This window comes from Festucalex cinctus, chromosome 1 (genome assembly GCF_051991245.1).
Source record: "Festucalex cinctus isolate MCC-2025b chromosome 1, RoL_Fcin_1.0, whole genome shotgun sequence".
NCBI classification, from domain to species: domain Eukaryota; kingdom Metazoa; phylum Chordata; class Actinopteri; order Syngnathiformes; family Syngnathidae; genus Festucalex; species Festucalex cinctus.
In genome coordinates, this window is record NC_135411.1 from 48,010,433 (window position 1) to 48,154,611 (window position 144,179).

Sequence of the window (144,179 nt, forward strand, 5' to 3'; positions counted from 1 at the left end):
CCTGTCATTAGACTGACTGCTCAAGTCAGTCTAACTGGTTCAACAGTTTTCGTTGTATTTGGCATCCCAAGAGTCGAAGTGACTTCTCAACTATTACACTTTCCCGTCTTCCGCCTGCTGTTGATCGGTTGCTTTCCCGCCTTGTATTCTCTTCTTTTTGACTTCTCTTGCGAATTAGATCCTCTTTGTGCTGTCACATTGTGCCATGTGGCATGACACGTCTGTGTGTGTTGCTTTGTGGTGACGTCAGCAATGAAGTACTTCTTTACGGCATCTCCCATCGTGTGTGTGAGTGTGACAGAAAAATGATGCACAGGAAGAGCATTTGTTTTGTCTCATGTGCTTCGAAGTGACTCAGCACGTCTTTTTTTTTTTTTTTTTTTAAAGCGCAAATGAAATAGGAGCTATTTTTGTTACACCTTTTGACTCCCAAATGCATCCAAACTCCTCGTGAATGTCAGGAACACTTGAACAATAGCATAGTTAGTATATTGTTGGTCATAAACAAAACAAAAGCGGAAATAAAAGACGGAATATTAATTGATCTGAAGTGATGCTGTCAAGGGGAATTTCCGCAGGTGACTTCATTTCCTGCTCAAGTTAAAATCTGACATCCTGGTGCGAGAATCAGCACCACATTCTTCACATAGCGCCAGTCAACTGACAACTGCGTTACCGTTCGAAATGGCATGCATTGTGTCTGTGTGTGTACGCGCGTGCGTTTCTGTTTGTGTGTAATCCGAAAACATCACTGAATGTAATGGCCCTGACAAGTTTAGATATGACCAAAATTTTCTGGAAATACAGTATATGTCTCTCAAATTACATAAAATCTCAGTACATGGATGGCAACAATTCAGAACGCAGATTTCAAACACCTTACTATGCTTATTTATCTAAACTAAATTAACACTAAAATGTACTTTTTGTTTAAAAATAAATAAATATGCGAGCCTCTTAGCTAGGCTGATATTTACAGTACATCATGTTGTTCAGTATCTGTAAGCAGTGCCACTTCCACCTGGTCTTCTCAGCATTGACCCGCCCCTCTTGTATCACAGCCAATCTGATTGAGTTTCATTGCTTTCAGTCTTACATCTCTATGCAGCTGGATCTATTTAACAGTGGGAGCATATTAGGTTGCCATCCCGCTTTCTTCCTGTTGTATTGTGCTGTTGTAAGTGTGAAAAGACGTTCAGAGGACTTTGTCTGACTGTTTTCAAACGTTTTATATCATTTACATAATAGAATGACTTTCACCTACCACTTGATAGCACTGAGTCAAATAAGCTTGAGCAGTCATCTTAAGCAGGGAATACACATATTGATAATTGGGTCTAATTTGAGTCCAAATTGAGACTAAAGGCCCTATTAGGGGAGTAAATGCCATGTACAGTATGTGGTGTGCTCTGGCTGTTGGTCTTCTGAGGTACACCACAATAAGAACAGTTAGCACCTACAATACTTGCTGAATTTATTCCCATCCTATGTGGGATGTCTTATTTTTAAAACATCATGTCAAAAAAAAAATCTGGATGAAACTGCCCAACTTTATTTTATACTGCATCATTTCAGCTATAATGCAACAGTCATGTTCAACCTTCAGGTGAAAAGAGGAACATCGCTCACTTTATTCAAATGACTCACATATGTCATCGAATAGCTGTGACTCTCTCTAGCGAATTGCAGAAGAAAACATTTATACAATGCTCAATTTTACTTTGGATATGCTAAACTATTATAAATAAAACATTATATACAAATAAACACTTAGGGCTCTATTTTCGTACCCTGTGCATTGTAATCTACACACCCAAATCCAATGAAGTTGGGATGTTGTGTTAAACAAATAAAATAGAATACAATTATTTGCAAATTATGTTCTGCCTATTTAATTGAAAACACTTTACCACGGTGTTACATCATCTTTTATTTTAACAGTGAGGACCACCTACTTCCAGCAGGTGTAAATTTTAATCTACTGTAAACGTAATGTACATGTAAAAGAAAACACCCTCTCTCTGTCGGAACGCCCAGCATCCCAAACACGCTGAACAAGGTTTGTTCCGGCGCAAAAATCCAAACACACGTGCTTGCCTACGAAAATAGAGCCCTTAAAGTTTGCTGATTTCTATGTCTGATTTACAGTTCAAACAGGGTATAGTGAAACCCCATCTTTTTGGGAATCTGACCTGGTCACATCACTCCACATATTTTTGTGCTCTTTCCGAAACACCCAAACACCCTGCTCCTCTCGAGCAGCCATGTTAGCAGAGGAGAAGCTAGCATTAGCCATATAGCTGATAGCAACGTGATTGAAGATTCCGGTAGAAGTCCAACAGGGACAGGTGAGGCTCCTTGTAGGGTGGTGGTGGTGCTAAACTTCTCAAGATGATCCAGAGAACTATTAGTAGTGGTGGAAGTTAACATCTGGTCAACTGGTGATGGCTTACTACACAAAAATGAGAGTAGTCTGTCTATGTATCACTTAGTCAACAAAGGAAAATTGAGAATAAAAGTAGGATGGTGTTTTTAATGATGCATAAGGGGCGTGTTTAGGTTTAAACAATTCATATGGGCAATTTAAATACTTTTGAAAAGGCGTCCATTATTTGGTCCCTAATCCATGTGAATAGCAAGTCTTCACAATATCTGTAAAGCAAACTGGAGTCTTTTCAATGACCTCTTCACAGGTCACTATTATACAATGCAATGTGCTCTTCAAGTATGGAAAGAGAAATTGTACATGAAGTTAAACATGATATAACTTTTTTTTCCAGCATTAATAGTGGATACGCTAAGCCAAAATGGGTTTGGCATTAGGTCAAAGTGGTTATAGTTGGAATCCAAATTATCTACTAGTGCATTCGTTTTTTGTACAGATTCTACTAAGTATACGGCAGTGACATGGTCCACAGAGTAAAGGGCTGTTTACATCATCACACCAAACACTCCCACACACACACTCTTACGCATGCATTCGAAATCTCATTTGTGCACGGCAAATACTGTATACAAAGAAACCCACATCTTTGTCCAGATAAGTGCTGTCTATTTTCATACTGCTTGGTCCAAATATTCAAAACACAATCACATTTGTGTCTCTCAACTTGACAACAAATGGACAAGTGGGTGGGCTGATTCATCTGCAGATTCCTCCTGCAACCTTGTTGCATCATCCTTTTATTTAAATTCCACCAATCCTGATTATTAATTAGGCTTGCAAGTATTTGTGAGTTTTCCACCATGGCTGGTGCCACTGATGTAATATTTCTACATATATCTGAAGAATGTGGGCTGGAGTCATCTTTGTGCCAGTCACAGCTGATTAGGTTTTGCCCAGGAAGTGGTAAATAGGATGTTTGTCAATGGTAGCGTCACTCATCAATCGGCATACCATCTGCTCCAAAGATGATTGGTATCCAAGAGCAGTGGAAGTGACGTGGACAAGGAGGCTCACTTATGTGTGTGGGCTCACTGGCAGTGATAAACAGGCTGGACATACTCCGGGGGAAAGTAGCCCACGTGTCCATGGCAACGGCCCCTCCAGCGCAGTGAGTCGGAGCAGTCAATGAGCTCGATGACGTCACCCCGCAGGAAGCGTAGTTGCGAGGGGTGGTGAGGGTTGAAGTCGAAGAGAGCGTGGGCGTGGTGAGGACGCTGCCAAAGAGCAGGAGAAAGATGGAGCGGGAAGTAGCAAGCGGAAGGAGAAGGAAGCAAAGATCAGTATTCACCAAATATGGGTTCTGCACATTTGCAGACATATTAGTTCTTTAGGCAAATGGCACAGATGCAACGACAGGCATGCATTGTTGCCGATGACCGCATTAACATCATCTTATGCTAAAAACTTCTAATGAGAGACGACAAACACACAAATTGTTCGGCAAAACAATCAGGTTCCAATTATAAGGGCAGCACAGACTTAAACCCTCAACCTCAGATATGAGAACTACTAGGGCTGAGCGATTGAAATTAGCAATAGACGGAGTTCTAACCAAGACAGCAGTTTAGAACCAAGGCAACACATTCAAGTAAATATTCCGTGATGATGAATAACTCTCTTGACTGACTGACTGTATTCTAGTTGAGCATCAGCCTGTGCGGAGGCTGTAATATGTTTAGACAAGCAGCTTGGCGTGATCTTTGGAGACAAGATTGAAATGAACAGGTGATGTTTGACTCATGGATTTCATTACCGACAATGATTTAGACTCATTTGAAATGAAGTACAAAAAGACAACAGGTTAGTCACACCTAGAAACTGAAACAAGACACGTCTGAGCCTGATTATTTTGTACGTAAAGAATTGTCCGGTGAGTGAATTTCAGTTTTCTATTTCTACGGACATTTGGCGCTTATTCTTCGTCCTCCATGCTGTGTTGAATAATAAATGACAGGACCTGTGAGGCGAGGAAGTTGGAATGGAGACGCAATGGCAGAGAGGGACAGTGTAGCGAATAATCAATAGTTTCTTGCTACTCTTTCCAGTACATTAAAATCAGGTATGTACGCTTTGTTCTTTTTTTTTTTTTTTTTTAACAGCACATAGCTTTTATCATTGGAGAGCTGCTTGCACAGAATAAACAGAAAACGAAGGCACAGCTAGCTAAACGCTGAGTGCAGAGGAACGTGTGTGTGTGATCCTGAGATAAGATCACCCACCTATACACTAAAAATAAGACTGGCCTGCCTTCAATAAAATGTGCCCCATCGCTTTCTGTCCCACTGTGTTTGTCTTTAAGTGCACAAAAACAAGTCGAGTTTACTTTTCTCCTGGCCGTCAGCCTCCTCTGATCTCTGCAGGCCTGCAAAGTAAAACCGGTTAGCTGGAGAAAAGCGACGATTTTAAGTAGCGCATTTTGAACCTCAATGACCTCTTTGCTGTCAGTTGCACTCCTGCTGAGGAAAGTAGATGTGAACTAAGCGCGAGCTTCAAGCCTGGAAAGAATACCAAGGCTTTGCGTTCAATGGTAGTGGTGTGTTGCACTTACCCTCACTCAGATATTCAGAGAAGAAATATGAATTCAACAATTAGCTTCATTCAGTGCTAGCGCCAGTTAGTTTACATGAAAAATTATTCATCATATAATTCTATGTTTCATGGTAACAGTTGAGGGAAGATTATAACAGGACCACGAGGCCAGTATGGCCGTGGTTAGTTGAGTTATTGTGCTCTAAACTCGTTTGTTAACTTATTTGCTCCCAATAACGTATAAATACGTTTTTTTAATGTTCTAAGTGTCCCAAAGACATATTTATACGTTTTTTTTGTTTTGTTTTTTTATGCTAGAGCATACAGAAGGCTTTGATGCAGCCTCTCAACTGCAAAGATCGGTTGCAGAAATGGTAGTTATTACACAAACGGCCAGCAGGTGGCAGCAGAGCAAAGGAGATCAACCAGGGCCATCTAGAAAAAAAGCTCAATTACTTACAATTTTAAATAGATTTGTGAAAACTGATGAAACTTAGCTGTCTTCTAATGCTAATTTCTGCAAAACGGAAACAGATAGAAACATACTTTTTTTTCCTGATGAAAGAAGAGACTTTAATCTTTCTTTTGGTAGGTTCCATACTTTTATAGCAATTGAACACAATACTCTGTGGGCCTTGCAAAACCAGTCAAAATCCAGTAAAACAGCCGGGAGCGAACGGGACTGCATCTGTGAAAATGGCTGGGAGTGAATGAGTTAATTTGGCTTCTTGTCAAAATATAAAAAGTTGAGCATGCTCAAGGTTATGTAGGGTCATCTGCTTTCTAATTGGTTGGCTTTGTATTCCATCTGGGTGCAGCTTTGTACTTAAATGGACAATGCTCACAAGTGGGGCTTGATAGTGTGGTGATAGATTAAGACAAGCGGGCATAAAATTGTGATTTATAGGCACTTCACAATAGTAAACACAGCAATCGCACGATATTGCTTGTCTGGGAGATCAAATTAGTCAGTCAGTACTTTGGTCACATGTTACATTCCCTGCACTTGTACACGTCTGCCTCAACAAGAACAATGATGTTTCAATATACTGTACTGTATTTCATCAGTGCCGACTGACAAAGAGTAAACAGAATGACTGATATTGTTTGGGAAATTACCAACTTGCGTGCACCAAGGAAAAATTGTGGATTATATGTTCAGGAAATGCTTCTTTCCAATATTTTAACAAGTTTTCAACACTTAAAACTGCTTTAAGGTTTGCAGGTGGATGCAATTTCTCTGTGCAAGCTAGTGGGGAGCAACAATTCAGGAGAAATATAGTTTTGTATCAGCTCATCTAACACTGCGTACTGTATTGACAGTGGAACAAATTGCTCCTTTATATCAAGGGACAACTTTGTACTATACACCAATACAAGAAAAAACCCCGAAAAAACCCCACAACTAAACAATACTGAATGGGGCCCCCTGACACTGAATTTCCAAATAATGCCAAACAAAGATGGAAGTTTTGCATTAACAGACTTAGAAGTGCACGCTTAAAGGCTTGAGGATATTAGCGACATGGGGGTGGAGGGGCCGGCATTGTGGTGGGTGAGAGAAGCGAGAAGAAAAAAAAACATTTCCCATCCTGCCATGATGAGATAAGAAGTGATCTTGTGCCGTGTAATGAGCTGATGTGGAATTAGTTTGGAAAGAAGGATGACACAAGACGTATTGAGACTCAAGAGGGACTTTCTCGAAGACAGTCACACCAGACTTTGTTTTATATCTGTGAAACTGACCCATTTGGTCCAAACAAAGCGGAATTATTGTACAAAATTTTACATCATCATTAATATTGCAGTCTTCTTACTTTAGTGGCTTTAACAGAATAATTAACTGTACAGTAGTTACCGCTGCTAAATTAGATTTTATTGTCTGGATTATGGAAAAAACAAAAACAAAAAAAACAAAAACCTTTACGAATATGCACAATGGATGGATCATTTTATTATAATTATTATTATTTTTAGATTATTATTATTATTATTATTATTATTATTATTATTATTATTGGGTATTTGATCTTATTGATGTCATGTGTGACTTATATATGATGGACTAACATTAGGCCTCTTGCAGCTGAAGCCAAGGGCAGCCATCTTAAGTTGCCACTGCTACTGACAACTTCTATTGTTTTTTTCACTGAACACACTGTTATTACTGTATATTATCTCAGTACCGTGAAGTTAGGTTTACGTTTCACAGCATTTTTTTTATCCCCCCCACCAAATGGCTTTACTTTCATTTTATTGTTGATGGTTGTGACAGTGTGATGAGGTAAATTCTTTTTGCAGCACTCGGAAATGTAACTTCAAACAGAAAAGCAAATAGGATGAATAAAATCTGATATTATTTATACTATTGGGGTATTTACACAAAGATAATAATAATATGTGCTTAATTTTTTAAGACTTTTTTTTTTTTTTATGCCACCCTGTCTTATACAGTGTTTGACACTCTTATCATACTATGCAGAGACATTAGGTTGGATATGTTCATATAAAATCACCACATAAAATGATCAGTTTATCTGATGACTTATTCTCAATCACAATCGTTCTTGTGAGACCTGACAAACATGTTTCTTGTCTTGGCACATGCACAGTCGACCAGTATTGGCCGTTAACTCGCTTCCATGAAAGCTTTATTGGAAGTGGTTAGTTACTATAAAATAAAAACAATTTGGTCCCTCATTAAAACAAATGCCATAGACATGAACATGTTAATACATTGCAAAGTGCTAATGGGGAGAAGCAGATTTTGTTTTAATTTAGGAAAGTACCTTTTGTCATCTAACTCGAAATGCAAAAAAACGAGTTTGTAGATGATTCTTTCATGCCCTGAAGACTCAATTTGGTATGCTATACCCTTATTTGGTTAGCTGATGGCAGATCAGTAGATTGTAGCATAAGCTATAGTTGGACATGATAACAGTAGCACAGCATGTGATTTATCAGTAAATTCAACAAAAATAAAGAAAGAAAGAAAAGAAAAAAAAAACAAACGCTTATTTTATTCTTGAGAAACCAAGCCTTGAAAAATTTGTTAACTTGTGACATTAAGTGGCAAAGTACATAGACAAAAGTTTTCAAGCACACTCCCTAATCAACAGAGTTATCAAGAGAGGCTTCAAGAGTTGGACTGACTAGACATCTCTGAGTATTCATCTTACTCTGACCCTTGACCTTAACACCATCTTTTTACTATTTTGGAGAGCTAAATCTTTTTTTTTTATTTGCATCTCTGCTATCGTACATTGTTCAGGCAGGTGTGGCATTGCACAAGAAGTAAAACCCAACTCCTTCAAACTGAACCCCTGCTACGCTATTTAAGTTGTAAAAATAGGATAGTTGATATTTGGGTACATTAAAAGTGAAAAGGAAGAAAAGATTACACTTTGAACCTGGTAAAAAGGTTATAATTGGAACCTGATTGCATTGTTGAACCTATACTGTACTGTATATATACACTTCACTGATGTCTAGGATATCATTGGTGTCTAGGATAAATTGCGATTTTCTATATCCACAATTACTAGTTTTGTAACGCTTGATAGATTGACTTGAACTTTAATTGATGAATGTTTAATGTTCTGTTGAGTGCTGTGTACTCGGATTCCAGACTACGTGTGACTATGTAGAAAGATCTGCGTGCCAAGCATGTAATGAATGCTGCTTGGTTATCCACCCCCCCAATAAGGTGCTAATAGTTGTTAATGTGTCTGCTCATCAAGAAAGTGGCGGCATGTCAAGTGCAAGGACATGAATATTTAATATTCAAATATAGGCACGGAAGTAAAAATGCTTGGAAACGTAGTTGAGTGGGTGTTATGTAGATTTTATTCAATAAATATTGATTCTGAACCGCTCCAGATGGTGCACGTGGCACAGTTGCATACTGTTATATTGTGGCTTTGTACAGTACTGATGCTTCTTGTAATTCCAATGTATAATGGGAGTATTTAGAGGTGGTTTAGTTGGGCAAATCCTCACTTGGGGGTGGGGGCAGGTACCAGACGCAGAGCTTGCTGTACAAATGACAAGCTAGCTACATTAATTAACTGTTAAACTGTCCTATTAATTGTGGCTTTACCCCATGGCATTATGTTTTTTAGCATTTGGCCTATATTTGACCAATGCATTCAAACAGCTATATCAATACGTTCGAATGACGTCACACAGTCAAAACTGTTTATTCAATGTTGGCAGTCCCATGCTTCCATACATTTCTGATGAAAATACGCATTTCCATTTTGATCAGTCGGTATTATAGATGTTATTATTTTGCGCCCCTTACAGCAGAGAACACAACGACAAAAAGATTACGTTTCTGGAAACACATGCCAACAATTAAACAAAGGGGAATACAACACACGGCACATCTTAATTTTGCCTCCTGGTTCCTATTTCATTCATTTAAAATAATTTTTTTCAGAGTAACAACATAGAAGTGATTTAACATGTCGCTTACATTTTCATGACGGTTTCCTTTTATGGTATAAACAAGGGTGCTTCCAGGTCTGAGGTGTCTGTTGCATGAAACTACCTTATTTGGATGATTGACACATGATTGAAACTTTGCTACCACAGCAACCTGTCAATCCAGATGGTTGTGCGTACGAGTGTGGATTACGTACAAACTCCACCCTGACGACCATGTTTGTAAGGTGTGAACAGTGGACGTCATCAAATCGTTTTGTGCGCTGTTCCTAAAACATCATCGTCCCTTACCAGATTTCTGATGATGTGCTCTCCAGCTTGCCAAGTTGAAACGACAAGCTCGCCATTAGCACTCACTCACCCTATTAATGCTTTTACGTGTGCGATCAAATACCTTCCCTTGTGCTGTAGCTATTGCCACACCTAGGAACACTTAACATGTAACATACCTCAATAATGACTTCACAATAACATCGTGAGATCATATGGGAACTTGACGATCTTTATTTTTGATTTAAGGGGTATATTTACTAGGGATGTAACACATCATGATATATTATCACGATATGAAGGTCACAATACGATAATTATCACAATATTGTAGGGAGGTTGGCCATACAAAAAAAAATCACAATATTGTAAAAAAAAAAAGAGCTCATATTAAAAAAAACAATAAAAAACAACATTTTGCCTTTGTACATTACAGCAATATATATAAACAACATAAATCTCTAATACCACTTAATATTGAGGCACTTACTTGCTAATGCACACACATATTGAGTTACTCCACATATTGACTCGGTTCACAAGCATATTACGTTGACCTTCATCTGACCAATAGCGGGGATTTTAAATATAGAAGGGCCAAAACATGCCATATGAAACTTAAACTGCACTAAAAAAACTAGCCACCAGAGGGTGCTAGAACTACACAAATCGAAATCAAATTGGCTTTTTTAAAAGATGTGCTGCTTTTAATATCGTGACACGACAACAACGATATTTTGTGGCTGTTTTAATATCGCTATATTATGATGTTATTATTACATCCCTAACATTTAAAGTTTACTTCCATGTCACTCTGATCAACATTGATTTACTCATGGTCAAATTAAGGAAATATGAACCCACGTTTGCTCGGATGGCAGATGGAAGACAAATGGGGGAACCACATAGGAAGGATGTGTTTTGGTAATGGTGTGGTTAACACACTAAATTGTGACATTGCAAAATAAGTGGAGACACACAAATGAAGGACACGGGGGATTTATTTCATGTTTATCTATGTTCTACCTACCTCACCCCTTTGAAGGTTAAAGCCAACGTCATGAAACTATTACAAACAACTCTCGCTATGACGTATTATGAACGTATTGTTCAATTAATACCTCTGTGACAGTGTCAACCGGAAATGTTGTGGCCAGTGTAGTCTATTGAATTGAAGAAAAATATTTCTTAAAGAGGGACAGTGTACAGAGATTCCTGCAGAACATTGATGATGATGAAATATTATTGGTAAAAATGTGAAATTGTCTGTAAAATATATATATTTTTTAGAAAACATACATATAAAAGAAAAAGTAGATGTCACGTGCTCACTCGTGCAAAGTGTTCAGGGTCTCGCAGAAAGACGGTCCTCTCCTTGGCGATGCTGTTGCTATGGTAGAACTCCACAAGCTCATTCAGGGAGGAGAAGAGCTCGTCCCACACGTAATACTGACTGCAACGATCCTGCAGCACCTTGAAATGTTGCACATGGTCCCCATAACTGTCAAACACACAAAAACAAGCATAAAACAGCATGTATCGACACTTCAAAAGTGACATTTTAATTATTATGCTATTTTTTATTTTTATTATGTCATTTAAGCCCTCATGACTCTTTTTTTTTTTTTTTTTTTTTTGGCCCATTGCGATCATAGCAATGTATTTTTATTTAAATCTATTGATTTTTTTTTTTTATAAATCAAACATACTAATGATAAATAGTTTATATTAAAAAAATGATTGAAAGTAGGTCAGTGTCTAACTGCCTTTGAAAATGTCTCATGTTCTGTCTGGAAACAAACAATAAGAAGCAGGGACCAACAAGTCAGCCAACATTTTGATGTCATTGAGTCATTAAAGGCTGTTCCTAATGGGATGCTCACTATTGTGAACAGTCTGTTTCATCACTTGAAACGTCACTTAGGAAACATTTACCGCTACTATTTTTTGTGAACATTTTATTTAAGTGCTAGCAAATGCACCTGCTATCTTTTTCAGTAGGAAATTAATGTCTATAATTGACACATTAAAGTCTAGAGGTTGATTTTTTTTTTTAATTGATGAAATTATTTTCTTTGAGAATATGAATAAACTGTATGCTGCAATGAAACCGCCATTTTCCTCCTACCTGCTCCCTGTGGCGGTTGCTAAGTAACTTACAGTTTATCTTTAGAAATCGCAATATCTCACCATGATCATTACTGTTATATAACCGCCTGTAACATACAGCGGAAGTTAACTCAACACCCCCTTATTTCTCAAATCATCACTGAGTAGGAGGGTGCCATGTTACATTTAATGATAGCTAAAATCTGTAGTACCGAATTTTGAAAAAATGTGCTTTGAGAGAGAGAACTTTTTCTTCGTTTCATAACCCAAGTGTGAGCTCACATTGGCGTGTGAGGTTTGACCTCACCGATCTGTCGCAGGTCTGATGGGACCGCACAAGTGATGGCCAGTTTGTTTCGAGCTGAATTCCTTCTCTACTCAGACGTGAAACTTCATGAACCAGCACAAGTGACTCCGGCCTCGTTTGACTCCCTCACCCTATATAACACGACATCACCCCCTTCTTTCCATCTCCACCTCACTCACACGGAAGGTCATCAAAATTCAGTCGAATTCTGGGGATGTTGTGATTCTAAACTTTCACGGTGTAAATGCTGAGGGGCACTCATTCACAAGCATTCATGTTTTCAAATACTCATTGTATTTTGGGGTTTTCAGCTTGTAAAAATCTTTCAATATACTCAAAATTTCTGAGGGAATTACATGATCCAGTGTCATTTATTTTTAAACATGAATCAATCCGTCTAGAGCAATTTAATCAGTTTTCTACCATCTGACATCTATTCAGTTGCTGGCTATTTATCATCATTCTAATGTCACTCGCAACGTCTCCTCCACCATTTTTGTCTCGACACCATTCCTCCACCAACCCGCAAAAGCAACTCTCACCATGATGAGATATGAAACTCATCTTCCTCAGCCCATTTTGACGTCTGGTGCCCTTTGCCTCCTCCTACTGGTCAGTTTGGGTAACGGACATTTCTTTGGTCTTTGCAGTAGATGGAAACCAAGGGTGACAAAAGTACTCACATTTTGTACTGAAGTAGAAGTGCTGAAACGTGTCAAGAAAAAAAAAAGTCTAGTAAAAGTAGAAGTACTGGTTCAATTCCTTTACTTAAGTAAAAGTAAAGGGGGCGGGGTACAGACTCTTAAATACAAAAGTAAAAACAAATATTGCTGTCAATTATAAATGGGCTGAAAAGAAATGTTATGAGCTGACTCAAACTAAAACAAAATACTAATTTAATGTTAACTACTAAAAATAAATAAATAAATACTGGTATTTATTTGTGTTTTTTTCCATCTTGCACAAGACACTTTGTACTTTAAGACTCATTTGCCCCAGATCGTTCTTGGTGCTGACAACCTTAAATAGGGCCATGGATAGAGACTATTTGGCCTATCCGAATCTGTTACTGTCTTTGTTAATCGTCATCCATGTTGCTAATGTCCCTGTTTTTACCGCCTTAATAAGTCCTCAAGATTTTGATCATTCGAGATCTTATGGCAGTTGACTTTTGTTCTGTCAATTTGCATTCATCCTGTCATCATCCATTGCGGTTGAAAATAGACATCTATTTTTTCATTCTTTTTTTTTCATTCATTTATTTCATGCAGTAGTCAACATCAACAATATATCAATTTTACTAGACAAATATTTCTAACCCTAGCCTGAAAAGTAGTGGGAGGAAGAAAAACTTAAAGTCCCACCCACAATGTCATTAATATCAAGCATTGAAAATAAATTTAGCTACTTTCTTGCAAACTTGCACTAACCAACAGCAGTTTTAATGAATGCTGAAAAACGGTTTATAAACAAAGTATCAATTAACTAACATGACATCAACAGCTCATACCAACAATGGCAATGAAAAATAACAACACCAGCTATGGTAAGAGACAAACTAGAAACAAAACAAGACGACAAACGGCACATATCAATAATTCTAAGACAAGTATACCAGCAGTGGTGATAGATAGTATGTAAAATAAAAAGGCACTATCACAATAAGTTGAAAGATTGATGCACTCTCCAAATACTGAGATCAAACCATGAGTTTGTAAGACAGTTTGAATCTGTGGATGTTTTGGCATTGCTTATGTTGGACCTCTAAGCTGTTCCAAAGTTTTGATCCCACGTACAGAAAAACCTTTACAAACAGTTTTAAATTTAGGTAATATAAAATCTCCATATCCTCTCAAGTTGTGGTAGACATTCTCTTTTTTATTTTTATTTTATTTTTTTATAAAAAATATATTGCAAATTATTAGGTAGTAATTCTTGAAATGCTTTATATAAAAATATTATACTTTATAAGGTCATGTAATTTGAACAACTTTTGACAAAGGAAGAAATACAGATATCTATTTCCAAATATAGGCAGTAAAAGTAAAAAGTTGTCAGAAATATAATTACTCAATCAAAGCACTTACTGTTCACAGTTTGAAATGAAACATGTTCATCATTTTGATTGAAATGACAAGTCATACATAGTTCATGTTTGTTGGAGTTGTAACTTTATGCATGGCTTTCGACTGTTTTCAAATCATCTCTATTGTAAACAAGAAAGCTCATCAGCAAAGTTATTAATTCTCTTTTCATTTGAACTCTCTGAGAGGTATTAATTTAACTACATTGATTGTTATAGTGGTACTTTGCAGTGTTATGGAATTAATCTGCATCACGTCGAGTCTGCGATGCAAGCTGTCACAAGTGCTATTTCTTTTATTAGTCAAAATGTGGCAAAGAAATAGAAGATAAATTTCAAAATGATCACATGCAAGACAATGCGGTATTTTGTTCATCGTTTGCAGAGGTGGAAAACTGCATTGCTTTTTTGCATGAGTGTGTCGAAATATTTCAAATACATCACAGCATGATGTAAACTAGTGTTATAAACTGCAATAATAAATCATTATATTAAATCTCATTCACTGACAAAAATCCCATGTTACAATGCACATTTGGCATATATAGTAGCTATATAATCCACAAACAGTAGTATACATTTTCTTTCATCATGATGCATCCGTCATCATCCCAATCAGCCCAGAGGTCAAGGAACACACGCTGGCCGATAAACTCTTAGCATGATGAACACACGTCCCACGTACAAATACAGTCTCGCTCTCTCCCACTCTCTCTCTCGCTCTCTCATTTGTGTTCTTTATCCCATGTAATTAAGGCCCACAGCGATTGCGAGATTATGTTCTTTTTCTCTGTACAACGAAAACAGGAGGAGGGATTGAGAAGCAGACAGGCAATGGGAAAGCCACCTACTGTAGATGTGCAGATAGAAAGCGGTGAGACGGACGGACGGACCGACAGCCAAGTTATTTTTACAACTTTTACCCTACGCCAGCACAATTGGATATGCATGAAGGTCGCCCTGCTCGTCTTTCCCTCGACTTCCTCTCCCAATCTGCTCTCACTTCCTCTCTGGTGCTGTCAGCCCGGTTCTCTAATCTCACCTTCTGTTTCCTAATCATTAACAGTGTGCAACAGTGCGTGCATGTCTGCGTCTTTGCGATTAAACTCTAAAGAATGAACGCCACGCCCATCGATATGGCCAGTGTTCATTTTTGCAGCCATCAAGCAAGACAAGGATGATGATGTCAGAGAGGACTAACCAGTTGTGCTGGAAAATAACATTACATCATGTGGGGGGGTGTTGGCGTGCGTGTGTGCGTGTGTATGTGTGGCTGTCTGTTTGTTTGTATGGGTTACTCTTTATTATTATTATTATTATTATTATTATTCTGTTATATGAAATATGCAATATGCAGTAACATTGCTAAAAGGAGGTGAAGAGACCAGCTGAGCAAAACATGCGAAAAATGCAAATCATGGGAAGGAACCAACCTTAAACTAAACTGTACTTACCATGATGAGTGTGGATCAAATTAAACAGCTCAAACTGAGAGAAACATTTTGCATTTACTCTTTGAAAGTGAAGAGCCATCCAGGCCTTCAATGGACAGTGTGTAGACTGTTTTTTCAGTGTCCATTCATTAAAATAAATAAATACATAATAATTTAAATAAAAAGCAAAAAAGGATGTTCTATCACATCAACATAAATTTTTTGAGAAATACAATCATAGTTCTAGTAATCGCCTTATAGGACACTGTCATGTTTCGCCGCCAACTTTCTGCTACAGATACCTGAAGAGAAAAGTCTAGGCTTTTGAAGTGTGAGCTCTCTGAGGCACCGTATGCGGCGCAAATGCTTAAAATGCACACAAGTTTGGAACTTAGGATGTTGCATTTTCTTTACGTCACCACTAGATGGCACTAAATTGTCACTTTAAGATGACTTCTCACCCAATAATTGAAATCTGTATTATTATTTTTTTTCCTTCTTCTCCCTCGCTGAAAATCTTGCCTGTCTTGACTGATCCTGGTTTCCTCGGTTTCAGGACATTGACAAAATTAATGTGTTAAAGGAACTTTTTTGTTTGGAAATTGGGAAGAGTGAACGGAAGTTTACAAGCGTAAACTTCCGTCTTGTTGGAGCTTTTGCAATGGTATTTTGTTGTTGTTGTTGTTGTTATTTTGCTTATAAACTCCATTAGGACAGTTAAAAATAGCAAAAAGTGCACCTGTCGTTTTGTCACTTATGGCTGAAAGCCGTTTAAACATATTTACGCAAACACTTTCAGCACTCCAATCGCCACCATTCAAACGACGGCTATTTTGGTAGCAACACTTTTTTTTAAGGTTGATTTTCACACATGCGCAAACGTAATGCACACTTCGCTTATTGACTAACTTATTGGGCAACTACTGCCCCCAGTGGCTGACAGCAGTGTCGCATACTGTCGCATACGTCAGAAGTGACACAGAAGTGATGTCACTGCCACTACAAATGTCTGCACACATTTGATTGTGAATGAAGATTGTTTGTTTCCATCACTGATAAAGGTAGGTGGGCTAATTCATGTTTTTGTTCCCAATGTGTGATCCCAATTAATAGACTTCTCACATTCTTCAATATTTCCAATTAGTTTTTATACTGTATACAGTATGTTTTGTAATGTTGGGAAGTTTTACCCAAAAACAAAACATTGAACCATTGTATTACTATATAAAATTAAGGCGATACTGAACTGGGGAGACTGAGAGGAACCGAAGGAGTCCGGATCTGACAACAGAAATAACACTGACTCATTCATCATGTTCTGCTTGCCATTTATTCCCCTGCTTGTTCGTTCCCTGATCATTAATCTTTCTCTCTTGTTTTCTCAATTGGCTTTTGATTATTGAGCTGTGCTATTAAATGCTGTCACTGAGTTGTGGATAGCCTAATAAACGCACAAAAAAGCCATTTTGAATCCAGAGCTTTATTAATACCGTGAAGCAAGCGAACACCAAGCTATTTTCTGACACATTTACTTTGAAAAAAAAAAAAAAAGATTTTAAAGCAAAGGGAATGTTTACAGTTTCAAATAAATACAACCTGCTGTGTGAATGTGAGTATGAATGGTTGTCTGTCTCCGTATACGCCCTGTGACTGTCTGATGACCAGTCCAGAGTGTGAAGTCTGCCTTTCACCCAAAGTCAGCAGGGATACGCTCCAGTTCCCATGACCCTCAACAGGATACGCACCATAAAAAAAAATGGTTGACTGGATGGCACTTAAGACTCAATTATTGTGAAATAACCCCCTCGCAATTGACATTCATGGTACACTAAATTCCTCACGTGATACTTGAAGCTCAGCCAAGATTATGTAGCTGTAGCATAAGCATTAGCCTTAAGTGAACATTCTCTTTAACAAGCCCGATAAGTCACTAATGATGACTGATGATAAAGATTCTCAAAGCCAAACAGCCTGCAGGAGCATGAGTCAGTGATATCAGAGGTCATGTTAATGAAGCAACATTCCAAGTGCTGTCCCTCCCTACTAATGTGAATATCAGTCAAGCACTTTTACTCAGCACGGAGGTGTTAGGCTTAATATGTACATATGCGCATATTGATGACACACAACAATAACTGAATGATGCTCCCATGCATCCATTTTGTTGAACTTCCGCTCGCACCCCCGACTGCACTTGCAAAGTGAAGACTTTCAGGAAACTTTGATCAACACTGGTCCAAAATGACTTGGATATGCAAAATGGATTTCTCATCTCTCTTCATAGAAGTGAAGTTTGGCCTCACTTTGGCCCACTTTCTAAAAAATAAACCACTAAATAACCCAATGGGACAGTGGTCCTTCCATGGTCTGATGCTCATCACCAGATACACATTCATCATCACCTCTCAGAACAGGGGGAAAAAATATCATATTTTAATATCATGTCAACTTGTAGCTGTGGATATTGAGTAATTTAATAATAAAAATGAGTTATAGAACTGTCATTCCATGCAAAATCACCCAGTCGGCATGACCAAGCAGATTTTGATTATTGATGTACCTGTTGATAGTGAAGGCACAACACTAAATTTCAAATTTTAGGTCAGTCGGAGCAGGGGATTGGAATTTTGAACTTTTTTTTTAACCTTTATATCTCAGAAACTACTGGGTCAATCGTCACAACATATGTATTGTTGGAAAGGGAGTCATGCAATCATGAATATTTGGTAACCTTTTGATGTTTTGTTTTAGTTGACCTTAAAATTGGCCTTGTGGATTACATGACTGTTAACAAAACAAAACAAAAAAGTCATGAAACATAATCTCTTAGATGTTTTCTAAAACACAAGTTTCGGATTTTTTTGTTTTTTTTTTTTTTGTTTAGCAGCAATAAGGATCGAGTCAACATATCCATTCCATCAGATATTCATTGAAAATTGAATATTCATTCAGAGATAACTGTTGTCTGACGGTATAGCTACCATAGAGCATTCAAAATTTCCTTGTGACAAGACAAGACTGTTGGAGAATGTTTCAAGAATCGTTAAGCTTGCACAAATTGCTCCCCAAAAAACAAGAATTAAAAAGACATTTAACAAAAATATGTGACCACCTGATAATTTAAAAACTAGCTTACAGCATTGTACTTGTAGAGAAACTGACCATAGACATGATGACGCAAAGAAAATGGCTATCAAAATACTGGCAAAATGCTCCACCAGCACTTGAAGTCTTTTTTTTGTCTTCACTGATTCCTCCATAAGAAAACAAACCTGCTCTTTAAACAGATGTTAAAGCTGCACTGAGCTGAGTGTTCACAGTTGGTGTCACAAAAACGTCATCCCTGACATGGGAGCTGTCAACGCACACACCTGACCCAGTTTCGGGGCCTCCTGCACCATCCAGTAAATGATAGTCATGCAGATGGCTACAAACTGCCAAAAAATTGATCTTTTTGCCTGAACACAGGCAAAGGGAGACATTTTTTTTTAATCCAACTTTAATCTTCAGTTCTATTCAGGCCAGTGTAGAACCAGCCACCTCCCGAGGCTCCACACTTTAGCACCTCCTCCGAGCCCCGGGCCAAGATCACAAGCGTCCATGACTGTCACTGCCTGACTGGCCTAACAATCGGCGCCATCAGCAGCTCAAGATGCTCTCGTGTGCCAGACGAGATTAGCTCACATCGGGCCAGAGGCTTCCTACTTTTTTAGCCTCTACCTAACACCCCGATGCCTACGTATTCTATCATGCAGCTGAAAATCCGCGCACATGTACGCTCTCAATATGTATTTATGAACTAGCAAGGAGATGGCTGCTGCATGATGTGCACATATATTGTTGTTGATGTATAGGTGAATGTTGAACCAACTCTGCAGAAAAATATTGTACACTTATTGCTCACATTACATGCATGATAATCTAAGAGCCTACAAAAGCTATATTCCGCCTTTGCCAATATAATGCTAACAATAATTGTTTCTGTTTTCATGGCTCTAACTTTATTCATTAATGTCAAAAAAGAAAATGCTTATATGTATATTTGATACCACTATTTTTCAGGCTGATACAAATACAAGTACTGATACTGATATCGGCAGAGGTGCCGATACTGCATTAAAACAGTGGTATCGGTATCGGTGACTACTCACAAGTAACATGCCGATACCATTAATTCCAACGCTAATATAGGATTTTGGATGAAGCATCTTGTGTCTTGCTGGTGCACGACATTCACTGATATGTGACATGTTCACTGCATGCCGATCTAAGATATCCTATTGGCTCTTGAATGCTCTGAACCAATGGCAGGACAGCTTTTTCATGGTGAGGAAAAAAACCCTTAAGTATCGGTACGGTATCGGCCTGTACTGTAAAGCTGGGTATCGGAATCGGTATCAGGCGCAGAAAAAAAATGGCATCGGAACAACACTAAATACAAGTACTCAACTCTTGAGTCTTCTTCTAATTTCTAGTTCCTAAAAGCAAAACAGCGACAAGAGGGCTGTATTGAGGCCGATACCTTGTATTGGTACTCATCCGTCCCTACAAAATACAAATGCCATTATGTTATCTTTATAGGGTAAGTGCTGCTGTGCTGTAAAGGCCTAGATACACCAATCCGACATCGGGAGTTGGGCTAACGACATGCGCCGTCTGATCAGTGTATCAATTACTGTCGTAAAGTCAGATCGAGTTGGAATACGTCGGCGGGGCGTTTCCAGAAAATTCGGCGTCGGGGCATTTGATCTCTGTGATTGGCTGTTAGCTAGCGAATTAACGCGCAGGGCAAGAAGAGGAAGTAGGGTTGCCAACTGGCCAGTATTTCAATTCTTACACTAAATGCAGCAAATGGCATCTTAGCCATTTTTGGACCACAGGTGCTCCCGTAGGTTGACAAGTGACAAGGAAGTTGCTCATAGTGAAAAACATGAGTCGCTAGGTGTGACGTTATATGTGGAGATCTTGCAAGGTAGAGAGGCAACTAATAATAAAATAATAATAATAATAATAATAATAATAATAATAATAATGATAAAGGGCGGCACGGTAGTCGAGTGGTTAGCACGTCCGCTTCCCAGTTCTGAGGTCTCCGGTTCGAGTCCAGGCTCGGACCTTCCTGGGTGGAGTTTGCATGTTCTCCCCGTGCCCGCGTGGGTCTTCTCCGGGTACTCCGGTCTCCCCCCACATTCCAAAGACATGCATGGCAGGTTAATTGGGCGCTCCGAATTGTCCCTAGGTGTGCGTGTGAGTGTGGATGGTTGTTCGTCTCTGTGTGCCCTGTGATTGGTTGGCAACCAGTCCAGGGTGTCCCCCGCCTACTGCCCAGTGCCAGCTGAGATAGGCGCCAGCAGCCCCCGCGACCCTTGTGAGGAATAAGCGGTCAAGAAAATGGATGGATGGATGGATAATGATAAAGAGAGAGAGAGAGGCACTTCCTGGTTTCGTCACAGCTTCATGTCGCCTACACTCACTCTAAACGCTGATCTGCCTTCACTGCTGGTTGGCGTACGGTGCACTTCTTCGCCTGGGAGACCATGTGTGTGCCTTACAAGATGTAAGCTTGTTTGAGTGACAAAAAATAAATAAATAATTTAAAAAAAACAACAACAACAAAACAACCTCTAAACACCGATCTTAATACGTCGGCTGCGAACGGGGCGGGAACAATACAAGATGTATTCTCGTACTATTTATGAACAAATGCTGCAAGAAGGACAGAAGACTGCTCGAGTCAGCCAGAAGCAGCAAAAAGTTTCCACGGAAAAAGTGGTGAGTCACGCTCCTCTTTTGCAATTTATTTCTTTTGCATTTCTTTTTTTTCTTTTTTTTTTTATAGGGAAAAAGACAAATTGTTGTTTCTTTGAGGTTTTGTATGAGGTTACATAATGATGGCCTGTAGTAAGGATTAAAGGGAATGTACAAACGTTGTGCATTTCAAATCAAATCAGAATATACACTGATTTCACACATCATGTTCACACTACCATGGCACCGTGCCGTGCACCTGTCCCTTATTTCGGGATGAGATAGTTGGCAACCCTAAGAGGAAGTGACTTGTAGATTAGTGCGCGTCTATCAGCTGTATGCGGGTCGCCGCGCAGTGATACAAACGAACAGAAAAATAGTGCCCAACGGTAATGGAGTCTGACTTTTTTTTCCAAAGGGAGTTGTGTGATGCAAATGTGTCACTCTTTTGAACACAAAGTGTTTTTAGAAGAAAAACGCTTTATTTAGGTGACCCCAGGCAATTTGCTGGACTATTTTCCTCTCGTCCAACACCGGACCAGAACTTGTGTCACAGAACGCTGTCAGGGGTAAGTCAGTGATGATTGCACACACTGGAGGCGAGGATGAAATTGAGATTCATGTCAAAATATCTGAACTATCCCTTTAAGCCCCTTTGAAAAACATAACCTTAATTCTTTCTATTCCACATTTGACCCCGAAAATTGGTTAACTACAAGTAAATTTGAGCCGGCAGAGATTTATTCCATCACATTACGTTGGAAATGTGGTTAGCATATTAGCTGTACAGTCAGGAGGTCAGCCTTCAAATCATTGTTGGAACGTTTCTGTGTGTGTGCATTTTTTTTTTATTATTATTATTTTTGTTTCCTCCCAAATCACCCCCAACATGTTTAGAAAGGGAAAAAATGGGTTGCTAAACTAATGACTGGCATGTATGCACCCTCTGTGACATCATGACCATCAAAGTGCATATAATATAATATAATATAATATAATATAATATAATATAATATAATATAATATAATATTATTTCAACTTACCTGACTGACATGGAAAACTCCCCAGGAGCACTTTCGCTCTCTCGGACCAAAAATGCTCCACATTCCCTGTGTCTCAGTCGACTTTCTGCCACGCCACGAGATATTCGACCTGCAAACCACCTAATGGTTTGGAAAGAAAACAGAGAATCTTTGCAAAGTATTAAATGAAACTGAAGTATTGTCTTTTAACATTTTTGTTGTTGCAGCATAAGAGAATGGCACTTAAAACAAATCCTCACAATAGCACAGATCACTGCTGTCAGACACATAAGAAGATTCAGGATGGAGAAGGATTATGATCTTTTTGAAGTTATTTAAAAATACCGTTGCTAAAATTACCCACACCAAATCTGTGGGAGCTGTATTTAAAGTTGTCAGTTGTAAAGCGGAAATGCAGTTCTGCAACATGAATTCCTTAAACATTTGCTTTGACAAAGACCATTTCCTGTCGGTTTCATTGAAGGAGCTCCAACTAATGTTCTTTAACAAGACGGAGCCCGCCGTAATGTTGTCACTTTAGCATCTGTCGTTGAAAAACTAGGAGCCCATCTGGTGTGAGACAAAGGGATGGGAATACAGTGTGTACCAGCAACTACACACACACACACACTTGCAACTGCAAAGTGTGAGATTACGTAAGTGAGCGTATGAGTAGGACGAGTTTGTCCTATGCTGGGATGCAGATGTCCAAATCAGAGCAGAAGATGCCTGGAGCTGCGACACACACACACGCACGCACACTAATGAGCTGTTCCGATAAGACAATTGCTACATATGTGGAGTCTGTTTCGCTGCTGTACTGATGCATTGTGTACGTGTGTGCATATAGTGTATGTGTGCGGCATGAACTCACGCATGTGGCCGCAGGTTGATATAGTTTTTGGGCACAAAGCCTTTTCTGTTGTGGAGCTCAGCTGTGTACCAGTTGGGATCATCCTCCATGTTGGTGATCTAGAGACAAGTCAAACAAAGAGATTAAATATTTACCCGATATGATGTCCACTCACGCTATTATTACTGGGTCAAAGGTCACTGTCAATCATTCTCTTTTTTTTTCCTGACCTCTTTTCTCTGTCTTCTGTTTGGTAGGAGAATAGCAAAAATGGCAGCGAAAGTTTCCATAAGACTTGCTCTCATGAGGTCAGCTTACTATGGACAAAAGGCAAGGTCCAGTACACGCTGGACTGGGTGGATTCTAATCTCAGTTATTCTGTTTTTATTTTATATCGTTCACGCTAGACTTTTAACTATAAAGGTTGCTGACATGGAAAGGAACATTTACATCAATGTTATAGCAGCAGCTAATACAATACAGTATCAACAAACTGAGACTAACCCTGAACTGTGAGTTGACCCACCCGAGATAGGAAACTCTGCGTTTTTGGTTCCAGGACAGCTGATTTGAGTTAGTTAATTTGATCAACGCAGAGTAGTTTCACCTGGAGTTAAAGCGTGTGCACCACTAGGAGAGTGAGGTGATGTGAGACGTTTTTTTACATTTCTCCCCCTCCAAGCAAGCTAAAGTGATGTATAGCTAAAATTAACACATTTTCCGTTAATTTATGATGTTTCCTAAGAATGGAAATTATCAGAATGTATGCAGGACTAACGACTGAAAATATGATTGTTTAAAAAAAAAAAGTGGTAAAGTGTCTCATTTTAACCCAGCTACGGGATATAAACTAAGACAAAGCCCAAATTTCAAAGGGGTAAAGTGATCCTCCTAGGGGTAAAATGATCCACTTACTTTTTCCACTCTGAATCAAGCCAAACAACACCTGTTGTAAAAGTCAGAATCCTGACTAGTTAAACAAGCACTGATTCCGTAAATAATGTTGGAATAATTAAAAAAATAATAATTATGGAGACTGGTCAACTTAAGCCCATTATTCCCTAAACATTTGAAGGTAACTGAACAAAAACAACAAAATATCATTCAAAATGCTTTATTTAACAATCAAATGAGAGAAACAACCATTTTCACACAGTTGGAGTCAGAACTCAGGAGTCTTCGAGCCATCTATGATCTGGAAATCAGGGCAAAGAATGAACTGAAACAGGTAGGGTAGAGCAGACTGCGACTCAGAAAAAAGGAGAAAACAGTTTCTGACCTGAAAAAAACAAAACATGTATGAAAAGACAGTGTCTCACTTTTCTCCATAGCATTTGTCTCACTTTAACCCACCACCACAATTTTATAAAGAACAACCTTTCTTCACAACTCAGGATAATCTTTGGCTAGCATTGTCACATACATTTATAAGTTGATAGTTAAGCAATATGTGGGATGTACATTTTTTCCTCTTGAGTCAATTAGCTTTACTGCAACAGTTGATTTAAGTTGAAAGCCAATAAAGTAATTTTATATACCAAAAATATATTTTTGTACAAAATGCATGCTTACCTCAGCACAATCCAGTCATCTTCTTTATGGCCAAGATGAAATGGGAGGGGCTTGATAATAAATTGGTCACATAACAACAGATGTGCTCTTTTTCCGAGATACAGGTGGTGTCTCACAATACCCCACTCTCCCTACTCTAAAAAGGTCGCATCAATGGAGCCCCGATTCAACGAGTCACCATGGCAACCGCAATCTGCTTCCCCGTTTTTTAACCCCTCTCAAACACTAATTTGAACATGTTTTAGGAAGTGGAGTGGAAAGATTTCAAAACGCGGCCAGTACGTTCAAATGTGGACGCCATAGCAGGATAGTTACTTGTCACGTGTGCACAAACCGCCAGTCTGTCAACAACAATGTCGCGCAACCTCCTAATTGTTTATACTTTTACAGGAAAAAGTTTTGCGTGATGTACTTGAATCACCTGGCATTGTCACTTCTCTGTTTTGTGTTTGTCTCACTGATCTGTATATATTACTGGATAGCCGATAGACCATACATGCACATGCAAGCTGTTGCAGCCACAGGGCAGCCATTTTACTCCCCCCATCTCGTGAGCAGATTACCGTTTTAACTACTTTGAAGACCACCTTTTCTTTTTTCGCTCAGATAGACCCCTGCACTAAGTACTGTCTCAAATGTTCTCTAATTTCTACTGTCAATGTACGGCGCCTCTCTGGTGTCAGGGTCTGATTTTTTATTTTATTTTTTTGCTAATCTGTACCCACAGTTTAGTAAACTGTAGCCACAGTTGAACAGTTTAACAATCTGTACCCACAGTTTAACAATCTGTACCCACAGTTTACTAATCTGTACCGACAGTTTAGTAAACCATACCCATGGTTTACTAAACCGTACCTACGATTTAGCACTTCTTTGGCGTTATGTAATACGCATGCGCAAGCAACGTTCGAGTGGTTGCTTGACAGCTGTATTAGCAGCAAACGGCTGCTTTTTTATTTATTTATTTTATTATTATTATTATTTATTTAGTTATTTTTAAATCTTAAACTGTAGACTAGTTTTGGCAGCTTAACAATGCATTCGGATGAATGGATGACGGAAAGATGAAGTTTCTTTAGCCAAGTATGGCGTATTAATTGCGGAGCACAGCAAAACATGTCTGCATTTCACCAGCCTTCAGGCTTAACACGGAAGTAAAAGAAAGAAAGAAGAAAAGTGTTCGAGCGCCTCACAGTGGCACAAGCGCAACATTACACATCAACTGAATCCATAAGTCTACAGTTTAAGATGAAAAAAAAGCAGCCGTTCGCTGCTAATACTGCTGTCAAGCAACCACGCGAACGTTGCGTGTGCATGCGTATTACATAACGCCACAGAAGAGCTAAACCGTGGGTATGGTTTAGTAAACCGTGGGTACGGTTTACCAAACTGTGGGTACAGATTTACTATACTATGGGTACAGTTTACTAAACTGTGGGTACAGATTAGCAAAATAAAAAATAAAAAATTCAGACGCTAACACCAGAGGGGCTCCGTATCAATGTATAGGATCATATGCCGAGAAAGGTTTCTTGGGAGGAGTAATATGGCGGCCACGCGGCTTCAAAAGTCTTGGCCTATCAGCTCTTCAGGGGTTCGTCTTCTTCACTGAGTCTTCTTCTATGCGTTCCGTTAACTCCCATCAGTGATGGGATACTGTGTCTTGCTAAAAAAATTAAAACAGAGGACGAATAAACATTTATTACTTATAAACTTAACATGGTACGTGTTTCTAAATGTACCAATTTCTCTATATTCTGTAGGATGTGTTACATGAAAAAAAAAATGCTATTATTTCCCCACATATTTCAAAAAAGCACATTTTAGAGCTGCAATTTGAATACTTTATTTTTACTCATTTCAGCCCATGCTTATTTGTCAGTAAAGTTTGCTGGCGTGTCTGTGAAAGTCGCACCTTGCTCTGCAGTGCGTACACATTTAGACCAGGCATACCACTTGGTGGTAAACCAGAAGAGCTGCTAACGAAAACATTTTTACCATCCCACATAATAAACATATCATTTAGGTATACATATGACTGTTACAATAAAAAATGCAAATAAATTAATATAAAGTATTGGGATATGTATTGCCTTGAAGATCATGTATTGGGATACATATGTATCGCGATACGTATCATATCGACAAAGTATTTTGATGTAAATATCGACCTTTAACGGTGAAATCCGACTTAAGTCGAAATTCGGGTTACATCGCCAGCGTACAAATGGAACTCGGCCATAACTCAAGGACTCTCGTTACCTTGAAATAAGGCATGATATCAGCCCGATACAGATACTCACCCATCCCTAGTTAATATTTATAATGATATACCAATATAGGAGAACAGTATACTACGGTATTCTTCACTATTCTTCACTGATTATCTGATATGAAATATAGCTCCTTGTACTATATAATATAATTAATATTAAGACATGAGTTGATTATAAATTACTGCTCTGTTGTTACTCTTTTTTTTTTTTTTTTTTGTGGTGGAAAATAGCAGATGAGCAATACAGAAGAGCTTTACTTTTTTTCTTCTTTCACCTTACATCTCAAGCCTAATCATCCATGTTGAATCCGTGAAATTGAAATGGCTTCTCAATCAAACATCAAACTCGACCCTGATGGGGAAACTCAAGTTGTTCGAAAAGGCCATCAAAAGCTGTTTCTCTCCGGCTTTGGCAAGTCCATTTCAAGCACCAACTATTTGAATGAAACTGTAAATGTGCATTTAGACGAGTTTTGACATACTGCAGATTGATGTGCTGCCCTCAGCCAGTACTGCTGTTCAATCAAGTTTTAGCATTTGATCTCATGTCAACAAAAAAAAGGCGAAGGTGCAAAAATAACATCTTCCTCTCTGGTTTTCTCACCTCACACGCAACACCCACTCTTCATACTCTTTTCTTTGCTTCTTATTTCCAACAGGAAAAGGTTGCAGATTTAAAGAAAGTTGTTTTGTGATTAGGTTTATGTCCATTCATCATGTCAACACTCACAAGGGTGACAAATAGATACATTAGATGGAATGCAGTTTTTTGTTTTGTTTTGTTTTGTTTTGTTTTGTTTTGTCACCCCATTAGGGAAACAAGGGTTTGGACCCCTATATGTGATATTTAGCATGATAACACAAAAATACACCACTGACTTCTGAGGGTTGGGTAGAGAGGTAAAGTAGATAGATTGGTATACCTTCAGGAGACAGAGATTCATAACCCCCTTTGAAACTTGGCACAGCACCTTCAAAACAACTTCACTTTTATACTCGTAGCAATGAGAATGAAAAGATTTGTTTTGAGCTATTCTTTGACAGGGCTTCTTTGTGCTTTCATGCAGACCACACTCTTGGCTGAGTTCTGCAATTTATTGACAGCCGTACTTGTTTTTGCCTTGCTAATGAATGTGCAAAAAAAAAAAAAAAAAAAATGCTATGTGTATGTGTACACAATTCTCCCTCCATCAATTTGACAAATGATTTTTGTAAAATATTCTTACTGATAGACAAAAAGATCAACAACTTCAACTCATTAACTAAATTGTATCGTAACATCTCCTCGGGAGACCTAAAGTTGAGATGAGCCCTTTATAATGGTTACAAACTCCAGTTTCCCTTATAAGAGCAACACTGTTAGTGGGAGTTGAATTACTTATTATTCATTTCCTCTCCTTCTACAATGCTTTCTAACAAATTTCCACTGCCCCCAAAAAGGCTCAATTCAGTTGTTCATGTGTATTAAGTGTTCCAATAATGTATTGGCATGCATGCGCAAATGAAACACATGAATACTCGTAGAGGATCATACTCACATTAATAAAAGTGAAAACAATGTTGTTAAGAGGATGATTTACTATGTTTATTTGAGCGCATGAGATGTTGTTGGTGCACTTTAGGAGGGTTTTGATTTCGAGACCTTCCTCACAATCGAAAGCAAATTGCGCTGCCAATTTTCACTTACTGCTTGGAGAACAATAGATTTTTATTTTGGGGGCTTGTGTCCGACTTGGCCACGGCAACACAACTTTTCCTCCCTTAACAAGGCTATTTTAAAATTGAGAATCGACCTTCCATCCTACCTTACTAATGCTTTGCCACACTGCACACTGGGACATGGCCAAACTCCAACACAAAAACAAATCAGCTCTTCTGGGACAACAAATAAAGGATTTTTTTACTCTATAAAAGCACAGTAAGAACAAACAGAAACCTATTCACAACATAGTATAACAGTCAGTAATAAGAACACGGAATATTCATGTCGTTGCATTTGACCGAGATCTGAACCTGACCTGTTTTGACGAATGTAGGCGGAACAGTATTGCTAAAGTTAACTGTGCCACTCTTCCCCTAAAACTTGAGTCATCGACAAACAGTCAACGTAATGGAGGCGTATTATACTTTGTTTTTTACAATTCTAAACAGTTCCCAGGTGTGTAAATAAGACGTCTGTGACAAACTTGCCACCCGATCACCGGGCCTCCTCTACTGCAGCGTCTGCCAACACAAGAATGACTACATATTGATTCCTGTGTCTAAAAGTGCAATCCATAAGGACAGTAAATGCCTCAATTAGGTTTTCTCTTGTGGGGGCAGCACTTTTTCACCGAGTCGTCCAATTACTTCGAAAATGCCAGGTTTTTGTGACATAAAAAGTGAGACCAAGACAAATCATTTCAAAACGTTTCCCAATTAATGTGACCAAGAACCTTACAGGTTCAAGTGGAGGGAAAAAAATAAAATAACATGACAGGGGAAGTAAAAATATTGATCTCAGTGGTTTAATGTGGGTGCAAAAGTGTGCACACCCTCTTATAACTGAGGGTGTGTTAAGAATTAACCAATTAAATTCATTCATGTTAAATGACAGTCAGCACACATCTGCCACAAATTAAAGTCCCTCTGATTACCCACAAATAAAGTTAAGATATTCGAGTAGGAACCACATCTTACAGGACAAGCCATGGTTGACTGATAGCTTCCACGGCATCACAGGGATATATCATAGTTCAAAAGTATCAATTAGGAGAAGGGTAAAATATAACAATTTCTAAGCCAGGGATCAATTACACAGTATACCATGGAACACAATGAATAATATAATATAACTAACAATAACAGTAAATAACAGTTATCAACTTGAGAAATGTGATATAACAGTGACATCAGTGTGCCAAGAGCTTGCCATCCTCCCCCCAAATTTGCAAAATGACAAGAACAAAACTGGTCTAAACTGGTTGTATAACACAAGGAGGGTGGGGGGGGGGGGTCTAATGTTTGTTCGCATATCTTAGCTATGAAGTAGTTTTCTTCAGCTGGAATTGTGATCTTAGTCAATGTGGTGGTGGTGCTGGTGGTGGGGTGCGTGTGGGTGTGTGTGTGCGGGAGGGGTTATGAACAGTTCCAAATACCAGTCGTGTTAACATCAAACATTCAGGCTTCTGCCAAAACTAAATAAAAAAATAGATAAAGTCAACAATTTCTCTAACATCTGAACTTCCATTTGGTGGTAATTAAGAGGCACTTTAAATGGTGGCAGGGGTGTGCTGACTCCCATTTAGCATTAGTTTCAATGTGTTTGATTAATTCTGAACACAACCAGATCCAAGTTGCATGACAGCATACATACACAAAGACCACCGCGCTGTCAATTTCACCGAACAATGAATGCAAACAATGTTGCTTGCTAGCTAACACTGATTGTGATGTTGGCTAATGCTAATCTGTCCTTCCAATATTACAGCCATGTTAATCTTTTGTATTTGTCTTGATAGTGTTTCTTTGAGCAGTAGTCCAATCGCTGCTTAAAAATGGTGGATCGTCGCCCAGCCGAGCTGCCAAGTCCTGGGCTCAAAAACTTGAGTGGGGGTGGTAGTTCGTATGTTAATGCATTGTTCCATCACAGTCTGATTGTCTCATTCACAGACACATTCTTTGAAAATAGGTAGCTCATGAAATATTGACTTGGTTGACATTTGATGGGTGTGCAGCCAACTGTCACTGATTGTGATCTATACATATATTGCTCTTTCCAATCGCCTCAACTACTGAAGTTTGACTTGTTTAGATATGACGACCCACCCACCATGGAACTGACTTCACATCCTATTTTGATTAGATATGATTAGACAAGCACAAAGGCACTGGAATGTAGCGCCCACCTTGGTCTTATCTATTGCATTGTGAAGAGGATTTGCTTCCCGTGTTGAAATGTGAAATCAAACAGCTGTACTCGTCATTAATTATGTACTATTAATCCCGCCCATTTAAAAATAGATATTCAAATTATTTGTATTTTATGCTGTCATTTTCCATGCAATTATGTAATTTTTGTCTCATTCAAGGTGACTATAGCTGAGAGATGGAGCAAGTACCCTAGCGCCCTCTATTGAACAGCTGGCACTGCTATGACAACAATGATGATCAGCTTTTGGAGCACTTGTAAGCTTTGCACAGTAGTTGATCTCGCAAGTGCCAAAGTTAAGATAATCTTGAGTCATTCCCCTCTACCCGCTATCGTGAGGCTTTCAAATCCAGCGGCTTGATCTCTTCTTGTCCCTTACAATAGTGCGAGCCCTGAACAGCTGGCATGTTACAAAGAAGTGCACACCCCAGCTGTGCAAGAAATGCACTCCTCTTTAAAAGAATGACATCAAAAAGCACAATGTCTTCCATAGTCAACAATCTGTTTGCGGAGTTTCTTTATACAGACTTATATGCACTGATACAAAAAAAAAAAGTATTTTGTTTTCCTGCCTTACCTTTAATAACTCTCCTTTGTTGAAACTGAGTTCATCACCCTCGGTGGCACGAAACGTATACAGTGCCACTGCTTCCATGTTGAAAACCCCCAGAGCATGCACACGCTCACACACACACAGTCAAATACTTCCACAAGTGTTCCAGAATGATTGGGGAATACCAAAAAAAGGAAAAAGAAAAAAAAAAAACTTAAAGAGGACAATCTGAAAGAAGAGGAGATGGTGCCCGGTCTGTCTGCTGAATAGAAGATGAGCGAGAGCGTGAGCTCAGAGAGAGGAGAACCACAACTGGCTGCTGCTCAGCAACACACTGCCATGAGTAACATTCGGAGAGAGAGCAAGAGAGAGAGAGCGCACACAGGATAAGAGAGTGGGAGGCACTTCTTCCTGTGTATGAACATTTGTCTCATCAGGTTTGTGGTTTGTGTCTACGCATAGTCGGATGTTGATGTCTCTACGCATGTGCAACTTTTCACAAAAGCAAGACTTTTAAAGTTTGTTTTCATTGATAATTCTCAAAGAATGGTGAAAGGGGCAGCATCACGTTTGTGTTTATATGGCCGCCTTGTGTTGAGCTCAGCCTTTGTGCAATCAACAGTGTAAGATCAGCCATGAATGAGGCAGCAGATGGCAATGATTGCAGCCGCACATAAATGTAAAAGACAGGGCACCCAGGTTTGGAAACAGCAAATATGGTTCAATCTGGTCATTAAAACATCAATCAACATGAAAATAAGCCAAACTCATGAAGTACACTCAGAACAGTCTACAAAGTAAAAATAATAGAAGTGTGACATGTTTTATTGTGTTCAATGAAGCTGGAATTGAGGTAAAACAAATAAGGTTTTGTTTAATATTTTCAGATTAAGATAATGAATGGAAGTTCACTAACACACTTTCTGTAACTTAACAAAACCGATAAGCCATAAGTGGATGGCAAGGCCCAGTGCTAGAGTGGCCGTCTCAGAACGTGTGGGTTCTGTGTGGACCCAATTGTGTCCTTTAGCAAGATAGCTGAGCCCTAATTGCATCACTGGTAGCTGAAAGAGTCAGTGTTCAAGTTCTTTGAGTGCATTGTGGGTGGAAAGGCGCTGTACAAGTCAAAGCCCATTTACCACTTGCTGTCCTCCAGACTTTTGTTATTACAACATTTTCCACAAATTGCGTCAGTTGCTATCTTTAGGTCATGAAAAGTGTTTGCCTGTGGTACTGAAAAATATATAAATGACCCTTAATACACTTTCTGGTGAAGGATCTGACAGAGTGTGAGTATGAACTGTTCAAAAGGATAACAAAAAAGAATCTTGCAAAATCTCAGTGTTATGTATTGCACATTACAGTATAACATTTTGGAACATAGTGTCATGGAAGTTGACACATGATTTTCTTATCTTCGCAGGCCACAGAAAATGATGTGGCGGGCCAGATCTGGTCCCCGAGCCTTGAGTTTGACACCCGTGGTTTAAAATTGACACTCCCTGTATATTGGAGGCCCCAAAACACAATCAAATTTATTCAAGATTCTTTCATCCATTTTGATCTCACTCTTACTGTGTAGTGTTGCGCGTGAGCTGGAGCCCATTCTAACTCAACTCAACTCAACTGACTTCGACCAAGAGGGCGGGGGAGTACACTGACCGGTCACCTGCCAATCACAGGGCAAATCTAGACAAACAGCCACTTCTATTTACACTATATTTAGAGTCTTCAATTAAGCTAAATATGCAGACTTTTGGGTAGTGATGTAATGATAAGCGCAATATCGTGATATTAAAACTGCCACAATATCGTCGTTGTCATGTTCACGATATTTAAATGCAAACATCTGTTAAAAAAAAGCCCGGTTGATCTCCATTTGTGCAGATCGAGCACCTTCTGGTGGCTAGTTTTTTAGTGCAATTTAATTTTCATTAGGAATGTTTTGGCCCTTCTATATTTAAAATCTACACTAATTGTCAGATAAAAGGGAACGTAATATGTCTGTGAAGCAAGTTGATATGTGGAGGAACTCAATGTGTGCGTGCATTAACAACATAACATAATAATAATAATAATAAAACATGATAATAATAACATAATATTGATGTGATGTACAAAAGCACAATGTGTTTTTTTTGTTTTTGTTTTTTAGCATGAGCTCATTTTTTCCCAATATTGTGACATTTTTAAAATATCCCCAACCTCCCCGCAATATCGTGATAATTATCATATCATGAGCTTTATATCATGATATCGTATCATGACATTTGGATATCGTTACATTCCTACTTTTGGGATGAGGGAGAAAGCTGGAGTCTGTAGTGAATATGTTTAGCATATTTTAAATATATATATTTCAATATTAAAAAAAAAAAAAAAAACATTTTGATGTTAGAGATTGGAATCCGTGCGCCGGCCTTCATGGAAGGATGGATGGTTTGGGGCCTCTTAAATCTATCAGCCTCAGATAAATTTAGTTGTGATATATTCTACATCTGGGGCAGGCGTTGAGGGCCGAAGTCCTGCAGGTTTTGGAGGTTTCCCTCTTCCAACACAGGTTGATTCCAATCAACAGGATCATTATCAGGCTTATGCAGAGCTTGCTGATGACCTGATCATATATCAGCTGTGTTGGAGAAGGGAATCATCCAAAACCTGCAGGACTCCGGCCCTCGAGGACCGAGTTTGCACAGCCCTGTTCTACATGCTACATAAAATCAAATGAATTGTGCTGAATATTTCATGTTGTCAGAGAGCCAGCAATGCGTCTGCCACACTGTCAGTGAGTGAGATGTTCTGTTCGTATGCATGTGCGAATCCAGCAGCCGGCACAGGTTGAGTGGACTGATGGTTGATCTCGACTTGCGTCATTTTCACAGATAAATTCACTCTTGCATGAAGACCCCTGGAGTTGTGGAGAAAGTGCACTTTAAATATTTGAAGGGACATTCTCAAGATCAGACAGCAATGCACAAACGAGTATTTGGGACGAATGTAAAATTATTATTCGCCTAGCATCTGTAGACAAATTATTCCAAAACTATATTGAGGTTTGTAGCAACACTAAGTCAAATTATGGCAAAAGTGTTTGTTATAGGTGCAAAATCTATGTAAAACTGTATCCTAGTTCTTAAGTATTTACGTGATTTCCCCAATAAATGATGGGGAGAACATGCTATCATATACATACCACTTAACTTAAGTATATCCTTATTTGTCCATAATTGCGTAAAGGACCTTTCAACTACAACAGGGGTGTCAAACTCAAATTAGCTCAGGGGCCGCATGGAGGAAAATATATTACTAAGTGGGCCGAATCGGTAAAATAATGGTAGGCCTATATAACTTAAAAACAATTGCCGTCAATTATATGCAGATTTTTTGCGATTTTTGGGCCAGCCCTAAATTACGGAGCTCAGCTGTAATCTATTGTTTACATAAATAACACAAATGCAAATGAAACGTGGCAACACTTTGCCTGTATGAGTTCCAGACGTGTTAAATCTACCTGTTTTGCATATATATATAGTTCCCAGAATGCATTGTGTGGCACAGTTTATTTACTTATTTATTTTTACTTCCAAAGTCGTCTCGCGGGCCGGGTTAAACCCCTTTGCGGGCCGTATATTTGACACCCCTGAACTACAGCATGGCTTGGTGTGGTCTTGAAATTGCTTATTTATGACTTCAAAAATCCACACTCTACTCAATCATGACTAGGCGGGATGTGAGTCCAACATTTGAATGATTAATGAGAGGACAGTGCACTATTCACTGATGTTGTGGTACATTTGCCTGGGTGAAGGTACCGTAGGTTCAGTCCCCACTCAGTGATAGTGTGAATGAATGGTTGTCTTTCTCTATATGTGCCCTACGACTGACCCGCAACCAGTTCAGTGTGTAGTACGCCTTTTGCTTGAAGTCAGCTGGGAGATGCTCCACCACCTGCAACACTGAGCAGGATAAGGAGTGTCAAAGATGGATAGATACAAGTGAATGGACGGATGGACAGTCAAATGCATCCAGTTGTACAGCCATGGCCTCAAACATGTGGCCCAGGGGCCATTTTCAGCCCACAGGGTTGTATTTTGCGGCCACCTACATGACGATAAAGTTTAATCTGTGGCCCCCACGGATTTTTATTTTATTTTTTTAAAGTACAGGCATGTCTTGAATGTGCAGAGAAAGTTGTGGCGCTGAAAAAAAATGATGTCATTACTAGAGCCCGATTGATGAATCGAGCGCCGATTATAATCAGCTGATTATTGGCCATTAAACATCAGCCAAAACAATTGGCCGATTATTTCCCCCTTAAAACGTTATCGAAGAAACTCGAAGTTTCCGACGCTGTGAAAGTACCCTGAATGCACCATTTTGCTGGCATTGCGTTAGCAACTATCACGTGTGTAGCGTATGTTATTCTGTTGTCCCTAAGAGTCCTTTAAGCTGTTTCATGACACCGCAGTTGGAGTTAACTGTAAACAAAAAAAGTTAAGAATTACATCCACTGTATATTTAATACAAAACATGCTTCATTTTTAAAACATTGCAAGCATAGCGCTAACAGGAAGTTAGCAAATGCTAACAGGGAGTTAGCATCAACTTCAGGGGTGTTTTTCCTTCAACTAACGAATATCCACACTCAACCTTGTGGGAACACATGCGATAACACATATTAGCACAAATTCTTCCCAATATGTGAAAAACTAGCTAATTTAATAGAATTCAATCGCAACTTTCTTTTTTTTCTTTTTTTTTTCTTCTTCTTAAGAGATCATAACTTTCTGTACTCACTTTAAAGTGTGTACGCCATGGATGCACGGCACCACGCTGCCCCCAAGAGGCCACAACACTCAGGAACAGTCAGTATTTGATGTCTTTTTTTCAGTTGCTATTATTTTAGTTTATTCTATTCTTATTTCACTTTCTTATTGTTTTTATTTGCTCGTTGACAAGTTATATTACATTATAAAGTTATTTCAATGATTGAAATACTTTTTCTCAAAATTCAAGGATGCAGACATCCAAGGATTTTTTTTTTTTGTCTTCACACATTTCCACGACATGGCACGAAATACAATTCCCGAGGTCCCAGGTTAGCCCAGTAAGTCCCAAGACTTGTGAAAATACACCAGATAAAAATATATAAATGAAAAGGTTTAGGCTTTACAGTAGTTGTAAACAAGAATGGTTTTATTATTGACACATAAATCTATACAATGACCTTGTATACTTCATTTTTTTTTTTTTTTTATGGACGTCATTCAAAACAAAAATATTAATAGCGAAAGTTTGTGCGCAGGTGGCACCCATTGAAAAGGAATTGGAGAAGGGGTTAATTTTATGCATTATATAGTTTTTAATAAATAATCAGCAGATTAATCAGTAATCTGTATTTTATTTTATTTTTTTGCCAAAAATCGGTATCGGCATCGGCCTCAAAAAATTTATATCGGTCGGACCCTTGTCATTAGTTAACTTGACATAATGAGAAGTATGCAAAGTACCCAAGGATATGAGAGAGACGACCAAAATTGGTGTGCATAGGAAATGGTCACCTCAGGATGAAAACGACTGCACAAAAGGGATCTTTTCCGGAACGGTGGCCTGCCTCCCTCAAGAGACCGGGGGCTTTGTCCTCATACCACTTCTCCATGGCCTTGAACAGAAATATTAAAGGTTGGATTTACTGGATGGATGGAACCCAGCACAGATCACTATTTTATTCTTCTTGGTGACTGACAACTTCAGGATCAAACCTCCCTCTCATCTCTGGCAACACGTTTTCTTTCCTAAAAGTAACCCCATCCTCCCTCGCACATGTTGAAACCCTCGTACCGCACCTCTTACTCTAACTTCACCCAGGTTCGCTATTCCTGTAATCTTGCTACTTCTAATGAAAATAATTGCATGTTAAATTTAGAGTTGTCTTCTAAAATGACACTTCGGGACTTGCATTGGGCTTTGTATTGAATAATATGCTTCTCATTGTCTAGTAGTTGCAAGATGCTTACCAATTTTTCTCTCAATCAGAGTAATGGTTTGAGAGTTGGTTAGTACTGGGATTGCATGCATTGATATATTACTACATATTTGACTAATCTTTTTTGTAGACTCAACAGATTCAGAAGAGGATAGCTGAAGAGGTTTTCGATAATGACTGTTTGAATTTCAAAATTAGTCAAATTCCTTTTTTTTTTATTTGGAGATGATTGAAGGTAATAAAATCGTCCCCTAGTATCATTATCTATACAATTGTTTTAAGTGAACCTCCTTGTGTGTGTCCCACTGTGCCTGACTGCAACTGTAGCTTGAAGTCGCTTGAGAGAGAGAAGAGAGAGAGACAGAGCATATCGGGGCTCGGGGCATTATTTTCATGCGTTTAATCATGCAGCTTTTCTGAAAGATCGTGCCAATATTGACCTCAGTAAACTGTTAAAAAACAACAACAACAACACAAGGTGGACGCGGGTTTGGTGGTTGCATGTGCGATTCAGACGCCAGACGAGCCCTTGACTCGGACCGCCACAGGCTGCTCGATCATATCCGGGTCGCCTACCGAAGACGTCACGCTACAGGATTGGCTCGAAATTATCCGGTTGATGTCAAATATTGGAAAGAAAATATTAAAGATGTCATTTAAATAACAAAATGTATGGACTGAAAGAATATTGTAGGTCTCAGCTTGCTTCACACGTTCTGCTCCGCGCGAGGTCGCTCTTTTTTTATCACCTGAAGCATGTCCCCATGGTAATTTGCATCCGGTGTTGTTAGTTGTTAGCTTCTGGCATACTGTAGCTATGGCAACCATACAACTGCAATGGCGTCCATGTGATGTTTATTTATCTGACTGAGATATGTCGCGGTGGCAAAACAAGCAAGCAGTTTTCAACTTGTGCAGATATATATTAACTTATTCTCTCCCAGCCATTTTCACTGAAGCAACCCCCTTCGCTCGCAGCTGTTTTACTGGACTTTGACTGATTTTGCAAGGCCCGCAGAAAATTGTGTAAGAAAGTATGTAGTACATTTGTATATGTTTTTGCTTTGCCGCAATTAGCATTAGAATATAGCTATGTTTCATCATTATTCACAAACCTGTTGAAAACACTGGGAAAAAGAGATGATGCAGCATGGCGCTCGTTGATCTATTATACTCTGCTGCCACTTGTTTGCCATTTTTTGTAATAACTACCATTGCTTTCGGCGACCTCTTCAGGTCAGAAGCTGCATCAAAGCCTTCTGTACACTCTAGCATAAAAAAACAAAACAAAACATAAATAAGTTTTTGGGAGTGAAGGACAAAGTATTAAAAACATATTTATACGTTTTTGGAATCGAATGAGTTAACATTCAACTTCCATCAAAATAATAAAAAATTTGATTAATGAATAGCTCATGTAATCACATGATGAAAAACCCCTGAACATATAATTGTTTTATTAAGAAAGAATACACTGAAGGAACAGGACAGGTCAAACTATTTCCTGTTTTTATGGTGCAAATAATTACATTTTGAAAATATTCCCATTTATTATTATTCTTATGTTACTGCAGAGTAAACTGAAAGCTGTTAACAAAAATGAGCGCAAATTTTTTTGCATCAACTCCTGAGTAAGGGCCAAATTTCAGTATGACATTTAAGTGGTCGTCTTCATTTGTTAGCGATTACACCATGGCCACAATTGCGCTCTTTGCTCTCTTCCTCAGTACTCTGTGCGTCTTCTCTTGATGCGTATTTGTTGAAGGTGGAGGGGGCTGGCTGCAGGCTTTGTCCTCAAGTTGTACATGCCCGTTTTAAGGCCCTGCACGCCAAAACGAGTGCGTTAGCTTACGGGGGACATACTTTGAGGACGCGTTCTCTTCTGTATGACTCACCAACTCCCAGCCGTCGAAGTGCATGCTGCTCACTTTTTCGTAGTTGGGCTCAACAATGTGGATGTTGAGCGACTGGCTCTGGTCGATGTAAATGCCGCGGTCCGCCGCCATTTTCAGGACAGTCTTCTCAGAGATCTCCCACGCGGTTTTATACAACTTTTTCAGATTGGCTGGGATTTCCTCGATGGCCTTTGAAAAACAACTATATCAGCGCCAAATTCAACTATTATTATCAAGTGGTGGCTTTGTTTTTGTGTGTTTAAGCTTGTGCTTTGAGTGTAAAAGCTCAACCAGAGGTTGTAAATTAGCATTTGCTAAATTCTGTATGCGCACCATCAGCTACAAACTTTGCTTAGTGTCTATTGCTGATTGCCATTGTCCCTGTTAAATACACTAATAAAATGATATGAAATGAAAACTACGGGACTGATAAGAGGAAAGAGATCAGGTTATGTGACCGTTACCTGGATGGAGCCGTTCTGAGCAATCAGTTGGTTCTTCATGTCGTCACTCCACAGTTCTATCTCTGTCAGATCCTTCACCAGGTGTGGATTAACAAACTGCCCAAAAGACATGTATACTATATTGCATGTGATTGGCCAGGATAGGTAGAGACAACGAGATACTAAGATTAAAAAAAAAAAAATACATCTATGAATCCCCAAGCACGCCTTTTGTCCGAGTTAAGCACCTCAACTCATTTCAACATAGTTCCAAGGAACCAAATGCCACAACAGATCGACAGTGCCAAAATAACACTTTTATTGCTTTGGAATGAGCCAAAATACAGCAGAATAGGTGGGAAAAAAATGCAAATAAGTAAATGCATGAATATTGAACCATGATTAGTGCTGACCTGGAACTCCTCCGAGAGCACCTTGCGAGTGAAGGTGTTGCTGGCGTAAGCCTCGATGGAGTCATAGTTCCCGAGGATCTGGCTGGTGGCTGCAGGCATGGCGGCCAAAAGCAGACTGTTCCGAACACCGTGCCTGAAAGACACACGAGAAACGAAGAGCAGCGGAGTCTATACAGAGACTGCGACGAGTCACAAAAATATGTTTTCCTATCAGGAATACATACTTGGATATTTTCTCCTTCAAGGCGCTCCAGTCCCACAAAGTAGTCGGGGTTTTAAACCACATGTCATACTGAAGGAGCTGCGAAGAGAGAAACAAAAATATTTAAGTTTGGATCGTCCATGTTGTAAATGGGTCTGACCGATTATTGGATGATATAAAGTTGTTGTTGTTGTTGTTTTGCACATTACAAAGTATCACCATTAATTTCATGCTGTTGTAAACATTCCCCGACAAAAAAAAAATCAGCACATTTTTGATGATTTTCATTTTTTTTTTGTATTTGAAAAAGTGTTTAGCCATTTTTGCAAATACATTCCAATGTGCTTTTAAGCTACCGTAAAGGCTAAAAACAGACATTTTTGTCCCACAATGCCACAAAGTATTGACATGCGCAAGTAAAATGTAGAAAAAGGCTTTGTTTTTTTTAAGCATTTGGCAAACATGAATAAGTAAACACTATAATTTTTATGATAAATATGTTTGAATGTATTTGCAACTTTGGTCCAATGTGCTTGTAACCTAATGCTAAATACGTTTTTCCTACAATGCCATGGGGTCTTGACAAAAAAAACAAAAAAAAACACATCATATATATATATATATATATATATATATATATATATATATATATATATATATATATATATATATATATATATATATATATATATATATATATATATATAATTGGTTCGTAGTTCTAACTTATTTCTTAACTGGTCAATTCATTGCCCTCAAAAAAATCCATATCGGTTGGATGGATTTGAGACATTCTGAAAGCAGCTCACCCCCATGCTGACCGGAGAACCAACGTAGGTTTCGTAAGGCCCAAACTCAGCCGCCAGTTCACAGCTGGCCTCCAAAGCGGCGTGATAGATTGTCTCAAATATTGTGATGTTGAGCTTCTCGGCCTCGTAGCTGTCAAAAGCGTAACGCATCAGGATGAATGTGTCGGCCAGGCCTTGAACACTAATTCCTATTGGCCGGTGACGTCTGTTAGAGTGCTCAGCCTGTAGAGTGGAGCATTGAGTTGAGCACTAAACACACAAGGATCATATTGATAACTGATTTAGATTTGTGGACCTCGGGCAAAGGATATTCGCTGCGATCAATCATCTTGTTGAGGTTCTTCACGATGACTTTGGTGACGGACGCAAGCTTTTTGAAGTCGAACATCTTCTCTGAGGTGACGTACATATTGAGGGCGATGGAAACCATGTGACAAACTGCAACCTAAATTCGAGAAAACGTGTTATACATCAAATCACAACCAAGATTTAAAAACAAAGAGACCATCATACCTCATCTCTGCTGGTGTACTGCACAATCTCAGTGCTCAGGTTGCTAGATTTGATGGTCCCCAAGTTTTGCTGGTTGCTCTTCCTGTTGCAGGCATCCTTGTACAACATGTATGGCATGCCGGTTTCAATCTGGGACTCGATGATGGCGCGCCACACCTGTTGAGCCTTCACCACGCGCATGGCCCGGCCCTCCTCTTCATATCTGAGGAACATTTACTGAGCATGTTGGTGCCGCAGAATGAGTTGTTGATAAATTGAAATCTTCTCCCACCTCATGTAGAGCTCCTCGAACCTTTGTCCCCAGCACTCCTCCAACCCGGGACATTTTTGGGGGCACATGAGGGACCAATTCTAAAAGAGCAAGACAGGAGTAAGTACAGTACCTTTAAAATTAATTCATTAATTCATTAAAAAATAATTAGGTGAAGATTTTCTTCAAACCTGATCGTGTTTTACTCGTTTCATGAAGAGGTCAGGGATCCACAAAGCGAAAGAAAGGTATTCGAGCCTCTCGTCCCCTGTACCTGTGTTGTTCCTCAACTCCAAAAACTCAAATATCTCACAATGCCACGGTTCTACGTAGATAGCCAACGGATTCTGTAGATATAAAGGCGGGACATTTTAAACAATTAACTGGATATTTTGGCAAAGTACGTAAAACCACGCAAGGAATTTGTCTTTACAGTCACGACCTGTCCAAGAGACACAAAATATAACAATGACCAACAGTGGGAGGAGCTACATTGGAAACCTGGCGGTTCACTAGTTAACACCATAAGACATAAGGAAGGAGGGGTGAAGGTAATCTCACAAGGCTCTAAGTGAGCAGAAAGAAGATTATTTTCACAGTTGTGTTTTGCTAATTTTCACGGGTATAGGAAATTTTACCCCTTCACAAAACATGACATTTTTAAAGAGGTGTGTAGACTTTTTCTAACCACTGGTCATGATATTTATTTTGTGTGTGTGTGTGTTTTAGTAACTAAATTGTTTCACTTTTTTATTTTAACCACTTTATTATTTTTATTTTAGGTTAAAGAATAATTGAACAAGGATGCTTTGTTGTTGTTGTTATATACGTACATTGATTGTTCCATACCTGACCTATTGCATTGAGGTGTGGGGGTGTACTGCTAAAACTTACACCAAACTCATTTTTCTTATACAGAAACGTGCTATCCATGTCATTTTTGGTTGTGGATACAGAGACCACACTAATCCATTGTTTATACAACTAAAAACTTTCAAATGTAATGAATTAACCGCCTTAAAGTATTGTATAAAGCCCATTATGAAATGATACCAGTCAATATACAAACGAAATTTATAAAAAGGGAAAGTGAGTATAAATTAAGAGGAACAGACATTTTTTCCAAACCTAAATACAGAACAAAACAAAAAGAACGATGTATTTCAACTCAAGGTGTCAGTCTGTGGAACAATTTGGATTGTAAAACAAAATCTTTTCAGTCTATTTTATATTAGTGTATTTTTTTTTAAAAGTATAAAAGCACAATTACTGCAAAAAAAAAAATATAGCACAAGTACATGCAGTTGAATTATTTTGTAGTATTACACTGAAAGAGTCTTGACCGCTCGCTGTCATTCATTTTGTGTTGATTATTTTTATGTGCGTGTGTGTGTGTGTTGATCAGGGGCAGACTAAGTTTTACTTCTTTCTGTCCCCTTTCATTTCTTTTACTTTAAAGAGTGAAATTGAAATTGAAAACAATAAAGATTATAGTACATTGTATGCCTACTTAAACTGATAGTACAGTTAAAGCAGGTTTTATCAGACATTAGAATCTAATGTCGAATCATTCGATGTCTGTCCTGACCTTGTCGACACCTTGGCCTGTATATTTTGCCATGCTGTTGTAAAACTGGAGCTTAGAAATCAGCCCTTGGGAAATCTTATTTGTCTGAAATGAAAATAGTATTATTATTTTTTTAATAATATGATACATGATTGTTAAGTTCTTGACTGTATATTGGTGCGTCAAACGCTCACCTCAGCATTGTAGCTACCACGAGGGAAGATGCAGCTGACGGCCAGTCCGATGCCTCCCGCTGAATCCGAGAGGCCGGCACAATTCCTCAGTGTTTTATGTAAACAGTTGATGCAGTTGTGCGTCATTGTTAGCAGGAAACCACTGTCGAAAAATAAAATAAAAATAAATTCAGCAGCACTTGGGTTGCTGCCTTGATCACTGCTGTTTTTTTTTTTTTTTTTTGTTTTTTTAAAGAGCTCAGAATTGTTCATTCGGTAGTCTTACCGATTCAACGTCTTATCATCATTGCTCTTTTTTTTTTTATTTTATTTTATTTTTATTTTTTTATTTTTTTTGTGTGTGCATGCGTTTGCGTGTGTGCAGGGCCGGCCTAGGCTCCAGGCGAGCGAGGCGGTCGCCTAGGGCGACATCTTGTGGAGGGGGCGCCAAATTGCAGAAAGGAAAAAAAAATAAAATAAAAAAAAAACTAACACAAAAAGCCCCCCCCCCCCTCTCGTGTTTTCAAACATAAAATGTGTTATATAGCAAATATATTTTATTAAGTTCCTTTTTTTATTACTTCTATTTCAAATAAATGACTGTGAGTTCACGACCTGCTGTCCTGGCGCCCTGAACCTGACCCACTGCTGCCGATTACAATGAATGAAAGGTAGGGGGAGGGGTCGTATATCATATCAGAGTGTAGTGGCAGCACTTTAGAAAGATAGATGGTTGGCACACTTGTGTTGTTTATACATTGACATCGACAACAATGAAAAGGTCCAAGCCTTCAAGTGCTGCATTAAGAAAGCGGCGAAAGGAGGAGGAGGAAAAACGGGCCCAGGGTAGAGGTATGTATGTCAGTCAATCATCATTGTTTATAAAATAAACACGAAAATAGCGTTAGCTTCTTAGCTTGTTTGTAACTTGTTTACCATTACATCACCATTGCACCATTACATCCATGCTAGTAGCTACTTTGCACACAAGAGTGGGGCAAGGCTTGCTGAGTTTCAACTAAAACAGCCAGTAAGTCCAGATACCTGCAAATGGATTTGCACAAGTCATTGTTTCACATAACCACATTAATTTATTAATTTATTGAAAATAAGAATTATGTGCTGGTTTAATGTAAAAATCTATATAGTAAATGCATTTTTTTTTTTAACTAGATGCACTGAGAAAATATTTGCAGCCACAACAAGCACCTGCAGAATCTGTGGTAAACAATCCTTCAGTGTCATCTTCACCAAAGGCTACTGAATGTAAGTGCATGGATGGTGCATTTAATACAAACAGACATAATTTCTGACATTGTATTCTATCATAATGCAAATGGATTTGTTTTCCCTGCTTTAGCACCAAAATAATTTGAAGTGATGTATTTTGTTTAATGTACAGCTGAAGCAACAGCCAGTCAAGCACCAATCAGCAGTACTTTGAGTGACACAAAGCTCGATCCAGGTGACTATTTCAGTTATATCAGCTGTTGCTGCATCATGTACAGTGCTCAGCATATATGAGTATACCCCCTTTGAAAAATTTAAAGATTTTGTTCAATATCTCCCCGTGACCCTTGTGAGGAATAAGCGGTCAAGAAAATGGATGGATGGATGTTCAATATCTCAATAAAAATAAGAACAATTTCCAAAATATTGACAAAATGTTTTCTGTATAATACACACTTGACTCACAACATGAAAATAAGGTTGTAATAGGATGCATAGATTACAAAATCTTCAATTTAATCAAATTAACTAATGCAAAAAAAAAAATAAAATGCAACCCACAACAAAAACGACGACATCTAGTATTCTATGATCTCCATGACTGTTATGGATAGCAACATGTCTGCTAGGCCTGGAATTAACAATTAGCCTTTTTCTCGGGGTCTATTTATTTGTGCAATATGTACTCTAATAAAAAAAAAAAAAAAAAAAAAAAACTCTTAGCAGAGATGCAGTCATTTCTTACCTGGCCAAAATCCAATATGTCAAGCATGGAACTTTTATAGTTTTTCTAGAGGAGAAAAAACTTAGAGAAATCTATCCCAACATGTGGGAAGCACTCAGAGTGGCTGCTACCATACCAGTGACTGTAGCATCAGCTGAGAGATGCTTTTCCAAGCTTAAACTAATAAAAAACCAGGCAGCTATCCTTTGACGCACCAATTGATGCCTTTGCTGCAAGGAGGTCCCGGCGTGCACTATTTTAAGTATTTGCCGTTATGTTCCTAAGTTATTTAGTGAAGTTTTTTTGCACACTATTCACATTATCTGTGAATCACCTTATTGCCAAAGTTTTACGATATATCGACGTTTGTATATTTATACATTTACTATTTTTTGTATCTTACACAATTATTAATGTACATAGTGAAAACATTTTGAGGTTTTAAATACTGTCATTTTTCAAAAATTGCAATAAAAAGTTGCATTGCATTGTACTTCTGTTATTTTTCTTATTTTTATTTGTTTGTGGAATTTGGTATTTATTGCGTGGTGTGCTATTAAATATAATATATCTCTAATTTTTTTGTGTGGTTTTTTTTATGGGATTCGGGGGCTACCATGTACATTTTCGCCTAGGGTACCAAATCATGTAGGGCCGGCCCTGCGTGTGTGCGTTTGCGTGCGTGCGTGCGTGCGTGTGCGTGCAAATACGTATAAATTTATACTCATTAATTCACCTAAAGCCTTATAAATATCCCATTACCCTTCGCCTTAACCAGGTACTTCAGAATCTTGCCAGAGTCGTGAGGTTTAAATGGTCAGGAGACCAGAGAAAAGGTCAGAAAAAAAAAGAAATAAAGAGAAAAGAAAGGTAAATCAAAGTGAAATCCAGCACCGACCAAACACTTCCTGCCTTCCCCATGATTACAAAATCAAAGTCTTACGCCAACCCCGGAAGCCTCTAAATTCCAGCAAATTTAGCGAGATCTCAAGAGACCAGAGGAAAAACTAAAGAGAGGAAGGAGGGAAGGATCGATAAGGCAGAGTGAGATCCATAGAAGCCAGTACATCCAATCCATCAAAGTGAAATCCAGCACCAACAAAACCCCTCCTGCGTGGTTACAAAACCAGAGTCTTATGCCAACCCCAGAAACCTCAAACTTCCAATAAATTGAGATCTCAAGTGACCAGAGGAAAAACTAAAGAGAGGAAGGAGGGAAGGATAGATAAAGCAAAGTGAGATCCACAGACACCAGCACCCACTGATTCAAGGGGCTGTGGGAGGGAGAGGCTACTTCTGTTGAGTTTCAGTAGATGCTGGTGCGATGGATCTGGCATGCATAAGGACCACCACCAAAGAAAGAAGCCGTCAACCGCGGTCCAGCAAAACGATTTTTCCAATTGACAAGGATTATTTTTTTTAGCAATAGTAAGGGCTATAAATATAGATTGGGATTGTTTACATGGTAGCTCAGTTATTGTTAAGTCACCTAGTAAACACAATCTTGGAGATAAAGGAAGCCTACAGTTTAATATATCAGCGAGCTTTTCCAAGATTTTAGTCCAGAAATGCAGCACTGGAGTACATGACCATAAAGCATGAAGATAAGTATCGGCAGTGTTTTGTGAGCACTGGAGACAAATGTCGGAGTCAGAGAGTCCCATTTTTTTCATCATATATTGTGTAATATATGTTCTATGAAGTATCTTATATTGGATAAGTTACAAATTTGTCTGTTTGGTCATTTTAAATACATTTTCACAGATTTGGGTCCAAAAGTCTGGTTCCGGAACTATAGACAAGTCTTTTTCCCATTTTAAAGTCGGTAAATACGTTTTATTTGTGTATAAAAATAACATATATTTTTGATATTTTCTTTATTGTTGTTGGAGAAAGCTTTATAATATCTTTAGCTAAGACAGGCAGTTGGAGCGTATCCTGAAGTGTTGGGATTTGTTTCTTAACCATATTTTTAACTTGCAGATAATGTAAGAAATTTCCATTTTTTATTTCATATTTCTGGACCAAGTTTGTATACGATATAAACTTATTATCTGAGAAAAGATGATGAGGGTGTGTAATTCCTTTCTGCTCCCATAAGCTTAAATGGAACTACTGATTATTAAGTTGAAAGTCGGGGTTATGCCAAATGGGAGAGAGCCCACAGGGCGCCAATTGGGAGTTTGTAATTTCTAATGCCTTCCACCAGGCAGTCAGGGTGGCGGCTATCATTGGGTTTTTAAAACAATTATGTCGTCTTATTGATTTTGTAATAAAGAGTAAATCTGACAGTCTAAGATTATTACAATCCTTCTGCTCCAATTCCAACCAACAGTTAGTATCTCTGTTGGGTTGTGTCCATAGCACAAGATATTGTAGTTGATTAGCTATATAATAGTACATAAAGTTTGGTACCTCTAAACCTCCTTTAGATTTACTTTCCTGAAGAGTAGATAGACTAATTTTAGCTTTTTTTTTATTCCAATAGAATTTTATGATAGCAGAGTCCAGCGATTGGAACCAGTTAGACGTAGGTTTAAATGGAATCATTGAAAATAAATAATTAATCTTTGGTAAAACTTTCATTTTTATAGTAGCTATCCGTCCTATTAAAGAGATCGGAAGATTATTCCAGCGCTCCAGATCACTACGGATACTATCCAATAATGGTAAAAAATTTAAAGAAGTTAATTCAGTTAACTTAGGTGAAATTTTAACACCTAAGTATTTTAAATTACCTGTAGGAAAGGAGTAGTGTGGATCCTGACTTGTAGGATTCCATGAATTTTCTGTGATAGGTAATAATGTCGATTTTGTCCAGTTAATAGAGTAATCTGATAAGTGAGAGAATTTAGTTATTAAGTTAAATGCCTCCCCTAGCGAGATAGCAGGTTCTTCTAAATAGAGTAGTATATCATCGGCATATAGATTAATTTTATGTTCTATTGTCCCGGAGTGGATTCCTTGGATCCGTCTATCCTGACGTATAGCTAATGCAAGCGCCTCAATAAATATAGCAAATAATAAAGGAGACATTGGGCACCCTTGTCTTGTTCCCCTTTGTAGAGTAAAACTCTGTGATGTAATCCCATTAGTAGCAACTGTAGCTTTAGGAGAATCATTTAGGAGACCCATTGAATGAATGACTCCCCGAAGCCGAATTTATTTAAGACAGCAAAGAGGAAGGACCAGTTAACTTTATCGAAGGCTTTTTCTGCATCCAGCGAAATAACAACTGCCTTTTTATCATACCGCTGTGACATACTAATCAAGTTAAAGAGCCTCCTAATATTATTAGTAGAATGACGACCTTTAATCGCTTTAATCGCGTTTGATCGCTATGAATAATTGTCGAGATTACTGTCTCTAGTCGAGATGCCAAGGCCTTAGCGATAATTTTAATATCGGTATTAATTAGTGATATCGGTCGGTAACTTGACGGGAGGGTGGGGTCTTTTTCTGGCTTAAATAAAAGTTTAATTCCTGCTATATTCATATCTTGACGTATATCACCCTTACTTTTAATTTCAGTTACTACTCTTAGAAATAATGGAGCAAACATTAACCAGAAATGTTTAAAAAATATAGCCGGAAAGCCGTCTGGACCAGGTGCTCTGCCATTAGGCATACTGTCTAAAGCACGATACAACTCATCTATAGTAAGCCTTGATCACTGTTGATCACCACGATCGTCTCACCTAGACAGTTGTGGACAGTTGGTACCAGCATTGGATAGAGTGGGGGAGGCGAGCGTGAACAATTTCTCTGACAGTAGGTTGTAGGTCTCAATAGCGGCATCGATGTCCCTTAGGTGAATGCCCAATGCCACCCTCATTAGCATGTGCTGTGGTCTCTCAGCAACTGCACAAATATAACTTTGTTAATGAAATCCAAATATGCTCGAGTGTCACTTGAGAAACAGTCCTCACCTTTTCTGTTTATTTTTATCAAGTATAATTGCTCAAGAGTCTACAGGCAGAAGATGGGAGTTACATGTGGGCTCCAAATGTTGGATTGAGATATTTCTTGTAATTAACTAGCAAAAGTCACCTTAAAACCAAAGAAGTCGTAGGAAAAGTCTCTGTCGTAATTGATGACTGAGTCGATACGCTGCGAAATAAAAGAGAATGAATGAATCAATCCGAGGTTTATCGTCACACTGAAAAAGCAAATAAAATACTGACACAGGAATAAAGAAAGTTTGAGAATCATCAGAATAGTCATAATATGAATGTAAACATTTAAATATTGCATAGGGATGGGCAACTACCAATACCAGGTTTTGGTATCGGGTGATACCCGGGACTCATTTCAATGTATTAGTACTTGTGACAGCAGTCGATACCAGTATCGGACATTAGAAGAATAGGAATCACCATTAATTTCTTGCAATTTTCAGGAAAGATGCTAAATTGGGACATAGGTGATTCTTTAAAATTATATGTCATTTTTTTTTTGGGGGGGGGGGGGATTTTATGTATTAAAAGTACTAGCGGTATTGGTGACTCCTTTAGTTGAGTACTCATACTGGTGGTATCTGTCTGGGATAAAAAGTGGTATTGAATATCCCTAATATCACAATAAAAACTATTTACAAGGAATCACTGTAATTTTATTACGATAAATTTGTAATATTGGTAAGAATGAAGATGGAATTTGAGGACAATGAGGAACGTTTGCGCTGGGTTTGTTCAATCATCACATTTAACACAAAATATACGGCATAAATCCTGCAAAATTAAAAAGTAACATAATTTTATTCTTTTAAATTTTGTTTTCTTCTTGTAAAAATATTTATTTACTCTCAGAATATCAGCCATTTTATTTGTAAATGTATCACTTAAAGTTGGAAATATTACACATTATTAATGTAAAAATTGAATTTATTCTTCAAACTTTTAAAAATAAAATTTCATATTTTGCCTTCATCTTGAATATATATTCATTAACTAGTCTTTACAGCAGCTTTCTTTTCATATTCAGATGTATATGTTGCGGACCTCAAGCATAATTTATCTGCAGAAGTAACTTACAGCCTTGTTTTCCAGCACAATGTCAAGTATCTCCTTTGAAATCAAGGGATCGTGACGTTTGCTGTTTGGATCGGTGTTGCCGTACAGGTCCTGCATCACATCTTCAAAGAAAAGAAAAGACACAATTAGTTACTATGGTGACATATCCTCCCAAAAGCCTGCCAAAAAAACCCCAAAACAACATTCATGTGAATGGAAAAAAATAAAATAAAATCCATACATCAAGTATGACCTTTTTTCCAAGCCACACTGCGCACATACAGTAACTGAGAGATGATTTTTATCTCATTTTGTTGACACACTTCCCAGCTTCACTGTCATTCTTTTACACTCGCCCTAGTACTCTACTGTATGTAATTTAAGACAGCAAGCAAAAGTGATCTATTCAATATATATCTCTTTAATACTACGAATAGCCACCATAAAAATGAACATTTTACACAAAGTTAATTATTTCTTTTCAATGATTCCATTCAAACCTACATCTAACTGGTTGAACTCGGCTTCTACAAAATTCTATTGGAATTTAAAAAAAAAAAAAAAAAAAAAAAAAAAAAAGACTAGTCCATTTACTCTTCAGAAAAGCAAATCCAAAGGAGGTCTAGAGGCACCAAATTTTATGCACTACTAAATTTTATGAATTCACCTAAAAAATCTCAAATGTTTTGGATGCTGTTGCTCCTATTAAAACTAAGACCATTTCATCCCGGCCTAAAACACTTTGGAGGTGTGTTACCAACATGACTTTGAAATCTAAATGCAGAAAAGCAGAGCGAAAGTGGAGAAAAACTAAACTCCAACTTCATTTTGACCTTTACAGACAATGTCTTTGTCATTTTAACCAAGAATTAGTAATAGCTAGACAACAACACTTTTCTGAAATTATAGGAACCTCAACAATACACGCACTCTATTTGCGGTGGTCGACAAACTCACAAATCTCCCCAAAAATCAAACAGTGCCAGACCTCCTCTCAATAGAAAATGCAATGAATTTCCCTGCTACTTTAGTGAAAAAGTACAAGCCGTCAGGTCAAACATTGTTACAAACCAGCAAAATAACAAAATGATGCAGCACTTAATATCACCTAAGAATAATTTAAATGACGCAACTTTACTGGAAACGAACCAGACAAGATAAAATTATCACATTAATCATTGTATTACCACAGATTAATCACACTATTAATTTTGACCGCAGATGATCCCTTTTAGCCGACGGCGGATGGTTACGTTAAAGGTAACTGTTGAAGTTTGAGCAATAAACATAACTACATGCATTAAAGTATGTTTACATATGCCGTAGGTCATTTTTCCCCCCCCCATTTTAAATTATACAAATAATTAATTGATTAGAAAAAGCAGGATGAGCGTCTGCAGTGAATATAAATTTTTGAAGACGTCCTCATAACATTAAATGTCGAAAAACAATTAACACATAACAGGTGCGCTTCAAATTTAGCGGGCAAAATATGTTGGGGGAAAAAAAGCATTTTTAGGTCAGTGATTAATCATGATTAATCAAAATTCTAAGATATGATTAATCTGATTAAAAAATGTAATCGTTTGACAGCTCTAATGTATGTATATATATATATATATATATATATATATATATATATATATATATATATATATATATATATGTGTGGGGGGGGGTCTGGCTCCATCCAATGAGATATCCAGGGGATCAATAAATAAATAAATAAATAAATAAATAGATAGACACACATGAATAAAAAAGAGCGATAAAGAGCGATAAAGGAACCAAACGGACGACGACGTAGGTATGTCACATTGTGCGTCAAGACGAGCAAAAATTCCAACATGGTAGACTTTCGCCGTGGTGATCGTGAGCCGTCCCGGACAACAGGCGACCAATCGTTGAACGTGTCACACTACATGGGCGACGCTATGTCAAGACAACCCAAAATCGTTTACGACATGCCCCGTTTGTCCGCGACACGTCGGGCTGTTTTCTTGTAGTCTGACCAAGGCATAAGTTAACGTGATAATTTTGACACCCCTAATATATATTAATTTCTTTCTTTTTTAGCTGCTGGGGGTGACAATCTAGACTTTCGCCTAGGGCACCAAATCCCCCTGTCCACATCCACCTATAAACTCCTGCTGATGGCAGCATTTCCAAATGAAAGGGGGCTAGGAAATCCTGAGCATTCAGCCAATCACAGCTCAGCTTCAGAAAACAGGTGAGCTGTGATTGGTCGTTGCCAGAGCCCTTGGCAACTGTGATGTCATCTTTCGTCAACAGCAAGTGGCAAAATGGCTGCCCCGTGAGATAGATAAAAATGGCTTGATTTTGCCGCATAACTCATATTCCACAAATGTAATATGAATCAGAATGTCATGTTTAGACTAGTGAGGTGACACATAACATATTGTCAAGAAATGTTGAAGGTTGACTTCCCTCTAACTTACCACTGAAGACATCCTTGGTCTCCTTGTGCATGTTTGAAACGGCTATCCGAGCCGCGAGGATGGAATGGTCGGGGTGTTTGCTTAACAGCTTGGCTGCGGCCTCTGCTGAGCGAATGCTCAACTCTGCAGTGGTCACTCCGTTGTACAAACCAGAAAACACCTTAAGTCCGATTTGAAACTACACACACAGGGAGTTTGAGTTGAAGCAAATACTGTATAACATTGTAGTACTTGCCGGTACTTCTATTTTTTCCGGAACTTACAGGAGTCACAAAGGCCATATTGAGGCCATAGCAATGTTTCCAGATGTGAGATATGATTTCATCAAAGCTAACTTTCTCTTGGAGTCCATCTGGGGGAAAAAATAAATAAATAAAATAATTATGAGCTGGTTGTGTCTCGACATATACACAATCATTACTAAAACCATTTTAGCCATCTAGAGGAAGAGGGAAAAAAGGTTTCATGACTCAGTAGGAATGCCATCAGGGTAATTGCTGACCATGAATGACTTTGTTTGCACTAAACCCTCTTAAAACATATATTGATTTTCATTTTATTTTTTTAAAGTCTATAACTAAGTTTGTTCTCAACCAGTTAACATTAGTAGCTAATACAGCCAACTTAACCAAAAAACTACCATTCACACTGATTTACAAACACTGTGAATGTAATTACCCAGTGTTGTTCAAGTTACTTTTGAAAAGTAGCTATAGTCTCTGAAAAAGTAACTGATTACCGGTTATTCAATTATGAAACTAACTACTTTGTTACTTTACTTAAATAATAATAAAAATGATTTTAAAGTGTTTTTGTTGTTCTGTCGTACAGTAAGAGAAAAGACAACTCCCTCCTAACTGTCATTTCTCGGTTCTGTGGGGTTGGGGTTTTGTTGGTGTTTGTGTCATCTGTGTTTTGTTATGTTGTCCCTGTGTCCTTCCCTTGTCTCATCAAGCTTTAGGTGATCCACCTGTGTTTGCATGACCTTCCTCCTGGTCTCTGCTTCCCTGCAACTGGGTCCTCAACCACATCACCCTTGACACTAACACTAGGAAATGTAATGGAACAATAAAGGGTGCCGAAATTTTGACAGACATCTTTATTTTCATCAGCTTGCATTCAAACTAAAAGCTGCTGTGCAATATGAAATGAATAATAATAATAATAATAATAATAATATAAACTGAAGACATCGTCAACATTGACAAGCAAACAGACTACTCTTTTTTTTCTACACTCATTTTTTTGGGGGAGATTTGTTTTTTTGAGTATTTTTATTATATTAAATATTCCAAAAAACAGAATATATATATATATATATTCAGAAAAACAAGAGCACCGACTACTGTTTTTCAGAGTAATTTTTTTTGTGAACCTCTGAACTCCAAGTGACTTGTTTCAGACCATTGACCTGTATATATGACTGGATAGCCGATAGCCCATACAAGCTAGTGGAAGCCTTTGAAGTCACAGGGCGGCCATCTTCTTACTCCCACCCCGCAAGCAGACTACTGTATAAACTATACGGTATACGTACAGATGAGACATATAAAGCTTGTAGGCAGTTAGCATAAGGCCGGAGGCAGGGTTTTGTTCGTTTTTTTTTTTTTTCTTTGTTAAAAAAAATAGTGACCACACCAGCACAAACCCCCCACTCCGCCTGCGGCCTTATACTAACTGCCCACAGTAGTCTGCTTGCGAGGTGGGAGTAACAAGATGGCTGCCCTGTGACTTCAACAGCTTACACTGTGTATGGGCTATAGGCTAGCCAGTCATATATACAGGTCAGTGGTCTGCAACAAGTCATTTGGAGTTTAGAGGTTAAAAAAAAATATACTCTGAAAAACAGTTGGTGCTCTGTTTTTTGGAAGAATTTTTTTTTTGTCTGTTTTTTGGAATATTTTTTTTGTCTGTTTTTTGGAGTAATTTTTTTCTGTTTTTCGGATTTTTTATTTATTTTTTTGACAGGAAAAAAAACAGTAAAGCAGAAAAAAATATTCAGAAAAACAGAAAAAAAATACTCAAAAACCCCCCAAAGCTCCCCAAAAAATTTGTTAGAAAAACAGGATTTTTTTTTTTCCAAGCGAATGCAATACGCTTCCGTAAAAAATGGATTGTTTAAAAAAAACAAAAAACAAACAAACAGTAGGTTAAGCTCATATTGGCTTCATTAACTCTTTGACTGCCAAAAACGTTTAATCACGATTAATAAAATCACAATGTATGCCGCCATAAACGTTAAATGACGTCAACGTTTTTTTGTTTTTTTAAATCAATGGGCAGTGCAACATCTAAGTGCAGCACTGCCTGGTCAATGGGTTGTGGAATCAAAAACACTCACTAACTATGGCCACCAGATAGCAGCATTGTATCTCTTCAATGGGCTGCCCGTGTATCAAATTACAATGAAAGATGACGAAATCTGATGAAATAGAACGCTTTCAAGCATGACGTGAATAATAATGTTTTGATAACGTGTGGCAGTAAAAGATTTAACCAATAGATTGGTCAGACATTGACCATTCCAGGTGGTTACAGGCATACCAATTTTATTGGTTAGCCAAACAACCAATGAAATTGGTTACAATAAAAAAGATAGATCACCTGGAAATATACTTATTGTGGCACTGGAAAAAATGCTGATCTAAAAATGAGTAAAAAAAAATAATGAAACAAGATATTTTTGCTTGAATTAAGCAAAAAAAATCTGCCAATGGAACACGTGAAAATTGTCTTACTAAGATTTCTTGAAATAAGACATAATTCCTAAGACTGATAGGACTTAAATTGTCTTAAAATAAGCTCTAATAACTCAAATTTTGGTTATATTTTACTTGGGTAGTCAGATTTTTCTGTCTTATAATAAGGTTGTAATGCTTGAAAGTAGTATTTTCTCCTGAAAGCCAGCATGAATTTTGGTACCATTCTGATCATTTCAAGTATATTTCACTTATTTTAAGTCGTATATGTGAGTAATTGGTCTAGATTTAAGAAAGTTATCTACTTGAAGTAAGATTAGAAAGAGGCATTTTGAGACACAATTATCTTAAAGTTAGGAAAACAGAATACTATTAAGGGTTTTTGAGTCATAATTACAAGTAATACTATTCTCAATTTAAGACATTATCAGCTTCAAATCATGACAGTAAGTTCTCAATATAAGACATTAATTACCAGCTCCAAATAAGGCAAATAAGTGATAATTAGTCTCACATTCAATATTTATTAAAAATACACCGTTTCCAGGTTGATGCATATTTCCACTGGCATGCATTTTTGTCGGGCGAAAGCTACATATATCATAACAAAAATATTTTCCAAACATATACAATGCATACACGAAAAATATATATAAACCACATAAACAATTGCTCTGCTCGTAACATTTGCCTTAAGTGCTTAAAACTTTAGAGGTCTCACAAACTGAACATCAGACCAATTATCCATCATTATGTGTTGATAGCAACCTCAGGGAAAAAGGGGGAGCCATTTTGCATCCCACACGCTTACTGGCCAATAAAAGCCTCCCACTCAGCCCTGCTTTTTTTTGCGTAAGATGATGTAAGATCTCTCTCATGAATGTTGTCCACTGTTTGTATGAGTGACAGCGGAGTGGCGACACACTTAGGGTATGTCAGATGTAGAGTGTATAGTATGCCATCAGTTATAAAACACCTTTAGTGACCTTGTGTTTGGGAAATGCAGTTGAGGGCACATCTCCTACAGCTAGAAGACATTTGGACGAGCCAACAATCAGTACCGGGCAAGTGAGAGGGTGCTTCCTCAAGTAGGAATTAGGGTCTTGGTTTTCCTAAAACACATAAGACATCCTTCTGTCAGAATAATGGTTATATTTCTCTGGAACTTTGGCCCTACGGTAAATAGGTTGGGTGCAATCAAATACTAAATGTTACTTTGTAGAGAAAGCAATATCTTAATAAAAGGATACTTGACTCATTGGACAATTTTCAGCAGTGAAAAGTTAATATTTTGTCCAGAATGAATTTGACAACTTCATTATTTTTTACGTACAATTAGTACCTTTAAAAAGTATTTTTTTTCTACTTGCTGTCAATGATGGCATCACCTGTGCTGAGGAAGTAGGTAAAGGCCAATGGCTCACCTGTTTTCTGGGTTTGGTCAGTAAATTGATCCATGATTGGTTGTTACCTACTTCTTCAGCACAGGTGATGTCATCCTTAGTCGACAGGAAGTAGATAAAAAAACTTTTTAAAAAGCTACTAATGCTGCATTCGAGGATGGTCGGAAGTCGGACTTTTCCGAGTTCAAACCAGGAAGTGTGTACCGGGACGCTCCGTTGAACTCGGAAATTCCACTTGCGAATTCGGAAAAAAAAAAAAGAAAGACCCCGAATTCTGAAGTACTATAAGTGACGTCTCTACAACGGTTTCCCCTTTGGAAATGCAGACCGTAAATGGTGAAACACAATTTACTCGAGTATAAAACTAGATACCTTTCTTTATTCATAAAGAATTCATAAATTCAACATAACGTCACGTAACACAACGTACGTGACAGTATGCCGCTATCTCCCTGCACGAAATTATACAAATTATACGCAAGTTTGCTGGAGGTCAAAAATTTGTTTTAAGAACCAAAATAAAAAACAATTTAACACTATCCAACACTTTGGTTGTTTACTTTCGCCTCAAACACTTTCAGGTCGGAACTGGGAAAAAACAACTGATATGTCCGACTTCCGATCATTCTCGAATGCAGCATAATTATACATGAAAAATAATGAAGTTTCCACATTAATTATAGACAAAATATTAACATTTTACTGCTGAAAATGGCTCAATTAATCAAGTATCCCTTTAACTTTTTAACCAAACAGAATGCAAAAGAAAAGGAAGAAAAAGCATATAAATACTCAGTTGAAGAAAGCAGAAGAGTTCAGTTAGCTTACATTTTTCAAAAATAAAGTCAACATGGTCCCATATATTTTGCATTGCTCACCTCAATGGCATGCGCCACAGCCTGACTTAGATCTCTCACTTTCTTCGTTGGAGCAGAAACGGAGCTAGGGGACCAGTGATGGCAACACACTCAAAATTTCAACTGCCTCTTGCACTGTTGGAAAAGAAAAAAAAAAGATTCAGTATTTAATAATTCTGTCAAAGTTAAAGTGTTAACTAATCAATTAATCACAAAAAATATCGCATTAATCATGTCTTTTTTTTCTAATCAGGGTCTTTTTTTTTTCCTTTTCAAATTATGCAAGTAATTAACTGATTAGAAAAGAGGATGATGAGCATGTACAGTGGATAAATTTTTTTTGAAGGCATCCTTATAACATTAAATGCCAAAACAGGTGCTCTTTAAATTTGGTGGGCATAAAACTGTTGATTTAAAAAAAAAAAAAAGCCTTTTAATTAAGTGATTAATCATGATTAATCAAAATTCTAAGATGTGGTTAATCTGATTAAAAATTTTAATTGTTTGAAAGCTCTAGCATTTAAGTACTTAAACACACTGTACCATTCTGAGGAAAATGTCTCCATCTTTAGCTTACCCCCAACTAGGCAGATAACATCAACCTAATAATAAAATATCGTTGACGCTTCACCCAGTTAGAAGGACGTGAGGTGAAAATAAATAAGTGTTAATATTTTATTTATTATTATGCTGATTTTGTAATTGTGGAGTGTAGTAATTTAATTATAACAGAATTTCAATTAATTGCACAGCCCTACCGCCACTCATTTGAATAACATTTCATGCTTACGTCTGCACCATGAAATAAATGAGAGCAGAACGTTTATATACATACATACCCTCAACAATATTTCTATTACCATTTATATTTATTCTTTTATATTTATTTTTTGAATTATATTTTTTATGTCTGTTTTAACTTTCACTTGTATTTATTTATTTAGGCATTTTTGGTCCTCCATACTTAACCCCTTAACCTCACTGTGATCACAAAAAAAAAAAAAAACAGAAAAGAAGAAAACAAAAAAAAATTTACCTTTGTCCATTCCCATTGGTGATTTCAGCATCTTTTTGGACACACCAAAAACCTGCACAGATGAAGTTACAGTTTCTCATGTCCAGAATGCGTCGCAGCTCATCCATCACCTATAAAATATTTTATCAAAATTGACAAATGAGTAAATTGCTTTAGACATGGAAACCCAAATCTAAAACAGTGAGTGTCTAGTGCCTTGTATCAATTATGCACAATCAACGATGACTTACATGTCTAGTGTCCTTAATTACAAGTCCGAAAGCTGAGAAACCTCCTGGTAGTTTCCATGTTTTCTTCTTTTAAACAAAGCCTGTAGCACATTGTAGTGCTTGGCCAAGGGCGCTTGACTGACCAACACCTGCACTGGCACGAGCAGCAGGCGAGTTTGCTGTAAAGCACAAAGTGATATACTGACATTAAGATGTTTTCAAATTACAAATAAACGTCATCAATTGACAACCTGTAACTGCATTACAGGTTATTTCAGCTTTAAAAATAAAAAAATAAAAATGGCGGGCTGATGATGGCGGAAGGGGACCCAGACGCAGTTGAATGACGAGCAACAAAAATAAAATGCCCGTTTTTAGTCTGGACTCAATCAAGTCGTGAAATTAAAGTTTCCCAATATCTGCATATATTTAAAAGTAATACATTACCCCTTAAAACTGATATGGTGACAACGCCCAATCTCTCCATGCTAATGGGTAAGCTAGCTGTTTCACTTAGGTTTAGCTTGTGTACAGGATGTTCCCTGTAATAGTTCACAAAAGTCATACAATACATAATAGTTAAGGTAAACGTCAATTTACATGACGACGTAAAAACTAGGAACGTAGGACATAACGTAACAACGTTAAAGCAACAGCTTTAGTTGAGGAGAATACTTACCGAATGAGTCGCTTGCTCCACCGGACGTTAGCGTAGATAGATGGCGCTCACTCGCGCAGCCAGGGAGACAAACGTTGCCGTACGTGGGTTGTCGCAAAGTGGTGCTGGTGGGAGTTACCATAACAACGACTGGATTACGATCGTCGTAATTGCTGCGGCGCATCTTGGCTTCCTTGTCTTCTTTTTATTTGAGCCATTTCGAATCGTCTTCTTGTGTTATGTATTTTTGGCGCTGACTCACATGGACTCACATTAATTCCAATGACAGCCGCATCCCGGACTTTCGCGTACTGTGTGGCATTGATGGCTACTCGACTCGAGTACCGAGTGAACGCGAACGCACGCGCATCATCTCCATGTGCAAGAAACCTAGGAGGACGGATCATCTCGCCGTTTACCAGAGGCGTAAACTACGAGAAGACAGCCACAACAGACCGGACTGATGATAATAAAAACGTGCACTCCAGTGACTGAAGGTCAGTCAACCGTGGTAACTCAAAACAGAGTTCGTAAACATGTGCTTGCTTTAGTTCAAATGGTTACCTGTGCTATAATAATAATAGTAATAATAATAATAATAATAATAATAATAATAATAATTATTATTATTATTATTATTATTATTATTATTGTTATTGTTATTATTATTATTATTATGAGTATAACACAAGTCTAATAGTTATGTTAAAACATTTTTACAAAAAATAGAAGAGATCTTTACATCTTTACAAAAATAGAGAATTAGGTATTTTAGATAAACCATAAAGTTATTACCTAGATATTTATTTATTTATTTATTTATTTATTTATTTATTCAAAAGTTGCCAACCTTAATTGAAATATGTGATGAACTAAGGACAAATATGAGGTCATAAATTTTCATTTAATAATATGATGCTTATTCATCTTTTTCAGCATGATTTGCAAGAACCTATCCAGAGTTGCATTAAAGTTAACCTTTCAAAACTTGCAACTGCATTTCTTCGCCATGGCAGAGAAACCCTGAGACTGACACAGGTAATGTAATAGTTGCATTTATGCTTTAAAAAGATACTTAACTCATTGAGCCATTTTCAGAAGTAAGGAGATAATACTGTATTTTGTCAATAATTAATGTAATAACTTCATTTTTTTCCATGAACAGTAAATACCTTTAAAAATTCATTTTGCCACTTGCTATTGACTGAAGACATGATGCGTGCTGACTGCTGAGGAAACATGTAACAACACATCATGGATCAGTGTGCTGACCAGACCCATTAAAACAGGTGGACCTACCTATTTCCTCAGCAGTGTATTGTTTTGAATGCCAACCTCTATCTACAATTGATTGGAATGAACAGTATTTATCTTATGAGGTAGAGATTCATCATCTTGCACATGCAAATATTTTTATGAATACTAAAAACTGTGTGGATTTTACACCATATTATTACGTTAAAGGCATGAAGTTGAGTTGAGCTCAGAGTTAAAGGGATACTTGACTCATTGAGCCATTTTCAGTAGAAAAAAGTTAATATTTTGTCCAGAATGAATTTGGTAACTTCATTAGTTTCCATATTCAATTAATAGCTTTAAATACAAATTATTCCACTTGCTGTCAACTGAAGATGACATAACCTGTGCTGAGGAAATAACTACCAATCACGGCTCGGTATGCTGACCAAACCCAGAAAACAGATGAGCCATGATTGGTCATTACCTACTTCCTCAGCACAGGTGATGTCAATCTTCAGTCGACAGCAAGTGGAAAAAATAATTTTTAAAGTTATTAGTAATAATAATAATAATAATAATAATAATAATAATAATAATAATAATAATAATAATAATAATAATAATAATAATGATGTTATCAAATTTATTCTGGCCAAAATAACTTTTTACTGCTGAAAATGGCTCAATGAGTCAAGTATCCCTTTAACTTTAATAATGTAATGTACATTCCAGTGAAATATGAGCTCACCGTCATCATTGCATGTCACTGTTAATATCAATTATGACTGCAGGGGCTGTGATTCGGGAGAAGGTTTTGATCTGCTGTTTCAATAAAGCTGTGTTGTCTCAATTCAAGTTTGGTTTCTTTCTTGAAACAAGATCATTCATCATACAACCTACATCTGATATGCATACAAAATATCTTGATGTGTCAAAAAAGCTTATTTCATCTAAAATATTCCTCAAAAAAAGATCATTTCAAGATTTTCTCACTTAACAAGATATTCAAGATGCACTGTCTTGAAACAAGGGGTTTCCATCTTTGTGTAATTTTGGCTATAAGTCATGTTGTCTAAAATTAAGCACATAGGCATAATTTGACTAGAAATAAGACAAATGTTCTTGGCAAGATTTCGAGTTTTTCCAGTGGGGAAAGAGGGCAGGAGGGAGGTAGAGGGAGAGAGAAGACCACCACTAGTAGTCAAGTAAAGCGTTTGGGGTATAGTGCAAGGCTTAAGCAATTTCTTAACTTTCTTTTTCTTTTTTATGCCTCTGCACATAGCCTACCTCGTTTGGTCACATGTAGGATGCTCATGTTGAGAGCTTCGTCGGGCAGCAACTTCGCAGTTTGAATATGGCTCGAAGTTGAAGTTTTTCATGAGACGCAATTATTAACATCGACACGAGCAGTTTAATCTGATGACCACCAGCGCAAACAACAGCTAGGTATACTTTTATTCTGACATACATAGCCGTTAGCCTACCCTTTATGACTGTATATCAAGGCGGCCGCATCCTATACGCAGAGTACACATCGTCAGTGTGGGGCCCCATTTTTCCTGCGGGCATACGTTGCGATATCGAGTGCGCAAGTCATTGATCAACTTCCGACATGCACTTGACATGTTGCTGAAACATCCGTGAGCGCCCCTACCATATAACCAAAACTGCCAAAATTTAAAATAAATAAATGACTTAATAAATAAGTAAATGACTAAAAGTGAAAATAAAAATGCATGGATATAAAAAAATATAATTCGAAATTATATTTAAAAAATAATATATAAATGGAAATAAAAAGAGCAATAATAATGAAGCGCACATGCATTGGGTGCGACACATAAACCGACATTACTCGGTTTGATGTTTTCATTGAAATAAATGAAAAACCCACTTTTAAGGATTTTCAGTTACATGAACAAGGTTTTGCCAAAATATGCGATCAAGAGATGCGTGGAGAGAAGCGAAAGAAAATCAATAGGGGTGTGCCAAAAATAAATTAATATAAAAATCAAGATTCTCATTTATTAAGATTCAGGATCGATATTTAATATCCAAAAATCGATTTTATTTAAATTAGAAATGAAGGGGAAAAGGCAGTTGTAGCCCACATGCTGTTTTTGTGGAAAAAGGCACTTACAATACAAAATTAAAAAATGTGTAAACAAAAAAAAAAGACACTTCAATGTCTCTACTGTCATTTTGTCTTGCAAAGCAGACTGGAGTGGATCATGACAATGTTGTGCATATCTGTAAATTGAAGCAGAAATCATTTGTCAATCAAATAATGTTGAATCGAAAATCGTTTGAATTGAGAATCAAAAATCGATTCTGAATCGAATCGTAGACCCAAAATCGTAATCGAATCGAATCGTGAGACAGTCAATGATTCCCAGCCCTATTTGGGACCCCTGATGTACAGGACAATGTTTTGAAGCCAACTGCAAAGCTTACATGTGTTCCGTCCATCCATTTTCTTGACCGCTCATTCCTCACAAGGGTCGCGGAGGGTGCTGGAGCCTATCTCAGCTGGCTTTGGGCAGTAGGTGGGGGACACCCTGGTTGCCAGCCAATCACAGAGCTTACCTGTGTTAAAAGACTAATTAAGTGTACCATCTGTGTTATTAGATGTTGTGTGAAGATGTTTTGCTTCAGCTTGATGACAAAGCAATTTAATAGCACATCATACAAAAATTTGCTATATGTGATTTGCTTAGAGTCAGGCAATTATTTCCTGCCCCACCCCCAACCCTAAAAAGTTTTTTATACAAATTACTGGTTATTTACATTCTGTGTGAAATCCTACTAAATTCCAATTCTGTGCAGGTTTTCACCCCTCAGTCTTTGAAATGCAGCAAGCAGTTAATTGCCACATTGTAGGGTTTATGTGCTGTATGGCTGTTAAGAACTGTAGAAAAGTAGCGAGGACAATGTGTCCAGGAAATCCCACAGCAGCTGTTTGTTTTGAGTCCGCTGTGAGAAGCCTTTCTCGGGGTACTGAAAGGGTGAAGAAAGAACAAAATAGGAAGTTTTCAAGGCCTACAACACAAACACATCATTCATCTTCTCTCCTGCTGCGAAACTTAGCAAATCACTTTTATGTTGGTGATGATTTGGCATTGTGGTTTGCAACATTTAAAGCCTTGCTGTTCTAAGTGACACATTTTCTTCTCTGTTCTAAATCAAAGGAACAGGTGATGCCATAAAAAACTTTTCTGTCCTTAAAACCTTTGTTTAGCTTTGAATGTGAGGTCATGTTACTTAGATGGTCTCTGTACAAGTTGCACTCTTTAGTGTTTGAGTAACTGATGATTTGGCCCGTGAGAACACAATTTGTGACTTTTGTAAATAACCACGTTATTGCCACTTTAATAATAATAAAAAAAAAAGTAGTACACGCCTGACCTCTATTGGCTGAACCTGGAGGTGCGTGCTTGTTGAGCTAATAACAGATAAGCTCCATGATGGTGTAAATATGTGATGGTCATGATATGGTATTTTGGGTTACTGTAGTTTTCCCATTTTACCTCGAGTCCAAATGTGGTTTTGAATTCAACATTAAACACAGCCTCACCTTGAGTGCAGAAGATGTTTTTCCACAATATTCTAGACAGTGAATCACACGCAGCTCAGTGTATTTCAGAGCTGGCTGTTTGGAATGTTTACAATTCATTAACAATAAACACACCAGCACCCTTAAAAGTCATTTGAAAACAAATAAAGCTAATTTGTATTTAATTTTTGTTCCCCTTGAGAACACATGAATATTTTTTTAAAAACATGTTGGATGGCAGGTGGTTATTTATTCCAATTAAACCTACACTCTTCAGCAGGAAATCAATTTAAGTTTGACCTTGTAAATATCTAAATACTATATTGAATGGAATCTGGGGGGGGGGGGGGGGGGGGGGGGGAGTGAAACATCACGTGGCAAACACAACTTAAATGATATGACATTAATGACTTTTTTTCCTTTCTTCCTCTTGATTGTCCCTTTATGCAGGAAGATGTCAGTCATAACTCAGGCCACTTTTACACTCATGACTATTCATAGAACCTGATTTAAATACTGTACACTATTTTGTGTGTGTTTCTCAAGCACATCAGTGCCGCCCTGACGCTGAGACATGATCAGACATATGCTGTGGAAAAAGACTGAGGGATGGAATGCTGCCCTGCAATGTTTTCCAGGCTTACGCCACCCACCGCACCTACAACACACACTGGATATTCCTGACATTGTTATAACGTATCTTTTATTTCATAGTTGCTGATGCTGCTATTTGGGACTGAAATAAAAAATACTCTCGTGTTTTCCCAACCACAGCCACAAAACAGGTTAAACAAAGCAGACCAGGAAGTATGTCATTTCGCAACCAGAGTAAAACAAGTATCAAAGTACATACTCAGAAATATAGGCAATTTTTTTTTAAATCAAATGGTAGAATGCCAGAACCCAGAATCTGGTCGTTTTTAGGCTGGCGGTAAACACATTCACCACAAATAGTTGGTGGGACTGACACAATGCCCTCAGATAGGGCCATGGATGGGGAATATCTTGCGTCTCTGGATCCGTTATCAACGTCAATGCCCCCTGGGTAGTGGTCCTCCGTGTGACTCAGTCAATCAATGAAAGTCAGTTGACTTTACCTTTTATTGTGTCATCCGCAGAGGATGAGAGAAATTTTTGAAAAAGTAGGAGTAGAAAGTATTTCAATATAATTTTCAAATCTACTGAGTGAAAAGGGGTAATTCCATAAATATTCCATGCACAAAATACAAAAACATGCCCTGGATGTAGTATAAGTGATTATTGTTTAAATACATAGTAGCTTTTGAGTGCCCCCTGAAAAAGCATTTTTCTTTTGTAGCTCCCTCTTGATGACCAATTTGCATATTAACTATAACGGCTAAAATGCATTTAAATGCATTTTTAAATTATTTATATAAATTAAAATACATTATTTCATTTTGTCGTTTGCCTCAATTGTAATCCTTAAAGCATTTAGTTTTATCAGACATTATATTAAATAGTAGTAATGATTAGGGCTGGGAATCTTTGACTGTCTCGCGATTCGATTCGATTACGATTTTTGGGTCTGCGATTCGATTCAGAATCGATTTTCAATTCTCGATTCAAACGATTTTCGATTCAAAATTATTTGATTGACAAACGACTTCTGCTTCACAGACATGCACAAGATTGTCATGATCTACTCCAGTCTGCTTTGCAAGACAAAATGACAAATAGAGACATTAAAGTGTCTTTTTTGTTTGTTTAAAAATTTAATAATTTTGTATTGTAAGTGCCTTTTTCCACAAAAACAGCATGTGGGCTACAACTGCCTTTTCCCCTTCTTCTTCATTTCTAATTTAAATAAGATTGATTTTTGGATATTAATATCGATTCGATTCGATTAAGAAGTGAGAATCTCGATTCTCTTATGAATCGATTTTTTGGCACACCCCGAGTAATTATGTCCTGAAGTTACATTTCTCAACATACCCTGTAAAAACTACAATCGTTTTAGCCATCTAGAGGAAGAGAAAATAAGCGACATGACTCAGCCTTCCCTTGTTCAGTTTGCATGTTCTCCAACTCCATCCATTTTCGGAATCGCTTACTGGTACTGCTGAGTGTTAAACAAACAAACAAACAAACAAACAAACAAACACAAACAAACAAACAAACAAACAAATAAAATCGTAGTTCCCCCCCCATATTCAACAACACTTTTGAAATATATATTGCACTGCCGAAGTAATGATTTAAGTAAACTTCCAACTACTGGAAGCATGTTTCTTACTCTTTGGAGCCATATTCAGTCTGTGTTTGTCCTTTTGAAACAAGCTGACCCTGCTTATGTAGTGTTTCATAGACGGCTGGCTGGGTTGACATGGCTTGCAGGGAAGGAAGGTCTTTGTGCGTGAGTCAGGCCGCGTCGCGGTCACACCCATCCCAGGCTCTCCCCCTCCCGAACGGCCCGCCATGTTCTGGAAGAGGGTAAACCTTTAGCATTAGCACTTTGGCTAGGCGGAGGCGCAACAAGCTCGCCGCAAATAAGTACACTATCTTGATTTCCCACCCCCCTTTTTTTCTTTTAACCTCTGGAATTTAGGGAACACGTTTAGGGGTTTACAGCCCTGGACTCACATTTAAGTCCGACCCAGTTTCATATATACGGTAAGATACCGCCTGTTATGAATACGAGGAATTATTTAGACGTTTTCCAGAGTCCCGTAATCCAGTTTTCAGTGGTGATGTCTCCACCGTGCACCCGTCTCAGCTATTAAGACATTCGCTACATAGCTTAGCATGCTAGTCGACTGATTTAGTAGTTTATGGATCAGATCGAACGTGCAGACGCAGAGTCTGATATCATTCCAGGAAACACAAAGCAAGTAGTACGATTTGACGCTGAGCTGGCGACATCTGACGTTGTTAAACCGACTAAAGAGAGGACAGACGGGCTCTACGGATGGCTAGCTTTGCTCCCAACTTTTTTTTTTTTTCCTCGTCGAAGTGTTAGAACACTCGGTGTGAATAAAATGTCACTTGGCTCCACTTTCTTGTTTACTGAGGTGTGAACAACAATAATCGGCGAATCAACGTTGATCTTCCTGATGGCTATACCTGTAATGCGAATAAAGTTAATCAAGTTAACCCACAAGTTTGCTCGCAACTTGCTAACATTAGTGCTAACCGATTAGCATCGAGACTGTTTAAACAAAGATTTCGCAAACTTCGAATTTACTGACATTAAATATACATATATTTTTCATATAATGTCGGAATACAGTATGTGGGCGTGTGAGTGGGCTAGTTTGTGATTATAGGAAACTAAAGCTACGTCAGTGGCTCGTGTGAAGATCAATCACGTCAGTTCAAAGAAACGCTGTGATTTGTTTTATTTATTTACAGAATCACGTTTTTTTCATAGTTTCCTATCGATTACTAGTACGCTTTGTAACAATGGATGATCTCACATTTTCTTCATTTGCCCTTTGATGTCATTTTGCGTCATTGTTTTAGCATTACAGTAATGCGAGGGCGCTGTCTCTGCACAGCACTAGTTAGGTTTCCAACTGAAATTGCACAAGAAAGTGTGGCTCTATTACTGTATGTGACTTACGTGTTATGGCTGTGGATTGAGCCAGTGTGCATGTTGTCATAAAGACGGGTGGAAGAATGAGCGTCATCATTGTTGTCATCTCTAGCATGACCTTTTATTCAGAGGATAGGGAGGCTCAAGGTGGGACCTATCAGGACGTTGCATACTTCATTCCCTTTGATTTTTAATATTTACTGTTTTGAAGATTATTAAAGGGACAGTGTGTATTTTTAGAACCATCTAGTGGTGAACTAATCATTCATTTTAAATACCCACTATTAATTTCAATTATATATATATATATATATATATATATATATATTAGGGGTGTGAATTGCCTAGTACCTGACGATTCGATTCGTATCACGATTCACAGGTCACGATTCGATTCGATACCGATTAATCCCGATACGAATGGTCACGATTCGATACCGATTAATCCCGATACGAATTTATAAGTCGATTGTTGCGATTTTTTTTCATTCATATTTAGAAAATACTAATCAGTAAGCTTGTGGAGTGTAAGATTTATATGAAAATGTATTATTTATTTATCTGAAATTTCAGTCTTATAGAGGTTGTAATCTGTTTCATGTTTGAACAGCATTAAAATAAAAATATTAAGGCTTAATGTGCCGTTCATATAACATTCTTCCATGCTCAAGGTGTGAATCCTAAAAAAAAAAAAAAAAAAAATCGATTCTGCCGATTATTGAATCGATTCGAGAATCGCGCGATGTAGTATCGCGATATATCGCCGAATCGATTTTTTAAACACCCCTAATATATATATATATATATATATATATATATATATATATATATATATATATATATATATATATATATATATATATATATATAATTAGGGGTGGGACAAAAAACCGATTCGACCGAACCATCGGTCGTCAAGGGCAGCTAAACGGCCGTATCGGTAGCAGACTTGTCAACCGATACAAAATCCGCCGGGAATCCTTAGATACATTGCTTGTAAAGCTGTGGACCGGATATTGCGTTGCTGTGAATCGGTTGCGAGTGAGGCTTTATGATTTTCATAACAATAGCAAGAGTTCTGCACCGTGCTCTACTTGTTTTGTTTACATTTCAGTAGCAGCACTATTCAAGCTACTTCCGTGTTTACAGAGAGCTACAAAGTAGCGCTCAGAGACGCTTCATTCCCCAGATGTTGTAAACATAATGCAAAGACGTTACGCACCTTTTTTGGGGGTGAGGGGGGGGGGGGCGCCTACTGTCAACGCCGTGCTCGCGACACGGCACGCGCGCTCGCGCGCAGTCGCGCACGAGTGACAACATTAAAATGGAGACAGTTAGCAGAAGCCGATGCCGTACATCTCGGTATTTCCCATTGCTATCGAGTCCTCTCGGTGCACTTGTATGTCCCGGGCCGGCGTTGGTACTGCGCGCGAGCCAAAAAGAATAACTCCCGTGACGATCCAATGCATGGATTCAAACGACACAGGTATGTCCCACAGCTAAGCTAAAAGCACACTGCAAGTATCTCATTTCTCAGTTTGTGGCTCCCTGTCAATGTACACAACTAGCATGAGCAGCAGATAGGAGAACTGAGACGTGCCCGCGATTACGTCATCAAACTCAAAATGAACGACAGCCCAAAAAACAAAATATAAACAGTAGTGATTCTGTGGTCATCATCGTGTCTCAGATTAAAAAAACAAAAAAGATGTCATACATTAACCAAAAATGAATGTGATGGCAAAGAAAAACAAAAATTGTTAAAAACAAAAATTGTTGATAAAAAGGTGAGGGCACTTTTGGAAATATTTTTGGATATATTAAGTTGTTAAAATGTGTTTGATAGATTTATTGTTCCATAAGGTGGCTTCATATTTCTTTTGGCTGGACGGTAGGTTTATTTCATGTCTTAAATTTATGTTTCTGAAATACTTCACAATGTGGACATATTCTGTTTAATTGTGTTGGTGTCTTTTTAAAGGTTAAATATTTATATTTCAAATTGAATTATCAGCCTTTTGTTTTCCCGATCCTTATTTTGAATTAAAAAAACAAACAAAAAACAATTATAACTGTCAATAACAACTAATAAATATTTAAACTGATACATTTTTCAGTCATATCGCCCAGCCCTTTGTTCCGGTCCATTTAAATAATTGATTCAATATATAAAAATATAGAAGACATATTTGTTGTTGTTCTTTTTTAACACATTTGTAGATACTGTAAAAATTTGTGGTGTTTTAAGATTAATGTTTACAAGCAACAAATGTCACTATAAGTTTTGAATATTGAAATTAATCGTATCGAATCGAAAATTGTATCGTTCCCAAACTTAATCGAACCGTATCGAACCGTTCTGTTCTGAAAGATAATCGTTTTTCAATCGAATCGCAACCTGTGTATCGAGATACATATCGAATCGGCCTCATGTCAGAGATTCCCACCCCTAATATATATATAAAAGTTCTGTCACATCAACTTGCATTTTTTTAAATATATATTAATAGGTTTAATAATCGCTAATTACATTACTAGGTCGTGCCGTGCCTTACAGGAGGCTAACATGACGTCTCGCCGCCATCTTTCTGCTACATATACCCAAGGAGAAGAACCCTGGTGGTAATTGCAGCGGTTGTTGGTCCCAATGAGTCAACCGCCACTTACCTTTCATAGCTGGGTTCTGCAGGTGGTCGTAGCTGAGTCCTGTGATTCGGCCTCCCGCCGCTGGTCTCCATTTACTTTGCTTCACTAGCGTAAGCTAGCTTCACCCACTAGCCGCTCTTTGTAGCTGCTCCAGCAAGTTCTTGCTAGCTACTTGTTAAATGCACCAGTGAGTTCTTGCTAGCCACTCTTATTAGTCGCTCCAGCGAGTTCTTGCTAACAACACTTGCTCGCCGCTCACACTAGCTCCTGCTTGCCATGTTGCTTGCTTGCTCGCTCACTTCAAATAATAACTGGTAGCAATTGGTGATGCCTGCGATTGGCTGGCAACCAGTCCAGGGTGTCCCCCGCCTACTGTCCAAAGCCAGCTGAGATAGGCGCCAGCACCCCCCGCGACCCTTGTGAGGAATAAGCGGTCAAGAAAATGGATGGATGGAATTGGTGATGCAGTGGAAAAGTATGGTCTGTCTGAGGCAGCATAGTGTGCGTGTTTCAAAATGGTTGTATTCTATTAGTTCGTCACTAGATGGCACTAAATTCTACACACTGTACCTTTAATCATACCTTGAGCAGCCCACGTCCCCTTATGTTTTAATTTAGTAATTACACTGACTGGAAACTAACTAGAAATTGTTCAAGAGTATGTATTTTTATTTTAAATTTTGTACCCTGCTCATGAGGGATGTGCAGACCAGTATTCTGTCTCCCTATCAGCTTTTCATCACATGCTTTGCGGCTCTGTCAAGCTAGACCTGTTTTCGATGTGTGTGTGGGTGTGCGTGTGTGTGTGTGTGTGTGTACTGTTATGGGAAAACATGCTGGCAGGTTCAGCAAAGTTTGATTTGTAATGATTTTTCAACAAAAACAACGTTCTGAAACTGTAACAAACCTATGACATTCTGTAAGAAGACATCCAATGAAAGCTCTTCGGTTAAGATTTCAAATGTTATTTTCTTCAAATATTAACTATTACTACTTATAAGGAACTACTGATAGGGCCCAACCGATATGCATTTTTTGGGACTGATACAGATTTTTGGAAAAAAAAAAATACCGTTTTCCGCATAACATTATCCCCCTCCCCCAATTCATTTTCAATGAAATCATGATTAAAACAATTTGTGATTTCAAAACTTAGTATTTATTCAACTACTGAAGCTGCTCAACTACTTAAGGGTGATCGTAGTGTCATGCCCATTCATCCCTGCGCTTTTTTTTTTTATGTACAAATTATGTTGTAAATATGTAAAATTCAAGCCTCTTGCGTTTTTATTGCTCTTTGTTATTCTAAGCATTAACCTTTTCTTTTATATAGTTTTATCTTGTGTTATTTTACACAAGTCTTGGGATTTACCAGGCTAACCTGGGACCTCAAGGATTGTATTTTGTGCCATGTCATGTGGAAATGTGTGTTCAGACAACAACAACAACAACAACAAATCCTTGGATGTTTGCATCCTTGAGTTTGAGAAAAGAAATATTTGAATCCTTGAAATATCAACTTTAAATATAACTTGAAAGGACAATGACAAAATAAAAATAAAAAACAGTAAGAACATATACTGACTGTTCCTGTGCGTTTAGGCCTCTTGGGGGCAGTGTGGTGCCATGCATCCATGGTGTACGCACTTAAAGTGAGTACAGAAGAAAGTTACTGGACTGGACTACGATTGAATTCTATTGAAATAACTAATTTTTCACGCATTGTGAAGAATTTTTGCCATTGTATAGTGTTATCTTACCTGTGGGTATGTTTTTCCACAGCATTTGTGTGTCAGTATTTGTTATTCAACGGAAAAACACTCCCAAAGTTGATGCTAACTTACGGTTAGCATTTGAATGGGATTCTTCCTTCACTTTTAGCATTAGCGCTAGGCTAATGAAGTTTTTCAAAACGAAGCACGTTTTGTATTTAAATATACATATTTAAATACAAAACATGCTTCGTTTTTAAAACACAACGTTAAGAATGACATTGATTGTATATTATACATGTCATTCTTAACGTTGTGTGTTTAGTTTTAAGGTTAAGTCCAACTGAGATGTCATTAAACATCTTAAGGATGCTTGAGGGACAACAGAATAAACAGAATAACATACGCTGGCTACACACTTGCTAGTTGCTAAAGCTACACAAGCAAAATGGTGCATTTTGGATACTTTCACAGTGCCGGAAACGTATGTTTTCTTCAATTATATCGTTTTAAGGGGAAATATGTTCTGACAGATGTTTGAAGGGCAATAATCGGCCGATTATAATCGGTGGCCGGTTAATCGATCAGGCCCTACTACTGAGTAACTGTGATTTACAAAGGATTATTTATTCTATTTTATATTGATTTATTGAGTAAATGATTCAGGAAGGGCATTTGAATAAAAGCTCATGTTCAAATATGGAGAAATTGAGAGTGACTCAATCAAACACACAATCACTGTTTCAGTGCGAGTGTTGTGTTGACCAGAATAACGTAATGAATTTTGCAGTAACCTAATTATGCATGGATTAGAGATGAAATAGCATTGAAAGTTGATCACAATTTTTGTGACCAAAATGATCAGTTTTCACTATCACAATAAGTGTTTAAAAATGGCAAAAAAAAACTTTCATTCAAAGTAGAGATGCACCAATACCAGTATTGGTGCAGATTCTATATGTTTGCACTCTGCAAAATGCTCCGATACTATGACATCGATACCAGCCAGATATATATATATATATACTTCCTTAGCAGGTGCAGTAGTAGCTATATCAGCTGTGTCAAGATACTTTCTGGCATGACACAGTAGCCGCCCTAAAGCATAATTTGCAGTCATCCAGCAAATTGGATGGTGAACTCTACTCAGAACTTGCGGTGGTGGGCTATCTGGCAAGCTTTGAGTTTTTAAGTGCCAAAGCCTCCCGTGCTTCCGTCGTGAAGCTGCGGCGGAAGAGTCCCGGCCAGCTGGATAAAGCGAAGTAAGGGATGTTGTGAATAAGCATCCCTTCAGATGTCTTGCTAACAGTTTTATATTACAACTAAAAAACTAAGCCTGTGATACAGGCTAAATTTAAAGGGATACTTTACCTATTTAGCCATTTTTGGCAGTCAAACATTAATATTTGGACTATATTGGTATATGCCACGGAAGAGGCGGGACTGTTTTTGCACATCAGTTTGTTTCCGGTTCGTTTTGCGACGTGTGGGCTGCATCAAAAATACTTGTGCTTACGACTTTGTGCCCCTCGGTTGCGCGTTCACAACCCGGACCGGAAACAAATTGTAGTGCAAAATCACGTCCTGCCTCATCCGTCGCATATACCCCATAAATTTGATATTTTCATTATTTTTCATGTACAATTAGTACCTTTAAAAACACATTTTGCAACTTGCTGTCGACTGCAAATGACATCACAAGGGCTCAAGTAACCAATCACAGCTCAGCTTGTGAATGTCACATGACCAAACCTAGGAAACAGGTGAGCTGTGATTGGTTACCTGAGCCCTTGTGATGTCATTTTCAGTCGACAGCAAGTTGCAAAATGTGTTTTTAAAGGTACTAATTGTACGTGAAAAATAATGAAAGTATCAAAGTCATTACAGACAAAATATTAACTTTTTATTGCTGTGATTGTCTAAATAAAGAGAAGTATCCCTTCAAGTGAATTGTGTGGAAAGACTGACTAGAAAAATGAATTTTAAAATGTCTGTAATGACAAGTTACTTTAAAGAGTGTTATAGTTGAGTGAAAATTATGCTCAGTTGAAGAAAAGTTGGTTTTGTGTTTCTGAGCAGTATTTGATTAAACATAACATGCCATCATAAAGGGCTGGGTATTGATTCTAATTAGGGATGTACGATAATACTATTTCCAAAAGATACCGATAAACGAATAATTTAGACAGTGCCGTTGTCGATAACCGATAAGTCGGCCGATAGAAATGAACTTAAATACAAATATACTTTCGAGTCCTCCTATAAGTTGAATGATTGTTCTTCCACTCAACTCTGTGTTCCAACTATGTTTTGCATTTGCATTTTTAGGGTTGGAACACCCATGTAACTCGGGGCGTGAAAACCAAATAAAAAGGGTGAGGAGAGGATTTTACTGATATCTCTGCTTCAAAGACAACCAGTAACTAATTTGGATTTTGCCAAAACAAAACGGTCATACTTTAAAATACTTAAAAATGCAACAAAAAACTGTGAGGGTAACATTTTGTGGCGACACAATAAAGAAAGCCCACACTGGCGACTGCCATGTCACCACGATGCACCATGTGTGAATATGAGGTCGCGCACATCATGACATTACAAATATGCAACACTAGTACCATTGGAGAGGGGAGGGATTTGGGCACAACTTGAGCCACAAATACAAAGGATGGACCAACGTGGCATGTCTATTATTATCGGTGGATTTCTTTATTATCTGGTTTATTGTATGATATCAAATTGGTCTATAATTGCCGATAATTATCGGCGGATTTCTTTATCTGTTTGACATCAAATTGGTCGATAATTGCACGATAATTATCGGCCACCGATATTATCGTGCATCCCTAATTCTAATTTCCTGAATCGATTTGATTTTGATTCATAAGAGCTCAGTTCGATTTATTTTATATTTTTTCCTGATTTGATTGACTTCAGTTCAATCCAATATCGATTAATTATTAGGGATGGGTACTGAAGACGGTAATTATTATTATTTTTTTTAGTATGGACCGATTTGGGTCGGTACTACCTAACACCGATTCACGTGAAATCAAATGGTGCCATGTTTCGGTACCTAAGCGCGTCTTTAGTTGTGACTGAGCGGGAGTAGAAGAGTTTTGCCTTTTTCCATTGTCCACTTGGACGCAGCAGTGTACGTACATCAATGTACTGATGTCACCCATTTGCACTTAACATTCATGCTTTTCCGGGGTTTGAAAAGCAAGCAGATTTGTCTGTGCCTCTGCCGATACCCAAATGTCCGTCTTCACCACCGAATTGAATCGAATCATGCAGTTGTACCATCGTTACATGTACAACATGTTATATATCGTGTTTTAGAACAATAATTACCGGTGACCATATTTATAATTTCATATGGGTAAAATAGCAGAAGCTTGTGGTCAAAATGTAACAAACATTACGTATCGCATCGGGTACATTGAAATGAGTTTGCTCCCAATTATTATCTGTCTATTTCTTTTTGCACATTTGGTGGTGTAAAACCGTAGTGTAGTCCTTATGGCAAATGCTGGATGGCCTCGCCTGCACGCTACGAATAGAGGGAAAAAAAAACAACTCGGCGTAGTCGCCGTTATCAGGAGGAGTCTTGCTCTATGTTTAGCATACTAGATACCGCCATCCTGTTGCTGACGCGCGTAGGGCCGCCATCTTATGTGTGTTTGGCGCCAATAAATTCATTAGAGCGCTTTTATTTATTTAGCGATTTTTGACGCGGATTGTTTTGTTACAAGCATCAGACATATAGCGATGCTAATTTTCCTTTTCAGTCTAAAGAGACCACAAACAAACCCTAAGAATCATCTTAGTTAGTCATGGTGAACGCCAGTTGCAGTCCGTCAGCAATAAGCGTCCGTGCGGAAACATGAAATATTGGTTCCGGGCTTCTCAGCAATTTCCAGGTGACATAAATATGTTTTTTAAAATGATTAAAATAGCTTCGACATATGCATTTTTACTTTGACCAATTTTTGTGTTCGACCCAACCTACTTGGTCGACTTATTTCCCCATGCTGGATTAATGTTGCGTTATAAACAACCAAACTTTTTGTTAACTTATTGCAATGTCTTTGTTATGAACTGCCATGTGTCTTTCAAGTTTGTTGTGTTCTTTTCCAGCCTTGGAATGCTTTTATTTTTAAATTGACTCTTGAAGTGTATGGCGGTGCGGTTTTTAATTTTGAAAATCTGGTCAGCCTATGAATGAAGCATCTTGGGTGCTTCACTTTCACACTTCCAAGTGCCAACCTTTTTAGTCCTCTAGCATTCTGTTAAGTCCTTTTATAAGTCATTCTTGATATTTAAATCAGTTGAGAGATGCTTAAATTTGCACTGCAATCTACCGGTAAGCATTTTTTTTTTCGTTCTCCCACTTGGGTCAAGTAGCCTATATATTTGTTATGTTTAACTTCACCTAGTTTGCTAAGTCAACTGCGGTCTTTCCAACTTTCTGAGGGTCTGACAGAAGGCAGACTTTGCCTTTTAGTTCCTGATTAGGTTGCCTTGTGATGAAGGAAAATCAACTCTCTATATGTTATCTATATCTAACCATGTATACTGGTACTTTTTGTACTTGTGAAATAATGTAAAACTCAACACTTAGTTATTGCTCAACCCGTAATTGCCAGGCAGAGCCAGATGAGCAAAGGGGGCGAGGCTTGAAAGAGCCCATGATGGATGTGTGAGTTCATGTGGAACTGCAACCTGCTGTTGGTTTATGGGTGTTCTATTATTTTAATGACATGAGGCTGCATAGTTTATTTGGATGAACCTTTGACACATTTGCACCGTTCTCTACATAGGCTCGTGGCCCGATGAGCTCAGCAGAAGAAGGACTTGAGAGAAGGGTTCCGGCTGTGTTTGTGGGTGGGGGTTGTTCCGGTTTGTGTGTGCGCGCACATGCACAAGTGTGTATTTGGACTGGGGTTAGTAGTGGGGTGTTGCTGCGATGGACAAGACAGACTCTCTTCTCTTCCTCCTGTCTGCAGTGACTGAATAGGTGATTATTGCAGCAGATGTGTAATTAGGCCTCAGTCGTATTCATGAGGATGCAGGGTGATGAGGGAAAGTTAGTGGGGTGGCAGGGGGGCATGCTCCACAGGAATCACATTTCACTGGCATTAAGCGAATTTACGGGATGCGCCAAGTTGTTTTCTTATTCCCCAAGCACTCTCACTCATCCTCGTTTCCTCTCCAGCTGTCCCTCCATGGCATGGCTAGGCCGGAACTTAAGCCACCTATGAAACATTCAAGGAGTGTCTTTGCAAATGAAATGTACAACTATTAACACTTCCTACTTATACAGTTGACACCATCACTTGATTGTGGGGCATGCTGATACCTGCTGAGGATATTACTCAATAGGACATGTCCACAGCTGCCCCGTGGGAAGTAGAAAGGGTGTATTATACAGTACAGTAAACCGCGTTTGCTCTTCATTAATGAGACCAATACTATAGTTGATCAGTCTTTAGCTTTGCCTCTTTACCTTAACTCTCATTTAGATTTAAGATAGGCCATACCTTGCCAATGCTTTAGGACAGGTGCAAAAGATTACGTTTGTACAACCTAGCTAGTAGCTCTGAATAATTTTCAGTAGAGAACTAAATGAACAGATCTGTTTTGCCCTGTTTTTGCAATGTATCGGACACTACAGTCAACTGAACTTGGAAAAAAAAAATTCTGGATTTCTGTCTTGTTCAGCTTTAAATGATTGTTTTACAGTCCACAGACCTTTCTTGATAAATCAACACGTCAACACGCTAACATTACAGCAAAGTCAAAATGAGATTTAAACCTTAACATGCAGTCCCAAGCTTTTCTTGTCTCAACAGTTAGTTTAAAACAGTCTCTTTGAATAAAATCGGGTTGTGAATTATTTAGATTCAATAATTGATTCAATTAAATAATCAGATCATATGCCATCCTCTTATGATTTTTATTTCTCTGGTTGTGTGACAATTTATGAGTTAAACATATGCCAAGACCAAAATAATCTGACAAGTTTGTTAAAGGATTCTTGTTAGAGATTCTTGCCTCTGCTTCACTGTAACATAACATCTGTCACCTGTCACTCATTAACTATTATTTTGTACATCCTAGGTAATGGCATGGTTGCAAGTACTTTGTGTGTGGAGATGGTTTTAACAGACGTTGTTCTGGAGGACTCAGGAACACTGCACTGGCCTGAAGAAGCCTCATAAACTCTTATCCAGCAGAGTTTTTCAGATGAGGAGGCTGTCCTACGTGCTGTGAAAGGACACACATCCGTTGCTTAACGACACGATACTGTTGGCGTGAAAGCTCCTCTCCTTGTGAGCGTTTGAATTGTTTATCCTCTGTGTCCCATCTTGACCGCCATAATGCCAAGCTCCACCATCCGTCGCCAAATGAAGAACATGGTCAACAACTACTCTGATGCAGAAAAGAAAGTACGAGAAGCCACCTCCAATGACCCTTGGGGGCCCTCATCTTCACTCATGTCTGAAATCGCCGACTTAACTTACAACGTGGTAGCCTTCAGTGAGATCATGAGTATGATCTGGAGACGACTCAATGACCATGGCAAGAACTGGCGTCATGTCTACAAAGCGCTCACCCTGCTTGACTACCTGATCAAGACGGGCTCGGAACGAGTTGCGTTGCAATGCAAGGAGAACATCTTTGCTATCCAGACTCTGAAAGACTTCCAGTATGTTGACAGAGATGGTAAGGACCAAGGTATCAACGTGAGGGAGAAGAGTAAGCAGCTAGTGGTCCTTCTTAAAGATGAAGACCGTCTCAAAGGAGAGCGGTAAGATATTAATCATCCAATTCAAACAAAGCAGATCTTTAACGAGTTGTATACTGTATGTCCTTACTTAAACTCTTAATATCTTAAGCAGCCTACCTCAGAGTTATTATGACATGTTATTATGTTGCATATACGACTTGCATCGAAGCATATTTTCCTCTATGTGAAAGCAACTAGAACATTTTCTTACTGTAGATTATGGCCCGACCGATATGCATGTTTTGAGGCCGATACTGATTTTTAGCAGAAAAAAAATGACTGATTTATCTGACGATTATTTAAAAAAATATATAATGCTTAAAATTAGCCCCCTCCCCAATTTCTTTTCAATGGGTGTCACTTACGCACAAACTTTTGCTATTAAGATTCTCTGTTTTGAATGACAATGACCTTATCAAAAAATGTCATGAATTATACAAGGTTATTGTATAGATTTGTGTCAACAACAAAACCATTCTTACTTGTTTACAACTGCTGTAAAGCATTAATCTTTTACATATTTGTACCTTGTTATTTTCACAAGTCTTGGGCTAACCTGGGACCTAGGGGATTGTATTTTGTGCCATGTCATATGGAAATGTGTGTTAAGACAAAAAAAAAAAATCCTTAAATGTTTGCATCCTTGAATTTTGAGACAAGAAAGTCTTTGAATCCTTGAAATATCAACTGTAAATATAACTTGAAAGGGCATTGACAAAATAAAACAATAAGAAATTGAAATAAGAATAGAATAAACTAAAAATAATAGCAACTGGAAAAACAGAACAAATACTGACTGTTTTCGTGCATTTTGGCGTCTTGGGGGCAGTGTGGTGCCATGATGGCGTACACACTTAAAGTGAGTACAGAAAAAAGTTCAGATTAAATTCAATTAAAATGACTCGCTTTTCACACATTCGGAAGAATTTGTGCCTTTTGCGTAGCGTTATCTCATCTGTGGGCATTTGAATGGGATCCTCCCTTTGCTTTTAGCATTAGTGCTAGGCTAGAGATGTTAAATATACACTGGATGTTATTCTAAACGTCATGTGTTTAGTTTTACAGTTTACTCCAACTGGAATGTCATTAAACATCTTAAAGGACACTTGGGGAATCAACAGAATAACCAGAATAACATACGCTACACACTAGCTCGTTGCTAATGCTATGCAAGTAAAATGGTGCATTCAGGGTACTTTCACAGTGACGGAAACTTTGGTTTTCTTGGATAACCTTTTTAGGGGAAAATAATCGGCCAATTGGCCGATTTGTTTTTGTTTTGTTTGAAGGCCAATAATCGGCCGATTATAATCAGCGGCAGATTATAATCGGTTGGGCTCTACTATAGATTATTATCTAACCCACTGTCATAGAAATCAGAGGGAAGAGATCGTCTTGTACAAAAATGTATACCTTTAGAACCCTGCTGTAAACAGAATTTATTAAGGTCCCCCCTGTCTTACAAAGCTATGTTCATGCACCCTGGACATTTTAACATGCTTATATTTCCCAGCACAGATCAGTTGTTTATTTCCTAATCTTTTTCACAGTCAATACAGTCTTGTACTGCGGCCTGATGCCTTTACTCATCCCACTTATTTTCTTTTGGGCATTCAGCAATGAATGTTGGGCACACAGTAGATTATCTGTTAGGGCTTGCACTTTGCAACTGGGTTTGAGTCCCGCTACAGACAAAGGTAATTCCAACTAGTTGTGGAAGAGATGCAAATCTGACAACTCTCGAGGAGCAAGACATTGAACCCATATCAGGCTCAGCTCCGAGGTGCATCACCATTTACACGCTTGAGCTCACCTTGTATGTGATCTTGTCTGGTAGTGTGCAACAAAAATAAGTATACAGTAGGTTGTCAGTGAAATTTCCCATTGAGGAATTCCAAAGAGTAGAAAAACTGTGTTTGTTTTCAATTTGTTTTTTTGTCCTTAATTTTCACACAGACTTACTGTATACCACTGTCATTTTGTCAATTCCTGAACTTTTTAACGACATGCTTTATGCTTGACCTTTTTAAAGAAGATTGATGTGTTTTGTCCGGTAAGGTCTCAGGCTTTGAAGACCAAAGAGCGTATGGCCCAGGTGTCCACAGGGAGCAGTCAAATGGGCTTTGGTCGAGGCTCATCCCAGCCCAACCTCTCTACATCCTACAGTGAAGAGTACGGCAGGTCTGAGGGCTCACCTGCCTCCTACCATGGCTGTGAGTACCATTTATCATCAATTACCATTAAAGCACACCATATGCTCATCAAGATGTTGTTTTAAATAATGAAATTGTATATTGTTGTCAAATGCCCCAGTTATTTATCCCCTTCCACCCCAATTCTGATTGAACACTTGCTTGCTTTATGCACTCTGACTTTTCTGTATGGTAGTGCAAATGAGTTTGGGGCGTGATGAGCTAAAAATGAGTGTGTAAAAAGAGAGACACGTGCAAAATAATTCACTATTCTACAATGTGACAGCACCAAAACAACTCCGCAATGATATACTTGAAACCCGAATGACGATAAAAGAATAGAAAAAAAATTGTAAGTGGGTTAGCACAAAGAGGGGCAGACGGAAACACATGAGAAATGAATGAAATGAACGTGTGAACTTAGCCTGTTTCCTTTTCACCGTTTGACACCCAGTTGTTTGTACACAAAACCAATGCTGCATGTGGGAGTCTGTGTGCGTCTGCAAGCATGTGGATTGAGCCTGCATGGATCATGTGTGTTGCACACTGCACTCTCGACCTTAGTGTGTGGCCCACATTCCTTCAAGGAAGTAAGCTTCAGTACGTGGCTCTGAGGCGGAAGGTCCAGCAGCTGAGTCATCATTTGAGAAAGCGGAACTGGCCTATAAGAATAAGACTGAGCCGTCATTGTGGGTGTTGCCAGGAAAGATTTTTGAGATTCCACTTGAAGCCCTGGGCTATTGTGTGTTAGCAGAGTGTGACTGAAAACAATAACAACTGGAGTTGACCTATCGTATGCCCTTGTTCTCAAAGTGTCCAAAGTAGGTCATAATACACAATAAAACACCATATTCACTAATTGTATATTCCAGGCGTGTCAAACTCATATTATCTCAGGGGCCGCATGGAGGAAAATATATTACCAAGTGGGCTGGAACGGTAAAATAATGGTGTATATAGCTTAAAAACAATTGCCGTCAATTATACGCAGATTTTCGCTATTTATGGGCCAGCTCTAAATTACGGAGCTCAACTGTTATAATATTGTACCAAAAAATAACACAAATGCAAATGGAACGCACAAACACTTTGCCTGTATGAGTTCCAGACGTGTTTTTAAAAAAAAATAATGTTTTGCATATATATTGTTCCCAGAATGCATTGTGTGGCGCAGCTATTGAACTTATAAGGACGTTAATCCTTCTCGTATCTATTTGTGTTACCAGTAATTGAATTTGTCGGATTTAACACGTTTGTTGGTCTATGATTTAAAAAATAAATAAATAAACAAACTGTAACTTTAGGTTGGGTGTAAAACAATGACATCCAGAAGGATTCAATGTACAAGTTGCATTGCTCATTTGAGGACTGCTTTTGAAATTATGAATTTATTTAGTTTTGATCGTGACCGGCTGATTGATTTGTTTAACATTACGTTTTTTTGGGTTGTTTTTTTTACTTTACAAAATTGTCACGCGGGCCTAATTAAACGCCTTTGCGGGCCTGATGTATGTTTGTCACCCCTGGTACATGCTTTAATTTTCAGTTGCCTCTAAACCGGTCACTGGCTTGGTGACTCTTGGAAAAGAGATTTTTAATCTCAGAATTTTTGGTTAAAGGAATGATGAAACACGTTAAACTTGCTAGAGTATCTTATCCAATATCTTAAAATTAAGAGTACCAAAAGTTCTGAAGATACACCTACAGACACTTTCATGGTATGTTCTCTTATGTTCACCTATTGATGTCTGTAAATAGTTTTGCATCTGATTTTGTCCATCAGCTACGTCTCCCAATGCGGGATCAGAATTGGAGCAAGCTAGACCTCAGACGAGCGGTGAGGAGGAGCTGCAGTTGCAACTGGCTCTGGCCATGAGCAGAGAAGCAGCAGAGCAGGTACTAAACATGTGTGCTACGTGGCAGACAATGAATCACCATGAGTACACATCTGGGCAGTTACTTCAGTGTATTAAATCAAGTCGCATGTTTGATTAATGGCTCTTATTGGCGTGTCTAGTTTCAGATCAGATGAAATTGTTCGGATCCAGTGTATATGTTTACTTGACATGTCTGTAATGAAAAACAAATAGTGGTGTAAATATTGTGAGTGGTTTAAAATTCACATAAAATGCACGCAAACTAGGTGAAGATTAAATTGCTTGGGTGCAGTTTGTCATTACCAGTGCCTGATTTACAGGAGGAGCGCATACGCAGAGGGGATGATTTAAGACTACAGATGGCCTTGGAGGAGAGTAAGAAAGGAGGTCCAGACTCTGGCAAACTGGCACACAAGAAAAAAGAGGTAAGTTACCATCAAAGCGTGAACAAGAAGTGACTCAGTACCATTATTCTAAATTAGTCTCCTTATCCTGACCTCATCGCCTCATGCCCCTGAAGCAGAAAGGAATCTAGCATAAGATGGCCTAGTTTGCTCACTAATTTTGTGCCTCAATAGATGGCATGACTGTTCATTTTATTAACGTGAGATAATAAATCCCAATACAGTTTAGCAGTTTCATATTAAATGCACAGTTCAGAATAAAAAAAATCCCTCATGTTGTTTATATTTTCTGCCAATAAAGCTGTTTTCCTCTATGTTCAAATGAATATTTTGTCTTATTTTTAGCCACAGTCATCTCTGATGGATTTGATGGCTACCCCAGAGCCAGGTGCCAGTGCTGATCCCTGGGGTGCAGGAGCTCTGGCCAAAGGAGACCCCTGGAAACCTTACGGTACACATACCGGTACATTTGCATGATGGTGGCATACTGGCTTTAGGGGGGGTGAATCGGGTACACAATTCTGTGTGTGAGTGCCTCACCCCTACCTGTAGCGCTAAGAACTGTTGGTTGACTCTGTTAGCTAGGAATGCTGCTCTGCAGGCCCAGTCACAATAAAGCAAGTTGCATAGGGAGGGTTTCCACTGCACAATTTCACCCCTGACAGACCGCATTTGTGGGGGAAAATACTTGCGTATTTCTGAGGGGCTGTGAAAAAAACACAGAACGGTTGAGTGGAAGATACTGTATCACTACACCAATTTTCAGTTTGTTCACTTACAAACTTACGTTAAATAGTGGTTCTCAGAAAACATGTTCAAAACAGGTAAAAATGATGTACGCTTCAAATCAAACCTTCATGCAGTGTACTATGACTAAATCTCAGCCCTTTGTTCGAAAGACATTACTGAATGCTGTGGTTTACTTAATTGTTTCATATTGGAGCAGGGTTATTATAGTTTTGGAATTTTCATTTTAGTTTTTTATTTTGTTTTGAGTATTTAAAATTGAGTTTGAATTAGTTTTCAGGGTGGTTCTGTTCGTTTTGATTAGTTTTCGTTTTTTTTAATGCTTAGTTTTAGTTAGTTTCAGTATTAGTTTTCATTTTTTTTGTTTTTTTTTAAATGTACTACTTGCAAGTTGCAAGCAATATTTTTTTTAATAAATACCATGATAAAATGAAAAAAGCAAAGTAACACATTTCTGACCTAGTGGTGCATTTCGGTTGAGAAAATTTGTCGCCTAGGGGAGACATCACCTGAAGGTGCTTTTTTGTATTGGCTGCTGCGAGATGACATCGTGACACACTTTCAAATGTCTTTATTCCGGTTAATATCGAAATACAAGTAAAATTTTCTTTTGATTTAAAATAATCCCCAAAGCTCATTTAATAAATTAATTACCAAAGACTAAAACAAAGGACAGTTTCGCTATTATTATAGTTAGTTTTATTTAGTTTGGTAACCTAAAATGTAGTTTGTTTTTGTTTTTTAAAAAGCAATTTTGTTTTTATTTTATTTTGTTAACATTTGTATTTATTTGTATTTATTTATTTATTTATTTATTTATTTATTTATTTATTTATTCATTCATTTATTTATTTATTTTTAAGTTTAAGTTTTTCCGTTAACTAAGATAAACTTCTATTGGAGACACTTCACACTCAAGTAAGACATTATTTTTTCACACACTCGTGAGTCTACACTGCAGTGAGAAGAGACTTAATTGTGTTAGAAAGTTAGTGACAGCTGGACAGGACAGATAGTTCGAGCTAATAGTTGAAAGAAGGATGGGTTGTTCATGTGACTTCTGCCACCAGAGCTTGCATGAACATCTCTTATGAACCACTCACTGCTGTACCTCATGATTGCCTATCCATGCTATTTGCGACTCCCAAGGTTCTGCCTCTAAGTCAGCTTCCTCAGCGGACCCATGGGGGGCTCCTACCTCAGTTCCACCCATGAAGAGGAGTGATCCCTGGGCATCAAACTCCACTCCCGCATCTGATCCCTGGGGGACGGAAGCTACTCGCCCTAAGGCTTCCAACACAGGTAACACAGAGAGAAGTGTGCTATAGAGATTGTGATGTTTCCAATGATAAGGTAATTATGGAGAACGAATTATGGAACAATTTGCTGGAGACTTAAAAGCTGTTTGGTTGTGCCATTTGCATTTTTGTCTCTTTTAATCTATTTAGATATCCATACACGCAGAGGTAGCAAATCCAGGTCCAGGAAGTAAAAACCCTGCCAGTGTTTGGCTTTATCCCCAGGTGCTAGCTAGCAGGCTCCCTAAAGCCAAACCTGTGGCAGATACTAGCTAGGAAGCGCCCAAGCAAGCTTACCTGCTAGGGGGCTTGCTAGCTAACACAAGCCAGGGGCTAAAGCCAAACTGTGGCAGGGTTTTTACTTTCTGGACCTGGATTTGCCACCTCTGCATACACACATTTGTTTTGTCTGTTATCATGTGTCCACGTGTTCGTTTTTGCTTTATATTGTATGTATATGTTTCCATCCAGGTAGCTTTGACCTGTTCAGTGAATCCAATGGTACGTCCAAAGAGGACTTCTCAGAGTTTGACAGCCTGCGCTCCTCCTCCTCTGTCCCTGCTGGTACTCACCCTGTCCTTGTCTCCCTATTGACACAAGTCTGTGTTGTTCTTCCTCTGTGCCCTCAGATGTTCCCAATATTTCTGTAGGGCACAGACATGTGTCCTGTCTTCTTATGCATGTTTATACTACCAGACTGGAGCAATGAGCCATGACACCCATTTTTCTTTTCCATGACAAAGTATTGAAATAACGGCTGCCATAACAATCTGATTTTGAAAAACAAGGCTTTTGCTCTGGTCTTGTCATGTATCACTAAGGGTGTTACTCTTATTGTGGTGTCATCTAGCTGTACTTGTTTTTGTTTTTATTTCACAAGGCTTAAAATAAGTGGTTTAGCATCACAGCTTATGAGTCAAAATTGTGTGTACATTAAATAGCAAAACTGAGAATTAGAGGCTTTTAAGTTTTTCTGAAAATTGAACCACCAAAATGGTCCCAAAAAGCTTCATTGGCCTGGATGCACTTGTGTCTCCTACACTGATTCGCAAACCGGCTCTTCAAAGAAAAAAAAAGAAAAGAAAAAAGAAATTATATCTAGCCTATAAATAAGTCTAGATCAGTTGTGTCCAAACTCGGTCCTTGAGGGCCAGAATCCTGCAGGTTTTGGACGTTTCCCCACTCCAACGCACCTGTTCCAATGAACAGGATCGTTATCAGGCTTATGCAGAGCTTGCTGACAAATCGATATTCAGGTGTGTTGGAGAAGAGAATCATCCAAAACTTGCAGGTCTCCGGCACTCGAAGACCGAGTTTGGACACCACTGGTCTAGGTTTTTGAAGGTTTTCCAGAATCAGCTTGACATGGTGGGTGGTACTTTATGCATAACTACAATTCAGCTCAATGCAAACATATTGGATACTTTCAAGCAACAGAATATAAATGGTGGTTTTAATATTTCTCAAAAAGAAAAAGCCTGTTTGGAAAATGTGCCAAGGTTCTGTTGAAACAGCAGGCTTCTCAACTGACTAGCTATAAAATCTGAAGGTTTCCTGGGAGAGTCAGTGCACCCCTTTTGTCATTGTCATATGTGAATTGCTATTATTAGTTCATCCTAATGAAACATGTAGCAGATGGCTTGCTGGGTTATCCATTGCTGCCAAAAAGACTGTCTGCCTCTGATGTCCTTCCATAATAGCTTTTTTTCTGATTGATTTACTACATTTAAAAAAATAAAAAAAAATTAAAAAAATAACCTCAGGAAAAACTCACCTGCAGATGGCTGCATTGTATCATTTTGAATTGATCTCAGCAAACACCACATTTACTTTTGTATTTAGTGGTCACCAACCTTTTTAAAACAGAGCTACTTCTTGGATACTTATTGTGTGTGTGGATGGCTATTAGTTTGATGCACACTTCTGACATAATTGGCTCAATTTACCTTCAACTATATGTTCCATCCATCCATTTTCTTGACCGCTTATTCCTCACAAGGGTCACGGGGGGTGCTGGCGCCTATTCAACTATATGTTATTATTCATAATTAATGTTATTCATCTATGTGATGATCATCACTGATCATGTTCATTTCTCACAATAATGATCTAAAGGGACACTTGACTCATTTCGCCATTTTCAGCAGTAAGAAGTGAATATTTTGTCTATAATTAATTTGATATTTTTCATATACAATTAATACCTTTAAAAACAGATTTTGCCACTTCTTGTCGACATGATTTGCTATGCTCAGGGCGCAGGTAACGACCAATCGTGGCTGAGTTTGCAAATGTCACATGACCAAACCCTGAAAACAGGTGAGCCATGATTGGTCCTAACCTGCACCCTGAGCACATGTGATGTCATTTTCAGTCAACAAGTGGCAAAATGTATTTTTAAAGGTATTAATTGTACATGAAAATTTAATGAAGTGTAACAAGTTAATTATAGACGAAATATTCACTGTAATTGGGGGTTTTAATATTCTGTATTTTAATTGGATGGATGGATGGATGTTTACTTATTTTAAATTTGATGGGTACGACACGTGCAAAACCTGGGACGGGGCAACAAAAGACGGTAAGTTGGTGAATGAAATTTCCAGGTTAGATAATCAGTTGCACGTCATGAATAGGAATGAAAGCAGCATCCCAGAAATGGTCAGTCGGTCACAGACAAGGTTGGGGCGATGATCACCATCATGCAGCAATCTACAAATTCAAGTTAAAACTACGATAATACAGGTCATAATGTGCATGCGTTTCAACAATGTGGCTTAATAAGAGAGTGCGGCTAGTAGAATAGTGTTTAGAAGTTGAAGACGTACGTCAACCAATTAGCTCGTCTTTGTCGTGTATTCAATAGGATATATGTCAAAAGAATTTGTACTGGATTCGGATTTCATTCTACTTAAAATCCAAACTTGATTTGCAATTGGTGTCTCTATATGTATAATGCATTATATTATGTAAGACAACTTTTGTTTGCAGGTGATGGTGGTATTGCATCCTCAGTTCCCTCCCAAGCCAGTCTTGCTAGCAGCAGCAGTTTGGACCTCTTCGACCCCCTTCCCACATCCACCTCTACTTCATCAAATCCAACCAGGAAGACTCCAGAGTCTTTCTTGGGCCCCAATGCTGCCCTGGTCAACCTGGATTCTCTGGTGACCAAACCAGCCCAACCTGCACCAGCATTCAACCCATTCTTGGCTTCGACAGGTAGGCAGATGCCAGCTGGTAAAATGTCATTGTTTTTAGCCAACAATTCAATTATTATTATTCATTAATCATTATTATTAACAAGTACAATAAGAAAATTATTATTTCAAATAAGCAATATTATCTGCCAAAAGAAAATTTTACTTAACTGTACCTGTAACATTTTGAAAAATAAGAAAATAACGCTGTGCCCCTATCAACCACAGCGGTCTTCAAAATAGCATTTTTAGACTAAAAACAGGAAGTAATATTGACTTTTTTCAAGCTGAAATAAATAGAACTATATTCTTAAAATACGTAAGTACCGGTACATGTATTTATTTATGCTTGGATAACTTAGCCTGAGTGTCAAGCAGGGAGGTAACAGGTCACATTTTAATGTCTTTGGTACGACCCAGCCAAGGATTGAACCCACAATCTTCAAGTCTGACAGTAGACACTCTACCATTAGACCACTGAGCTGGTACTGGAATGAAGAATCATGACCTTAGTAAATACAGTATAATATGAACCACTGAAAAAGCTAGATTGCAGGTTTGTCTGATTGTTTTCATACTTGTATTTTTTCCATTTATCTTATTACTAGATCTGTAATTGGCTGGCAACCAGTCCAGGGTGTACCCCGCCTACTGCCCGAAGCCAGCTGGGATAGGCTCCAGCACCCCCACGACCCTTGTGAGGATTAAGCGGTTAAGAAAATGGATGGATGGATGGATGATTACTAGATTATGCCAAATCTTAAAGGGATAGTTTGGATTTTTTGACATGAATCTATTTCATCCTCACCTCCAGTGTGTGTGATCATCATTGAATTACCCCTGACAGCGTTCTGTGACACGAGTTCTGGTCCGGTGTTGGACGAGAGGAAAATAGTCCAGCAAGCTGGCTGGGGTCACCTAAATAAAGTGTTTTTCTGTCTTTCTAAAAACAAATTGTGTTCAAAAGAGTGATACATTTCCATACAAAACTCCCTTCGGGAAAAAAAGTCAGACGCCATTACTGCCGGGCACTATTTCTGTTCGTTCGTATCACTGTGCGTCGCCCTGTAGACAGCTGATAGACGCGCACTAATCTACAAGTTGTTTGTCTTTTCGAAGGCGACGCGCAGTGATATGAACGAACAGAAAAGTAGTGCCCGGCGGTTATGGGGTCTGACTTTTTTCAGAAAGGAGTTTAGTGTGCAAATGTATCACTCTTTTGATAACAAATTGTTTTAGAAGATAAATGCTTTATTTAGGTGACCCCAGCCAGCTTGCTGGACTATTTTCCTCTCGTCCAACACCGGACCAGAACTCGTGTCACAGAACGCTGTCAGGGGTAATTCAATGATGATCGCACACACTGGAGGTGAGGATGAAATACATTCATGTCAAAAAAATCCAAACTGTTCCTTTATAATATGAAAATTCAACTTATGAAACCCCTGTTCAGGGCCTTTGATGTTGGTTAGTTGTCATCTTAAAATGTGGAAAATTCTTGTTTTAAGCCTCACAATACTTAAAACTGGCTGTTAACAATGCCAAGACTACTTGATCAAATAAGATAATTAAGTAATAAGTGTCTTAAAATAAGCACAAAGATCTTGTCTGACAATTTCATTTTAAGTAAAAAATAACTTGTCAATGCAAAAAAGCAAATTCAGGTTAAATTTAAGAAATGATATCTTCAGATTTCAGTTTTTGCAGTGAGAGAGAGAGAAACATGCATGTGATTGAAACTTATAATGACTTGCAATATTCATTGACCATCATTTTGTGCTTCTGACACCATCCGTCACCTGTATTTGTTTAGGTGGCGCCGCTGCAGCCTCCACAGCCCACGCCAACCCCTTCCAAGTGGGTCAGCCGGCTCCTCCAACGCTCAACCAGATGCGAGTCAGCCCCATGCCGTCGGGGTTCGCCAGCGGCATGTCCGACTCCATGGCCATGTCCTCTCTGCCCACCCAACCCATCAGCATGGTCCCTTTGGCAGCCATGGCGCCGGCGGGACCCCCGATGCCCGCAGTGGGGGTCGGCGCGAGTATGCCCCCCCAGGCTGGGGCGCAGTCCACTGGAGCCACCAACCCATTCCTTTTGTGAAGGGATGATTGCAGGACAACTTACGACCCAGAATAGCCCTCACCCCCAAACCTCAAGAAAGTCTCATCGGGAAGTCGTCCTGTCCCGTGTATCCCTTTTCTAACCCATCTGCAGCGAGGTCGTAAACAATGCGGCATCCATTTAACATGACCACACGCTTCCTCCTCTTCCTCGCTCATTGCTACGAAGCGCCGATTCCTCTGTGTTCCGTTCTGATCCGACACTGATGTAAATCACTGTCCATTTGGCATGAGAGTTAGAGTAGCAGGGGTGTTTACATTTTGTCCCCCCACAGAGGCAGGTTAAGACAGTCCACTTGTCTCTCACCCGCCTCCCTGCCGCCACAGGATTGCTCCTTTCTTCTGTGTAGTGACAGGAGCCTGACCCTACTCACGCCAGGATCTTATCTCGTCACTAGAGCTAATCTTTTATAAGCCCTGTCAGCTGAATAATGCGCGCGTGCGCATGCATGTGTGTGTGAGTGGTTGCACATATTAGTGCTATTACACTGTGTCATTTCCAGTAAGTTTTTCCTTCACTTACTGGCGTTAGAATGATAGAGACCGACAGATATGTTTATACTCTGTGTGTATGCGTTCCGAAGCAGGGATTTTGCACATTTTGTTGGCTTTTTTTTTTTTTTAAACAAATTATTTCCGCGACTGTTGGGCTCACCATGACACCTTAGCATAGGCAAGGAGGCTAGCTGCAAAACATGATGTGACAGCTTCAACTTAAGACTTTTTCTGTACCACTCCATTTTAACGCCCACAGGGGCACCCAATTGGACCCCTCCCTGACCCAAGCACAAAACATGCTGACCTCCAAGGGTCAAGGTTTTAACATTGTGAATGATGAACTGTCAGTGGCCCAAGCCTACAACTCCATATGATGTACCCCACCAATATGTTCATTTTGATATTAATACACGAACTGTGATAGCATCAGTATTCAACAATATAGTGAGGCATTGTGAGGAAACTTTTTTTTTTTTTTTCTCCTACTAGGGTCAAAGGGAAGACAGGGAGTGTGTGCACAGTTTGAATGAGAGATAACAGCTTCCATGTGTACTTGAATGAGCTATGTCAATTTATAAGTAGAGTTCTCCATCTGCGGTGGTTATGTCTTTAGCATCTTGTGTTAGCACGTTGCACAGTCAGCCAATCAGCAGCGTGGAGAGTGGATTTACTGTGACTAAACAGTCTGCAATGATTTTATCTGGTGAACACTCAGTCAAACAGCAAACTGTGTTCCAGGGAGGAGGTTGTAGGTTATTTCTTGTGGTTACTTTTTGCGATTTACTCATGTTAATCTCTAACAGATCCTATTTACGTTGTTAAGGTGTTTTCTAGGTGCATTTTCTAGTGTTTCACCCTATGGGTCAGCCATTCTCTTCTCTTAGAAGCACAACCGTTACCAAAGTCACAGCGACTAATTTCCGAGGATGCCCCCTAGCCCCCACCCCCTCTTTTTTTATTTTTATTTCCTAGAGTAGACCCAGCATCAGAATCGCACGTCACTGTTATTTCTGTTAGTGGATGCACACTCCATTGTTACTTTTTTCCTGTGTCATCTAGAGCTATTTTTTTAAGTTTGTGCAAAATGTTTCTATATTGCAGGATTACTTTGTAGAAAAACTGAGCATGTGTAATACGAGATGATGGAGACAAACAACTCTTCTATCTCTTCAATTGTCTATCACTGCCAATATTTTTACTTTGTGTTTTATGTTCTTTTGGTGTGCTATGCTAGCTAAACAGGACCCTTCATTTTTGCTCTAAATGCAGACATTTCTCTCAGGCAAATGGAGGGGCAGCTTCAATGTGCATGAGTTGGACAAAGCAGAGGGAAGCTGGTGATTTTAAAAAAAAAAAGAAAAAAAAAGAAAAATGCTCGGCTCATGGATTGGTGATGGATTAACTGAATTCAATGGATACAGCCCAGTGAAACTGTTGTGACTTGCAAACAAAAAAAAATATATATGCAAAGATTGCAGTATCATTAAAAAAAAAAAAAAAAAAAAAAAAAAGAGAAAATGCCTAATGTGTTTTGCAAAGTTGGATTTGCTAATACTCGTTTATTGAACTGCACCTACAGTAATATAGCTAAGACATACTGTTTTCTCACCCTCCTTGATGTCACTAACATTCAAGCGATGATGGAAAAATGTGATGGCTGCATTCAATGAAAAACAATGTAACTGTTGGCTGACACTTCAAATGACCACTTTTTTTCTGATTGTTTCACAGTGGTGGTGTAGTTACATGTGGCCTGTGTTTGGCAAGCTCATGATGCATCACTTTGTAGTCACTATGCTTTTATTGAGAGGAGTAACTGACCTTACAGACTGTCTTTATATGTATTAATAGCCACCTTTTTATTCTTCTCCACATATGTTTAGTTACCCTTGTCATAGTACTGGGAGCAGGCTGCTTTTTATTCGATACATGCTAAATCTGTCGGCATTATAACTGTATAATATAATTTATCATTTGTACTATTGTAACTTACCGTTCTTTTTTTGACCTTTATTATTCTGTGTAATGGGTTTTTGTAGGTAACGTCACCGTGGAATCTTAACGGCATCTAAACAAAGGAGCGCAGCAGGCCGCACCCTGTTCGTTGAGGATGAGTGTAGCTGCATTGGTTCAAAATAAAAATGTATATCACTTCAGCTCTGTAACCCGTGTCACTTTTTTTTTTTTAAACGTTTAAAAAAACAAAAACAAAAAGATCATCTCTGTGAAGTAAACTTTATGTAAAGTAATACAAACTGTGGAAAACAGACATTTACAAAATATTTGCATCAATTTTGAATATAAAACTATTTTTTGACAGTGAACATGATCAGAATGTTGTCACGTTGCCGCAAAATCACAAATTTGTTTGTTCCTCTGTGGACCAGCCAGATGTGGTGACATGAGGTTGTGTGCTTGAGGAATTTGATGGTCCAGAATCATAACCCAGTTTCTTCATGTCCTTCATTATGATGTTAAAGCAGACTGTAACAAATCCTTGGGAACAAACCCGGGTCACTGTAATAATAAAACAACAGGTTACCTAAAAACAATTCCAATCTAGTTGATTCTGTTCTTATTTACCACTTAGAATAAACATCCATACCATACCTTCTCGCCCTTCGCCCTGGGCTACCACTTTAGAGTCCGTGTACTCAGGTCGACGTCCCCAAAGCCAACTGCAAAAGAGGGAGCTCTAAGCTGCTAATGTGACACATTCATAATATAAAAACACACTACGCAGTAAGACTTAATTGAAATTCAGTGTGAGTTTTGATGGCAATAAGGCCCAGAGTTATTTGGTCAGTTATGATTGTGCCCTAATACACAAATGATTTGAAATGGAACTATTAAGTGAAGTATATCTAAAGCTTTAAGGCTTCAGAAAAAAACTACTGTACACACCATTTACTGTTTCAGAACTATAACTAATTTGCAAATTACTGGTTATGTAAATTTTAAAGAGCTCTCTCAAGCAGTACAATATTTAGAAGATTGAGACTTTGAAACAAACATTTATTAGACTTGATAAGCCATCAAACTCAATTACTGCTTAAAGTTTGGAGACCACGGACATCACCAAAGTGAGTTTCACCTCTGATTATGCTTTACGAGGGTTTCATTGTGAAACGAAGCTGAGAATCTATCAATAATATGTTCTTTGCTTTCTTTCAAATTGGTTGGGGTGTATAGAAGGGGGAAAAAAAGTGAATAAATAAATACTGACATTTTACCAATACTGACCTATCAACTCACCTAGTGAACTTCTGAAGTCTCCATGTTGGTTCAGGAACAAACATGGGTAGGGTCTGGGTATGTCTGTGGGGAACACCAAATAGCTGATATGTTTCACATATTAAAAAGTCACACAAACACTTGCAAGATGCTTCAGAAGTGTTGTTTATAATTCTCTGATATATTTTTTGCTACATCTGTTGAGTTACATCCCAACGTTGTTTGGGCAGGTCGAGTATATATATTGTACAAAAAAACATTTCAAGATAAACTGGAATGGAATAGAATGGTCAGATGTGATTTAAAGTTGATAAGGGTACTAGCACTGACTTTCCAGGTGTGAAAGGGACGTGCGTTGCTCCATAGCCTCTGACCACATCGTTGCCGAGCACATCTTGTCCATACACACTCAGCACAAGTTGAGGCCCTGATTTACAAAGAGCACATTGGATTTTGATATACATTTTGTCATATTAAATTATTGTTTGAATGTGCATGAGAGATACTCACATCCTGAAGGGTTTGTGCTCTTAAAAGTTATTTCCAGCGGGAAGTTCCATATCAACTGGTGTGACGTCTGACTGCCTTTACTTGTTATTTGAGTAATGCCTTCCTCCAAACCCTAGAGATTAAAAAATAAAAAAATAAATAATTAAAATAAAATTTAAAAAAGACAATATAAATATAAACATGAAAATTGGTAAGCAGTAATAAAACTGAAAGATAACTACTGCAAGGAGGAAAAGGGAAAAAGAAATTAACAGTATTACAGTTTTCGGTATCATCTGGAGCAGGAGCTCCCAGCTGACTGGGTTAGGAGTGGGGTACACTACAAAGGTGCATGAGGTGGTTGGTCGCCAGCAATATACACGACAATTGTTATAAATATTAAAATAAAATATTCATATATTTTACAGATTGTGTAGTGTTACATAAAACTTAACAGTAATCCATATTCAGAAGGTTGCTCACAGTGGTGGGAATCCAGTCTTGGCCGTAAACAAAGCAGTATTTGCAGTACAAGTCGTCATAGCTCGGAAACTGAAATTAAAAAACACGCCATGTCAAATAGTTGAAAAAAGTGAATAAGCGTAACCTGTTTCTTGAACTTGCACAAACGTAAAGCGTCACAAGTCTTCCTAGCTGGCTAGCTAGCAAGCTAGCTAGTGTTAGCACCGATGCTAAACACGAAGCAAAACTTACATTCGCTCCCTCAATCTGTCCGTTCACCGACAGAAGAAACACAGATGGTTTGCTTGTAGCCATGTCGGCTTCAAACAATACATCGAAATCTGTAGAAGGCTAAAGTTTTACAAAATACATTGTTACTGTTTCCTCTGCTAGCCGAAGCCTCCCTGTTGCTAAGGCGACGATTGCTCCACCCTACGGTTATTCGCGAGGCACAAATTAAAGTAAATCTTAAAGGCTGAAAGATATTCCGCTTAATGTCCACAAGATGACAGCAATGTAGCAAATATTAAACTGAAGACACTGGAATTAGTTTTTGTTTTTTGTCTTTTTTTTTCAAATTCGAATAATGAGCAGTGGAAGCCTTAAAATAACCTGTTGGTGAGTAAGTCAGTTAAAGTGCATATTTTCAGTTTTGTTAGCAATTTGCCACAATTTGAACTGAACGTGTCAAAACAATAAGATACGGGTTTACAAACTTTTAGGAGCAAAGAGGGGGTACACATTCCAAGGACCCCTCGTGAGACCAATACAAATGAAACATCTATGGACACTTAGTTGGCGTAAGTGTTATGCAACAGATCGACCCACCATATTAATTTATTGTGGCCCACAAAAGCGATCACTCCCTCAAAAACGTCACTTCAAAAATACATTTTTGTTCAACCATTAACAGAAAGAGAGCAAGCCATTTTCAACACTTTACATTAAGTCGAAAGGAAATTAACCAAATTATTGTAACTATATTGTATTGTTCCATCATTGCTAACTAGAAATGCTGCATGAGCGTATGGATATTATCAACTAAGGTAGGGATAAATAATGGCTTGTTTTGTTTGTTTGTTTTAGTGGCACAACAGTCCCCATATGTAGGAATGCATTTTTTTTCCTATGACATAAGTTCGAGTCCAGGCTCCGGCCTTCCTGGGTGGAGTTTGCATGTTCTCCCCGTGCCCGCGTGGGTCTTCTCCGGGTACTCCGGTCTCCTCCCACATTCCAAAGACATGCACGGCAGGTTAATTGGGCACTCCGAATTGTCCCTAGGTGTGCTTGTGCGCGTGGATGGTTGTTCGTCTCTGTGTGCCCTGCGATTGGCTGGCAACCAGTCCAGGGTGTCCCCCGCCTGCTGCCCAGAGCCAGCTGAGATAGGCGCCAGCACCCCCCGCGACCCTTGTGAGGAATAAGCTGTACAGAAAATGGATGGATGGATGGATATGACATAAACATTTATTGCAAATTATTTCATAGACCCCATCAAGCTATGACAAGCTATGACCTGCAGTTTGAGAAGCCTTGATGACAATAGCATACAGCTAGGCTTTTGGACCCAAAAATCAAAAGCATGAAATACGATCAAAATTTGCACATGTACAAGAAAAATCATTAGTATAACTAATTTGACATATTTTAATGAAAACATTAAAAAACGTTATTTACAGTGGAAAACTACATCCAACAATTTAACAGCTGCATTGCAGTTGTAGAGCTCGTTAACTTGTCACATTAAAGATAACTTTTGACATCTGTTATGTGACTGTGTGATGCTGTTTTTTGGATTTTGAGTTGTAGAACTACACTCACGTTCTCAATAGTACTCCTCAAACCACTCGAGTTTTTTTTTTTTTCATCATACCACACTTATTCTATTTTTCAAATCTTACTAGCTACTCCGTGTGCCTATTATAGCTTCCTTGTTTAGATAATTTGGTGTAATTTTAGTTTCAGTGCAGAATATCAAGTGTTCTCAGAGGCTCTAAATAAACTATAATTTTCTCTCTCTGTCTGCACACACCCATGTTTCCCCTGTTTTCCTGTCTGTGTGTCTGTCACAGTATCTTGTAGTCACACAGCACTGTGCATCCCCTCTCTGTGTGAGTCTCTGACCTTTTACTGCTACCCAAACATCTGACTTGTTGATTAAAAGACGTGGACGTGTTCACACCCACTCATATATTCATCCATCCATCCATTTTCTTGACCGCTTATTCCTCACAAGGGTCGCGGGGGGTGCTGGCGCCTATCTCAGCCGGCTCTGGGCAGTAGGCAGGGGACACCCTGAACTGGTTGCCAGCCAATCGCAGGGCACACAGAGACGAACAACCATCCACGCACACAAACACACCTAGGGACAATTCGGAGTGCCCAATTAACCTGCCATGCATGTCTTTGGAATGTGGGAGGAGACCGGAGTACCCGAAGAAGACCCACGCGGGCACGGGGAGAACATGCAAACTCCACCCAGGAATGGCCAAAGCCTGGACTCGAACCGGAGTCCTCAGAACTGGGAGGCGGATGTCCCACTCATATATTAACGGATAATATTGAAGGGGAGACTATATAGGCTTTTTGGAGAAAACTCATTCAAGCATGGGTGGAAATTTTGCCTTGTGGTGGTATCAGCTCCATGATTTGTACCCAAAAACCATTGAGTGTGAGGCAGACATGTCCATGTCCATGTTTTGAAGACTGTTGTGTTGAAAGTGTCACAATGATTTGTCCTGAAGGAAAAATGAATGAATAAAACTGTCTTTTCTGGAAATGACACAACTAACCTGCTCTTTTGAGATAAATGTGTGTAATGGAATTACTCTGTGATAAAACGCATGATCATAAAGTTAAAAATAAACAAATTGCCCCATGTAAGGATATGACACCATCTCCAGTAGTCTATACTAGTATAGAAGCCCCATGTTGACCATATATGGAAATCATTCAAACCAACACACTGTTCTAGCTCGTCTCATCACAATAAACAAGGCTAGAAGTTAAAATGTCAGATTAGCAGATATTAAGAAATTCCAATTTTTTCCTCCCTCATGTCTTTTATGTACTATTTAAAATGAGGCATGATGATAGACCACAGGCCAATGTTTGTGGAAATGATGTGGTCACTATCAATAAATAAAAGCTTATAGACATATTGATACATTATTTGTGTGACATAATTTCCATTCTATGGACTTTGTCAGATGGTACGTATACAGTATAACTGGACTCCTTTATTGCACACTTGCCTACAAGGAGAGCTGGACTAGGGCACATCTGTGTTCACAGTGCCAAAATAATGTGGTCCCAAGTGGTCTGTTCCTAATGGTTCAATATTATCTCCTCTTCTCTGAATGGCCACTAGGCATAAACACACAGTCAGTTGACAGCCATTAGTCTCTGAATAAAGTGTCTTTTCACATCTCATCATATTTCTGAGCTTTTTCATGAAAACCGTTATCATGTACTTTAGTTGGAAATCATACCAAAAGTTAAAGGGGGGGGTCAGTGTTCAAACTGTTAGCAAGAAATGAATGAATGTCACAAGTCTCTGACGAAGGCCACACCCTAAAGTGGATGGGCACCCAAACATGGCTATTCATAATAGTGCTGCCCAGCTTCAACAAGATAGCAGTGCTAGCAAGACTAAGATACTCGTTTTTGGAACGTGGAGTATTAAAAAAAACAAAACCAAACAAACAAACAACTGATCAATTGCCTTTCCTGTCCCAAGCTTCATTTTGACCTCTCTCATTCCCCTCCCCCTCTTTTCCATCACCGTCCAGCTAATCTCTCGCTGCTTCCCATCTGCACCTTTTTTGGTTACATTCTTGTCACCCACCCCCTCCCCCCCCTCCCCCCCCACTGATGAGATATTGCCTCTTATCCCTTTCCCAGTGTGTCCCCATTGCTTTTCATTCCGCCATGTCCTCCTCCACCACCACCACCACCTTCTTCGCCTGCCAAATGTGTGTCATTTTCTCTTCCCCCACCCCTGCAACCTTTCTTGCCAACATTCCAACCCCACGTTCCCTCTCGAAATGTCTTCTTCATGACAAGTCACTGCTTTTCACCGCTTCCTCGTCTCTCATATCATAATCCTTTTCCTTATTCATATTCACCTGACACGGTGGGTTTGTATCCACTTTCTAATTCCTCCCATCTTCACCTACTCTTGTCACTGCTCCATTTTTCTTCCTGCCATATGTCAGATTGAGGGGCAAGTATTGCTGATTTGCAGACCTGTCCCGTGGGGGTCATATGGTCCCTACTAAATCTTGACTTTGTACCTGAAATGCAACATTTGAGATCCTTTGTATTTTAAACTCACAATTCTAGCTTCATCGACTCGACTGACAGATTCTAGTTTGGTTTATCAATGAGCAATTTTGATAATGCTTGCCTCCATGTGACAACACATCATAAATTGAGGATGTTAAGAGCTCAGCCGTGTCCTTCAGAAGTCTGTGCACCATTGAAAGACACTAAATGCTCCTTATGTATCGTTTTTTTTTATTTTTTTTTATTTTTTTTTTTTTATTTTTTTTTTATTTTTTTTTATGTCTCAGGGCACACATTGATTTCATGTCTGGAGGCCACTTGGAGCTGCTTAGAGACATGGTTACGCCTCACGTGAGTGCCTTCCACAGATATGCACCAGGTGAGTAAAAATCATCTAGGATGGAATCAAAAGAAGGTTTTTAATGAAAAAAGTAAAGCACCCTAAACAATAAATGCCTTTATTTTTTCAAGGTGTACAGTTGTACACCAAAAACAATCCGATTGGGTCATAATTCAAAAAGTAAGAAACATGCGCTGCAATGAGTGATCTTATTTTGGTAATATGGTCCACATGCAGAGGAAATGTGTATCCAGTGCTTTTGTCTTATTACGCAAGAAGGTAAGAAAATACAGGCACTTCATGCAAGAAATATAGCTAGATGACTAACAGCTCAGGGGAGAATGTGTTGACTCTGTAGTGTGCACTTGCAGTCAAGAGGCAATGAGTAAAAACACCAGGGATCATTTGGAAACCTCAGTGTGTAATCTTGCTATTTCCCAGGCTTTCTCTTGGCTTGACACGTTTGTAAGGCTTGGCAAACCCAAGACGAACATCAGGTGTAGAGAGCTATATGATGCTATTTAAAATATGCCTTAAAATATGCTCTGCTGACTTTCCATCAAACTTAAAGAATGGCAAGAAAACAGGCAAGCATATAATGGGGGTGGGTGACTGGTTAGCACGTCCGCCTCCCAGTACTGATGACTCGGGTTCGTGTCCAGGCTCTGGCCTTCCTGGGTGGAGGTTGCATGTTCTCCCCGTGCCTGCGTGGGTCTGCTCCGGTCTCCTCCCACAATCCAAAGACATGCATGGCAGGTTGATTGGGCACTCCGAATTGTCCCGAGGTGTGCTTGTGAGTGTGGATGGTTGTTCGTCTCTGTGTGCCCTGCGATTGGTTGGCAACCAGTTCAGGGTGTACCCCGCCTACTGCCAAGAGCCAGCTGAGATAGGCTCCAGCACCCCCCGCGACCCTTGTGAGGAATAAGCGGTCAAGAAAATGGATGGATGGACATTCTGAATGGGTTGTGTTTTATCAAAGCTGTATTGATTAAAAATAGATCGACCATAATGTAATTATGAGAACATTTGTTGTGCAGAATTCAAAAGTCAAAATCAAAAAACATTGTGAAAACATTACTGATATTAATATTTTTTATTTAAATATCCCACATTCCAAAAACTGATTGAATCTGGGCTCCGGCCTTCCTGGGTGGAGTTTGCATGTTCTCCCCCCGTGCCTGCTTGGGTTTTTTCCGGGTACTCCGGTTTCCTCCCACATTCCGGAAAAAAAAAAAAAAAAACACATGCATGGTAGGTTAATTGAACACTGTAAATTGTCCCTAGGTGTGATTGTGAGTGTGAATTGTTGTTCATCTATCTGTGTCATGCGATTGGCTGGCATCCAGTTCAGGGTGTACCCCGCCTACTGCCCAAAGACAGCTCATGAGGATAACCGGCTCAGATATGGATTTATTATTACTTTTAAATGTATAGGCCACTCCTCCCAGCTGACAAACACCATAATGGAATTCATTTAAGGTTTCAGTCCTGTTAGCGGTAGCATATTGAATAAGGCCCTTATTACGGTAAATCGCCTGCTATTTTGCTGTTCAAAGTTATATATCGGTACTCTTCACTTTAACGTGGTTAGAGCCAGACTTCTGTAAAAAGTGTACTCGATTACCCAAGCACTTAATTCCCGATTTTCTCAATTAGATATCAATCTTAGGTTAGCTTAGCAATTAGCATGACGTCTCCTTCCTCTGTTAACTATTCCTCATCATCCCTTTGTAAGGCCGATAGCTGTCAGACATGTATGTAGCGTATTTGCCGCCACAGAGAAGATGATTACTGACTGACTTAGGAGCGACTCCACAATGTATTTAGCCTAGGGTTGCCAACTCCTTGAAAAATAAATAAAGGACACCTCATCGATAAGGACGGTCGACCAGATTACCTTCAACCTTGCATGATTTTTATTTGATTTTTTTTGGTGTAGTTGAAACAATTTTTGACAATTTAAACCTGTGTTGAATAGGAAGCATATTTTTGAATGATATTAACGCATGGAAAAGTTATTCAGAAATTTACTTTCATACAAACTAACAAAATAACTTATCAAAATAATTATCTCTCAAACAAAAACCTTTCCTGCTTAACTTAAAAATGTATACTTTAATATAAAACATTAATAAGTAGAACATTCATCCTGTAACTTAAATTAAGCCCAATGTCACATTATGTGGCGATTATTTTCCCGTTTCCCATCTATTTTATCAATGTCATTGAGTGTTCTGATCAGTCAACCTTTAGAGCACATTCAGATGAGTTATTGCTTAAACCATGCTTACATTGTGAATGTGATAAACATGGGCTACCTCTGCAGCAATCATTTCTAAATTAGGGGGGAAAGCATTTTTTTTAACTGTATATATTTATAGTGTCGTATATCAATTGTCTAAATTAGAAAATACTTTTTTACTGTTATATATTTATAGTGTCATATCAACTGCATGTACAGAAAACATACATATCTGTTTTAACTTGTAATCAGTGTAAGTCGGTGTATTTATCTACTATTTATCAATGATTACTTTTATAGACTATTTTAACGTACTTGTCAATCAATTTAACTTGTTTATAACACCCAAAATATATTGTTTTCCATACAATGTACATTTCATTGTACATTTCCATATTAACCTTTATCAGAGGGTTAAAGAATCATTCTTTGCATACCATATTTATCGCTGGCGTTGCCTGGTGGACATTTTTTTTTTCTCGGGCTCCCAAGTTTTGTTGTATTCCATATGTGTCCACCACTGGAAGCATGTTGCTTGAGATCAGTAAGCCCACCAGTGTTTATGGTAAACGCAGCCAGTAGTGCCTTTGATGGATGTTTTCTCACATTTTTTCAACCACGTGTTTTCTGCTTCCCAGTCCTCTGTGTTTTTGCAATCATTTCTGCCGCGACCGATCATGTTTTTATTTATTTATTTTTTTATTATGTATCAGCACTCACACAAGCTTAAATCTTGTAAGCCACACACATGGTCTCCCAGGAGGCGAAGTGAACCCACGGCAACCGGCACAGAAGGCAAGTGACAGTTCCTCCACCTGGAGCCCGATCGCGTTGCCGCGCTCTCTTGGGCTACTTCCGCAAGCAACATCACGTTGACCAATAAGGTGAGCGGATTCTGTTTCGTTGTTACTAAATTAATGTGCTGTCTGTCTGATCCTGCTTACCTGGCCAACTCTCCGTTACAAAGGGTTAAGGCCCCCCTTTTATCTCCAACCGTAGTAACACGGGATTTACAGAGATGACGGGGACGCTTCAAGCTGGCGTCGAAAAGGATTCGTTTAGGTTCTCACCGCCCCAGTTTTAGAGTGTCAGCCCCGGCTTCCATTAGACTACACCCTTAACGAGTAACCTTTGATGATTTAAGGATATAAAATCTAATCACACTCTTTTTACAGCGGCTCCTTTCCTTATGATCGGTTGCACTTAGAATGACCTAAATATGTTTTACTGTCCTTGTTAGAACCGTAAGGGCTTGTTTTATTTGTTTATGTAAGCCGAAATAACCTTTCAGGAATTTTTGGGAACGCAGCCGACATGTAGATGGAACTATTATCTATTCAATAAGGTATCTCTAAGTATGACTCAAATAGTGAGAGAAAAGTGTTAAAGCAGGAAGGTGAAGGTTGGGTTTAAAAAATCAATGATTAATGTGACCACACACATGAAAACCCTAAACCACATCTTGTCTTTCTTGATTTATTACTTGATCAGTGTTCAAACCAATAGCAAAGCAAAATTTGTACAATAATGAATATATGTTGATTAATGACAAAAATTAATGAGTCACATCATAAATTCAAACAGAACAGAATCACATGTACTCACAAATTTGTTGCTCCTTACTCCAGACCATCAATTGAAGAAACAAGAAAAAATAAAAAGAAAAGAAAAATCAAAAACCAAAAAGGAGGGCAAAAGCTTTGAAAAAGAATTATTCCTTTGCTGGGTAGTCACGACAGGTAGCTATTCTGTGATGAACCACCTGGGCCTAATTATCCTTGAGCTAAACTAGTAGCTCAAAGAAAATAATTGAGGAAGTTTACCATTTACTACCCCGGCTGTTTAATTTAATAAAACTGATCAAAACAAGGGGAACTATTATCTTCTAACAGCCAATCAAGACAATGTGTCTACCACAAATTACTCTTATTTTGATTGTTAGAATTACTTCCTCATTTAGCATATAGGGGTAAATGGGGCGCAGAGACGAAAATGCCCTTCTCGACAGAGAGAGAGCCTCGATCTTTTTTGCACGCTCGCCTCGTTTCGTCCCCGCCAATTTATAACCTCGGGATGCTGAACATAGCATGACTAAGCACAGATGAGTGTGTTCCAGTCAGTCCGTACCAAAGTTTGAACTGCTGAGTTCTAAATGTCTGGTGTTTACTTCCTCTTCTCAGTTCCTCTTAAAACTGCGACCTTAACAGCTTTGCAAAACACATTTGTTGACAAGGTCCAATTTTTTATGCCGATAAAACATTCATGACTTTAAAATAAACCGTACTTCCCATTTGTGAATAAAATCCCTTCAAAGCTTTTTACTCATAATGCCCCACACCAATACTGATTAATATAAAAATTCAAACCAAACTCCAAACAAAATACATGGTATGTTAAAACCACGTCTCTTGCAATCTCATGGCGACATGTCAAAAAGGCCTTTACTCCCGCACTCCATTTAAGTATGTGCTTTGTTGTGTGTGCAAAGTGTGTGCAATTGTGTTACCGTAAATGGATATGTGTATATGTGTTTTATGCTGGCTGCTGGCTCACAAGTATATTTACCAATTATGGGGCATGTTTAAACGCTAATGAAGTTGACAACCACACCAAAGACATTTCAGACTAGTGTTGTGTGACATACCAGATTTGTGTGACATAGCGATTATCTCAAACGATCATTGCATCGTTGCATTCATTTGTTAATACATGGCACAGGTTCACATTATACATGTTAGTGACATCATCTATATTTTAACCTTTGGTGACATCCGCTCAGCCCTCAGCCCGTGTTACTCGTCATGTCAGCACATTGGGTCACAGAGCAGGAAGCCCGTGGAAATTTACCGTAAATTGTCACATAAAGGGCACTTCCATCCATCCATCCATTTTCTTGACCGCTTATTCCTCACAAGGGTCGCGGGGGCTGCTGGCGCCTATCTCAGCTGGCTCTGGGCAGTAGGCGGGGGACACCCTGGACTGGTTGCCAACCAATCGCAGGGCACACAGAGACGAACAACCATCCACACTCACACGCACACCTAGGGACAATTCGGAGCGCCCAATTAACCTGCCATGCATGTCTTTGGAATGTGGGAGGAGACCGGAGTACCCGGAGAAGACCCACGCGGGCACGGGGAGAACATGCAAACTCCACCCAGGAAGGTCCGAGCCTGGACTCGAACCGAAGACCTCAGAACTGGGAAGCGGACGTGCTAACCACTCGACTACCGTGAAAGGGCACTTTAGCTCATCCATTCCATTGACATTTTACGGACTATTTCTGACTCCCGCGGTATTACGGGACAAAGTGCGTCCCTTGACAACTCAATACGGAACGGGTACTTATAGTTCTAATTACGGGACGATTCCGAATTTCAAGGGACGGTTGGCAACCCTAATTTAGCCACATAGTAGTGAGCCAAAGCCTATTGTTATCTAGCTGGTGTGGCATAAGTAGCATCAAGCTTGCCTCGACCTCTGACTTCCCGTGGTAGTTGACGTGAGTGAATCTTTCTGGGACCGTCCCTGATTCTCAGTTTTTCTATCCATCGTGTTCTGCGAAGGCACAAACTGCTAATTTTGCGAGGCAAAATTGCTTATTTCAAGTCTTACATCGTAGAAAAGGTCAAAGTTACTGTACTGGTGTCACGCCGCCACCTGCGTGACAGGCCATGCTTTTATTTTGTTATCCATGTTTCCTGTATTATTGTGAAAATCCTAACTCTCCTATCACTCCAGGTCACTTACCCTTCCTGCCGCTCCATAATCACCGGTCCCCGCCCATGATTACGAACACCTGCCACCAATCAGACTGACAATAAAAGCCACCCACATTCTACCCTCAGTGCCGAAGTGTCACAGTTAGTGCATGGAAGCGTCCCACAGTCCTCGAGTCCTTGTTCCTGTTGCCTTGTTGTTTTGCCTTGTTTTTGTGCCTTATCCTCCACAGCGGAGCGCCCTTAGTTACCCCTTGTGCCTTGAGCCTTGTTTCCTCCCTAGCGGAGCGCCTTTTGTTGTCCCCTGTACCTTTTGCCTGTTTTTTCCTCCCCAGTGGAGCGTTTTTAGTTCTCCACTTTTTGATACCCCTTTCTCCTCTCAGTGTGAGAGGAGACAGCTGCTGACCGGCAATAAATCTGTTGCCTTTGTGGCCTACCTTTATCCTGCGTCTGAGTCCTACCTCTCCTCGTCGTGTCAACTGGATGTCTCGCCATGGACTGTAAATGACAGATGAATTTGTGTCAGTTCTCATACACACAATGATGTTGTCTGTGTTATTTAAAGTTGTGGTCTTGTTGCCCAAACATTTGGAGGACACATGGTGGGTTACGTGAGTGCATTGTATTCTCTCTAGTCTCTAACAATGCATTTCTATTTGAACATATCATTTGTATTTTGCAGTGGTCAAGCTGCACCCTGCCACACTGAGAGGTGTTTTTAATATGTTGTGTATCATGTAATATTTATGGTAGCCAAAATAGAGTCAGTTCATTGTAAATGTATGGTTATTACTTATATGTACACTTTCATGTCAGCAGTGTCAAACTAAGTTGTACAGCTGCTTACTGTATATGTTTGTGTGGTGCCTTTGTGCAGCAAGCTAGTATTCATGGTCTATCTTTGGCCCAGTTTAAAAAAAAAATGTCACAATATGTCCTACAGGAGAGGCACCAGATCGCCGCATTATGTTTTTTCACCAAATCCCCAACTCCATTCCTCCATGTTGTGGCCCTCTTCACCTTAGTCTCAGAGTAGCCTACTGTCAGTTTCCAGGAGCCCATCTCTCCAGAACAAAATGTTACAGTTTAGGCAGAAGCTGCTCCTGCTCAGAATACTGCTTTTAAATTTTAAATGACATCTCCAATTAACCAGCCTGTGTTCAAATTAGACTTGACTGAATTTTTTGCACAAACGTAAGTAGCATATTATGTTGAAATTTGAAAAGGAGTAATTTTCTGGAGTATGACCACCACTGTTCTTTGTAGAAATTGTAACAGCGACACAGTTACAAAATGTCTGTTCTGACACAAGATACTGTATACCACCAACATGAAAGCATTAGATGATCGCCAAAAAATACATATAATGATATTGTTTTTAAGTACCGGTAATTAGGACATTTAGAATAAAGTCTTTATATTTAGTCACAATATTAGGTGCAAAGACTTTTAAAATGAGGACTCTCAAGGGTTTATCCAAGTTAGGTTATGTTTGTGTTTGTTCTTGAGAAAGAACTACACGTACTGTCATGAAAACAGAAAATGCACAACAAGAAACATGAAGAAGAAATGGGAGGAAGCTGGAGTCAATGTATGTGAAAGAACACTGCAAAATCGCTTAAAGGAAATGGGATTTACATACAAGAAAGCTAAAAGGAAACCATCATTTACGCTTAAACAAAAAAGAACAAGACTGCAATAAACTCTTTTGTTGGGTTTGTTCCATCATCTTACCAGAAGTGTTTTAAATAAATATTTAATGATATTACACCATTACCATTATTATTATGTGGCAGGTCCGCAAAGGTTAATGGTCTCGAACTGTTCTGTTATGTTCCTGTGGGAATTTGATGTTCGCTCCATGAAGTTAAGACTTTGCTCTCACAATATTACAGTTTTTTTTTTTTTTTCCCAGTTTGACCCTACTATTCCTATCAAGTATTTTTTTAAAGCAAATATAGTACAGTGAGATCTTTATTTTTTTTCTGATAGTTCAATATTTGGGAGTCAGTTAAAACAATATCTCAACTCAACTTTAAGATGATATTCTTTAATGGTTCCTTGTTAGAGAGCAGATTCTTCCTGTAGGTTTGCACACATCTCTTTGACCTCTGTCGTCCTTCAGCCGAGAAAAAACAATGGTGAGAGGTGAACGTTGTAGGGGCAAAAAATGAGCACACCATTACTTTAAGAAGACATCTGGTGTAAAGTGCCATCAAGGAGGAGGAATAGAGAGAAGAGATGGATCGGAGGGGAGCTTATTTATATATGCATTACTAGAGTGTGTCGTTAAGGTCAGCCTGGACTACTCAGCTCTCTGGTGAGATGGAGTAATACCTTATGAGGCTGCTGGTTCTTTTTTTTTTTTCCTTTCTTTTTTTATTTATTTTTTTTACATTTTTTAAAGTCATATTTAAAATGATATTTTCTTTCATCAAAATAAGTAACCCTGCACCACCCATTCATTTGAAAAGGAAAACTCATGTATATGTGATCTATACATGTTTTTGTTATCAAGTCAAAACTGTAGATCTAGGATACGGGTAAAATGGGTGCGTAAAATCCAACTTCGATAATGTATGCAGAATCCAACTCCTCTGTCATATTTAAAGCAGCTATATGGATGATTTAAAATTTCAAATTGCTACTGCCACCTGTGGCCGAAAACAAACTGCACGCTCGCACACGCTGCGCGCACTCGTACGTGCACGACCTCAACACTGAAGACTGGGCTCTTCATATCCAATTAAACTATGTTTTCAGAGGTAAGAAGTTTTATAATGTTATACAAAGCTGGCCACTGACACGACTCGGCTGAGTCGAAGAAGAACGGATCCCAAAGAGGCAGGCTCAGAGAAGGAAAACAATCACGGTTTATTTCTTTGAACAATCGAAGAAGTAAATCTTGCTCGCAGGCAAGATTACGCGGATCACAATAATCACTTGCACACTGCAAGGAACCCGAAGGAAACAAAAAACACTTGCAAAAGGCAAGGAACACGAAGTTAACAAAAAACACTTGCAAAAGGCAAGGAGCACGAAAGTAATACAAAACACTTGCAACCGGCAAGGAACGCGAATGTAACATAAAGCACTTGCAACGGCAAGGAAAACGGAAGTAACAAAATACACTTGCAAAAGGCAAGGACAGAATGACAAACACAAAACACTTGCACCCGGCAAGGACTACTCGAAATGTAATGCGGAAACAATCAAAAAGGCGGAATAAACAACAGAAAGCGACGCGGATATACACACGTGAATACAGAGTAACTAAAGGACGAAAACAGATTCTAGGACTTTACCAAACTTGAAAACGCGGAGAACACTTGGACACACTGGTGAGCAAATAATAATCCGACAGCTTGCTGTGCAGCTCGGAGTCCTTTTAAAGTCCTAATTGCCAACGCGATGCAGGTGCGGGGCTGGGGAACGCCCCCCTCGTTGTTGGCACTGGAACACACACACAAAAGCACAACAGGCTGAGAACCGAACCATGACAGCCACTTCACGGGATGAGACTCTCGATCCCCACTAAACAATCGATGTCCACAGGACGTGCAGATCATATTGCTTTAGTCGGTCGAAGTCCAGTCCTGTGCTGTACTCCAAAACGATGTGCAAATTACGTCAATTTATTGGACCTCATTCCGATGTTAATATGCAGTTACATATTGTAGTCACCCCGCTCGACGGACGTCAACCTGATTCTAGTCATTATTAGTGTATGTCACCCCCAGGCTAGCGTCATTGTGCATGAGCCGAAAGGTGGGCTGTCAGTTATGGAAATTGACGATTGTGAAAAACATATACACCCATTCACTACTTAGTGTGATACGGCCGTGAATGTTATCGCCATTCAGTAGTACCGTTCACACTCCGTTAGCATAATGTAGCAACAATAGGCTGTTTTCACGGAGGAAAATAAGGCAACATTTAGCCTGATTGAAACGCCGCGGAATGGAACGTCTGTTCTTCATAAACTCATTCTGTTCTATTACATTCAACTTTGCCGCCCCTTTCACGCTAAATGTTGCCCTCCACCTCACTTTCACCCCAATAGTTACGACCGAGAAGTGATCGATCTTGAGGTTACTGCTATTTGAAAACAACACATTTTCTTCTAAAAGTCAAGATACTCACTTCTTACCTTTTGGAGTAGAAAGAAAGCCTGCTGTGAATCACTTTTCTAATCCAAGTCCGATCTCAACTCTCTCCACCGCTGAAATGTCAAACCAATGTTCACTCTCGTTCTCGGCGCCGGTCACTATCAAGTTTAGATTATTATTTTGTTTTTGTGGCACTTGACATTGTTTTCTTTTTTTTTTTTTAAGCAGCCTTCCGCGGAGTAACAGCGGGTGTCCGGGGCAGTGAAAATCTGTACTAGTTCCGTCTTCGCGCGACAGGAAACAACTGACGAGGACGCGCATGACGTCACATCCCGCAGACAGAGGGCGGGAAATTCGAAGGATTTGGACCGGACGCTTCCTAAATAATATTGGCCAGAGGCTTGTAGGAGTACCCATTGTGAACAGCTAAGATGTTGATCTACTAATTAGAATATGTTTCAGTCATACATGGTCAAATAAAAAGACTATTGTTAAGATTTTTTGGGGGGAAATCCTCCATATAGTAGCTTTAACATGACAACATGACAGTCTGTGAAATACACCATGACTAGGAAGAGATACAACAATCTCTTAATTCTTCACAATTCCAAACAACAATTTATTTTCTAAACGGCTTATTCCTCACAGGGGTTAAAACGTAAACTCACCATTTTCATCCAACGTCAGTTACCTCGTATGCTCCCAAAAACGTATAAATACGTTTTATTTTAAATGTTTTAGGGCTGGGAAAATAAGTCGACCAAGTTGACTAGGTCGACTTTAAAAATAGGTTGACTGGAAAAATTTAAGTCGACGCTCCGCATGGAACCATGTTTGCGCCGTCGCCGTCCATGTTTCACACGGACCTTTTATGCCACCGCGCAGTGTGTTGCAAACTTCAGTGAGAAGAAGGCAGATATATATATATATATATATATATATATATATATATATATATATATATATATATATATATATATATATATATATCCATCCATTTTCTTGACCGCTTATTCCTCACAAGAGTCGCCGGGGGTGTTGGCGCCTATGGGGGTTGGGAGCAATATGACGAGAAACAAATTTTGCCACTTTTTTTCTCGTTATATTAAAAAGTTTAAAGTGGCAAATTTGCCACTTTATAAAGTGGCAAATATACCACTTTTTTTGTCTTCGTCATATTGACCCCACTCTCTAAAAAAAATAAATAAAAATAAAATATTTGTACGTGGCCCTAATACGCCATCGTAGCTTATAGACATTTACAAGCGTATATGAGTAACACAAATGGGCACGATCAGTTCGCTGTGGCGTTATGATGGCTGTTTTGTCGATGAGTCAAACACATTTTACCGGGAGTTAACTTAACGCTTCGCGGCAACGTAGGCAAACGTTTTCAATTTTTCCACTCACCGTGACAGAATAACCCTCGATAGTGAATTGGCGGTCACAAACACGGCTTGAATCGCAAAGCCACGTCATCTTGGTCGCGACAGAAGAGCTTCTTCCCCTCAGCGTAAAAAAATAAAATAAAAATCCCCTCGGTGTGGCAAAAAACAAAAAAAATCCTATCGGCGTGACAAAATAACACTCGGTGATCAGTTGCTGGTCACGGCAAAAAACAAGCAAACAAACAAACAACCACCGTCGCCTGTGTTTTAATGACCATACCACACTGAATTGAAGGGACGGGCATGAAACGAGGAGAAGTTGAAGATCACCGTATGTGTGCGTGCGTGCGGGTGCGCCGCAGTTCGACTGTAAATTGAAGACTATTGTACAAGAAATATAAGGAACAATGGGTTTTATATCCAGATTATCCACTCAATTCAACACATGTTCAACATTTGCGGCCTCAAAACTAAAATAAATAAATAAATAATAATTTTAAAAATGTTGATTAGTCGTTAAAAATATGAGAAGTTGAGTCGATTAAAAAAAAAAAAAGAAAAGTCATTAGTGACAGCCCTAAAATGTTTTAAGTGTTCCAAAGACATATTTATGCGTTTTATTTATTTATTTATTTATTTTTATGCTAGCACATACAGAAGGCTTTGATTTAGCTTCTCAACTGCAAAGAACGGTTGAAGAAATGGTAGTTATTACACACAAAAAAAAAAAGTTATTACACAAACGGCCAGCAGGTGGCAGCAGAGCAAAGGAGATCAACCAGTGCCATGTTAGAAAAAAGCTCAATTGCTCACAAGTCTAAATAGATTTGTGAAAAATGATGAAACTTAGCTTTATTCTAATGGTAATTGCTGCAAAATGGAAACAGATAGAAATATATATTTTTTCCTGATGACGGAAGAGACTTTCTTTTGGTAGGTTCCATGTTTTTATAGAAATAGAACACCATTTTCTGTGGGCCTTGCAAAACTAGCCAAAATCCAGTAAAACAGCCAGGAGTGAATGGGATTGCTTCTGTGAGAATGGCTAAGAGTGAATAAGTTAATAACTATCTCCTTTGACAATTAGCTAGGCAGTAATCATTCATCTTCCCCAAGCAGCTTCCATAATTTAAACTTTTCTAGAGTTGCCTTTGTAAACATTGCCCTTGAACTCACACGTCCCAGCTCCAGAGGCTGATGCCTTATCCATTAGGCTACTGGAATACCACAAATGTATATGTGCACACAACATGTTGCCATTAGATACCACAGAAGCTCTATATTCTGTGGTTAGCCTTTTAGAAGTCCTTAGTCTCAAGCCGCTGAGAGTAAATCATGTTATGACTAATGATGATTTCAATCATTGTATGTGTATGTCAGGGTTCCGGCTACATGAGCCCTGTTCCCCTCCTTCCCCCGTGTGTGTGTGCGTGCGTGTGTGAGACAAGGCAGCTAATTAGGCAGATGAGAAGCAGCTGGAGCAGCAGCCAGGTGTGGATAATTACAGTGCCAGCCTACTTAAGCCAGCCCCGGACCACATTTCAGCGCCAGAACGTCTTGAGTAGTACACCAGTCAGTAGTGTCCAGCTTACGTACTCACTTGCTTGGCTTGCTCCCTAACCACTTGTGTCCCACCTGTCCAGGTCATCCACACCGGCTCCCGCCTTGCCTGCTCACCTGTCATCTCGTCTGCCATCCTGCCTGCCATCCTGCCTGCTTGCCTACCGCCCTGTTCACCCGCTCACCACCTGTCTCTCTGCTCCTGGTCGTCCTCCACCCTGCAGGCACTCTCCTGGTCAAGTTGGCCCGCTTGCCTGATCCACTCACCTCTGCTCATTAAAGCTACTTGCACCAGCTCTCTTTGTCTAATCGTACCTGCATTTGGGTCCTCTCTGCATCCCCCCATCCTAACATTACGTTCTGGCCAAAACATGGACCCCGCAGGTACTGACCCCGCCCAACGCCACCAAGCCACTCAAGGACTACTCCTCGAACAACACGACCAAGCCCTTCATGTTCTCTTCGCAAAGGTAAAGGAATTCTCCCAAGCATTATCTTCCGTCCAAGACCAGTTGGCAGTGTTGCAAACCCACGGACAATTCTCCTCACCGCCCCCACAGCCGCCCGCTCACGCTCCAACCGTGCAGGCACAGGTAGCTCGGGAACCCTTTGTCCCCACCCCGGCTCCTTATTGCGGCGACCTGGGTTCATGTCGAGCCTTTTTAGTTCAATGCGCTATAGTGTTTGAGCAGCAGCCCCACTCTTATGCCTCTGATCGCGCAAAGATCGCCTACCTGATAGGTTGCCTTCGAGGGGCTGCACTCGCCTGGGCTTCCGCCAAATGGGAGCGTCAATCACTTGTGTGCGCGTCCTATCCTGCATTCACGGAGGAGATGAGAAAGATCTTTGACCACCCGGTACGCGGTAAGGAGGCAGCTAAACGCTTAATGTCTCTCCGCCAGGGCTCCCGTAGTGTAGCTGAATTTGCAGTAGAGTTCCGTACGCTTGCAGCCGAGAGCAATTTTAATAATGAAGCACTCCAGAAGGTATTCATTCGGGCCCTTAACGACTCCCTTATGGACGAATTAGCCTCCCGCGACGAACCTGCTGACCTCGACCGACTCATTGCGTTAGCCATACGGATTGACGGCTCAGAGAACGTCAGAGAGCGCCGTTCGGCACCACCTCCTCGCGCCGTCTCACCGCCACCAGTACAACCTATACAGCCTAACATAGCCCCAACACTAGCCTCGCTTCCCGCCGACACTTCAGAGCCAATACAGCTAGGGGGCGCCAGATTGAGTCAGGAGGAGAGGGCACGGAGACTGAGTAACCATTTGTGCTTGTATTGCGGTCAAGGAGGTCATTTCCTTCAGTCTTGCCATATAAGACCAGCAAGGGGGGGGGGGGGGGGCTCACCAGTAACTGGGGAGAGACTGGTGAGCCAGACAGACAGCTCCTCATCACATCGCTTAGTGCTCTCAGCTACCTTGTCACGCCAACACCGGTCCAGGACAGTTTCTGCGTTAGTCGATTGCGGAGCAGACGAGAACCTCATAGACTACAGTTTGGTAAAAGAACTTGGGTTAGAAACACGCCCCTTGTCAACCCCGTTTAGAACCACTGCGCTTAACGGACAGTTATTGTGCCATGTCACGCAACAAACTACGCCTGTTTCTCTCTGTCTCTCTGGTAACCATTTTGAGGCGATCAGCCTCTTTGTTTTTGATTGCCCCTGATCTCCCTTGGTATTGGGGTTACCGTGGCTAAAGAAACATAATCCCGAGATTGATTGGGCCATCCCAAAGCTGACTGCATGGAGTGAGACCTGCCATGAGGGCTGTTTACGCTCACCAAGTTCCCATCCAGAGCACTAAGGCACCTGAACCCCCCGATCTCAGTACAGTCCCTCGCTGCTATCACGACCTCAGTCGGGTTTTTTCCAAGGACCGAGCTGCATCCCTGCCACCTCACAGGCCTTACGATTGTGCCATTGATCTGCTGCCAGGTGCCACCCTCCCCAGCAGCCGCCTCTACAACATCTCACGACCAGAGAGGGAGGCGATGGAGAAGTACATCACAGAGTCTCTGGCTGCAGGCATCATACGCCCCTCCTCCTCTCCTGTTGGTGCTGGGTTTTTCTTCGTCGGAAAAAAGGATAAGACTCTACGACCCTGCATAGATTACCGGGGACTTAACGAGATCACGGTCAGGAACAAATTCCCTATTCCACTCATCGAATCTGCATTCACTCCCCTCCACGGTGCGTGTGTTTTCACCAAGCTCGATCTGCGCAACGCCTACCACTTAGTCCGGATAAGAGAGGGGGATGAATGGAAGACTGCCTTCAACACCCCTCTCGGTCACTTTGAATACCTGGTCATGCCCTTTGGACTAACAAACGCCCCTGCAGTTTTCCAAGCTCTGCTGAACGATGTCCTCAGAGACATGATCAATAAATTTGTGTTTGTCTACTTGGATGACATCTTAATCTTCTCAGGATCCCAGTCAGAGCATGAGGAGCACGTCCGGCAAGTTCTCCAGAGGCTCCAAGAAAACAGACTCTACGTCAAAGCAGAAAAGTGTGAGTTCCATGTCTCCAAGACCACCTTTCTGGGGTACGTAAGCTCCAAAGGAGAACTGTGTATGGACCCAGCCAAGTTAACGGCAGTCTCAGAATGGCCACGACCTACTAGTCGCAAGCAGCTTCAACGGTTCCTAGGCTTTGCCAATTTCTACAGACGATTCATTAGGAACTACAGTCATGTTGCTGCCCCCCTCACTGCTCTTACCTCCACTTCGATTCCTTTCCACTGGTCTCAAGAAGCAGATTCCGCCTTTGCCAAACTCAAACATCGATTTACAGCGGCTCCTGTCCTCATCCATCCCGATCCCTCACACCAGTTCATCGTGGAGGTCGACGCATCCGAGACAGGTGTTGGAGCCGTACTGTCCCAGCGTCATGCTGAAGATGGTAAGATACATCCGTGTGCCTTCTTCTCCCGCAAGTTATCCCCAACGGAACGTAATTACAGTATTGGAGACCGAGAGCTCCTGGCAGTTAAACTGGCCTTGGAAGAGTGGCGGCATTTACTTAAGGGAGCAGAACTACCTTTTGTGGTATGGACGGACCACAAGAACCTAGAGTACCTTAAGGCAGCCAAACGACTGAACCCCAGACAAGCCAGATGGTCCCTTTTCTTTAGCAGATTCAATTTTACCTTGTCCTATGTTCCAAGAACACTAAACCAGATGCCCTGTCACGCCAGTTCACTACCACAGAGACCAAGGAGGATCAAGAATCCGTCCTCCCGCCCACCTGTTTTGTGGGATCAGTTGAACTTGCTATAGAGAGCCTTGTCAAGAACGCACGGAACGAGCAGCCAGATCCTCGAGGTGGGTCCCCTCGAACCCTGTTTGTCCCTGACCATGTCCGCCCACAGGTACTCAAATGGGCTTCTGCTTCTCGTCTCACGTGCCACCCGGGAGTGAGGAGAACCCTGTCAGTACTGCATCAGCGATTCTGGTGGCGCACCATGGGGGCAGATACACGACAGTACGTCGCAGCCTGTCCGGTATGTGCTCGTAACAAGAATTCCACCAGACCCAGTGCTGGGTACCTCCGTCCTTTGTCGGTCCCCAGTCGTCCTTGGTCCCATATTGCCCTTGATTTTGTCTCCGGCCTTCCCCCATCCCATGGGTACACTGTAATACTTACAATTATTGACAGATTCTCCAAGGCCGCCCACTTTGTCCCTCTGGTCAAGCTCCCCTCAGCCACAGAGACTGCAGACCTTTTAGTTCAGCATGTTTTTCGTCTCCACGGCATACCACAAAACATAGTCTCAGACAGAGGTCCCCAGTTTACATCCCTCGTCTGGAAGTCCTTCTGTTCGGCCCTGGGCATTTCAGTTAGTCTCTCATCTGGGTATCACCCCCAAACCAACGGCCAGTCTGAACGGGCAAACCAGCAACTGGAGACCTCCCTCAGATGCATGTCTCACCACAACCCGTCCGCCTGGAGCACCTTTCTCCCCTGGGTCGAATACGCACACAATGCTCTACCTAACGCCTCCTTGGGCATGTCGCCTTTCCGCTGCTCCTTAGGTTAACAACCTCCCCTGTTTCCTGCCCAAGAAAAGGACCTGGCAGTTCCTTCCATTCAAGCCCACTTGAGTCGCTGTGCCAGGGTCTGGAAACGGGCCCGTGCCTCTCTCCTCCAATCCACAGCTCGATCAGAGGCACAAGCTAACCGTCGTCGCTTGCCGGCGCCCTCCTACACCGTGGGCCAGAAGGTTTGGCTGATTGCTAAGGACCTCCCCTTGAAGGTTAGCTCCCACAAATTGGCGCCTCGATTCATAGGTCCGTATGAAATCGAGAAAATAATCAACCCTTGTGCAGTGCGGCTCAAGTTGCCTACCTCTCTCCGTATCCATCCGACATTCCACGTATCGCAAGTTAAACCGTTTATTACTAGTCCATTAGCCCCGCGGTGTCCCGCCCCCCCGTCCCCACAGGTTGTGGAGGGCGGTCCTGCCTACAAGGTCCGCCGCCTGCTGGACGTCCGTCGCCGGGGGCGTGGATACCAGTACCTGGTGGATTGGGCTGGTTACGGCCCGGAGGAACGGAGCTGTGTCCCAGGTAGTTGGATCCTGGACAAGTCCCTCATCACGGACTTCAACCATCGGCGTGCGCCGGGTGGCGCTCGTAATGGGGGGGGGGGGGGGGGGGGGGGGTACTGTCAGGGTTCCGGCTCCATGAGCCCTGTTCCCCTCCTTACCCCGTGCGTGCGTGCGTGCGTGCGTGCGTGCGTGTGTGAGACAAGGCAGCTAATTAGGCAGATGAGAAGCAGCTGGAGCAGCAGCCAGGTGTGGATAATTACAGTGCCAGCCTACTTAAGCCAGCCCCGGACCACATCTCAGCGCCAGAACGTCTTGAGTAGTACACCAGTCAGTAGTGTCCAGTTTACGTACTCACTTGCTTGGCTTGCTCCCTAACCACTTGTGTCCCACCTGTCCAGGTCATCCACACCGGCTCCCGCCTTGCCTGCTCACCTGTCATCTCGTCTGCCATCCTGCCTGCCATCCTGCCTGTCATCCTGCCTGCTTGCCTACCGCCCTGTTCACCCGCTCACCACCTGTCTCTCTGCTCCTGGTCGTCCTCCACCCTGCGGGCACTCTCCTGGTCAAGTTGGCCCACTTGCCTGATCCACTCACCTCTGCTCATTAAAGCTACTTGCACCAGCTCTCTTTGTCTAATCGTACCTGCATTTGGGTGCTCTCTGCATCCCCCCATGCTAACAGTGTACATGAATGCGTGTGTTTGTGTCTGACTCTACAGAACATTCCAAGTTGGCTAAAGGACAATAAATGTCCTCAATAAAACTTTAATTAACAGATGAAATGACTCAGGTAAACACAGCCACAGTGACTCTGCATAATTGTCTGATAGTGGCCACAAAGCAGGCCAGGTAAAATATCATCGATTTATGGCTGGCGTCTGAGCAAGGAAGATGCAATTTGTTATGGGGGCCCATTAGTCATGCAGTTTGCATATCTGTGTGTATTTCTAAGAAAAGAGGTTAAAAAAAAATAAATCAGGGTGGGGAACAGAGCATTATCATTAATATGGCTCCACTACCATTAGCCGGAGTGCTTTCGTAGCAATATAATGGCTGTCGCCCAGACAACAGGGTCACCATTTATGAACACGGCAAGCACTGATGTCAATGTAGTAAAGTAGGTCCCCAAGTCCCACTTGGCTAAAGCAGAGTCTCTTCCACAAATGCAGACATACTCAGCTTGGGCAGGGCAACTCATGGGGATATGAGAGGTTTTCTGAACCGCCAATCAATAATGTAAGAAAGAATGATGAAAAAAAACAAAAAAAACGAGTGGGTAAGTGAGCAAGCAAGTGTCTGAAATGAGAAAGTGAAGGAGAGGGAGAAAGAGCCCTCCCTTGTGAGGAGTTCTTTCCTGTTACAATGAGTTATTTGGCCGACTTTCATATCCCTGATGTTATTAACTGTTCCATTAGCACACAACTGACCGAGAAGTGTCCAAGATGTTTTTCTGATCAGGTTTGCATTTACTGTAACTTGATTCAAATGGTTTGTGGAGTAATGCAAAGTGGTATAGAGAAGGATGCATTATCAATAGTTGTTTTGTGGAAATGGGTGGAGAACATTAAAGTTTTCCTGCCCAGCCTCAAAGTAGACAAGCTTGGCTGATTAATACAAATGGGAAAAATTATTGGCAATTAGCATCTTCATGTATCAGCTTTCCCTTCCTTCTGGCGTTTAAACATTTAAGTTGGAAAATTGCACACTAAACTAAACTGAAGCAAGCCTTGCCACTTTGCAGAAACAGCTGTCTATGAAATATTTTTTTGTCTTCATTTTTATGCTGTCAGATTCATGGTCTGCCAATTAGTAAAAAGGCAAAAAGCTGAGTTTGTTGAGTGGTATTGACTTTGGCTTGTGTGACTTTTTACCCTTGTCACTGTACCACACAAAATGAGGCATGAATAATGAAAACTGGAAGTACTGATTTATTGTATTGTATGTATGTATATCTATCTATCTATCTATCTATCTATCTATCTATCTATCTATCTATCTATCTATCTATCTATCTATCTATCTATATTCCTAATCCGATTATATTTTATAGTCGTAAGACAACCTGGTTTACAATTGGGGTGTCAACACAAATTTCAAAAAGTGCCAATGGCAGCATTTGCTGCAACAAATGTCTAACTTGTTCCATTACAATACATTTGCAAAAACATATTTAAATTTATCAATCTGATTTAGCATAACCTGTATTTTTAATACTTGAAAGTGCAATTAGCTGCAGATACGAGTGGCTTTTAGTTTTTTATTTAAACTTTAAAAATCGATTTTTAATACCTCTGAATTTATTCAGTCTTTTTAAAATGCTGATTGATGCAATAATAATAATAATAATAATACATCATAACAATTATCATTCTCACCCCATATGTGGCCACTCCTGTGGTCATTGGAACTAAATTAGAAATTAGAAGAATATAAAATAGTCATTACAGTTTTTACTACAACATGAACACTAAAAGCAAAAGAATCACAGATTCAGCAACACTTTGCACTGAAGGAGCAAAGCGTTGGACCAGATTTTCACCACTATAAACACAAAGGCAGCATCACACTTTTTGCAGAACAGTACACACAGTGATTGTGAAACACTGAACACACTTGTATACATAGACAAAGAAGTATGATAATGACAGTGGCTTGCAATTCCAAAGCACTGACTGACAAATCACCACACACAGCCAATTGATTAAACACACGCATTAGGTGTGCAAACACATGATTGCTTTATTGTAGACAAACCAATCAGGTTTGAGCACTACAAAAATGCAGCAGGTAAATTCTCCTGCTTTCAATCAAAATGGAAGAAAAGCGAGGTGAGGGGGAATCCGTCGAGGATGAGCAGGAGGTTGAGATTGAGTAAGACCTGAAATAGGAGGAGAACGTCCTCTAAGAAGAAGAGGACTAGTTGATAATGTCATCAACCATAGATAGACGCTGATGCCCAATTTACACTGACTGCGAAACAGATATGGAACGGGCTCCGTACGGACACTGCAAAGAAAAGAAAATTACATTATGTTTCAAAAGTAGTAGTGTCACAGGCCACCTACGAAGAAGAACAGCAGCATGCGAAACAAAAGTAAGTGAACTGCACGAGAAGGTTCAGAGGGACTGTTTTCTGGGTCCCATGCCCTTTTATACACGCAGTATGAACCGTATAACCGTAACCGTGAACTTATAGAACCGTACTTACATTCATAACTGTCGTTATTGGTACTTGGCATTGGTATAAGTGACTACATAGAGTTGAACACTGTCGTGTACCTGTACTGGTATCGATCTGAAAAAAAGTGGTAAAGAAATTAAATGTTAAACACATAAAATAGATAAGTAGATAATCGTTTCAGTAGCCCTAAAATTTTAAAGTTAAGAATGAATGTTTTATAATTTTTATGTTTTATTAACCAGAGATAAGCTTATATTTACACTTTAAAACTGTTAAACTTGTCAAAGTATCATTCCTAAAATGATTTTTTTTTTTTTTTTTGTAGAAAGAAGAAAAAGCAAAACAAAACAAAATATTCAATGCCAGTAGGCAATGCAATTGCAATAGTTGAATAGAAAACCCGGTTTTACAGTTTAACGTTTTATTAAATTACCGAATGTCTTCAACGCATAGGCAATTTTTTTGGAACCTGAGATATTAATTTCCTTTTTCTTGAAACAAAATGAATTCATCTGTGCCTGACTGACATGTATGCATCTTCCTTGGTCTCATGTCTATGTATACTTTTCCCTTGGTAACTGTCAAATTAATACTGGTGCGCAGGCCTGGACTGGCCATCTGGCATAGAGGGCAGATGCCCAGTGGGCCGGCATCTTTTGGGGCCTCAGTGATGCTAATTTATCATAATTGTCCTCCATTTTTCCACAAGAGACCACCCCACAATTTAGAAGGAACAGCCGATTAAACCATTTAAAATATAGACAACAAACTGAACCAATCAACATCAATGACAGAGCTATAATGTAGCCAGGGGTGGTTAGGAGTCGGGTCAAAATACCAGGGCCAATTTTTGGTGCCAGTCCAGCCCTGCTGATGAAATAAATGTTTACACAGGCAAAAATGGGATCACAATTGATTGTGCACAGAAACAGATGTGGAAGCTGGTATACTTGTGGTATGAAACCAGGATTGCATCTGCCAAACATGCTAACCGTCCAGTTCATTTTGTGCATTGTGAGAGCAGTTTCACCAAATGTATGAATTTAGCACACGCGATGTGATTCATGAAACCTTAGACAAATTGCGGTGTCTAATTTAGCATCTTTAAATAGCAAGTCTGAAAGGCAACTGCAAACCAGCCCGCAAAGCGATATCAGCGTAGTGCAACTAAAGTGAAGAGCGTCCCCAGAGTTTTTTTTTTTTTCACTTGTGTAAACATTTTTGAAATACTAACACAACATATCGCCTGTTCAGCAACACAGTTTTGGAACTTTTGATGATCTAAGCGCTGATTGAAGCCAGTCACATGAATACTCACCCCTACCCCAATTATCACTTCTTATTTCATATCTAACGAGTGGTAAATTGTAAAATGTTCTGCAGACCAGAGCCCTGCACGGAAGCCACACAGGGAGCAACATCGCAAACTTGCCGACAGAAATAAATAAATGACGTTTGATGGTAATAAATTCACATGGACTTCCCTTTTTCAGTGTTCATAAACAACTGTTTTGTTTTTTACTTTTGAGGTCCATATAAACAAATAAGGTACAGTATGTCAAATTTTCATTTTCAAATGTTGAGTTGTGAAAAACTAAAAAAGTTTACCATATATACCACATATTTATATGGCATCAAAATTAAATATTTCACAATTATCCAAATGTAGTCCTCATTATTTGTGTCTAACTGAATCGATACACCGTAAAATTGCAACTGCAGCTTATTCTATTGAGCAGGCAACGCTCTACTGAGGCAAGTAAACAAACTTGTCAGCAGCAAGTTAGCTTTACTTTGAAAAATGAGTGAGCAAGAAGATTCTGCACAACCCAGATAAACTTGCCAGATTTCGGCAACATTCAGCATCTCTTGTTGATTACACATGCACATGTTACCCAATTATGCCATGATTTGAATGAGACACTTAAACTCCAAACATAAACAAGTGGGAACAGTAGCGTATAATTGTATTTTTGTTGTTGTCATGTAATGTACTGAATTTGTTAGTTCAAGTTTGCAGGTTGACTTTATGTTTTGGATTGAGCCAAAATGTGAATGCTTAATTAAAGCGCAACAAAACCCCCTACCACTCTTGCTCCACCCCTGACTAATACTTGAAATCAGTTGAGTTTTTGCTTGCTATGACCACATTTTGTTCGTTTGGTACATTGTAGAGGTGTCACGATTAATTGAGTAATAAATACCTAATCAATCATCAAATTAATCGAAAACTGTTTTCAATCGATTAATCTTTTACAGCCACTGATTAACTTAATGTTAAGGCTTTGATTTCAGCCTCTGAATAGTAAATATCCTCTGATTTCTGTATTACTTCATGAAAGTAGACTTATTTTTCACTTTTTTTCCCACACAATTTGTTTAACCAGGTAATGCAATCGTGAACAGTTTTTCATTTTAAGGTTCACTGTCTTGGCCAAAGGTCCTAACCTTGCCAGTAAGCTTAATTCTCAAGGTATGTGTTCACAAATACAACTTGAATACATCTTGTACTGCTCCAGCTGATGCGTTCGCATTTTCATCTAGTAAAGATGTTCGTGCTACGCCCCACCCCCCGTTGCCATAATTGGTCAAAAACAAACGTGCGCAAGATGTAACATCGTACAGAATGTCCCGCCTTTCCCGAACGGATCTGGCAAGTGAAGTTCCAGATTGGTAATGTGAAGAACTCGCTTGAGTGAATCATAATTATCAATCTGGCTATTGCCAGGTTACAAAGGTCCCTTTACAGTGAACAGTCAGAGCAGCAGACCCTCACTAGATGACCCGCTTTACTAACGTAACAACAGACAGTTTATCTTTTGTATTTAATTAGAATAAGACATTTACAAACATCGGTTTTATTTTGGAAAACATTGATCAAAAATAATTGGGTGATAAACACTAATGGGATGGCGTTATTTCCTAATAAACTTTAAGGAGAAATATTGTAGTTTGTTATCCACTTATTTGAGTATTCGAAGGAATAATCAATGGGATAGTCAATTTAAAAAAAATATTTGATAGTGATAGCGCTAGTACTCTGCTAACTTTCTGCCCATTCACACACTCTAACAAAAATAAAGATAAAATGCAGAGGAGGTTGATACATATGTGGTTTTGTGATGAAGGGGGGCATGTTGTGGACTGCTTCAGTGCAGAAATATAGCTGACTTGCCCATTTTTTCATTTTTAATGAATTGGTTGCACTCGTAAACCCAGATAAGATTGTCCGCTAGTCCATTTGTCACCCGACAGTGCATGATATTTATTTTTATTCCCTGCTATTGTCTGGTGACCAGTCCAGGGTGTACTTCACCTCTCGCCCATAGACAGCCAAGTTGGCTCCACTACACCCGCGACACTAATCAGGACAATGACAGGCTGTATAAAACATTGATGGATGTTTATGTTTTGTTTCCTGTAGACAAAACTCCCAGTGCTCCTAATGGCCAGTCTGCCCCTGGTTGTGTACAGGCTCAGTCATTATTGTCAAATGGTGGTATGAATTATAAACTGCGGAGACATCAGGTTGGATTAGTCAGTAATTTATGTTGCGCAGTGACAGTGATGGTGAGTTAGTTATGCTCATTACGACACACAGAGGATCAGCGTGGCTTTATTTCACAAAGGATGCTTAGATGCTCCCTTTACAGAAAATGAGGCTCGAAAATAATGCAAGTAGATATCATGGTGGATTGGATGTTCACTAGAAGAACTAAGCATTTTCATCTTTTGTCCTGGTGGGCCATGTGAGTGATGACCTTGCTGAACCGATGCTTTTCTTTATTGTTCATTGTATTCATCTGAAGCAGGGACGGTCTGTCTTGGTGCTGTGGATAGAAATATAACCATCCACTCCTTGCAATGTGCGTGGTTATGCTGGCAAACAGCACAGTCTCGTTGCATAGCAACAAAGTCAGCCCTCTCTCCCTTCCATCCTCTTGACTTCTTCTCTTCCATGTGATCATTCGGAATACAGTGTTGCTTGCGAACCACCTTAACGCTCTTGCACGCTCACCCCTGAGTGCACCGCCGGGCTTGAATGACACATCACAACTTGCATCTGGTGTGTGTTTGTGTCTAGCCATGTCTGTCCTTGTGTGTATTCGCTGCAATTATGTCTCTTATCTATGAGGTAGACACATAAAAGACAGAGGGGAAAGCGTTCTTCCATCACTGAGGAATAAAATAAGACAGCAAGTCAGCTTAATTCTGTGGAGAAAATATAGATTCCCCCTCTTTAAACATCAGTGATAGCTTTCAACTCCACCCTTATAAAGTTGATTTTGTTTCTTTTATCTCTTACAGTCTTTGCCCAAACAACTTTGAATGTCTTTACAATCAAGCAGTGATCATTCTCTCCTGTGGCCTAGTTAAAGAAATGTACAGCGCTCCTTCCTTCATCCCTGCAGCGACAGTTGTTCCGTGGAAAATTAACAATACTAACAGATGCTGCACAACTCGGCTTCCATCTATCTGATGTGATATGACATCCTCCTGTCATGTTACGCTGTTTCCACGATCAAGATATTTTCTAATGGGTATACAAGAGTGATACAAGCACCCTTGAAGCGTTATTCCCTTAGTTTGATCAGTAATCAACATGTGGTGGAGTGAAAAATAATCATTTTTGCTCCATGTGAGGTTTATGTGTTGTGCTGCTATGGTGTGCATCTGGCTTGTTCTGTTTTAATATGCTGCAGATGCACAGCCATGCCAAGAGAGCACTGGGACAAGATGTGCACATTTTCGTGAGAAGACTGCATTTCAATAAACACAATTAGAATCATATTGTAACCCACACCATAATAAAATGTGGCAAAGAATGATTGATTGTGTAGTCTTTTATTTTGGTATTTTTCACATCAGTGACACACCCTGAAGATACACACAGTACATTTGTTTCATCCATTCATTCATAGATTTTCTACACCACTTATCCTGGTCAAGGTTGTGGGCAGCTGGAGCTTGACTTAAGCCTGGTACACGTATAAGGATTTTTCAAATCTTAAAAGATTTTTTATCTTTGTCAGATGCCACACATAAAGATAAAAAATCGTGCCTTTAAACAGCTCTGGTCGTATTGTGTGTAAGGTGTGCAGATAATCATCACAGCTCCCTCACAAACATAAAGATTATCATCTCAACACTGGTCAAGATTCCAGTCCTCCGTGAGAGACCTCTCACGTGATCTAATCAAAACTGGAAGGAAAAAAAAAACAACTGAAAACAAACACGACGAACTGCAAGTAATGATGGTGGTTTGCGCACTACTTCTCCCACAAGCTGGAGTGGTAGAGGTCCACTGGTCCACTGTGCATCTGGTCGGACATGCTTTCTGATATGCTTGTTGTTTTTGTATACTTTCGTCTTTTTCAGTTAGGGCGCCTCTTGATTGGCTACATTCCGTTTGACGTCACAGTTGGTGGCACAGGCAAAACAGGTACTCGAGGACCGCGGTTGAGAACCACTGACCTAAAATATTTATGAAAAGAACCAGAGGCTGGAGTGTAAGATGGCGATGTCGTCAAAAAAGACTTGCCTTGAAAAATGCTTCCTGCTATCTGATGAAACCACTTTTATGCAAAACAAGGCTCAAAATAAGCGGTCTCGCATCGCAGTTTTCGTGTCAAATTTTACAAGCCAAGTGGACACATGTTTATGCAGGGGTAAAAACCCACAACGGAATTTTCTCATTTAAAAAAAAAAAAAAAAAAAAAAAAAGTAGGCATGTGCGTGCGCTATTACAGAAAGAAGCTTACTTTCTTTAACTTTTTTTTTTTTTTTAAATGGATGCCTTCTGTTTTTGATACAAGAAATGCTAAGTTTAAACTGAATGGAAATTTACATTTGTGTTTGAAATTGTCCCACAGAAATTGTTTCTAATGGTTTACTATATATAAATAAAATAAACAATAATCATACTAAAATGTAGATTTTATTTTAAAAAAGGGAACTAATTGGTTGTTAGCTAATAAGTAAAATCTGTTATTTTCTTTTTTTTATGTTTTTAATTGCTCTTTAATCAAGTAAAATGTATTTTATCCAAATATTTAATTATTTGACAGAATTTTCACTAGGTTACTTAAATACTAAAATATTCCATAGCTGCATCACTACAGCCCCTCCATTATAGTATCATATTTTTATTGTTTAGTTAAACTCTTGTTTCAGGTCACCGGGATTAAAGGTACACTCAGTATTATACAGTGGCATCTAGTGGTGAAATAATAAATCATTCGGAAAAAAAAAACAATTGTTTGTGTTAGTAGTATGTAAAAAGATATGTTGTATCGCATAAACGTACTTTTTTAAAATATAACGGTTAGTCTAGAAATCGCAAATTATCTTACATGTCCGCGCCTCGCCTGCTAGTGTCTGCCATGTTTCGCCGCCATCTTTCTGCTACGGGTGCCGTCAAAGACAAATTTCAGCGCTCCATTTCTTAACGCGTTTTTGGAACGCACTTCCGGTTTGTATGGCGACCGCATGTCCACGAAGAAGAAGAGTTTCCGGTCCCCGAAGAGAGCATTATCAAGCATCACACTTACTTTGGGAATTTATTTTATTTCAGCGCGACAAAACAAGAGTTTATATTGTAGCCGCATTTGCCAGATGGAGAGAAATGAGGAACAGACTAGGTTTGGGACGTGCCGGTGCCTTCGACTGCTTTCTACTTGACCGGTAAGTAAGAGTACATTTGTGTTTACGTTTTGAGAGCGAGAGAAAAAGTATACATCGTACTAATTAATACGATGTTCGTACCTTTGTTTTACGATCACTGTATCTGTTGATTAGCAACTCCGCACCACTCGAACGATTTCGTTATGTAGCTACTTGCTTTGAAAAAAAAAAAAAGATTCCCGCTGGCACGTTATATTTAGAGTAAATGCGCAAGTTATTGTGTAATGTAATGTAACTGTGATTTCGGAGGTATATTTGCCCATAACTTCAATAGAGAATCTAAAGCATACTGTATTAGTGGAGGAGTTGAAAATTATTTTCGTTGTGGTTGGTGAAAATAGTGTTCTCGAAATTAATTTTCGGCAGGGAATAACTTTCTGGACTTAAATGCTGGCTGTACCGTAAGCACTGCTAGAGTCTGAACTCTCTCACTCAAGTGTGTACTGGTCCATTGTGTAATTGGGTGCACAAGAATTTACAGGCTGCCACGTTTTCCACGGAAACTCGACAAGCAAGCAGCCTTTGCATATTCTATGCAGTATGCAGTCAAGTTACTTTTATCTAGCTAATACAATGTTTTGGGCCCAAAAACTAAAGATCTTACCTCTATTTTGGGGGCTTTGTTGGAAAGTTGGTGACATATAGTAGTATCATCAATTATTTTATTTTATTTTATAATTTTGTTTTTGTTTGTGTCACACTAGATCAACAGCCAAACTTGAGGGCTTCCAGAACCATATTCTGATGTATACAAGCATTCATGCACCGTTTAAATACATCACCGACCTGAAGAAAAAAAAATATCAAGGGGAGAGTCAGCAGCCAAATTGGAATGCCCCGAATGAGGACACTTGAATGGAGGACCCCAGAAGGCTTCGGTGTTGTACCACCAGTATCTCCACCTACCATATCTGAGCTGCAACAAACTGAAGTCAGCCGACGTCTTGGTATGTCATTTACATATGGACGGCATTGCACACTACATGAACTTTTTGTGTGAAGCAATACGGAATGGTCACATGTACAAGCACCACTTGTTTTACACAGGACCTGCTGACCAGGTGTCTGAAGCCATGGAGTGACTCCTCCCTCACTTTCCTCAGCAAGCCTTTGAAGAATATGATATCATCGTTGGTGGGAACATGCCCTCACTCCATAACATGTACTTGTGCAGTCAAGGAGCATGTCAAACTTAATAAAACCAGCAAACATTGAAGTGACTTCATTTTTACTGCAGTCTGTTCACACAATCAATGGACAAGCCTTCCTTAATTTTGCCCCAATAACATCATAGAGTAGGCGAAAAGTAGTGTTACAGATCATACTGTGTTCGGGAGAGTTTGAGGAATGTTGCAATGTTAATGGGGGGCAATGTCAGCACACACACACACACACACACACACACACACAAAAAAAACATCATGGTATTGAGTTAATCAGATATTTTAGCTGTGTACAACACATACCTGCTCTGTAACACTACTTTTGGCCCAAACCTGTATGTCTATGTTCCATATTTTGAAATGCACAGCGTATTGGTAAAATTCTGGAACAACTGCAATTCATGTAGCTCATTATATTATAACAGCATTTTTTTTTTTTTTTTTAGTTAATATGTTCATTTCATGTAGACTTTTATTTTACTTTATTTTATTCATTCATTTTCATGTACTGTACCTTACATTCATTGGCCAATGAAGAATTCCTTGTCATTGCAAGCATTTATAATAATTCTCCAGGCTTTTGATGTTTTACATTTCTGGTCATGTAAAATAGTGTTAGGTTAGGTGTCGAATGAACACTGCATGTTGACGCCAAAGGAAATAGTATTTTTTTAGTTATTCAAAATGTACAAATTAACACACAACAACAATATACAAGTTATACAAACTACAACAACAAGTGTCAGACATGGACTAATTATATGCCAGGTAAAAAACCTTTGTATTGTCCTCAAGGATCTGGGAAAGTGTCACTTATTTGCTACAAGTCCACCAAGGTGCTGCAGTCTGGGATCCAGGTACAGGAAATCATGGTGGTGCTGATGTGGGATCCAGGTACAGGAAATCATGGTGGTGCTGATGTGTCAAAAAGTATTTCTTGGTGTCAGTCTATCAGCTGGACTTGGATATCTTCATGTTCCTCCATGGTCATTTCCTGTACGAGTCTCTGCAAGAAGGTAACAATTGTATGTCAGATGAGGTACCAAACAATGAACTGAAAGTCACTGAGCCAATGAAGTACATTATTACATGAGCAAGACTATTTGTGAAAGCCATGTAAATTCCTGCACATCGAAGTACAAGGAAGCTGTTGTATCTTCAATCAAAACTAATTAAGTTGCTTAGTGATATTTATTAGGTAAAATTGTTCAACATGGTGACAAATCGATATCTGAGTAAAAGGTTTCAAATGTTTTTGTAAGCAGCACTTTTCTGAGTGGTTAGTAGCAACAAGACACGGGGGGGTTTACGAGTCTGAGTTGCATCTGTGTAGTTCAGTTAACACCATTATTTTTGTACGATATACTAAACATATCAGCAAACGATGTAATCTAAATACCACATATTCCAAGCAAAGGTATGTTTTGAGCCATTCACATGCATGCTCGAATGGAATTATTTTTCCATGATGACATAATTGTACGTTACGAGGCACCGCGTTCTCTTCCTCGTCGTCTCTCTCGCCCCCTTTGAGATGGTCCACATGTCTATAAAACGTATAACATAACTGTGTGTTCTCTGTTGCATGGTTTAGTTGCACTAACAAATATGAACATAGATAGCCATTAGCATTAGCTGACGTACAGTATTTCCAAACAATGCCGACAAAAATATTAATTCTGAAATTAAATGACTAAATCACAATTATTAGGGATCTGTACAGTATGTCTCAACAAATGCAATTCACTTACGTCATCACTCGAGGGAATACCAGAAGTTGTTTGCGTTCTGTTCCGGTGAAATTGGTGGTAGGCTGTTGAAGTAGGGTCTCTCTGGGACGCCGTAGTTCGTGTGCTTAAAATCATTGCATTATCTTGTTTGACCGATAGATGGCGGTCGTGAGCTACACACTGGGGCTTTAACGAGTAAAAACGCTCCTCAATATTATTCTACTTAGTTGCTCCTCAAAACACATAATCGAGTAACAAATATGCTCGTCCAAAAAGAAGTTATTTTGAGCCTTGCTGAAAAACAACAACATTGGGTTTGACATATTTATCTTATTACCACTGCTTCCTTGTTCGTCAATCAGGGCTCTTCTTTGATTGGCTACATTCCATTCTTGTTATAGTTCACTGAGTGAATCAGGACAAATCCACTCAGCATACCTCAGACCAAAGGATACTTTTATAGGACAATCTCATGAGACATAAGATAGTCGGGCATTTGACGTCCTGGGTCATAATGGGCAAAATCCGGACAACATCAGGCTGGTTGTCTTTATATGTGTATCTGTCCTAAGACAAAATTCACTTCTAAGGTTAGAGAAGTTGGTTGTTGAAACTTGGGAAAGGAGGCTATACCTGTTATCATGCCAATTCACTATTATTTAGTACAGGTAGGTTACAGAAAACTGACAAGAATTATCTTCATTTTCTATGTTCAATGAAGAAAAAAAGACATGCAAAGAGCATACCCTTAAGCCCAATTCACACTGACTGCGGAACGGACGCGGTGCGTTCTCTGTACAGCGGCCATACGGACGCCGCCGGGGTAGAACGCATTCAAGTCTACGTGTCAATTCACACCTGCTGCGGTGCGGTACGACTGTGGCGATGCGGTAGGTTTCTGCAAGCGTTCTATTTCTTCCGGAAACCGCATGCGGAATTTCGTGACGCTGAAGAAATTACACGAGCCGGACAGGAAATCGGGCGTCTGTCATCAAGGTAAATCCGGTATATTTCAAAATAAAACCGTTTGCAAACTCGTTTTTTGGGGGGGAGGGAAGCTAGCTAGCTACATAGCATGACACGAGTCGGACATTTAAGACAAAAAATGAGCTCAGAATAAATTACAACATGACAAAATGACACTATTTAAACACAAAATGTACTTACCCATGGTAGAACAGCCTAGGGTTGCCAACTTTCTCATCCCGAAATAAGGGACAGGTGCATATATGTATGTATATGTGTATATATATTATATATATTGCTCCTGACAAATTCTGTTTTTTTTTTTTTCATTGCAAGTCAGTGAGTGTTTTATGCCAGGATCCCTGTATGGGATAATGAGAGCCGAGCAACTTCATTGTTTGCATCAACCATTCAGAGTAGATTCAGTATCGTGAATGGTGACTTGCAGAAGTTAGATTTATATTTCACCGCGATTGATTTTTCTTGTGTGCTTTGCTTTCATTTAATTGTTGATGGTTCTGACAACATGATGATGCAGACCAATCTTGGAGTAGCAGCTGGAAAAATATATTACGAAAGAAAATTTATATTCACATTCTTACTAATGAAATCTGCATTTAGAGTTTCTCCCACACATTTCATACTTCGTACAACGGTACTTAACACACTGTACTGTAGGTGTGGCAACGCAAGCTTTTTGTTAATTAAAAACCCGTTTGGACCTCTCCGCCTCCTCACCCGGCTTTCTCACATTTGGGTCCGCAATCACACCACAAACATAACAGCATCACTGTATGTGATGTTCTACAAATTGTGCATGCATGTGTTGTCTGTGTGTGTGGCTTGACTGATTAAAATAAAAGTTTTCCCACTCACTTGAACATGTGATCGTGTGAATGTTATAACGTGAGGACTCACAGGAATTCCAGCGATGTTAACTGTGTCAGCCTGGACGAGACGTGTTGGCATTGCAATACGTCGCTTTGCATCACATTTTTTTAATCCACAAAAAGGCAACGACAGACCCACCCATATGAAAAAAGCCTATATGATATATATATGGCAAGCATTATACATTCCTTTCATAAATTGAGTAGAATTTCTTTATAAGGACTGTGTATGTCTTACATAATATCTGTGCAATTATGGCCCCTTTCATACCAAAAACAACCCATAAATCATATAGGGGATTTTCAAACTCTTATATGAATATTACAAGTTCTACATATGTTTTATATATGCAATTTAAAATGTTTGATATATAATACAAATAACTATTTAAAACAATTTATATATGAACTTTATAAGAACATATTAAAGTTTTCATAAAAAATCACTTACATTTAATATCTAAATCTAGTAAATTAGTTGTAAGTATTTTAGGCAATTTAAATATGATTTTAATAAGTTAGTAATGTTAAATGCTTACAAATTCCATATTAGGATTTAATACTATTACTATATTTATATGATAGATTAATGTATTTATCCTTATATGTATATCATGTGCATTGTACAAAGGACATATGCAATTTGAATACAGTCCACAATTGTGTCAAAATTTTTATTCCAGACACACACACACACATTATTTACACCCACACGCCTACACGCACACACACACCCACACACGCTTTAATTTGCACAACATCAAACGACGTGGGTAAACTAGTCCTTCCATCTGACTGTCAAAGATGACATATTCCCAAAACACTGACATTCTCATCTAAGCCCCCCATCCCCCCACCCCAAAAAAACAAATAAACAAAACCTTATGCATAACTTCAAGCAATTAGTTGTTTTTTCTTACATACACTATTTAGAATGCCACAAACCCTGATTGGCCCAGACCCCCAGGCAAATTAAACGTGGCTCAGGCATCAAAACTTCACTACACCTGAGCTAACATGGCCAAAGCACAGCACCTGACAATTTACTCTTGACTGTTGTCAAACAGCATGATGGTTTCAGGGTCCAGATTTTTAGGTTTATTCTTTGCCCTGATTTCGGAGAGCTTTGAGTTGATCACAGTACCAATATGTGATGGGATGACATGAGGCCATTTTTGTAATGTTGCTCCTGTAAGACAAACAACATAAATAGCTATTATTAACTGACCAGCATACACAATTTCCATCTGCAGAAATAAAACCGCTTAAAGGATATCTCTGGTGGCCCATTTCAAGGTATTGATGGGACGGAGCAATATTGTCAAGTTTGATAAATATCTGGTGTTTCTATTTTTGTGTCTCGTTTTGTATGTGCCAAAATAATTCCCCTGGTTAATTTTAGCGCACGGCGCACACCCATTAGTTACTATTAAATACTATTGAGTGATGCAACAGATAAGTAGGGCAGTAGGTGGGGTACACCCTGAACTGGTTGCCAGCCAATCACAGGACACGCAGAGAGGAACAACCGTCCACACTCGCAAGCATACCTAGGGACAATTCGGAGCACCCAATTAACCTGCCATGCATGTCTTTGGAATGTGGGGGGAGACCAGAGTACCCGGAGTAGACCCACGCAGGCACGGGAAGAACATGCAAACTCCATCCAGGAAGGCCGGAGCCTGGACTCGAACCGGAGTCCTCAGTACTGGGAGGCGGACGTGCTAACCACTCAGCCTGATATTTACTGATTTATTCTTATTTTAATGGAAAGGATGCAACCTGACCCGCTCACAGACAAGCTCCTGCCTTTAATTGCCTTGATTCAGAATGGTAAAAAAAAAAAAATGCCACATTGAATAGGTGGACATGGCTGAGCTAAGACGGCTTTCAACGTGGTGACGTCACGGCTTCGCTTCTTGCAAGCGAGTATGGCTGTAACCAGCAGTTGTCATGGTGTCTTGATAAATACGTTCTGCAAGCCATTATAAACTTTCTTTAATACAACAGTGAATAAATGTGTTGCAGTTTTACTTGATAAACTATATACAGTATATTTCTCCTTTTGACCACCACAGGTACATTTTAAACACTAACAGTATGTCAGAAACTGTTAAGAAACTTACTATATATTGCATCCACTTTGTTTTTTTCAAGAGCCTGACGGCGTGTTCCTGAGGAATCCCTAGATGTTCCTCGTAGGTTGCTGACAAGTAGCACATCCATGGGAAAGACAGCTGTCAGAAGCGTTCTTATAAAACAGGAGGCAGAATTGGCATTTTGAGCCACAGCCCAAGCCAGCTTGTTGATGTGGACGATTGACCCAGGAACAATTTCTACCTATTAAAAAAAAAAAAAAAAATCTAAAAATGTTTTCTCAGAAATATGTAACAAAAATAAATAAATAAATAAATACTCAACCCAACTTTTTTTTATAGCGCACTTTAAAACAACCATTGCTGTATAGAAAGTGCGATACATGGAGTAAAATCAGTCATACAAGAAAACAGACAAACAAAAGGAAGAAAACAGTTAAAACAAATTAATAACACAAATACAGCAATCAATAAAACACCACAACAATGTCACGTCTCATGCTGACTAAAAAGCCATAGATTTAAAATTTGTTTCAAGACAAGTTTTAAAAATGGATAGAGAGGGGGGTTGCAACAGACAAGGCGCAATCCCCGCTTAGCCTTCACTTAGTCCTCGGTATATGTTGTCAAGTCATTAGCAATGCCATCTTGTTTTACCACCAAAAGGCAGAGTAAACCTTTTGGTTGTAAATCAAGATTAAGACTTGAGAGATCAGAGGTGAAACATTTTGATAAATAATCATTTTAAAAGAACAGGCCAGAACAGAAGGCAATTTAAAACAAAAAACAAAACTGCTGAGTAACTAAGAGCTTGCAAAGCAAGAGAGAGAAAAGTGTTTATACAGTAGTATATAAAACTACCTGATCTTCTATGGAAGATTTGGGATGGTCATGAACACCAGATGCAGAGGTTTGTTGAACACTAGGAGATGAAATTTGCCCTGCTTGGAAGTCAGAGCTGAAGGAAGTTGTGGAACCACGGGACTTGAGGGCAGTCTTGAGCTCACCAATCATATCTGGTATCTCTGTAAACACAATTACATTTTGAACTCAATACCTGATTACCTGCACAAACCACTGTGCAATGGTGTGGGCATGACAATCTGTCAGTCATCATGATGTCATTATTTCAGGTCAGACCAGTCAATCCGAGTTGTTGGAAACAGGAGGAGATCGTACTTACTGGTAATACATCACATGGCGCAGTACAATCTAGGTGTTTGATTGTATGGCGCCTGCATGTGATTTTACCGAATAAGTATGTTGTCAACGCACATTGGCTGTCACCAGAGAGGGATGCACTGGGCCCATATGTAATGTCGACAGCATTAATAGACACCATTAATACAGTATATTAGCAAAAAAAAAAAGTTTATTTGGTGTTGAGTTGCTCTTGAAATAATGATGGCAATACTGACTGACAAATTGGCATGTCCACCACTGCCCACCATATGCCCCTATGTGGGCAAAATAAGTTTTCAGGAGCATCAAAGTTGGTCGTTCGTCCTGGACATTTACTGGGCTTTGCACACCACTGCACCCACCACTGCCCAGCATCATCTCTACAACTGGCTGACAGCCCCCTAAAGCAGAGAAAAAAAAAAATGCTTTTTAAAAAAAAAAAATTTATTTTATTTTTTTTAAAGACACGTGTACACCAGCAAAGGTGTTTGGTATGGAGCACCTTACATTCCCATGCTCATTTAACTGTTGTTGTATCTAGAATTGAGTGTGCAAAGGTGTTTTCGCCAAGCACCTTTTGTACATGAGGCCTCTGGTTAGTCAGCAATTTCCTCACTGCATTAAATACTGACAAAATACAGTACTTTGGAAATGTCTGGTTTGAATGTGCCTTTAATTTTCTCTGAATAAGCAACAAATATGTCAGAGAAATTAAAATTTGAGGCCTTGGTATGAGATTATTCTGGGATTTTAGCGGAGGAAATCCATTTCCATCCATTTTTTGACCGCTTATTCCTCACTAGGGTCGCGGGGGGTGCTGGCGCCTATCTCAGCTGGCTCTGGGCAGCAGGCAGGGGACAGTCTGGACTGGTTGCCAGCCAATCGCAGGGCACACAGAGAAAAACAACCATCCGCACTCACAAGCACACCTAGGGACAATTCAGAGCACCCAATTAACCTGCCATGCATGTCTTTGGAATGTGGGAGAAGACCCACGCAGGCACGGGGAGAACATGCAAACTCCAACCAGGAAGGCTGGAGCCTGGACTCGAACCAAAGTCCCCGGAACTGGGAGGCGGACGTGCTAACCACTCATTCACAGTGCCACCTAGCGGAGGAAATCAAATACAAGAAACCAGATGCAATACAAGAAAAGTGCCTGGCTAAACCAAACCAAAAAGTACTGTTGTGTGTTGGTTGATTCACAACCATACTCACCTCTAACCAACATGTTTTTCAGTTTTTCATTCTCACTTCGCAATCTTGTATTTTCTTCCTCTAGTTCATTCAGCTTCTGAGTTTGTTGTTGGTTGAAAATTGGTTGATATTTATCGATAAGCTTTTTGGCAACATTCTTTTGTGGTTTTGTTATCGATTGTTTTTTACTTTGAGTCTGTAAAATAAATTAAAACAGTTACTTTCACTGAAAGTACAACACACTTATTCCTGGAATAATGCAAAACCCACTTTCAACGGAGGATTGGCCAATAGTTACTGATTAAAAATAAAAAAACAAATAAATAAATATCTGCATTTGCATCATCAGGCAAAACGCATGCCAACATGCTCCAATATATGAACACGTGTAATGTGTCAATTCAATTGATTGTTTGTTTATTACTTTGATTTGCAGCAACTTCTGTAATTTCTTTATAACTATTTCTTTCTGTCTTTTCGAAGAAGAGTCAGTTTCCCTAGATTCTCACTCATCTGAAATGTATTTCTCCGCTCTAAGATGAATAAAGTACCAATCTATCAAGTGTAGTTTAACCTTCTTAGACAGTATTACATAATATATATATATATATATATATATATATATATACATATATATGTTTAAGATTTTACTTACTTGTGGTGATTCACCTAGATCAGTTTCAGAATCAGAGTCTGTATATCGACATGGCGGAATTGAGGGTCTTTTTTTGGGCAGGTGCTCATCCTTGTTGACAGACAAATATTGTTTAATTTTGCCATTTGTTTGGAAACGATTACCTGAAATGAAAAATAGACAAAACAAATTACATTTCCCTTATGTAAATGTATGTAATGATATGGAAACTGACATTGGGTTAAAAAAAAAAAAATAAATCACTTACTGCTGACGAACTTGACAGATGCTCTGTAAACTGGCCAACCATGTTTGGGTTTTTTACCTTTCTGCCACTCCACAATGGCCAAGTAGTCAGATACAGGATATCCATTGTCATCAAACTTGGAATCATCATAAGACTTTATAGCATCTGTCTTCACTTCACTATACTTCCCAGCATCCTCTCCATTACACCAAACTACCACTGCGAATCTTCTTGTCATACTACAATTACAACAAATTGTGAGAGTTTAAACAACATAAACTTGGCTATAGCATTAACAAATCTGAATAGACAAGTTTATACATGTTTTGTCTTTTGACATTTTTTTTCCTGTTTTATGTCAAATTTTGTATTACTGTTAAATATTGTCTGCAACTAAATTAAAACTACTAATACAAACGTTAAAATATTAAAAATGTTGGCGAATGACTTACTGAGGAGAAATTCGATACTTTAGCTAGCACAACACTAGCAAACGTTCATCCTTGGTGGAATACAGGCTGTAACGTAACTTACTCAAATATAACTTAAAACTCAAAGGAGCAAGTTGAAAATGTTTCTACCTTGTTGGCAATAAGTCAGAAGGGACTTTGGTGTCCATGTTTTCGCTGCCTCGCTGGTCAACAACTTTTTTCAGACGAAAAAGCCACAGAAAGCAGCAAGTAACGCCATCTCTCTTCTGGTCTATCCCGCTTGGATTGACTTCTGGCTTGTCATTGGCTAACTACGTAGCAGTTCAAATCGATGTCAACCAATCACGCTCCACCTAGCTTAATCGTCTCCGAGGTCGTGTTATCTGTCTGTGTTCTTTTCTTTCACCTCCAAGCAAGCACAAAAGAAGTCTAAAAATGCCAAAACGAAAAATATACTGTCTTCATGATACTGCGGGAAGAGAGAGAAAGATTCCTCGTCGTACCCTGAGTCGATGGAAAAAAAGGTACATTATGTGTGCGTAGCATGAGTTCATGAAAGCTAAGCTATTTTATGCTAACTGCAGCCTGTACACGATGCTAGTGTGCTATGCTATCGGTGTGTACAGGAAGTTAACACTATATAAAGTCTAGGCTACACAGGCTGTATGCACAAATCTATATTGTCCAATATTTTAACATCTGTATCATTAAAACTGTTTTAGGAAAATAAAAGACGTTCAATTTAATGAGCATTCTTCACAAAGAACCGACAGTGTAAGTAGAATACACTTAAAAATTAATATAATTTTTTTCCCCCAATATATCATGGTTTTCTTTTTTCCTTTTTCCACCATTTTAGTATCATTTTTCACATTCATCAGGGGAGACAAAGCCATCCACACCCACCAATGAGCAGGTGTGTCTGTCAATAATCATAATAAAAATTGTTTATCTTTATCTTTTACTTTACATTTTATTTTTTAGGATTCGAACCTTTTGACATGTCCTCCAGAGCCAGAAGAGAATTTATCAGAAATACAGGTATATATATATATATATATATATATATATATATATATATATATATATATATATATATATATATATATAGTTTTTTTTTTTTTTTTTTTTTTTTTTTTTTTAAACAAATTTCACAATAGAAAAATGTATTGCTTTCATTTTTAGGATGTCAACCTTTTGTCTTGTACTCCAGAGCCAAAGGAACGATTTTCATCAACAGTGCAGGTATAGAAAATTTGTATTATTGTTTAGATCTATTTCTCATTAACTTTACAATGGAGTAGTGATATTTAATTGTTTTTAGGAATTCTGCCTTTTGCCACACCATCCACACCCTAATGAGGTGCCCTCATCTGAGGTACTGGTATTAAAATTGTTCAGATAATGTATACATTTTTTAAACTGCATCTGGGAATGGGATAATACCATATGTTTTATTTATTTAAAGGATATAACCCTTGCACATGTTCCAGAGACACAAGGACTATCTATCTATCTATCTATATATCTATCTATCTATCTATCTATCTATCTATATATCTATATATATATCTATATATCTATCTATCTATCTGTTACTCTTATTGGTATTTACTCTTCCAACTGCCTAAGTAATAATTTAGTCCTACTTGAAACCAGGCAGTGGTGTTTTAGAACAAATCCAGGCAAAGTTTAGAATCCACTATGTTCCTAATTTAATTATGATTTTAATCATAGTACAACAAAAAAATATTTATTGTCAAAGTTTCAGAAACATCAGTTTACCATGTTGCATGTGAAATGTCTCTAACATGACAGCAAACACATTAATTGAAAGTTATACTTTTTAAATCCCTTTTTTTTCTCATTTACAGAATGATACTATAACACCAGTAACGGAGTCCACAGAAGGGTGGCCAACTTATGAAGAGGTACCATAAGAAATTTAGCAGTAATGCATGGGATATTTAATAGCATTGTTTATGAATATGTGTGTGACTTTGAAAATTTAGAATATACATAATAATTTTTAAATGAAAATAACTTTTTTTTTTTTTTTTTTTTTTTTTTTAACAGAATGCACCAAGATCCACACCAGATGCATCTTGGCTGAGCATACTTGCCTTCTCTCTGAAACACAATGTAACTGGGGCATTGATGGAGGATTTGCTGAAACTGTTAAGGTTATGCAGCCCTGATTGTGCCCCCATTCCACGTAGCAAGTACATGCTGGAGAAAGCTTTTCAAGACTTTGTGGTAAAGTCAGAATATCATCACTACTGTGGAGTGTGTAGCTCTTATATTGGCATCGCTGCAACTAAGGACAATGAATTAAGATGTAGCATCTGCTTGTCAACTGTACAGAAAAGTCAGAACATTGAGATGGGAAACTTGTTTGTTTGTTTGCCTTTGAGGGACCAACTCCAGAGTCTCTTAGAAAATCAGCCCATTATGAACAGTGTGTCACAGCAAAACAGAGATGTTTTTACTGATATCTATGATGGGAAGTTGTACAAACGTCTGAAATCTCTTAGTGATTCTTTTGTGTCACTATCCTTCAATTGTGATGGTGTGCCTGTATTTCAGTCATCTAAATTTAATATCTGGCCATTACTATGCTGTATTAATGAATTACCTCCCGTGAAAAGAGATAAGCATGTTCTATTATGTGCTTTGTGGTTTGGTTCATCTAAGCCAATAATGACCAGCTTTCTCAAACCTTTTGTAGAGGAATGTAAAAGTCTTGCCCAGATTGGCCTTTCTTGGCATGATCCAGCAGATAAATCAGCTAAAACTGTAAAGGTATACGCATTGTGCGCCATTTGTGATGCAGTAGCACGGCCGTTGTTACAAAATTTCAAACAGTTCAATGGAGAGTATGGATGTAGTCAATGTCTTCATCTCGGTGAACAACTAAGGAAAGGTAATGGTACTGTGAGAGTGTATCCTTTCAAGGAGGGCATTCCTGAACTTAGACAACATGATACAACTGCAGAAATAGGTCAAATAGCTGGAAATAATGGTCACAGTGTTTTGGGTATTAAGGGCCCATCTCCAATAGTTGACTTGCCACATTTTGACCTCATCAACGGTGTGGTTCCTGATTATATGCATTGTGTATTGCTGGGGGTTTGCAGACAAATGTCAACTTTATGGTTTGATTCTAAATATCATAATCAGCCATGGTATATTGGGTTGAACACCGCAGGAGTGGATGAAACTTTACTGGAAATCAAGCCTCCGAGTACTTTTTCACGAAGCCCACGGTCTATTGTTGAGAGAAGGTTTTGGAAAGCACATGAGTGGCAGAACTGGCTGTTATACTATAGTGTGCCAGTCCTAAAGGGCATACTCCCAAGCAAATACCTTTGTCATTGGGCATTGCTTGTGGAGGGTGTAAGCATTTTGTTAGGGTCACAGATTAACCAAGAAGATATTGACCATGCACGAAACTCCCTTGAGCTTTATGTTAAGTCTGTTCAGTGTTTGTTTGGTGAAGGGCAAATGACATTTAATGTACACTCACTCCTACATTTGAGCAATAGTGTTGAGAACTTGGGCCCTCTCTGGGCCCAGTCAGCTTTCATGTTTGAAAACTATAATGGGTATTTGCTTAAGCAAGTAAAAAGCAGCAATGCAGTACCTCAGCAGATATGTAAAAGAGTCGCTTGGTCTCGTGCATTGCCACAAATAGCTAATGCATGTGCGCAAAGTGAAGTTTCACCTGAAATGAAGTTATTCCTCCGAGAAATGACCTCAACTAAACATCAAGTAAGAAATGCTGCAAGATTTGACAAAGTGACAGCTCTTGGGGTGCCAAAGATAGGGAAAGTATCTGAAAAGGACCTGATAGCATTGCATGGTTTTGTAACCCTAGGCTCCATTGTTCGATATTATAGCAGAATAGTTGTTATTAATGGAGAGGTCATTCACAGTGGTGCTTATGCAAAGACAAAGAAAAGAAACAACAGTGTGGTGATTTTGAAAGATGAACACATTTTCAAAATTTCATATTTTTTCAGTGTGAATGAAGATCAGCATTTATATGCAGTAGGCAAGGTTGGAAATTGCACTGTACAGAAACTGGTTCAAGGGAAGAGTGTAAAAACCTCAATGACCTTTGTTAAGACTGTTCATTTTCCAACTGGCTTTGAAAGAGCTATTGATAGCAATGAAATAATAAGACCATGTGTTTACATAAATTGTGCATCTGGTCCTATTGTTTGTGAAGCTATCATGACGTACTATTGTTAAGAACAAAAATGAGATTGTGTTGTACAGTATTGTAATAAAATTGTGAAAAATTGAAAGTATCCATCCATCCATCCATCCATTTTCTTGACCGCTTATTCCTCACAAGGGTCACGGGGGCTGCTGGCGCCTATCTCAGCTGGCTCTGGGCAGTAGGCGGGGGACACCCTGGACTGGTTGCCAACCAATCGCAGGGCACACAGAGATGAACAACCATCCACACTCACACGCACACCTAGGGACAATTCGGAGCGCCCAATTAACCTGCCATGGATGTCTTTGGAATGTGGGAGGAGACCGGAGTACCCGGAGAAGACCCACGCGGGCACGGGGAGAACATGCAAACTCCACCCAGGAAGGTCCGAGCCTGGACTCGAACCGGAGACCTCAGAACTGGGAAGCGGACGTGCTAACCACTCGACTACCGTGCCGCCAAATTGAAAGTATGTTTTAAGTTATTAAAACAAAAATACTTGTAATATATATATGCATTTCATGAATATTTGACTTTTTATTGTTGTATTTATCTTGATTTATCAAAGAGTAGATTTAGTTGGTTGTCAACATACAGCTGTGCTCATAAATTAACATATTCACCCGAGAGGTATGTAAACTTATGAGCAACTGTACAAAGTATACATTTGAGTTACAGCTGTCAAATATATATATATATTTTTTAATCAGGTTAATCACATTTTAGAATTTTGATTAATCACGATGAATCACTTAATTAAAAAGGCTTTTTATTTTAATTTTTTTTTCATTTTCTGAACCGCTGGCTGCTCACAAGAGTCGCCGGGGGTGCTGGAGCCTATCTCAGCTGGCTCTGGGCAGTAAGCAGGGGACACCCTGGATTGGTTGCCAGCCAATCGCAGGGCACACAGAGACGAACAACCAACCATCCACACTCACAAGCACACCTAGGGACAATTCGGAGCACCCAATTAACCTGCCGTGCATGTCTTTGGAATGTGGGGGGAGACCGGAGTGCCCGGAGAAGACCCATGCGGGCACGGGAAGAACATGCAAACTCCACTCAGGAAGGCCGGAGCCTGGACTCGAACCCGAGTCCTCAGAACTGGGAGGTGGACGTGCTAACCAGTCAGCCATGTGTTAACTCTTTTGAATTTTAATAAGGACGTCTTCAACATTTTTTGAACCACTTGCACGCACATCCTCTTTTTCTCAGCAGTTAATTACTTGCATAATTTAAAA

The 144,179-nt window shown here is 39.2% G+C and overlaps 3 protein-coding genes, 2 long non-coding RNA genes and 1 pseudogene across 11 annotated transcripts; 2 read left to right on the top strand and 4 right to left on the bottom strand.

Annotated features, from left to right (window-relative positions):
• Nucleotides 1-1,530: 1,530 nt before the first annotated feature.
• On the bottom strand, nucleotides 1,531-31,912 carry grapa (GRB2 related adaptor protein a). 2 transcript variants are annotated; one of them, XM_077539195.1, is made up of 5 exons: nucleotides 31,582-31,912; nucleotides 23,269-23,366; nucleotides 22,416-22,535; nucleotides 11,024-11,192; nucleotides 1,531-3,660 (listed from the first exon to the last, which is right to left on the bottom strand). In XM_077539195.1, exons 1-5 carry the CDS (start codon nucleotides 31,657-31,659, stop codon nucleotides 3,475-3,477), a joined length of 651 nt encoding a protein of 216 aa, XP_077395321.1. In that variant the 5' UTR covers nucleotides 31,660-31,912; the 3' UTR covers nucleotides 1,531-3,474. The 2 variants fall into 2 exon arrangements, with proteins under 2 accessions (XP_077395321.1, XP_077395325.1); XM_077539199.1 differs by lacking the exon at nucleotides 31,582-31,912 and adding an exon at nucleotides 23,478-23,797.
• A 7,071-nt stretch (nucleotides 31,913-38,983) lies between these two features.
• Nucleotides 38,984-68,483, bottom strand: LOC144031783 (ribonucleoside-diphosphate reductase large subunit-like; annotated as a pseudogene). Its single transcript, XR_013287607.1, has 20 exons — nucleotides 68,468-68,483; nucleotides 67,142-67,328; nucleotides 53,497-53,585; nucleotides 53,234-53,411; nucleotides 50,796-50,896; nucleotides 49,813-49,872; nucleotides 49,692-49,731; nucleotides 49,461-49,623; nucleotides 43,830-43,971; nucleotides 43,657-43,740; nucleotides 42,260-42,415; nucleotides 42,090-42,169; nucleotides 41,819-42,020; nucleotides 41,601-41,750; nucleotides 41,306-41,527; nucleotides 40,519-40,595; nucleotides 40,295-40,427; nucleotides 39,903-39,998; nucleotides 39,439-39,627; nucleotides 38,984-39,365 (listed from the first exon to the last, which is right to left on the bottom strand). The product of XR_013287607.1 is annotated as a ribonucleoside-diphosphate reductase large subunit-like (transcript).
• On the top strand, nucleotides 67,196-94,080 carry epn2 (epsin 2). 4 transcript variants are annotated; one of them, XM_077539219.1, is made up of 10 exons: nucleotides 67,196-67,518; nucleotides 78,922-79,612; nucleotides 81,650-81,804; nucleotides 83,567-83,679; nucleotides 83,981-84,085; nucleotides 84,410-84,527; nucleotides 85,961-86,113; nucleotides 86,581-86,673; nucleotides 89,101-89,328; nucleotides 91,120-94,080. In XM_077539219.1, the coding sequence occupies exons 2-10, from the start codon at nucleotides 79,182-79,184 to the stop codon at nucleotides 91,404-91,406; spliced, it is 1,683 nt and encodes a 560-aa protein (XP_077395345.1). In that variant the 5' UTR covers nucleotides 67,196-67,518; nucleotides 78,922-79,181; the 3' UTR covers nucleotides 91,407-94,080. The 4 variants fall into 4 exon arrangements, with proteins under 4 accessions (XP_077395345.1, XP_077395361.1, XP_077395368.1 ...); XM_077539235.1 differs by having other exon boundaries at nucleotides 86,581-86,610; XM_077539226.1 differs by having other exon boundaries at nucleotides 67,198-67,518; nucleotides 84,410-84,515.
• Nucleotides 94,081-94,145: 65 nt separating this feature from the next.
• Nucleotides 94,146-96,549, bottom strand: b9d1 (B9 protein domain 1). 2 transcript variants are annotated; one of them, XM_077539256.1, is made up of 7 exons: nucleotides 96,362-96,549; nucleotides 96,131-96,199; nucleotides 95,669-95,780; nucleotides 95,489-95,585; nucleotides 95,180-95,242; nucleotides 94,535-94,602; nucleotides 94,146-94,441 (listed from the first exon to the last, which is right to left on the bottom strand). In XM_077539256.1, the coding sequence occupies exons 1-7, from the start codon at nucleotides 96,422-96,424 to the stop codon at nucleotides 94,281-94,283; spliced, it is 633 nt and encodes a 210-aa protein (XP_077395382.1). In that variant the 5' UTR covers nucleotides 96,425-96,549; the 3' UTR covers nucleotides 94,146-94,280. The 2 variants fall into 2 exon arrangements, with proteins under 2 accessions (XP_077395382.1, XP_077395391.1); XM_077539265.1 differs by having other exon boundaries at nucleotides 94,301-94,441; nucleotides 94,530-94,602.
• A 31,139-nt stretch (nucleotides 96,550-127,688) lies between these two features.
• On the top strand, nucleotides 127,689-129,393 carry LOC144032760 (uncharacterized). The gene is made up of 3 exons (XR_013287790.1): nucleotides 127,689-128,177; nucleotides 128,882-129,124; nucleotides 129,225-129,393. It is a non-coding gene; the product is annotated as an uncharacterized LOC144032760 (long non-coding RNA).
• A 490-nt stretch (nucleotides 129,394-129,883) lies between these two features.
• On the bottom strand, nucleotides 129,884-131,246 carry LOC144031905 (uncharacterized). The gene is made up of 2 exons (XR_013287625.1): nucleotides 131,092-131,246; nucleotides 129,884-130,346 (listed from the first exon to the last, which is right to left on the bottom strand). It is a non-coding gene; the product is annotated as an uncharacterized LOC144031905 (long non-coding RNA).
• Nucleotides 131,247-144,179: the final 12,933 nt, after the last annotated feature.

Bases quoted from the DNA above. Each gene is read 5' to 3' on its own strand.
- grapa (XM_077539195.1), bottom strand. From the start codon at position 31,659: ATGGAAGCAGTGGCACTGTATACGTTTCGTGCCACCGAGGGTGATGAA. The intron at 11,193-22,415 runs GTAAGTTGAAAT...TGTGTTTGACAG, and splicing joins GAGTTTTCCATGTCAGTCAG to TTATGGGGACCATGTGCAAC. The intron at 3,661-11,023 runs GTGAGCACGTGA...GCTCTTTGGCAG, and splicing joins ACCCTGAACACTTTGCACGA to CGTCCTCACCACGCCCACGC.
- b9d1 (XM_077539256.1), bottom strand. From the start codon at position 96,424: ATGGCTACAAGCAAACCATCTGTGTTTCTTCTGTCGGTGAACGGACAG. The intron at 95,243-95,488 runs GTCAGTGCTAGT...TGTTCCCCACAG, and splicing joins GTCCCTTTCACACCTGGAAA to ACATACCCAGACCCTACCCA. The intron at 94,603-95,179 runs GTGAGTTGATAG...CCTCTTTTGCAG, and splicing joins AGACTTCAGAAGTTCACTAG to TTGGCTTTGGGGACGTCGAC.
- epn2 (XM_077539219.1), top strand. From the start codon at position 79,182: ATGCCAAGCTCCACCATCCGTCGCCAAATGAAGAACATGGTCAACAAC. The intron at 79,613-81,649 runs GTAAGATATTAA...TTGTCCGGTAAG, and splicing joins GACCGTCTCAAAGGAGAGCG to GTCTCAGGCTTTGAAGACCA. The intron at 84,086-84,409 runs GTAAGTTACCAT...TCTTATTTTTAG, and splicing joins TGGCACACAAGAAAAAAGAG to CCACAGTCATCTCTGATGGA.